This window comes from Cavia porcellus, unplaced genomic scaffold, assembly GCF_034190915.1.
Source record: "Cavia porcellus strain 051 isolate PalLab524CR breed Dunkin Hartley unplaced genomic scaffold, mCavPor4.1 scaffold_1, whole genome shotgun sequence".
Taxonomy (NCBI): domain Eukaryota; kingdom Metazoa; phylum Chordata; class Mammalia; order Rodentia; family Caviidae; genus Cavia; species Cavia porcellus.
In genome coordinates, this window is record NW_026947484.1 from 119,905,184 (window position 1) to 120,049,362 (window position 144,179).

The following is a 144,179-nucleotide window of genomic DNA, read 5'->3' on the forward strand; positions in this document are numbered from 1 at the left end:
CATATCTAAAGAAGACACAGTTAAAAAATTGGAGGAACTAAACCAAAAGATAGAATCCCTGAATGAACAATATAAGAAACAAACAATATATAAAGCAGATGCAAAGAGATATACAGGAAATCAAAAACTCCATTGAAAGTTGTAAAAATTGCCTCAATGAATGTGAAGATAGAATTTCAGACCTCAAAGACAAGATTGCAGCCAGTGAACAGGAAAGAAAAGAACTTTTAAAAATAACAAGAAATCAAAAAATAACAATTCAACACCTGCAAGATGACACAAAGAGGAACAACATAAGGTTGATAGGGATAAATGAAAAAGAAGGGGACAACATAAAGGATGTCAAGAGGATATTTAGAGAAGTAATAGCTGAAAATTTCCCAAACATGAGATTGGAAACTGATATCAAGATCAATGAAGCATATAGAACTCCAAATAGCCATAATCAAAATAAATCTACACCCAGACATATAATAATGACCATCCCAGAAATCAAACAAAAGAATAGAATATTAAAAGCTGTCAGAGAGAAAAGACAGATCACCTATAAATGAAAACATATTAGAATCACATCAGACTTCTCAACACAAACAATAAAGTAAAGAAGAGCATGGAGTGAAGTATTTCAGATCCTAAAATAAAATGATTTCCAACCTAGACTGATGTACCCTGAAAAACTGTCCTTCAAAATCAATGGAGAAATAAGATACTTCCATGACAAAGAACAGCTGAAAAACTACGTGATCACCAACCCTGCAAAGAATACTGAAAGACAGCCTAGATACATTTAGGAAAAAAACCACTAAACAAAACAGACAATTAAACAGAACAGAAAGATAAAGATGCAACAGCAGAAAGATAACATGACAACAATAAACCAACATATAACAGTTATAACCATTAATGTAAATGGTCTCAATGCACCAATTAAAAGAAACAGACTGGCAGAATGGGTCAACAACATCCAACCATATGTTGTCTACAAGAAATCCATCTAATCCAAAGGATACTCACAGACTGAAAGTCAAAGGATGGAAAACAATACTTCATGCAACAGGAATCCACAAAAAAAGCAGGAGTGGCTATTCTGTTTGCAGACAATGTGAACTTCAAGCCAATAATGATCAGAAGGGATAAAGAAGGTCACTACATACTGGTTAGGGGAAAACTCCAAGAGGAAGAGATAACTATCGTATATATATAGGCACCAAATGCTAGAGCACCCAGTTATATAAAACAAGTACTAACAGAAATGAAAAACCAAATTAACAGTAACACAATTCTAACAGGAGATCTTAACACACCATTGACACCAATGGACAGATCAATCAGACAGAAAATCAGCAAAGAAATAAAAGAACTGAATCGCACCTGTGAACAAATTTACTTAATAGACATATACAGAGTATTCCACCCAACAACAACAGAATACACATTCTTCTCAGCAGTGCATGGGTCATTCTCTAAAATAGACCATATATTAATTCAAAAAACATATTTAAATAAATGCAAAAGGGTTGAAATTAACCTTTGCATGCTATCGGACCATAGTGCTATGAAATTAGAAATTAATGATAAAAGATACTGCAAAATTCCCACAAACACATAGAAACTGAATAACACACTCTTGAGTAATCAGTGGGTCACAGAGGAAATTAAAGAAGAAATGAAACAATACCTATAAGCAAATGAAAACACAAATACAACTTACCAGAATCTGTGGGATGCAATGAAAGCTGTCCTCAGAGGAAAATTTATTGCACTGAGTTCCCACATCAGGAAAACAGAACGAATACAAATAAATAACATGATGCTACACCTCAAACATCTAGAAAAAGAAGAGCAAGTCAAGCCCAAAGAAGAGCAGAAATTATAAAAATCAGAGAAGAAATCAATGCAATAGAGACTAAAAAAAAATCTAAAAAAATCAATGAATCAAAGAGTTGGTTTTTTGAAAGAATAAATAAAATCTATAAGCCCCTAGCCAACCTTATTTTTTAAAAAAAAGGGAAGATAAAGCTCAAATTCATGCAATAAGGAATGAAAGAGGAGAAATCACTACGGACTCCATAGAAATACAGAGGATCATCAACACCTATTTTGAAAACCTCTACTCTCAAAGGTTTGATAACACAGAGGAAATAGACTGATTCATAGAAGCATACGAAGTACCAAAGCTAGATCATGAAGATGTAAAACTGCTGAATAATCTAATTTCTATAGTGAAATAAAAAACGTAATTAAATCTTTACCTACAAAGAAGAGCCTAGGCCCAGACGGATTCACTGCAGAATTCTACAAGAAATACAAAGATGACCTAATGCCAACACTCCTCAAACTCTTCAGTGAAATTGAAAGGGAAGCCATCCTTCCTAAATCGTTCCTATTAGCAAATATTACTCTAGTACCAAAACGTGAGAAGGACCCAACTGAAAAAGAGACCTACAGACCAATCTCCTAATGAACACAGATGCAAAAATCCTCAATAAAATATTGGCAAATAGGATGCAGCAAATCATCAAGAAGATCATACACCATCACCAAGTGGGATTCATCCGAGGCATGCAGGGATGGTTCAATATATGTAAATCAATAAATGTAGTACACCGTATCAATAGAGCCAAAAGTAAGAATCACATGATCATTTCTATAGATGCAGAAAAAGCTTTTGATAAGGCCCAACATTCATTTGTGATAAGAATCTTGCAGAAAATTGGAATAGATGGTCTTAACCTCAATATAATAAAGGCCGTCTATGACAAACCAACAGCCAATATCATACTAAATGGCCAAAAATTGAAGGCCTTTGCTTTAAAATCAGGCACAAGACAAGGATGCCCCTTATCACCGCTCCTATTTAACATAGTACTGGAAATACTAGCCAGAGCAATTAGATGAGAGAGAAATAAAAGGCATAAAGATAGGAAAAGAAGTTAAGCTACCATTATTTGCAGATGACATGATACTCTATATAGAAGATGCCCAAAACTCCATGGAAAGACTCCTAGATATAATAAATAAATTCAGTAATGTAGCAGTGTACAGAATCAATACTCAAAAATCAATAGCATTCCTATACACTAGCAACAAAGTCACAGAGAGAAATAAGTAAAGCCACACCCTTCACACTAGCAACCAAAAGAATGAAATATTTAGGAATTATTCTCACGAAAGAAGTGAAAGACCTATACGGGGAAAATTGTAATACAATGAAAAATGAAATTGAAGATGATCTCAGAAAATGAAAAGACATCCCTTGCTCATGGATAGGAAGAATAAATATTGTGAAAATGGCCATTCTCCCAAAACTTTTGTACAGATTCAATGCAATCCCAATAAAAATACCATCAACATACCTCATAGAACTCGAGAAATCACTCCTAAAATTCATCTGGAGCCAGAAGAGACCTAGAATAGCAAGGACAGTTCTAAGCAGCAAAGGCAAGGCAGGAGGTATCCCTGACTTGAAGTTATACTACAAAGGAACCATAGTAAAATCAACATGGTACTGGAACCAAAACAGGGCCGAAGATCAGTGGAATAGATTAGAAGATACAACCACAACTACAAACACACTCAACCACCTTGGCTTCGATAAAGGGGCCAAACATGTTCACTGGAAGAACGACTGTCTCTTTAATAAATGGTGTTGGAAAAACTGGCTCTCCATATGCCGAAAGCTAAAACTAGACCCCTGCCTATCACCATGTACTAAAACAAAATCTAAATGGATCAAAGATCTAAATATTAAAACAGAAACACTAAATCTATTGGAAGACAAATTGGGTAAAAACCTTGAAGACATAGGAGTAGGTAGAGAATTCATGAATAGGAATCAAACTGCATGGGAAATACTCCCCAGTGTCAATAACTGGGATCACCTCTTGTTAAAAAGTTTCTGAACGTCAAAAGAAATCTCCAACATAGTAAAAAGAAAACCCACAAACTGGGAAAAAAATCTTAGTGAACTGCCCCTCAGACAAAGGACTTGTGTCTAAAACATATAAAGAATTTTAAAAAATCAGACCCCCAAAATTCAAAGGCCCAATCCAAAAGTGGGTATCTGAGATGAATAAACAATTTTCAGGTGAAGAAATACAAACGGCAAATAAATATATGAAAAAAATGTTTATCATCATTAGTCATTAAAGAAACGCAAATTAAAACCACACTGAGATTTCATCTCACTCCTGAAATAATGGCCAGGATCAAGAAAACCACCAACAACAAATGCTAGAGAGGCTGTGGGGAAAAAGGAACTCTCCTGCACTGTTGGTGGGAGTGTAGACTGGTGCAACCACTGTGGAGGTCAGGCAGGAGATTCCCCAAAAAGCTGGGATTGGAAGTCCCATTCGACCCAGCTATTCCACTTCTAGGCATATTCCCAGAAGAACTGAAAGCATCGTACCACAGTGATATATGTGCATCCATGTTTATAGCAGCACAATTTGTAATAGCCAGATCTTGGAAACAACCTAAGTGTCTATCAACTGAAGAATGGATAAAAAAGTTGTGGTATTTTTATACAATGGAGTACTACTCAGCTATAAAGAATGATCACATTGAGACATTTATAAATAAATGGACGCAGCTTGAGACCATACTCATAAGTGAAATAAATCAAACTCACATGTATAAATACCGAACAGCTTCCCTAGTATAAGAAATGATAAGAATAGATAAAAGTATGTGGTAATTATGATTCCCAATCATATTGGTTTGAAGCCATATAATGTTTTCACTCATTAATTATAATAGTTTTAACCTGGGTTGTTCGATTTTAGTATCTGTGATAGTACAAATAGCTATTTTGAAGAAAACAACACAACATAAAAGCTAGTGCTGATTTAATATCATCTTGTTTTGAAGCCCCATCAAGCTGTGGTACATCTGTTTCTACTGGTTTTTAACATGTTGTATCATACTATATTGTACTCTATGCGATAGCAGAAATAAAATTTTTTATAGGCAAAGAGATAATATAGAAACCATTGTTTGTTTCTATTAGCTGGTTCTAAATACCCTGTAATTCTTTCATTCTCTTGAATGGCTTCACACTGTCTTGATATGCTTGATGCTATATCATACGAAGTTATACTCAAATAATTCAAGGAAAGAGGCACTATGGCGATTACTATTATGTTAGATTATCTGGTGGTGAAACACAATGATGCTTAAATTGTTCAGTTCTGACCTGCGTTGTTCTGTTACAATGTCCTCTTTTACCTCAATCTCCCTCCCTTTTTTAATTAATCAATTTTTTCTCATTTTTTTAATTAAGGGAAAACTAAATTAAAAAATAGCGGGACATATTATAGTAACTTTTTGTTTTCCTATTAACCTGATTTGAACCCCAGTATTGTTCTCCCCATATTGTTGTGTCTGATTATACTATATTCTATCTTGTTTGATAGTATCAAGTTTGAGGGTATAGGCAACCACTTGAAGGCAATAAGATATACTATGATGCCCATTATGGCTTGATTATTATCTTTTTTTTGAAGTCCTGTAAGGTCTCCAGTGTAGGTTTTATTGGTCTTGTTCTGTACTGTTTTCATCAATTCTATTATACCTAATGATATAGGCAACTCAAAAATAGCAAGAGACACAATGGTAACCACTTTTGATCACCTGGTATTCTATTTTTGCGTCATATACTATGCCCATCTTTCTGTTCTAACTGACTCTGTTTTGCTTAGTCATGTTTGGTTTTATTCTCTTCAAAAAAAAGGTAATAAGAACTGTGGGAGTAATAAAACCCAAAAAGTGTAATTGTTATTATAAAAAAGAGAAGAAAGGAAGGTGGACTAAGGGATATAACCGCAGGTATGTTTGAGTGTGTAGGATGGAAAACCATATTACTGAGCTTTTGTTGGATCATTGAATGGAACTGTCTCCAGTATCACTGTAAGAATGTCCACTTTATATGCTTCAATTTTATAATTTGGACAACTGTTTCTAAGAAGACAATATGTAACCTATTAACTAGTGATTTCTTACTGTATATTTTTTTCTTGAAATTCTGTATTACTTGTACCCTTTTACTGCTTTGGGTTTTTTTTATGTCCTTTCTTTTTTCTCTTTAAATAAAAATAAATAAATAAATAAAAACATTAGTTTGCCCAGACCCTTTAGGAGTCAAGATTTGTCTCACCTCATCAGGGAAAGAAACAAAACCAAAATAGGGAGTGAAAGGAGGAAGTTACAAATATCAACAGAGTTTTACTCTAAAGAGAAAGAGAGAGAGAGCGCTTGTGTGTGAAACAAATATCTTGGTTTTCTTATTCTATTATCATGTGACATAATATATTTAGCTTGTAGTACAGTATTAAAGATTTGTAATTGCGTATCACAGGGTTTACGTCACAGGTTAATGCTACAGTTTGGATAATTGTCCCAGCCAAAGTAGTGCATTAAAAATTTAGTTGCCAGGCTATGGTGCTATTGGGAAGTGATAATGAGATAGGACAGCAAGATGAAGGACATTTCCAGAATGAGGGACACTCCCAATACAGTGATGGCATCTTCATTATACAAAGAACTAACTAGAAAAATTGTATTTTGGACCAATCAGAAACTTACCATTTGCAATCCATCAGAATCTGGTGCTTTTCCAGTAATGGATCAAAAGAAACTCTTTTCAATCCTTCATTTGTATGCAGGCACAACCAATCCAAAAGCAGTATTTCTGATCCTTCATATGCCTGCAATAGGAAGCCAAATGAGTTAATAGGCTAATTTACATATCTGGTAATCCTAATTGAGTATTTGTCAAATGACTTTCCCAGTGTCTTATTCACACAAGTGAGAGAAAACACAGGAATTTGGGGTACAAAAAAAAGTTCCATTTTCTTACCTGCAGGCTACTGTTAGCCTTTTTGCTGACCTGAATTTACAAAGAATGTTTTTTTGTTACCTTAAGTAAGTGCACACTTTCATTGCTTTTTCTTTGAATCTTGTCCAGTTTTTTGTTTGCGACACCAAGAACCTGGAAAGAAGCCCATGGGACACTCCAACTGGTCATCATGGAACCTTTAAGAAGTGGGGCCTTGTGAGAGAAGGTGGGTGGCTTGAGAACTTCTCTTCTGACAAAAGGGTTATTACATGTACGGTTGTGTTCAAGAGAGTTGTAGCACGTTACATAGAGTTATGAGTTTTTTATTGTTTTTGTTTGTAAATTCAGCATGGTTGATGGAGATGTAGATAGATACTGAAAAGGATGAAAAAGATAATTCCACAGTGCTCTGTATAATTTACTTCATACACAAAAGAAGTGCTATTATTCCACAATAATGCAGTTACACTCTCTAACAGACACCAACTAGATCTTTTACAGTTCACTGCAATTGAAACACTACCTGGAAATAAAATCAGACCCCACAGTTGAGGGCTCAGTTGCAGAGGATTTCTCCCAGCACCTCAAATGCCATTGCACATAGTTTATGTTGAGATTACCCACAACATTTACTTAAATTGGCTACAAAACAAAAGTTCCAATGACCCTGCCCTTAGCAGTTTACTCACTAGGTAATTAGAGTGTTACAAAACATACAACTCAGAAACGGTCAAATAGAAAAGGTATACCGCACAAATTATGCAGGCTTCTACTACCTCTCCAGGGTTACCGTATCATTATGCTTGGTACTTCACATATTCACCAAATGCTTGGAAAGCTCCCCAAATCTCATACTTTGCACCTTTTAGAGTGGCTTTATTAAGTAGGTGTGGGTATCAAAACATTGACCATTGAGGATTTAGTCAGTCTCCAATCCCTCTTCACCCTCTGGGTGTCAGGGTATGAAGTTTCAAATTCTAATCCTCTGATCGCATTATTGGTTTCTCAGGCAACCAGTCTCCCATCATTAGGGGATTTCAGAAAACACTTTATTAACATAAACTCAAGTGTGGTTGAAAGGGATTTTCCCTGAATAACAAAACAAGGTCCATTCATCTTTTATCTGTCTTATCACTTAGGATATCCACTGTTTTTGGAGCTCTTAGCCAGAAATCATGGATAAAGATCAATTATGTTTTTATATTATGATATATCAAGTGCCAAATTAATAAGATTAGCCTTGTTTTAGTTAATTATGCATATCAATTTGACTGGGTCATGAGGTGACCAAATAAGACTATGTAGTCAAGTTTCATATGTTTCCAGTTTGCCAAGAATGGATATTGGAACTTTTTCTAAACAATCATCTCAATCAGTGTGCTGCAATAAATATCTTTAGATAAATACACAGATAGATTCTATTTATTTAATAATGTTCAGCATTGCAGTAAGAAAGTGAAATAATGTTCCATACTTATTCAAAGAGAAGACATACTACTATCTCTATTTGCGGATTGATTTTGTGTACTGAAAATCTTAATGAACCTATTTAGGAGCTATCTGAGCTAAGAACAAAGAGAAGCAAAATTAAATAACACAAGATCAATATTTTTAAAATGTATTGTTATATCATAAAATTAAGAATGCAACTCTTTTTACATTATTATTGTTATTGGGTAGCTTCTTCAAAAAATCGTTCATCAAATAAATGTTACCAGGTTTTGTGGTGCTTGGATGACTTTCCTGAGTTGGATTCCAGGTTTTTCTCTTCTAGAACAAAGAACTGAATGAAATGAGTAGAAAGTGATGACAAAGTTTATTTCAAACAGTAAAGTGAAGAACAAGGGAGAAACTGGCTCTGCAAAGCAAGCTTGGGCCAAAGAGAAAAACTCATCCTAGAGAACACAGGACAAGGTATTTGAGGAAAGCCATGATAGCAACCACTTCTTGAAGCCTGTATCATTTATGTAATCCATATCTTGAGGAAACATGCAAAAAACTACATGCAGGTCCTGAGAGGCAGTACTGGGATCCTATGCCTCTGGTTCACATCGGTCTAGGTCATCCTATTGCAAACCTGCCTGAGTTCTGGTAAGTCCACATGCAGGGTTTAGAAAATGTTCTGCACATGTGTTCTGAGATTTTGTAATTAACAGGTCATATCTACTTTGTCAGCCAGATTTGTCACACCCTAGTTTCTTGTCTCAGTATCACAAAGCACAAAATATCTAGGAATAAATTCAATAAAAATAAGTTTTAAAATATATGCTGAAAATCACTAAACAATTTTTTAAAAATTTTTAAAAGACTTCAATAAATGGAAACATATCCAAGCTAGAAGACAATACTATCAAGATGGTTTTTCTCTACAAATTTATCAAAAGATTTCATGTAATTCCTATATGAATCTGCCTCTTTTTTATTGTAAAGTGTTTCTTATACCTCCCATAGGGACATACCAGCATTCAAATACTGGGTCCCCAAAATACATGTCCTTCTAAATGAAAACTTAATTTATTTAATAACAATTTTTCAAAAGTTTTAACTCATTTCAATATTACTTACAAGTTTAAAGTCCAAAGTCTTATTCAACTCAAATATGGGTGATGTCCAAAGTGTAATTTATGTCAAAGCAAAATCCCCTCAAGCAGCAGGGCTGTGCAGTCTAGCAAATTATTTTCTTCTAGCTAAACTGCCCCTCCCTCCAGAAGGTCAGGCTGAGCCAGCTTGCAACAACTGTTCTTCTTTCACCAAGGAGAATATCTATCAGAGGAACTACTTACTCTTATACTTTACATATGCTAACTAGGAGTACAAAAAGGGTTTTAGTCAGCCTTTCTCTTCTTTCACATGCATTTAGAAAACTGATGAATGTGCCTTTACTAACTGTCTTAGTTGCTTTTCTCTCATTGCTGGGACAAAACACCCAACACCAAAATGAGGGAAGAAACGGTTTATTTAGCTCATGGTTTGTGGAGGTTTCAGTTGATAATCAGTGGCTCTAAGTTAGGGTGGCATGGCACTGGGACAACACTTCAAGGCAGCAGCCTGAACAAAAAAGAGGAAAACAAGCCTCTTCTTCTTTTTACGGTACACAGGCCATCTCTCCCCCTTCAGGGCTGGTCCCTGCTAAGTCTCTCAGTTAAACTTCTAAACTTCTCAAGTTGACACAATGTATCAACCATAACGCTATCATGTAAATTGTGGCTGCTGGGTAACAGGTATAAGCTTAAACTGTAAGCCTCAGTGACAGAAATGAGTAAATTTGCCCTTTGATTTATTTTCCTCACTTTTAAATTGGAAATCAATGATTCGGATTTCTTGATTATTGGGTTTGCTAGCATTGCTTCCTTCTTTAAACATGACTATTAAAGCTGGAATCAACTACAGTTTGTGCCTTTAGAAACACATGAAAGACTTAGGAGTGTGAGTTTCTGGGGAACATAGGGCCACAAGTTGGTAAGGGTAACTAATTTGACCTGATTTCCTGATCACTCTCCAATGGTAGCCACCTGCTCTGGAGCAAGTCACCTTGGGGACATCTCAGGTATAGAAATCAAGTAGGAATGGAAAGGGATGCCTATTTTCTTCTTATATTTTAGATGGGATATTCAGTGCCCAAATCTCTTACTCCTTTGGAATGTATTTTTAAGCATTGGAAATTGCTCAACCCTCACACATTGAAAAATAGAGGTTCACTGTTTTTCTGCACCTGGAGAAGACCTGTCTACCCTCAAGAGCCACAAGGGATGCAGAGGGAAGTATTGATTAAGATACTATTTCACAACTGGAATTGTACTATAAGAGAGAGGAAAGCAAAATTACCTTTTGTTCAGATTTTCTTTGCATTAAGAGATAAGCATTGCTTGTGTCCAAAATGTAAATTTAAGCCACAGGAAAATCAGATACCTCTGGCTTTTAAGGCATCTACTGTCACTGAGCCTGGGGTTTCTCATCTTTCCTCTATGGATGCTGGTGATGAGGTTTCCAAGGCAATCTTAAGCAAATTGTCACCTACTATTACTGAACCCGAGGATGAGGTTTTAAGGGCAAATTTAATCAAAACCTCTTTACTATTACTGAGCATGAGATTTCCCCCACTTGTTCTTTGGAGTCCTTTGGCTTTATACTTTGGACTTTAAAGGTTGGGTTTCTAAGTCAGCTTTGATGAACACCCCTCCCCAAGGGTAGGATATACCTACCCTTAGTTGATTTTGTTCAAACACCTCAAGGACAATACCCCTTACAGGAAGTAAATGGCAAATTTGGCCATACCCATGCTCATGTGTCCTTTTCTCTCAGTGTCCTCAAACAATCAAATAAGATCTAGGAAAGTTTTCAGATAACACTGATAAGTACATTGAGGTCTTTAGAGGACTTACTCAGACCTATCAACTAGATTAGAAACATGTAATGTTTCTCTTAAATCAAGTATTAACTTCTAATGAGAGAAAAGAAGAATTACAAGTAGCTATTATATGTAGAGATAAATATCATATTGTTAATTTTGGAAGTCCAGAAGGCAGGCAGCCAGGGGAACAGTCAGTTTCTACTGGAGCCCTACCAGTGCCTACATAATATCCCTACTTGCTTACCAACCAGACAAGAGGGTGGAATAGACATATCTTCAGGCATCTATTCTTAACGATCTAAGGATGAGAGTTAAGCCATTCAATTATTTTAAACTGTCAAGCATTCATCTGCATAAATAGGAGAACCCTTCTGCCTTCTTAGATCATTTATAAGAACCATTGAAAAAACATACATTTCTGGATCCTGATTTGATAGAAGGACAAATTATTCTGAAATACAAAGTCTATTATCCAGTCAGCCTCAGATATTATAAAAAAGCTACAAAAGACAGCTTTTACTGCAGATAGCTCACATAATACTTCAGTGGTATTTTATAATCAAGACCAGGGTCTAGCCAAGGGAAGAAAATAGAGAGATGAAGAGAGTACAATTGCTTTAATTCCAGCCTTAAAAGGAATAGACCTTAAATCTGATTCTTGGGTCTCCTAGAAAAGCTTAATGACTAAACTCGCTTTCTATTGCTGTGGAAAACCAAGCATGTTAGGAGAGACCTCCTGGGCCACGCCCTGATTGCAAAGATGACCACTGGAAGTTGAACTGTACCTTCAGGTGAAAATCCCAAAGATGAGACTCAGCTGGCTCAGCATGACTGAAAGGCCCCAAAGCACTCTCTGCTTTCTCCCTCTGGTTGAACTGTCACCTTCAGTGAGAATTGGAGATGACAATTTCATTGTAGAGTGAAAAGAAATCAACCTTTCGCTAAACACTGGCTCATGTCCCTTGTTCCTTCTTTTCAACCCCGGTCTCCCCTCCAGCCATCATAGCTCAGTGAATGGAATCACTGGAGATGCAGTAACTCATTGTGTCTCACAACCATTAGGCTGTAACTGGGATGGCTTTCTTTTTACACATTCCTTTTAATTATGCCTAAAAGTCTAGTTTCCTTCCTGGGAGGAGACATTTTATCTTGTCTGAATCTGTGATATATATGCACCCAGGTTAGGTACAATACCTCCTCTTCATTAAACAGAAATAAATCCCAAAGTAAGGGCAACTAAAAGTAGAGTAGTTAGAGCAATAAGAACATCCGCAGTGCAAATACATCTCAAAGATCCTATGTTTCCTCACCAGAGAAAATATCCTCTATGGTCTAAAGTTAAAAGAGTTTTATGGCCTATAACTGATAACTTAAGGTCGTAAGTTTTACTTAAAATCAGTAAAGCTCATGTAACACCTCAATGTTGGGAATTAAAAAAAAACAATGGAGAGAGTAGATTGGTACAGGACCTTAGATTGATAAATGAGGTAGTAATGCCAACCCACCTAGTAATACCTAACCTGGACACTCTCTTTTCTCAGATCCCAGAAGATGCTAGTTGGTTTTCAGTGTTAGATTTAAAGGATGTCTTCTTTTGCATTCCTTTACATACAGGGTCCCATTTTCTGTTTGCCTTTGAAAATCTTCACCAACAGTGACCTCATTTACTACCTTTACTGCCTTTACTCTTTCCTAACAATGCCACTGAAGTCTCTCTAGTAAAACCCATTAAATAAGAGTAAGGGTTCTGTCATGAGAGCCAACAATCATAAAGATGGCTACTTTCAGTTATAGGATAATTATATGGGAGTAATTCCAATTATTGGACAACTTTATACAAAGACCCCCTTATGTTGAGAACAAAAAAATCACTCTTGTTCTTATTGGCCTAACTGTACTAAGTACTTGGGACGGACACCACTTGAACACTATATACATGCCTTAACTTTACAGGCTGAAGACTGGTTTGCAACAAATTGGTGTATTTACCCTGGAATTAGGTGACAAGCCCACAATGGCACTAATTAATCTTGTGGCACCAGTTCGTAACCCTGGCTAGTCCCTGTATGGACAGGAAGATGCACAGTGAGATTTGCATAGTTACAAAGCAGGAGAGTCAAAACTATCAACAAATCTACAAATGTATTCCATCTAGGACACTGATGGCCTAGAAGTCTGCTTCATTGGTATGATTATTTGGATTTTATATTTTTCCCTTCTCTAGGATTAGAGGATGTCATGCAACATAGTGAGGCCTTGGCTAATATGGGCCTTAAACAATATCTCAGCAGGCCTCTCTCTCCTAAATAAAGAACTAAAATTAATGAGGCAAGCTCTCCTCCAAAATTGAATGATATAGACACTTGAACATCAGCATAAAGGGGTATTTATAATAATTCTAAAATCTGAATATTGTGTGTGCATTTTTGATCCTGCTGCTAATAAATACCTTGATAGCTGTTCAGATATTAAATGACTGTGCCATGTCAGATTTTGAAATTACCTGGATCTTTTCTTTTTACTCTTTGTGAGAGGCTATTAATGGCTCTTCCTGGTAGAAATATTTGATTGTATTCATAATAGTCTTGTTTATCTTATTATTTGGCTCATGCATACTTGTTTTTTTTGGCCTTGTGTCTTCCAGAGTTAGAACTATATGCCTATCCAAAATGAAAACTCCTGACGTCTACTGAGGGCCTTAGGTAGACCCTCTGGAAAGTATCTCTGACTACCAGTTATAACTACGATTCCTTTCAATTGAAAGAAGCCAGAATGATCTGTGCCCCTTGCCCTTCACAGCAGTTAGGGTTACCTTTTCAGAGGTGAGAATAGTATGGACAGCCAAGTTAGGTAATTCTAGGCAGGCTAGACAGAGCTTTGAGAGAATCCATAGCAATAGATGAAAAGCACATGACAACTGTGGTCAGAGGTGCATCTTTCGGAGGAAAAGCCTCAAGATAAAGATGAAATGACAAGACCTCATGCCTCCCCAAAGGACAAGACAATTGGTAACACTTGGTCTAATGAAGTCTAGATAGATGTTAGTCATCTTAGTGGGAAACCAAGATCCTGAGGCCCATCCTCTTTCTGAAAAGTTCTTCATTCTTTCCACATATACTTACCACATGACTTGTTTTCCCATTCGATCAATATTGCCTAAGAAATATACTTGTAAACTTACTGATCATAGTTTCATTCTACGTCATTTGTATCCAGTGATTTTGCTTTATAAAACTTTCCATAAAAAGTGGGATCCATGGAAACCTACTCATGTCCCATCCTGGTTCTGAGGAGCTGTCATTTTCTCAATAAAATTTCTTACTCTTCACCTCTGTCATCCTTTAGAATTCATTCTTCAGTTTTAGAAAACACAAATTGCACGTATCTGACATCTAGCAATTTTGGAGTTATATTTTCCCTATCTCATTAGTACTAATTTTCTGTTTTAATCCATTCAGGATGTCATAATAAAATGCTACAGATTAAATGGTTAACAAACAATAGAAATTTATTTTTCATAGTTTTGAAACATGGAAATTTCAAGATTAAAATGTTGGCAGACAGGGTATCTGACAAAGGCCCATTTACTGGTTCATGAATAACTGTCTTTTCTCTGTAATTATAAGTGCAGCTAAGCTAGAAATACTGCATATAGTCAGACAAAGACTAAGCTTTCAAGGAAGTTAGCAGAAAAAAAAAAAAAAAAACACATCAGAATTGTAGCTGGAAGAGCACGTGAAGAAGGCCAAGCCCAAGATAAAGATGGTGACAGCCAAACCTATATGCTTCCCTAAGGGATAAACAGTAACTTGAGATTATATCCTAACTAGTACCACTTAGACCCTTAATTCCAGACAAGCATTAGACACCATGTGTGCAATCAGAATATCTGAACTCATCCCTTCCTAAAAGCCTTTTTGTTTTAGACATCTTAGATAGGCCAATATTCCCTATTGGTGCAATATTAGCTGAGCAGCTCTACTTGATTGTAGTTGACCCACATTATATGCACATTGTGACTTTCCTTTATAAATTACCCCCAACAAAGCTTTGGTAACAACATGCTTTTAGGTTCCTTCTTATCTCTCAGAAACTATCTCTCAATAAACCTTTTCTACTTTTGACTACTATTGTCCCTTAGAATCCATTCTTTGATATTCAGGGAACATGAACTCAGCACAGCTTACACCTAGCAGGTTGGAAGTTACAGTTCTCCACTATCGATAACCTTATATAGGAAAAGAAATCCAAGTCTCTTTTGCAAGGGCATTAATCTTATTCATGAGGATTTTGTGCAAATGACCTAATCACACCCAATTGGCTACACCATCTAATATGAAATATTTAGGTGTTAGGATTTCTAGGTAATAATTTTGAGGTTCACAACATTTCACAGCATGGTGTCTGGCAGATATTTTCTTAAATATTACACCAGAAAAAGATGAGAAAAGAAAAATAAGTAATCAGACTTAACAAAAGTGAAACAATATAAAGGAGGAAAGGTTTACTTTGGCTCACGGTTTCAGTCCATGGGCTGCTGGCTCCTACACAGGAACACTGTGGTAGAGGGGCATGGCAGATGACAACTGCTCACTCCCTGGCTTTCATGAAGCAAGCAGAGAGAGGAAGGAGAACTAGGGGTAAGAATATGTCCTTTAGGTCACACCCCAGTGACTCACCTTCATCCTGGCCCCACCTCCTTTTGGCTATACTGTTCCTATAATTCAATCATATTCCAGACATGTGAGATATTTGGAGGAAATTTTAGATTTAAACTATAGTAGCATTCCACAGAATATGACATATTATTTTCATAAAATGTCTCATAAACGACTTACATCTAGGAATTTAAAGAATGTTTACCATAGTAAAAAGTCAAATATTTCAAAATTATGGAAAGGATTTAAACAGATATTTCTACAGATAGGACATAAAAGGCCACAATCACATGAAAACATTATCAATGTCATTAGCCAATAGGCGAATGCACATCAATACTGTAATGACATGTACTACTTTAGTCCACTAGAATTAATTTAACCAAAAATGACAATAGCAAGTTTTGTCAAAGATAAAGATACACTGAAACTTTTGTACATTGTTGGTAGTAATGTGTTTTTCAAAAGTTTAAAATAGTTATTATATACTTAGTAATTTCATTCATTAATGTATACCTAAGAAATATGAAAATATAGTCAAATAAAAATATGTAATTTTTCATAGCCACATTATTAATAATAGCCCCAAAGAGAAAACAACATATGTGTTCATTAGCCAAAAAATCATCCATATAATTGAATACTATTTGGTGATAAAAAGAATGAAATATTATTACATGCTGTAACATAGATGAACTTGAAAAACATTATGCCAAGTACAAAAAGCTAGTCTCAAAGATTATACATTATAGATTCTATGTGAAATATGCAGAACAGGGGCTGGGGATTTAGCTCAGTGGCATAAGCACCTGCCTTGCAAGCAGGTAGTCGTGAGTTCGATCCCTGGTACCGATAAAAAACAAAAAGACAAAAAAAAAAATATGCAGAACAGGAAAAAGTCTATTGAGATACAAAGTAGGTTATTGGCTCCAATGTCTGGAGCCTAGGGAACAGAGCTTTTTGGGGGAGATGATCACAATGTTCTACATTGATTTTGTTGATGGTTTCAAAACACTGTGAATAAGCAAAAAACACTGATTTATGTATTTTAAATGGACGGATTGTGTGCTATATGAGTCTGTCTCAAAAATATTATTTTGAAAAAGAAAATAAACATTAGTCTTGCTTTTATGATATAATTCCTCTATATTTTATAACACTAGCACTTAAGGCTATCACCAAAGTTTCTACTTCAGTTTACTAAAAACAACTCTTTCTAAAGTTTTCATAGGCAAGTATCTTCAAAGAACTGCAGACAAATTCTGGCTTTTCTGGTACTACTTAAATAAAATTCCATGATAGCAAGTGTCTGTCTTATGGATTTGTCCACTAAAGGAGAGTATGGTTGATCCAAGAAACTTTATAAACAACTAAAAGTTTGTTTTCAGTTAAAATATTGATATATTGGAAACAAACTTGGCAACATGAAGCTTCTAAAATCAGCCCACTTGTAGAACTAATTAGGTCATATTCATTGAACAAGGAACATATTCTGCCCTAAATTTACCCTCTATACTTTCAGTTTTGTTATATAATAAATTTACATTTTGTTTTGACTAGTGATCATTCTTACATTCTTGCTTTTGATAGCAGGATTATTATATCCTATTCAAGAGAAAAGTAGGCCATTTTAGATTAGAGAATTTTTTTTCTTCACATTTTTTGAGTTCAAGATACAGTATTTAAAAAGTATTTAAATTCAATTCTTATCATTTATTTGTTTCATTAAATGATAGAGGCCTTAAAATTGCCAGGGTCACCAGAATATCAAGGGAAACCTTTTTAAAAACATACATTCTAGTCAAAGCTACAAAGCATTACACAACATTATAGGAACTAACTCCAATCTTATTGCTTAGGACCCGAAGCGAAATCATACACAACCATAGACAGCCATAGACAGCCATACGTTGTTACTTAATAATATTAATGGTAATAGTAATAAAATCATTAAGATTTATATAGCTATTTAGTTTACAAATTATTTCATGGATATTAGTTTCTTTGATCCTTAAAACCTTTGAAGTATCTACTACTAATTATCTGACTTTGTCGATGAGAAAACTGAAGCTAATAATTTGAAATGCATGTCTGAGTTCTCAAAGGCAGTAAGCAACTTCATGCAAAAAACTGCCCACTTGTAGATAATTGAGTATTAACCACAGGGTAGAGGTTATGGTTTCTGCTTTAGTCTGTCCATGCCTCATGTTAATCACCCATAATTAATGGTTTAAGAGTTACAACTGTTGTTTGTGCTATTCAAGTAGTTTTTGAACCACTGTATATTGAACACAGAGTACAACCGTATTTTGCAACCCCTTTTAGATTGAATGGAGTCAAGTGATCTGTTGTGACCAATGAGTTTAGAACAAAAGAAATCTGATTCATTTCTGGGTCAAAAGTGAGAGAATGGAAAGTAAAAATTATGCAAGTGGGTTATTCTGGAAGTGAGCAATGTCACTCTTATCCTGAGCCCGTTTTTCCTATTTATGGAGGTAGACAAACATCATTTAAAAAACTGTGATGCAAACCATACACTGCTTCCTCTGAGGCAGAATCCCCTAACTTCAGGTTGTTATCTCCCAAATGGTACTTTAACATTCTTCAGGCAGCCAGTCCACCTACTTCCAGGTTACAGAATGCATGATAAGATGTGGCTTCATACATGTGAGCCTATGAATTCTTTCTTTGCTATAAAAAGTGTTTCTTGACCAGATGTAATGCTTATGGAATGCCACAATTGTGAACAATACATTCTATGACTCTATAGGTAGTGGTGTTGGCAAATACTAGTGGCAAGGAAGATAACAGCATATCGAGAATATGTGTGTTTTAGTGAGGAAAAGTCTCTACCCAATCCATGAGGTCAAAGGAGGTTTTTCACTATATTGAGTGCTCACTGTTGGGCTGTGCTGTCGTTGGCATAGGTATGCAATGGAAGCACTCATCAGCTTAACTCTGCTGAATAAATGCACACCTTACTGTCACATACCTGGTATGAAAAGGATATGATGGCTGGCAGGAAAGGCTGACACCAAGTACCTACACTTGTCTACATGATCGTTAAAAGTTATTTCTGCAGTATTGGTCTTTTGGTAGATGTTTTATATTCACAAAAATCTCTGATCATTCTGAAGAGTCCACCCACAAACTTCTTTATACTTTCTATTATTAATCATTCAATGTTGTGATACTGCTCAATCCAAATCCTTGGCCAGCCAACTGTTGACTGCATTTGCAACTACTTGTGAATTAATATAGACCTGTATTTCTGATCATTTCTCTTTCCCGACACAGTAGATAACCAAAGGTCAGTCACATTGGGAGTTCTGACCATAAAGAGGATTTTTCACTACTCTTCTTCCTTTTACCCATCAGTAGGTTTGTAGAGCTGTAGCTGTCATTTTTAGGTGGTACTAGCATGTGACAGGGAATGTTAAGGTTAAGATTTTAGCATTCAAGGGATTAGACTAGATGTGGATCATTTTGGTGTTTTATTTATAGACAAAATTTTAGAATTTGTGGCTTGAAGGCTTTAATGTATTTGAATTCTTTCATTAATAAATATAGCAACAGTCTCAATTTAATGTATAACTGAGACTTGTAAGAAAAATAAGACCAATTAGATTTTGTGTTGTACAAATAATGAGTCGATACTAAGTTTTATTCTTTCAAAAGCTGTAGTTTGTATATTCAGATATGTAAGACATAGCTGAACTATACTCCACATAGAGGATGCAAGGGCCATACAGAAAGGTGCGGTCACGGATGGACAGCCAAACAGGTAGATGGTCATAGAGATTTTTTCTCTTTCTCCCCATTCCACCGTGCTGCACCCCTCCACTGATCAGCATCAACAGGTTCTTCATATATTTAAAACATTCTCTATGTTAGGAATCTTCATAATACCGGGTTGGATGGGCCAGGCAGGCAAATTCTCCAGTTGTAAACCCAGGACAAACAACACAGAAAAATGTACCGTGGGGACATTTTTATGGCAGTAATGATATGGAAGATTTCACAGGCACTGCAGAAGTGAAGACAGAGATGGCACCTTGGACTCAGTGACATCAGTGTCAACAGCAGTACAGGAAGATGATGTATGATGCAGTGTCAAGCACTGGTAGCGGTACTGTAGGCATCAGTGGTCCTGTGGCAGAGTTTTGCCGGAGATCCAACATGTGCCGCTTTGGTTTGTTTTCTCCATTTTCTGAGGCTGCTTTCTGTATTTCCGGGGCAATTCCATGAGTCAAATATCATTAAGAATTTCCTGGTTTGGAGTTTGCATTTATGAAAGCTTTAGTTTCTTTCTTGACTATAATGAGCTTAGAGAACAAAAAACTCTTTTAAAAAGTTATATTCCTAGACTTTATTACAGAACCTTTCTGGGTACATCTGGCATTGCTGCATACTAATATACACTATAATCCTCAACTGAAAAATGTTAGTTTAGTAAGTAATGTTAAGACACACACGAAACAAGTGCAACCTGTAAGTTGGAATAGAATTAAATACGAAATTGGGAACACAGGGTCATCTGGAAAGTCTGAAAGTGATGGGATTATAGATGGGGAAGACGTGTATGAAAGGCCATTTGGGGTAGAGGAAGCATATACAATTCTATATAAACACTGGACAGTGATCAACTTGCCTGTGAGGTGAGTACTTGTCTTGAAAGGAGGTACATCTTATTAGTTAAGAGGGAGGTACATCTGATTAGTTGGAGGACGATGCCAGGATGCCAAGAGCGGTCATGTGCAAAAGGTCCATCTGATTAGTTAAGAGGGACTATACCGAAGCTTTTTTTTGTAATCAGAAATGAAAATATCTTTTAGTCCCCCAATAGGGAATTGTTACACATAAAAATTTTAATTAAGGTCTACAGAAGAAAAGAGGTGAGGCTGAGAGGAAAAATAACATAAGAAGATAGTTAAAAAATAGATCAATTTGCATTCAATTTTCCACTAGTTTTGGAATTTTCAGAAAAAAATAATAAGCAAAGAACAAGCAGCTAAGTAATTACAGCTTTGCCTTGGTAGTGCAAGGACTGAAAATTATTTCTCGGTGGCAACGGGCAGTCTTGCTAGCTGTCCTTGGCGCTCAGAAACATTCTTGCTCATTAACTTCAGGAAGACTTCCAGGAGTAAAGATTTGTTGGAAAGCGGCTGAAGATCGTTTTGAAAATCTCAAGTTTCCTGGTTTGACCGCAAAGTCCAGTCCAGTCACTGGGTCGAAAATCAATCACAAATAGAGAGGTTTCCACGTCCTCTATTTTTTTGCAGCAGCCTTAGGAAAAGACAGACTGGAAACTCCAACCTGGAAGAAAAGCAAGAATCAGTTTTGATTTCTGCCACCTGGATCCCTGGAGACCCATGGCTCATTCTGTGGCTTCTTCCCAGACCCGGTGGCGGCCGAATACCTGGCTGAGTGGCCCAGGCCTGGCTCGGCGCGAGGATGCCCGCCTCTCGCCCGGAGACGAGTGGCCCGCGGGGCCCCGGCCCTCCGCCCTCGCTCCCTGCGATCCCGGCGCCCGACTCGGGCGCCCCGGGCCGGAGCGCGGCCAGGTGGGGCTGCGTCCAGGCGGCGGCCCTGCCCGCCCGGCCGGGCGCGCGTCCCGGCGGTTCCGCGTCTGCGCGGCGGCGAGGGCTGGAGCGGGGCCGGCCTGGGAGGTGCGGGCGGCGCGGGAGCCAATGGGCGCGCTCGGGGGAGCCGGCGGGCGGCGGCGGCGGGCCGGGCTCACTCTCGGGATGGAGGGCGAGCGCCGGGCATCTCGGGCGCGCTCCTCCGACCTCCCGGCCGGGGGCGACGGCGCGGAGAGCCCCGGAGGCAGCGTCCCTCTGCCGGCCGGCAGCTGCTCGCCCGCCCTGCTGCCGGCCGACGTGCTGGATCTGGACGAGGACGAGGACGACCTGGAGGTGTTCAGTAAGGTGAGGGCGCGGCGGCGGCGGCGCGTCCCGGGAAAGTTCCCGGGCAACTCCGGAGTTGCCACCGCCTCCTCGGCGCGGCGGCGCGGCGGTCCCGGAGCTGCTGACTGGCGGGCGCCTGGCCCCGTAGCCCGCGCCGCTCGCGGCGGGATTCTCAGCCGCAGCCGCTCCCTCCTCCGTACTTTGACCTTCGGCTTGAGAAGGCCTTGGCTTCGCGGAGTCTGTAAAGTTGAGATTGTTTTCCCCTGACACTGGCATCTCCCCGCGACTCTCCCCAGCGCCCCCACCCCACCCCCCGCTGGCTTTTTTTTTTTTTTTTTCCGGGCGTGGCCGACTCTGGACTCTGGGACGAATCAGCCGCTTTTAGAGAATTTGTTTTTGATTTAGTGTTGGCGGTTGTGGATCTGAGAGTTGTGTGACGCTCAAAGTGAGTCTCAAATCCAGAGGGAATAGGTACCAGGAGAATGCGGTCGTGTGTCTGACAGGAAGCTGCAGAGTTAAGAATTTTCAGATGGTCAGCTGCTGCCATCCAGCCCACAGCCTGCAGCTTTCCCTTTTCTCCTCCCTCTCCTCCTGAAATTTGGGACCTGAGGCTCATCCTGGTTTGAAGTGTAATTGGAGGAAATGGACTAGGGTGGGGTGGTAGACTTCCAGTGTGTGGAAACTGGAATAGTTGTAATTTAAGGATTTGAAAGAAAAAACCCAATACCTTGTGGCGCGAATGTATGTCACTCCAGTTTCACAAGTTGCTAATAGGAGACCTGAGTTCAGATCGGAACACTATTCATTACCAAGAAGTCTGTGCAACTTAAATGTTACTTTGAGATGGTAGTTCAAGCTGCCAGCCTACTTAACCATGTCTTTATTTGGGAAGAGCAAACAAAAGTTAGAAGTCAATGCACTCTGACTTCAAAGAGACATATTTAAAACTTATTTCCCCCTTTTGGATTTAGTGTAATAGTAGGCCCAGCTGTATTCTAGACAGCATCACTGATTTGTGCGGTTGACTTTTCCATTTGTTTAAATTATAAAGCAATGGAATTATTTTATGATTAGTTATAAAAGGCTAATACTACCTTTCTGTATTCCACACATGCTTGAAATTCATATCAAGGACAATTGGCCTGTTGATTTTTTCTTCTTCTTCTTTTTTTTTTTTTAACTATACTTTCCTATTTCACATTGTCCATTAAGTCAGGTTTGTGGCTACACACTGGTGACCTACAACTTTGGGATGAAGTTGGAGGACAATGTCAGGAGCTCCAGCAGTTGGGTATCAAAATCATCTGGGATCCTTTAAACTTGTCAGGTGGTCTCTTTCCTAAGATTCTAAGTGTCCTAGCTGGCTCTTCAGTCGCTGTGTTATGAGACTTTGCTGGTAAAGGGGATCAATGGCAAAGCTAATGAAACGGAAGCCACAGAGCTGTTTATTTTCTCAGGCCTGTGTGAGTGGTAGGCATTGCTGTAGTGTAGAAGTTCCAGGTGGAAAACGAATGACAGGTTGTAACCAGAAACATTCCTAGTGGATGTCCTGGTTGGTGGCCTAAAGTTGTTTCAGAATAAAAAATCCGCGTCTCCATGCCAAAGCTGAGACTTCTTTTCTCATTCAAATAAAACTATTTTTCTTCGTAAGTTTTTGTTGGTAATTTTCTGTTTTTAAAAGATGGCTTGCAAAACTGTGTAAGTTTCCGATCTCACACTGGATCCATGCTGCTTGTTCGTGTTAACTGCGTTTATTAGTAGCTTAGAGAAAGAACCACCTCAATGGAAGCTGGCTACATAGATGAAAGTTCTATCAGTGACTAAAGTCTGAAAATAATACTATGGGTGGAAAATTTAAAATTATGCACCTGCTTCCATTTAGTAAAAATTTCTGATTAGTAACCATAGTTAGGCAAATTTGAAGCATCTCCTCCATTTGGCCTATTCTTCTGTCTGGAACTCTACCACCATCCAGACTATCCCATAGGGCTGCCTGATATTTTCTTTCAGTGTGTGAAGATTGTCACTTCACATCTGTAGTCAATTTATCCTTACTTTGTAGATATATACTTGGTGACCCCTTCCAGAAGCTTTTCAAAGATTCAGAACTTTATCTTATTATTCCTTTTCTTTCCACAATATGTTAACAAATACATGGCAAGTTCATCTGCGTGTGTGTGTGTGTGTGTGTGTGTGTACGCGCACTCATGTGTGCAAAGGATGGCTTTGCTACAGATTGTTTTGGATAAAAAGGAACATTTTTCTCTTACTAAAACATTTTTTTTTTTTTGGCTATGAGGCAAGATATGACAGAAACTTTAAATGGCTGTAAATCAAGAGTTGATGGCAAGTAAAGCAGAGTGGTATTCTGAGTTTTTATAGTCCAGTGAGGAGAAAAGATGCCAAATCTCAAGCGACCATAGAGAATGCAGAGGATATTGATTTATAGACAAATAGAGAAGTTGGAAGGGAGGAAAACAGAAGTGATGATATAAATAAATCAAACAAAGGAAAAAATGATACAAGCTGATAATTATGTTAAAACTAAAGCAAAGTGAACTTGAATTCAAGGGTTTATCTTTCTTATACCAGACTTTCAATCTGACAGAACCTTCAGATCAGTGAGAAATTTGGAGATATAATTATCCTCTTCATAGCTGGGCATCTTGGAGAAGTCATAGAATGGACTGGTGGCCGAAAACTAGAGATAGGTTAATGTACTTTAAAAAAAAAACAACAACAACAACAACAACAACAACAACAAAAACCCCAAAACAATGAAGTTCTAAGAGGTATGGACTAGTAGACTTAATTGCAATATCCAGAAAAGCATCAAGTGAATCATTTACTATTTGGTTGGCCAACATTTTGAAAAAAATATAAGAGATGAGCAATAGAAGTTAACATGTTTTATAAGAAGAATGAAAAACTTAAGGATTTTAAGTGGTAAATCAGAAATATGACGACAGGTTTTAAGAGAGTATGAAATAATTTATACTTTTGTGGAAAAGATTAATCTTGAATGTGTAGGTTATAGTGTTGAGACCTCCCAGTTTCCCCATTGCTGTAATGAAATATTTTTAGTATGGTAACTTTATAAAGAAAGAGGTTTCTTAGCTCACAGTTTTTGAGGTTTAGAGGCCAGGTATCAGTGTCAGCTTAATTCTGGTACAAGCCTTCCAATGGATGATGTCACAGTAGCGAAAAAAAGCAAGACAAAGTGATGATGTGGCCAGACAGGAAGCCAGAGAGGCTGTTGAGTGGTGAGAATTAACTCAAAGTCCTAGGAGTTGTGTGTAGTACCTCCAGTAACCTATCATTCTTCCAGTAGGCCCACTTAATCATCTGACTACATATTGAGAACAAAGCTTCTAGCTCATGAACCCTTGGTTCATACCATATCCAAATCATAGCAGTGATGGAGGAGCATTATTATACTATTCAACAATTCTATCAAATTCTTAGATTTTAGAAGCCCACTTAATATTTTTATGCTTGTCTTCCATTCTACGTTTAGTTTCTATTATATGCCTGTGTCAGTCATCATCCTGATAATCAGAATTCTTTCTACTGGCTGAAGTTATATTTTAGTGCAAGGACTATTTGTAGATTTATAGGCAGTGTTAAGGACAGATAAGGTATATAGGGGCTCTTAGAATCTCAGAGTAACCAAAAGCCAGTGTCACTCAACCTCTGAAGGGACAAGGAATGGAAAAGGTTTGCTGGAACTCAGTGAGAGCTGGAGCTCTGAAGAGGCCACTTCTGCAAGAACCATATATACAGAGAGATTGTAGCTCCTGCAGCAATGTGGTAATAAAAGCATAAAGAGATGAAGGACTGTGTTCCCTGAGCACATGCCTTTTCTCCTTGTCTCAGTCACTCTCTTCATTGCTGGGGCAGAATCCTCAACACCCACAATTTAAGGAAGGGGAGGCTTACTGTGGTTCACATGTTGGTCTATATTTAGCTGGCTCCAAGGTAGGATGGCATGGCAGAGGGGCGTGGTGGGAACTAGCTGCTTTGGTGGACAGGAAGCAGTAAGTCAAGGGGTAGCTGGGGAAGAAGATAAATCTTTCCTGGTCATGCTCCCAGGTATCTACCTCTTCCAACCTGAGTCCAAGTCATCTATAAGCCCCTGTAATTGACTTATTCTCCCAAAGGTCCTGCCTATGAACATGTGAGGCTCTTGGGGGACAACTAGACATTAACCAAAACTTTCCACTCCTAGTCCCGAAAAGACTCATGCACATCGCTTTTTGAAAAATACATTTAGTCCATATCAGTAGTAGCCAGAGACTTTTAACAGTTTCAATACTGTGGAAAAGTCAAAGTCTAAAGTCTCCTCTGAGGCTTAAGGCAAACTCTTATCTGTGAGCCACTATAAGAATAATAAAGAAAATGAAACATTGCCAACATTTAATGGCACAGGTTAAATATTCTTATTCCAAAAGGGAGTAATAGGGTGACAGAAAGAATGATACCGAACTCAAGACTGAAACTCAGCAGAGCAAACATTAAATCCTGTCCCTCTGCGTCCAGGACTCAAGGAAAGTTACAATGAGACTCAAACTCCAGACATCTTATGTGGCCCCACCCTGAATGCACTGCCATTGATTGTAGCCTTCATGGCTTCTCTCTTGGGCTGGCCTTGCTTCCTCCTTTTAGTTTTCCTCAGCAGATATTCCACATATTTTACACCTCCAACTCCCTGAGGTTGTCATTGTGCTTTGGCTTCTCTCTCACAGCTTCATGCTCTGCTGTCTCATGGATACACTGCATGGGCTTCCAGGTCTTCTGAAATGTAGGTAAATACATCCATAGCCCTGCAACCCTTACATTCTGCATCCCTGTAAAAATAGAATCTACCATCAGGGGGGTCAGCTTACAATATTCAATGGCTGTTTTTCCAGACAGCATCTCCAGACTTTTCCAAACTCTTGCCTCAAACCATTTCCAAATGTATTAGCTAGACCACATGGTCAGGTAGTGTCAATCCCACTCACAGGCACCGATTTCTGTAGTAGTCCCTTTCTTCATCATTGGGACTAAATACCCAGTGCCTACAGTTTAGGGAATCAGAGGTTTATTCAGGCTCACATTTCATTCCATAGTCAGCTGGTTCCCAAGGAGGATGGCATGACAGTTATGGTGGCGGAGACAGGAAGCACAGTGAGTGAAGGATGAGATGAGGAAGGATATACAATACCCACCTTTCCCAAACAGTCACTGCTTGCCCACAGCAAGCCAGCTATAAGGTCCCATAATCCAATTACCTTGCAAAAGCCCTGTCTACGAGTACATGATGCGCTTGGGGAGATCTAGATATAAACCATAATACTGCTGCCTTGGATCTCCTGCGTATTCCCCACTCTAGCTGCCATTATGATGTCATCCACAGAGTCAGCTTCCCAGGGCACAGTGGTAGATGAGTGGAAGCTGAGAGTGGAAGTAAGGAATAACTAGATAGCATAGTCTGAAAGGTGGAAGACAGTTTTGGATAAAGAGAGGCACATTGGTGCCCTCTCCATACGTTCGCTGCCCCTCTGCTTGAAATTGGTGGGATTGTGACTGGATGGTGAAAATAATGCCTTTAACTCTCAAGGCTAGATCATAAAAGGAAATACTGGAATCACAAATCCTAGATGGGTCTTTGTGCTTTATTTATCTTAGTACCAGGGACTGAATGCAAGGCCTGACACTGAGCTATATCTCTAGCTCTCCTTTTTCACATTTTTAAATTTTGAGATGAGTCTTGCTGGGTTCCTTGAACTTGTGAATCTTCTACCTCAGTTTCCCAGACTGCTGGGTTTACAGCTGTGTGCTACCACACCCACTGACACTGGTTTTTGAAGTGGCTGTCTAAGAAATGTAACCTAAATCCTCCACGCTGTGTGGTTATACTCAGATCCTATTAAGTGGGTGGCTTAAAGATGTCCATTGTGATTTCAATCTCTAGTGTCCAGTCCCTTCAGCTGGCAGATGTTCTCAGGTGAGACTTCATGTATAATGGAGAAGAACCAAGCCATTTTTGCTGCATGCCGTTGGCATTCCTAACCCAATAACTCACTGAACATAATAAAATATTAAATAACAAAATTGTTTTAAACCGCAAAGTTTTGGGATGATTTGCTACATAGCAATAGTAACCATAACAACCACTAATAGCTTGTCTAATATAGGCAGTCCTCCAAATCTTTTGATGTTACGATGCTGGGTATAGGAGTAGAATATGAAATTTAATTGGAATAACTGTTAACTTCTGAAGAAGACTATTAGGCATTATAAACAAAAACATAAGCAAGTTATGAGCTTGGTAGCTAGGAGCAGACTGTGGGTATGTTGCCTATATGAAGTTTTGAAGTCCTGGTTTTATTGTTTATTACTATTATTTCATGGAGCAAATTAGAATTTTTGTTTGTAAAATGATATGAAAATGCGTGTTACTATATTAATAACCCCATTTGTAGGCTATACCTTTCTATTTCTGACTCAGGCTTTCACATTTTTTTTTTTCTCAAAGACTCTTGATCATTTAAAAAAACAGTGAGAGGGAGGGTTAAAGGAAGGGGGAATCTAATAAAATAGGGCTGACTACCATGTATTTCACTCTGCCATGATATACTCTTATATTCTTTCCTAAGTGAAGAAGATAAATAGTCCTCAAGTTCTTTTTTTGAGTTAGCATATGGGAGTGATGATAAAATTAAGCTTCAAACTAAGTTTGAGGAAACCGTTTATAAGACGAATTTATGTGCAAACATTCATTTTTAAAAAAAATTTGTTTGCTTTTGGCTATACTGGGTTCCCTACCACTGAGGCATACCTCCAGATCTTTTTTTAGAATTTTTTCTTTTGAGTCAGTCTCACTAAATTGCTCAGGTGGGACTTGAATTTGTAATCCTCCTGCTCAGTCTCCCAAAGTGGTAGGTTATAGATGTGTGTCACTCACCTGGCTCTTCTTGCCTTTTTATTTTTATGTTTATTTTTATTTTGAGACACGATCTCTCTATGCAAAGGAGGCTGGCCTAGAACACATGTCATTCCTCCTGCTTCAGGCTCCCAAGTGCTAGGATTACAGGCTTGTGTCGCACACCAGGCTCTTCTTGGTTTTTAATTCTTGAAAGATCAGTATACACATGATATTGAATCTCAGCAAGCACCATATTTTCAAGATTCTATGGAATATTAATTGGAATATACTCTGAACTGTCCATGCATTTTACCGTCAGTACTTTAAAAAAAGGAGTGATGATTTGTGCCAGAAATACAAAGAAATATTATCTCATCTCCAAATACCAGTGCCTTGTTGCCAATTCTTTGGAATGTTGTGCTGAGATAAAAGTGAGATGTTGTCTGGGCTTAGCATGCTTGTTAGTGTTGCCTTATAATGACAGGAAAGTAGCAACAGTTTTGTCACACATTTAGACAGTTATGGAAGAGAATAAAGAAATTTTCCTGATACAATGTTTTGGTAACCATGGCCTATAAAAAAAATATCTGAGAAAGAAACAAAGTGGTTTAGGTTTGAAAAACTTGGGTTAATTCTTTTAACAACTCTGTATGAAGAGTAATTATGATTAAATGTGTACAGTTTGGAGGGCAAAACTAGCTTGACTGGGTCAAAAATACATGGATAAATTTCAGGTCAGTTTAAAGAAGAGTTTCTAGTAAGAGTGTAGATGGAAATTCCATCACTGAAATGTTCTAGCATAAACTGGGTGACTAACTTTCCAAGAGGAAAGGAGGGTATGATTGTTGAACTGTCTTTTTGTAAGAGGGTGTTATAATGGAATTAAAACTTCCTAAATTTAGCGGAGAGAGCAGTGAAAGGATTAATTAGATGACCCTACTTATTCTTTCAACTTAATTCCAACTAAACTACAGTATATTCTCCCATTTCCAATGCTTAGTATTTCTCTTTCCAAGACTACTATCTTTTCTACAATTAATATCATGATTCTGTAGGAATCCAGGATAAAATGCTTACTGTTTATCTTTCAGTTATTCCTCTTATTCTTTCTTCAAACCTGACAGTGTATCTCAAGGGTCTCTGTTTTGTCTTCTTGATCTCTAGTTAGTGTCTTTTTTTCCTTTGCAGTCCTATGATCAGTAGTTATGTCATTACCTCTGAGAACCATTCATACAGCCTGGTCAGGTCTGTTTATCTCATCGTGTGCCTCTAGTCTATCAGGTGTGTGCTCACTTGTTGGGTATACATTCAGTTTACCATTCCAGACTCTTTCTCTTTTATTACTGTCTCTCCTCTAAAGCTTCAGTACTCAGAGTATGTCGCACCAATCTATTGCATCCATTAAGAACTGGTATGAAATGTGGTCTTCTAACCCTCTACAAACCTATCACTCAGAATCTATGTTTTAACTGGATTCCCTGGTAGGTGATTTTTTCCCCCTCACATTAAAATTTGAAAAACATTGGTCTGGAAGCACTGATCTAGGTCGATCCACTTGCCACCATATGAACTTACTCTGTATTTTTCTACTTCTGTGTAATTGTGTTGGATCAACAAAAAAATCTTTCCTGTTATTTGTAGCCTACTGTAAAACTATTGCTTCCCTAAGAACTTCTTTATTCTACAGGTAGAATTAATTTCTTGGTTTTCTGTGCTCTCTGTAAAAATGTTTTGAATATAATACTTAGCACACTGTACCTCATGAGCAGGTTTTTATTTCTCTTTGGTAAAACTTGCTTATTTGTCTGCTTCCAATGTGTTTTAAGGATGAAGGTAGGAGAGTAGGGATGTTCAATGCAGAATATTTAAATTATGTATTTAGCATATATTTATCTTAATGGATGGCATGAATTCTGGATTTTTTTTCAGATTTATAGATTAGGTTATTATAATGTATAATTTGTTAAGATCTGATTTCAGTAAAATCAAATTGTAATCTGTTCTTTCCAGGATACTGAAAAATAGAATTAAATAGAAAGTAGAATTAAAACAAAACAGGGTTGTCTTTTGTTTGTTTTTAGGTCAGGTCTTATTTTGTAGTTTAGGCTGGCCTTGAAACTTGAAGTCATTGCTTAGCTCAGACTGGCTTGGAATTCACAGCACTTCTATTCCAGCCTCTGGAGTGCGGGATTACAGATGTGCATTGCTGTGCCTGACTGACATAAGTTCTTGTAAAAAATCAAATTGATTGAGATTTATTTTCACAGCATTTTAACCCATGTTTGGTAAATGATTCTTTGGAATATACAGTATTAACTGAGTTGTATAACCGTTCCTGAAAAAATAGTTTTAGAATATTTTTATCTCCCAATCATCTTAATCATTGCTTACTTTATTTTTAAAAGATTGCAGTCTATTTATTTATTTATTTATATTTTCTACCAGGAATCAAACTCAGGACTTTATGTTTGCCAGGCAGGCACTTATTCCACTGAGCTATATCCCCAGTCTCCTTTTTTCATACTTTTTTTTTGGTACCGGGGATCGAGGACCTCATGCTTGCTTGCCAGGTAGGCATTTGTGTCGCTGGTCTAAATCCCAGCCCAGTTGCTCACCTATAATTATTTCTGATTTTCTTGCTCAAACATAGATATCCATTAATCTATTTTTTTTAGTCTTTATATATTTTCTTCGTCAGTTTGTTTTATAGAAATAGAATTATTCTGTATGTTATAAACCAAATAATATCTTGCTTTTTTCATGTAGCACAATATATTTGATGTTCTTTTTTGTAACTTTATATTGTAATTTTATCCTTTTTAATATAAAATATAGAAGTTTTATTTGAAAATGAAAAATTGTTTAATCACATAAAAAGAAATATGAAAACCAGAAATCTGTTTAGAATTACAATGAAAACCTTATGTGTGATCAAAAACATGGTAAATTCTTGGTATACAAATCTTCAAAATTACAAAAATAATTTCTAATTTTCTTATACCAAAAATGAGCAAATTTTTATTTACTTTTTAATGCATTGAATTGTATTTTCCTTGGCTTTCACTGGGTTATGGTGGGGTACAACCTCCTCAAGATACCATTATCTTACTTACAATAGAGTTTTATTTCTGACTTTTGTGCTTATAGCTGCAGCTGGGGTGTGGTGCTGTTATAGGCTTTGAATCCACTCTGTAAGTCATCTTCATTTTGGGATGCAGACTAGAAGACCAATCCCTAACTGGATAGGTGACTCTGATAGCAGAGAGAAAAGGCTTGCTAGTGGAAAGAGAAAGTGGCTCTCATGTCTTCTTTTCAGTGACAGGTGCTTGTCCATATTAAGACAATGATCAAGCCTCTTGGAGCTAGGGACTATTTTACCTCTATAGAGAGGATCTGAAAATTGCCTGGTAGTTAAACAGGAGGTCTAATTCTTCCACAGTAAGAGTAATCATACCACCTCCAATAGTGATCTCTGGCAATATTATTGGATCTTTGTGAATAAAGAAGCTTAACATTTTTAACTATTAAGTACTAGTAAGAAATTAGGTAAGAAATTATCCAACTATAATGAGATAAGTTGGACAACATTATTTACAATTAATCATTGCTAATTGGTAAATACTCACAAGAAATCTGAATAAGACTATAGACATGTTTTGCAATCTCTAGCTATGTGCAAATGTCTTATTTTTAGATATCCTGGTGCATCATTCCTTGTGGAGTTCTCTCCTCACACTTTTAAAGATCTGCAAGATTAAGATATGAAAATTGAAATTTTGAAACAGTAAAAGTTAAAATGAGCTCTATTGGTTATTTGTTTATAAAAGCCCATGATCCAGCCATTTATCTCCTTTCTGGTACTTGAGCATTTTAAGTTCTTTCCTGCCATGGTTCATATTCTCTTACTGGATTTCTCAGTTTGTTACATAGCTGGCTTCTTTGTGTCCATAAAGCCTTCCCTGAGAGCTCTATCGTACATATTCTTCCTGCTTCCTACCTTAGCCTCTTCCCTAAGTAATGAGTCCAGTTTTCCTCTAGTATGCCTCGTGTTTATGAACCTTTATTCTTGTAATTTCATCAGGAATGATTTTTTTTTTATCTATGGGTTTATTGTCAATACTCTATGTCCCCACCCAACTGAAAGTATAAACTTCATAAAAGCAAATACTTCATTATTTTTGATCAGTTTTGAGTCCCTGCCCAGTGCTTGACACACAATTGGCATTCAGTAAATACTTGTTAAATGTGTAAAATTATTCTAATAGATGCTTCCTATGCCTGGTGGTGGTGGTGATAGTCCAGTCTTAGCTTTATAAATTCAGATGTAAGTGATTCCTTGTAGAACTATTAGCATCCTTATACCATAAATTTAACTGTAAAATCCTAGCTGATAATAGTCTACTTCATTAGGTCACTGACAGGAGTAAGTAAAATGCGTGCGTGAGTTCCTAAAGCATAGTAACTGGTATTTAGAAAACTCTCAATATTAATAACTATGGTATAGAAGATTAATGTTTTTTTACTTATATAAGCATTCAATTTGAGTTTATAGTATAATCTAGTATCACAGAAGTATATTCACAGACGTATATTTGTTTCTATCTTTACTAAACTCATGTTTATTTAAAGAAAGATATTGTGATATATTGATAGCCTATGCATATATATATATATATATATATATATATATATATATTTCAATTTAAAGTTTGAAAAGTCTAAAGAAACCTTCCATGGAGGCAGAGGAGCCTGCATGGAGATAAAATTTAGGATACAAGGTACTTTTAATTTGAAAAATTATTTTTTTTAGATTATTACTGAGAAATAGAAAATTCTGGCATTGCTTCTTTAATGCTGTAATATGTGCATAGCTCTTTGAGTGAGTCATTGTATGTGGTCTTTTCCTATGCTCCAGTCAATTTGGAAGTACTAGGGATTCAAAGTTTTGGTGCATTTGTTTTAGCAGTGTAGGGATTTCTCATATATATATATATATATAAACTTTTCTGATGACATATATATGTCATTGTCAGAAAAGTTTTATAAATTTGCTGCTGGAGCTACATATTCAGGAGTTCAACCTTTTCCTGGAGGAATGGCTGTAATGACCATGGTTTGGAGGAGAGGACTAAACATTCCAGGATCCATTTTAGCCCCACCTATTAAATGCACAGTCATTTGATTTCACTCATTGCAAACCATTTCTTGTTGCTGTCCTGAGAGTGTACTTCACGGTTATCTGTCTATAGCACATACCTCCAACCTTTCTTCAGAAATTCTGGTTAGAGCATTTTCCTGGCTCAGTCTGCTTCCAGTTAGCCATCATTGGACACAGTTGGACATTTGGCTGATACTGTATTTCCTGAATGTATCTAGTAGCCCAGGCTGGCTTAAGGTCAGTTTCAGTTGATCATTTATGGGCTTAGCATTCATGACTTTAAATAATCTTGACATGCAGTAATAGTGACTTATTGCTGAGGCGTATGTGTGAACTGCTTCAGTGTGTGAGTACACACCTAATGAGGAAGCCTCCCATCCTTTGAGCTTTATCATTTTAGTTTTCCTTCACTTGTTCTTGCTTATATATGCAGTACTGCTTGTGCAATTAAAGACACTGGTTTGTGGATGTATGTCTTAAATGCAGAAAAGCCCTTAATTGCAATGCTAAGAATCTGGAAGCTATTGTCTGCTTACTTACTGGTCATTAAAAGAACTTTATAAATTCCATGAGAAAACTATGCAGAGGAATTTAAAAGAATTTTCAGTAAGCAAAACTTATATTCCTACTTGAAGAAACCTTTTTTCAAAACTTTAAAAATGATTTTTATTATGCAATAGTGTAATGCATATAAAAATACACACACATAATATCTATCTGTATTATGATACTTTCTGTGTAATATCTTTAATGCAAAACAGGGACAGAAACTCATGAGAGAAATATATTTGGCTTCTATTTTTTCAATAAAATTTTACTGGAACCCAACCACATCCATTCATTTATATATTGCCTATGGGTGCTTTCACACTACAATGACCAAGTTGAAAAGTTTTAACAGAGACCAAATGGGCCATAAAATCTAAAATATTTACTGACTGTCCTGTAAAGAAAATGTTTTCAGACTCTTGGTAATAGAATAGTAAAATCAGATTTGGGGCATTATGTAGCAATCTTCTGATCATAGGCACTTATTTGTTCTTGCTTTAGTATTCTGTTTCACTTCATGAGAAACTGTAAAAATTGAATTCAGGGATGACTCTTTGAAGTCAGCTTCATAGTTTGTTACAAGTTTGCCATGTAGGATTTAGGAGATTAAATCCTGGTTCTTCTGTTTAGTGACAGAGTTTGAACAAATCATTTATTCTGTTTCCTTATCAGAAAACAAGAGACAAAAGAATATTAGCAAATAGTATGCCCATGTATTTAAAATGGGACAGATATACTCTACAGTGTTTTGATAAAGTTTATGTAAGATGGTTTTTATAAAGCCTTCTAGCAAATATTATACATGTCACATTTATTATTTTCATATCCTTTCCTTAATCCTCTGTGATCCAGGCTAAGTTGTGACCTTTCTAAGAAGTTGTAAGTGAGAAACTGAACCTCAGAAAAGTAAAACAACTTAACCAATCTCCCATAGCTTATGCATATCTAAACTTCATTAGGGTTAGCTCTGCCTTACTGCAGACTTTCCTTTAATCATACCATGCCTTAGTCTGTTTTCTTTTGCTGTATTAGAATACATGAGACAGACTGATTTATAAAGAAAAGAGGCTTATTTTGATTCATAGTTCTGGAGTTTGGAAAATCTAAAATTGAGCGACCACTTCTGGTGAGGTCCTAGTGCTGCTTTAACTCCTGGTGAAGAGAAGGAGGAAAGTGGGCGTGTGGAAAGAGAGGAGAAGTGTAAGGAGCCAGCCTGCATCAGAGAGAACTGTCCTAGTCCTGTGATGACTACAATGATGCATCAAAGGCCAGTTCCTCTCATGAGCTAATTATCTTTTAAAGCCCTACCACCACTCAGGATTATTGATTGACAATATCAATAAGAGCTTTGGCAGGGACAAAGCATAGTTTAAAACATAGAATAATACTTTTGTTTTTGGCTAGAAGGGAAAATTATCTGAAAATTTGTTTGTTCAGTATATAACTTTGTAGTGCAAAAACCTAAGGAAGTAAAAGTATATTCAAAGTCGCAGTATCAGAAAATCAAAAACAAAGAAAAAGCACGAAACCAGAATGGATAAAGAAAAATTGTGGTGCGGGCCAGGAATATAGCTCAGTGTCATGGCTCCTGCCTGGCAAGTGCAAGGTCCTGAGTTTGATGCCTGGTACAAAAAAAAAAAAAAAAAAAAAAAAAAAAAAAAAAAAAATCATGGTATATGCATCCAAGAGCTTACATACTATATAGCAATGACAATTATGTCAAACAAGATTAGAGTGTTGTGTGCCCCCTTTATAAAACACCTTAGAGCCTGGCTTTCCCCCAATCACATTTTCAACAGTGTTCCACAGAAGGTCTTTTCCATTTATTATTATTATTATAAGCAGGCAGATTGGAAGGATTTGTAAACCAAAACACAGCTGCTAAGTCTAAATTTAGGGCTGTCAAGATGAGTGTCCCTCTTCACAACATGGTTTCTCAAACTCTTCCCACTTTAAGTTGCTTTTTTACCAGATGTCTCTTGTTGTGCATGTTTCTCGTGCATCAGCAGTTTTATTTGCATGGCCTTTTCATGGCAGTATTCTGATTTATCACACTTCTCACATCGATTTTTTCCTACTCGACTTGTGAAAAGAAAATAGCCATTTGTGCACAGATGGTGGATGCGATTTAGTATTATCAGAGTAATTCATGTTATATTTATGAGGTGTTCCTGAGTAGCATTTTAGTGAGGGATCTTAAGGAAGGATACCTCTGAGGTCATATCTCACCTTTTAACTTGTTTCTTTTGGTATTGAAAAACCATTTGTTTTAAATTTCAGCTATGCTTTTTTTTTTTTTTTTTTTAATTTCAGTAGGAATTTGAGAATCGTCTAATAACCATAAAAGGAAAGAGAATCCTTTACCAGGAATTAAAGGGGTTTGTTACTATCATTATTATTTTGATAATTAACCTGTAAAAAAGTTAATGGATAGAGCAAAGAAGAAATATTTTAATCTTTTTTTCCTTTTGTATCTTTATTTCCCCCCTCTAATTTTTATTGTGTACATCTCTTGGTGCAAACATACGGTATTAATTCTTCAGGCCTGCTATAATAAGGTATCACAGTCTGGGTATTTTTCAGAACAGAAATTCATTGACTCATGGTCCTAGGTGCTATAAGTCCTAGATCAAGGCATTAACAGGGTTGCTTCCTTCTTTGGGCTTTGATGGATCTGTTTCTGGCCTCTGAACTTGGATCGTAGAGGTCTGATTTTTTCCTGTGTCCCTTCATGTCACCTTTTGCATGTTTCTGGTCTGAATTTCCCATTTTTACAAAGGTATCAATTGTATTAAACTTGGTACCACTCTAATGACCTCATATTATCATTTCTAGTAAGACCCTATTTCCAGATAAAGTTACATTCTGAGGTAATTGGGGTAAGCATTTCAACATACAGACTTTGTGGGCACACAATTCAACAACAAATGCTTATCCTAAACCATTTGTGGTAAATTCAAATATGCTAACACTATTCTAATCTATTCTATGTATGCAATTTCCCTCACAATAGATGTGTGTTGGAGAAAAGTTAAAAGACAATAAATTCTTGTGACATATTGGCCTTTCTTGTCTATTATACACATTCAGATCTCAGCCTGAAGCCATTCTAAGGTTTTCTTGGTTTTATGTATATGTATTGTTCACTAAATTAGCTACAGAAACGGTATAGTGGTTTAAGAGGTATAAATTTGTCATTCAGAGAATTCTCTTTTGCTCTAATCTCTTGAAGAAAAAAAAGCGAAAGATGTGCTTTTATTGTTTAAAGGTCTATAAGTAGTAAGTATGTATCTTAATGTTGAGAGAGAGAGAAAAAATGGAGGGATAGGAAAGTGGGATTATATGGTGAGATCTTTCTTTGGAAAGAGAAAAGCAATGATCTGTTTTATCTGAAAAGCATCTACCACAAAAGGTTAAATGGAGTTCTTTTTGGTTAATTGCTTCTTTGGATTCTCTCTTATTTTCATCAGCTATTCATGTCCCAATGTGAATCTTTTAAGTATTATCAGTATATTTTATTTCCTTTTTTGGGAGTGAATATAAAACATTTTGGGTAGTCAGTTTTATTGAGGTTTTAAGAATGTTTTTGAGTGATTCATAGTAATTTAAATCCTTCTACTGAAATCTTAACTGTCGCTAAATTTCAGCCTGTAATTTTCTTCCTTTGCTAGATATTGAAGCATATTTTTATGACACCACATTACACTCATTGGAATTGTGAGCTTTTGTAAATTCATGCAGATCTTTCCCACTCCACAAAAGGGTGCATTTTAAGCTGAAGAAATAGAATGTGAAATTATGTAGTAGGTAAAAGAAGTGGGTTGTGGTGAGCTGGGTGGGTGGGTAAAAAGAATGCCAGAGCACATGGTTGTGTGCAGTGTCAGTGAAATGTAAAGTCCATCAGATTAAAATTTATCAGTTTAAAAAAACTGTATGCAAAAGGGTTTTGGACAGAGATTTTTGTACTTGTGGATCATATATTTATTTCCAAGTACTGAATTCTCTTAATAGGTGGTTAGTATTCCATTATGCTAACATTCCATACTTTATTTGAACAATCACATTTTCATTGAATGCTGATATATTTTGAATTTTCTATTTAAATATGCAATCTTGATGAGTTAAAAAAGAAAAAGAAATGTGATCCAAGTCTTCTGTTAAAATGGTCCCCTTCAACTCTGTTAACATTATCACCAGGGTTCTTACTGTCTCTGAACACATAGTGTACAGTGTTGATTCCAACAAGTTTAACATTTGTTTCTGATTACAAAATACTGTGTGTTTATTTTATAATTCTTGGAAAATGCAGAAAGCAACATAGAAAAACATTAAACTCAATAGCAATACCAACATCCGGAATAGCTTATTATTATTATTATTATTATTATTATTATTATTATTATTTACTCTATGGCTTCTAAGCTCCTTTGCTCTTCCCCGTCCCCACTTCCCCTCTGTCTCTTCTCCTGTGCCTCAATGATGCACATACATTTAGTCATGGATAAAATTTATTGTTTCATCTCATAGAAATGTAAAATGATTTATTTCACTAAATTTTTCTTTCATGACATTTGTTATCTTTGTATTTTTGTGTGTCTGATTGATCCAGATGAAGTATGACCTCTATACCTTAATCCAAAACATGCCTAAGTATTTACCTTGCACAGATCTTTTTGTGATTCAAAATAGCCCGTCTTTCTTAGTTTAATGGGCCTTTTTTATTTTTGTCTCTTCAGTTATTTTGTCCCACAAGAATCTTTCTTATGTTATTGCATCTAAGGATTTCCTATATGCTACATGGGAGAGTTTGTACAGCTAGACTTTTTGTGGAAAGAGCCTTTAGAGGTGCTCTGGATATTATTGATGCCTCAAAAGAATTTTTATTGATTGTGTTTAAGGGAAAAAACAAGGACATTGTTATTTCATCTCTTTTCCTCCCACTAATAGTTTCACAAAAAGTACCTTTTTAACATTTTACTCTAGTAATACACTTAGAGATTTTGAAGATGGTCAAGTTCAACTTTTTAATTTAACATAAATAATCTGAATTAATGATTGTACATTCCCTGCTCAGACAGCAGCAGAGAGGATTAGAAACTGATTTTGATCTCCTTTTTCACTTAGGACTGGCCAGCTGAGTTGGCAAACTAAGGATGGGCTTTGTCACAAATTTAATCTCTGAATATGTGAGTTTAACGTTAATATTTTTCATAATATGTGAAACTTTTGATTCCAACATCTATATTCTTACTTTTTGGGAAAATGTATCAAAAGAGAAAGTGTAGAATTTGAGAATAAGTCATAACTAATTACTGCCCGAATTACTCAGGTACTGTATTTAGTTTTTTCTTTACATGTCAGTGAGGTCTTTTTGACTTTAAAATTGACTTCACATTATCCCTTTGTTTCAGTTTAAAAATGTTTCTTTGCAAAAATAACATGTAGTACTTCCTTCCCATTTCTGCCCTTTCCTTTGTTTAAATAGAACCCAGCAGAGAAGCCAAATGAGAAGATGATCAGAGTGGCCCAGCAAGCTGCTCCATGAGATTGGGGCAAGGAGGCACCTACGGGTGTGAGCTTGAAAATGAAGCTGCCATGGCCGCTCTGGCTAGAGCAGTGGAGGAGGGGACAACCGGTTTATGGAGAAATTGGCACAAAGAGATTGAACACATAAGTAAATGTATTTAGAAAATGGGGAGCCAGACTTCTTACTGCTGGAGAAAGAAATAGGGAAATAGGGAAAGGTTAGATAAGCCCTGTGTATCAAATTAGAATTGGACATATTTGTGAAATTTTAACATTTCTTACCTTTTTCTGTCTAAGTACCAGTCTCCTTTGAAAGCAGCCAGAGCTCCTTGGAGAAAGCCAGGATAGATGAAGACAGTGGGTTTCAAATTTTCCCCCAGATGTTCTTGGGACAAAGTGAAGAAAGATGATTGGATACAGAACTTTTGCTTATTATCCGTACATTCACTGGCTTCTCCCCTTACTTAACCTGATGCCCTCAAGTTTAGCGACCCTGTATAAAGCACACTGCTAATATTCTGTGGCATTTGGGTAGAAATGTCACCTAGTTTTATGGAGTAGGTGAGTGAATCTGAAATTCTTGTTTGATTAGATTTTAAACTAATTCTCTCGTTTTAGTTCTAACACCTCAGACTACTGATACTTCTAATTCTTTAGTCACTCTGGAATTCTATATAATTATATTCTTGCTTCTTCCGTGATTACCATCCTTTCTACGTTATTTTTCATCTCTGTTTGAACTGTTTCAGTTAGTGCTTGATGATCATATTTCTGATTTCTAAAGTAATTGATGTATCTCGCCTGTTACAGTTCCTTCTTTATCCTTCTTTATAATCTATGGTGCTGTGCAGAATACCTGAGGATGGGCAATTTAGCAGTGGGAGTTTATTAGTGACAGTTCCTGAAGCTGTAAAGTCCAAGATCAAGGTTCTGACAGGTTCCATGTCTACTGGGGGGAACTCTTTATTTCTAAGACGTGGCCTTGTTGCTGTGTCCTCACAAGGCAAACAGGCAAAAAACCAGCAGCCAGCTAGTTCCTGGCAGCCCTTTTATAAGATCACGAGAGTGTCATCTACAAGAGCTTTAACCTGATTACTTAATCATCTCCTGAGCGCCCCTACGTCTTAACACCACTACATTCAGGGTTAAGTTTCAACATGAATTTTGGAGGGAATACATATCTTCAAATCACAAGGATCTTTAAGGCATTATGCCTTTTGTTCATTTCTTTCTTACTATTTTTTTGTTTGGGATTTTAAGTAGAATCAAATATAAAAAGTTTAACATACTATATTTTTAATATATTTTCTAACAGTTTTAATGATGTACAGTTTATCTGCCACACTCAATTTAATATATATATATATATATATATATATATATATATAATGTAATCATTTTTGGCATATTTACAGAGTTACATATCTATGATCAGGATATTTTAAGATATTTTTCTGACTTTATGATGAAACTTTGTGACTTTTAATTATCAACCCTTTCACCCCTCACTCTTTGAGCACTAACAAATCGCAGATCCAGTTGCAGTCTCCATATGTGTCCCACTGTGAATATTTCATGAGTGGAGTTATTTGATGGACACTGGGTGGTTTCTACCTCATTAGAATAATGCTCCAGTGAATACTGATTCATTAGCTTCTGGGTGGACATGTGTCTTCAAGTGTTTTACAAATATTGCTTGGAATCGAATTGCAGGGTCTTTTTGGTAACTATGTTTAACATTTTTTGTTTGTTTGAGTTTTATTCTGTAGCCCAGACAGACCTCAAACTGTGATTCTTCTAGCTTAGCCACCCAAGGCCTGAAACTGCAGGCATGTGCTATTACATCTGGCTTCAGTTTGACCAGTGACTGGGCTCTTGGTGAAAAATAGCCAGGCCATTTTACGTTCCCACTAGCAGTATATATGAGACTTCCCACTGCTTCACATTGTCTCAAACACCTATTGTATTAGTTAGCTTTCTGTTGCTAAAACAAAATACTTGATGTTCACAATTTAAGGGAAAACTTGTTAATTTTGGCTCATGATTTCAGACCACGCTGGCAGACTCTCTAAGGCAGAAATATCACAGCAGAAGTGCAGGATGACAGAAAGCTGCTCAACTCATGGCATCTGGGAAGCAGCAAAAGAGAAGTCCCAAGAAGAGGCTAGGGACAAGGTCACACCTCCTTGACCAACCCAGATGTCTTAGTTACTTTATGCTCGTCACTGAGACAAAATACCTGATGCCCAAGTTGGGAAAGGGAAGGTTTATTTCTTACAGTTTTTGGAGGTTTTTAGTTGGCTCCAAGGCAGGCAGGCATGGCTGGGCCGCAGTTCATGGTAGCTGCAAATAGCAAACAGGAACCAGCAAAGAGCAAGACACACCTTCTTCCTGCCATTCCATCACATCCTGGCTCCACTCCTATGTGGGTGGAACACTGACACCGTTCATCCAAGCACTAGACAATGAAGCATCACAAATGTACAATGCAACCTTATGAGGCCTGGGGGCCACAGACATAAACCATGACACCAGACATCCAGAAATGTGCTTTACTAGCCACCATGGTGTCTCTCAAGCCAACCAATTTGACATCAAGATTAACACTCACATTTATTATCTGATTTTTAACATTCTAGCTATTTTAGTAAGTGGGAAGTATTATGTCGTCATGGTTTTGGTTCCTTGAGAAATAATGATGGTAAGCAACTTGTCATATAATTGTCTCTTGTTTTGTTTTGATACACATTAATTATGCAGAATAATGTTTCCATGTTTCCATATTCATGTAATATATTTGATTATATTTCTAACCTCCCATTTGTTTTCTTACTTTTAGTAATAATCTCCTTTTTACTGTAATGTTCTCTTGTTTTTTCTCTTCAGTTCCATAGATTGGTGAAGATGTAGCATTTGTCTTTCTGTAGTCACTTAACATGATGATCTATAATACTATTCATTTTCTTGAAAATGACATGATTTCATTCTTTGTGTCTGAATGATACTCTGTTGTGTGTACATGCCACAGTTCTTTTATCCATTCATCACCTAATAGGTATTTAGACCATCTTCATAGCTTAGCTATTATAAAGTTTGACACAATAAGCGTGCATATGCAAGTCACCCGACTTTAATTCTTCTGGGTATATACTAAGGAAATTATAGTTGGCTCAATTGTTAGCGCCATTGTTTTTGTTTTTTTTTTTTTTTTTTTTTGAGTAACCTTCATACTGATTTTCATAGTGGCTGTACTGGGAAACATTTCTACCAACAATGTATGATTGAGCCCCACCTCATGGTTTCTTTGCTGACATTCATTTTAGCTTGTTATACTTAACCGGAAGTCCAGTTGTCATTTTTGTTCTTAAATAATTTATTAATATTGATGCTATGTAAGAAATTGAATTGTTAGCTACTTTTTTCATTTGATGTTAATATTTGAATGTTTTATTTTCCAGGATGCCTCACTGATGGACATTAATTCCTTTAGTCCTATGATGCCCACATCCCCTTTATCAATGATAAACCAAATCAAGTTTGAAGATGAATCAGATTTGAAGGATCTGTTCATTACAGTGGATGAACCTGAAAGCCATGTTACTACAATTGAAACTTTCATTACTTACAGAATCATTACAAAGGTAAACAGTGAATAAGCACTTTCTTGAATATTATGTTCTCTTTGGACTTTTGGAAGTGCTTCTTGCTCATCATAACTTTTAATTTTACAGGATCTTAGTTGAATTGACTTATTTTTTCAACTATTTGGAGTAAGACATTGCATCATATCTGTGCTTTGCTTATTATGTATGAACCACGTGACATTTGAATTAAGAAATATTCATTTCATTGTATTTATTAGTATAAGAACATTTAGGTTTTTATACTAATTATAAAGAAAAGAGTCTTAACTTGCTAGTGAAGAAAGTAAGATGAAGAAAGTAAAAAAAGTTAAGAACATGGCAAAATATTTTATATTTTTATTTCTCATGAAGATGAGAAAGCATGATACTACATGTTTTCCAAATTGGAATAAGTAACCTCTTTGTCTTATATATGAAGTACTTGCCTGGGTAATTCAAGGGCAGAAGTAGATCTAGAACTGAAGTCTCTTTAATCCTCTTGATAAATATATTACCTTAGACAAAATAAAATAACCAAATAGCTATTCAGTAGGTCCTTTATTTAATGGTAGTCTATAAAAAATTCAATTTATACGTTAGAAAATGTGTTACAGTCTTCCTTTAAACACCTGCAGTTTATAAATGTAAAGGGATATTCATCTCTAGGATGGATTTATTTATTTATAATATTGAACTCAAGACCGCGGGTTCAATAGGCCAGCATTTCTAACACTGAGCTACATTTCCAGTCCTTTTATGAAGCTGTGAAGTTTGAACTGTGTTCCTGTACATCTTCCATTGCAGCCTCCACATGGGTGCAGTTATGTTTCCTAAAAATGTGTACAACTAATCTCCTTATTAGTTCGTTAAATTTCTTTTTTTTTTTTTTGGCCCTTTTCCTACAGTACAAAAATTTAAACCCCTTATGTGACATGTAAAGAACTTCTTTTAAGACTTGTCTCTGACTCCGTGTTCAGAATCACAGCTCTCCGTTAGAGCTGCTCTGCTCTCCAAATATACTAGGCTGTCTTTACTCTGTATTCTAAATCTTTTTATTCTTTCTATTCCTTTTTTTGGTACTGGGAATGGAACTCAGGACCTCATGTTTGGCAGGCAGGTGTTGTGCTGCTGAGCTGTATCCCTGGAACTACCACTTGCTTTTAAGACTTTGTGCTTTCTGTTTTGAGTGTTGTGTCTAACAAGGACCAGTTTTCTTTTCCAGACACAACTCAGAATGTCCACTCGCTGTAAAGGCTCCTCTGTTGTTCATTGCCTCAGTACTGAAACTGTCATCTTTCCTCTGTTCTTTCAGACTGTTGTAACTGAACTTGAGGAATTTAAAACATTGGAATCAGTATGGGAAAGAAATTAAAGCCATATATTTAATCCTTCCAAACCTCAGGGTATTTTTTCCTTTAATCCATAAAACTGAGATGGTAATACACCCTAGAGCTGTAGTGTTGTCAGAATTGATTTAGGATAATCAATGTAAAACACTTAGCAGAGTGCTGAGCACATAATAAATATTCAGCGGTTGCCATCTACCTGTTTTTGAGTACATAAGTGTGTTTTGTATTTGTTCCCAGTGAGTCCTCAGCTTCTCAAGGAAGGTGACTAAATCTAAAGTTAACTCATTCCAAATGCATTTCTCAGGATATAGTAAGCAAGCAATTTAATTTTTAGTCAATGAATTAATATAGAAATTGTAGTATCTTAGCTATATCAAGAGGTGGCACAAATAAGACAATCTAGAGTTGAATCTTGATTTCTCTAGCTTGCTGTGTGCCTTGCGCATCTTAACAAAGTTCTTCTCATGGGTTTCCTCATCTGTAAATAGGAAAACAGTACTAAACTCAGAGGGTTGTAAGACAATGGAGTATGTTCATTGAATGCTTTTAAGAATAGAGGCAGGTCTCTTCTGTTCCTACTGTTTCAATAACAAACATCGTCATTGTCTTTCCAAGCAGAAAATTTGTGAAGCTGAATTATTTTGTCATCACTTTTGAGTCTTAAAAATGTATATCTTATATAAGTCACCCAATGGATTTATTCTGATTAATAAAACATATGGTTCATCCATCTTTACATCATACTTTGAATGGACTGCTTTTGTACAGTAATAATATTGGAATATATAAACTAGCACATATTGATTATGGCTACTTTGCATTAAATAATGTTTTAACCATTTTCTACATATTAACTCATTGAGGTTCCTAATTATTCTAAAATATTGTAACTTACCTTAATTTATTAATGAGAGCAAAAGAACTCAGCAACAAACAAAGATTAAACAGTATAATTTACTGAGATGGATTTAAACCCAGTTTACTTTCATACTATATTTTTTCTATTGTATTTTTATGTATTCATATATGAATATGGCAAACTATTTTTAATTTTAACTATTATGTGCTGATTAGGATTTGTTTTCTTTCCAAAACAAATGTGCTGAGTTCCTTTGTTTTACTCCTTATTACTTTTACCAACATCCTTATTATATGGAATATATTCGCGTAAATGGAAATTTGAATTACAGGCACAAATATATAAGCATCTAATATCTATTAGGTTATTAAATAATCTTCATTTACTTGTGTTGCTTTTTAATAATCTAAAGATTTATTCTACTTCTTATTTGTTGTATGGATGTTTTATTTATTATATCTGCTTGTGTCAAAATTCTAAAATGCATTTTTATATTTACATAAGATCTTTTGTTTCATTTTTATTGGAATATATTTACAAGATATAAAAATTACATTCATCTAGAGAAATTGGGTCATATGCTTCTTCTCTCCTTCTGCATTTACCTTCATTTATACATTTGATAAATTTTTCTATGAAGTTTTATTGCCTGACTATTGGTTCCCAGTACTGGCTTGTGTATAGAGATAGCATTATTCATTAGGACAGACCTTAGAGAAGACCCTTCTTCCTTCATAAATCTATCAGTCAGGGTGATGGGTGGGGTGACAATACTAAGAATTAGATATTTAATTATAGATGTAAGAGTTGTGAAGGGAAAAATATAAGATTTCATGAGTACCCCATCTAATGGACATTCAGAAATGCCTTCCTTGAGAAAATTTCAGTTTTATAAATGCTTATGTTCATGGGCACTGAAGCTTACATAGATGAATGCACATATACATATTCACACACATACTGACAATCTCCTTCTTGGGAATACTTAAGAATCATTTGAGTTCAGAATGATTTGACTATAAATAATAGTGAGCACCATGACACCCAATTTCATGGCATCGGTTCTTGTGGGACATTATGTCTTATTCTCTGGGTTAGATATCTAAAGTGACTGCTTTAAAGGAGCAGTACATATTTTTTCTTTTGAAGGTCTAGAGAATCCTTTCCCATTCTAGTGTAGAAGTAAGAACTAAGAGATTTAGCAGTAGACTTCTCTCCCACATCCGCATCTTGAAGACAAATCTGTATATGCCTGCCAGTGTGTGTGTAGGTAGGGGTTTCAGTCATATTCTTGATAGACTGGGTTGATGATTAGGATTTGTTTTATTTCCAAACAGTTTTGTAAATCTTTAGAATTTAGAATAATTGCTTACAGCTGACAAAGATCAGTGTTTATTGAATTTTGGTCTATAGATTACATGGGTTTTATTAGAATCAAACTAAGTTTCTGAGGTTTTATGGTCATACATAAACAATTAACCATCATTTACAGTATTGCTTGCATGTAAAATTGTATTAGAAGCATTATATCTGTTCCAAATGAACTTTGTAGAACACATATTCTTTCCAAGTTGAAAAGCTATCTCAAACCCAACTGTTTCTATAGTTTGGAAGCTTTTTTCTATCTTCTAATGACCACATTTGGCTACTTTAAGAGAGAGAATGATTCTCTGCTATAGGGAAAGTACTCATGTTCTAAATCCAGTTGACGTTGGCTATTTTTTTGTGTCATAGTCCCCTTAGGAATTGACTGAAGTATCATTAGAGACGGCATATTTTTCTTGGTACTTATACTTACCCTCTGCTTCCTTCTTTGGTTGTGGTATGTTAGAGAATTCTTTAAATTCAATGAAAAAATGATGAGAACAGAATCAGCCAATTAATTTACTTGATTTTATATCATTTTTCTAAAACTTATAAGACCTTCTTATGTTTACTAAAGAACTGGAAACGCTTGAGGACATGGACTGCCCAATCTTACTTTAATTACCCATTTTTGAGTGGATTTATTGTCAGTTATGCCAATTTATTTTCTTGGAAATTGGTATTGAACCTGTACATAGGTGCCTGGCACAGAGAGGTGCTCTGTATTTCTTAATGAGTGACATTAAACCATTTTTATATGCCTGTGTATGTATGCATGCATGTGTGTATTTACATTTATCTGTACACATATCAGTTATTATGTATATATTGTTAAACTGTTTCAACTAGATTCAGTTTTCCTATTTTTACTATTTCCTTATTTTTTAGCCTTTTGGAAATAGTTTTTGCAGTGTTTCATGACCATTTACTTTCTTAAACTTCTGTATGCCATTTACCTCCATTTTTTTCACATTACAAAAGGAATATTTTACTAAGCTGTACTGTATGATATTTTAAACATTCATTTTAAAAGATTAAGCCTTGGAAATATAGATTTCACAAATTGTTTCATGACAGGATTGCATCTTATGTCTTCAAAGGCTTAATTTTACAATTGGTTTATCTGTTTGAGTGGGTGATATTTTTGGTGTAAATGAGATATATGTGCAGTATTTTTTTATCTTTAGTTCTTTAGGAAAATTTCAACTTAAATATTACTGCACATACTTTTTAATATATAAAAACTTAGTGAAAGTGTAGGAAAATAATACTTTGTAATGAGAGGTAAGTATGAACTACAGAAGCCATATATTTGTTTTTGGTTTGGTATTGAGGTAGTACATGGGAAGTTGATATTATACTCATGTTCATATATGTGATGGCATAGGTTTTTGGTTGGCTGAGAACAGATATCTTAATGTATTCACTAAATTTTCAGGAGTTTGGGAATGTAACTCAAAACTCCTTGAGAAATGGCAGAATAATTTTCTTTTCATATCAAATATTCATTAATTACATTATTAAAAATACAGTGTAAAATCACTCTGAAAAATGTTAAAATTTTTTATACTAAAAGCAAATTTTAGCAAGCAATTCATTAGAGCAAATTCCAAGAAAACATTTTTCTCAGTCACATCCAGGTTATTTTCCAAATTGTAAAAATAGGACTTTCCTCAAATTCTGAATTCTAATCATCTTGTGAAAAGAAATATATTTGAAACCTAATTCAGAACACACTTTTTTCTTATGTGAGAAAATCATGCCAAAGATAATAGTATTTAAAATCTTGTGGAAGGCAGATGGTTGTTGTAAGACAGATTTTTCAGTTTGGACTTTAAATTTAAGCATAATGTTTGCTTTCTTTCTGGAAATACCAGAAAGTTTGCTTTATTTCATCTGCTACTTGAATAGATAACTAAAAAAATACAGGCTGACAAACACTGAATAATTACAATTTGTTAATTTTTCTTAGAGACTCGTTTACTTCAGAATGTCTAAAATAACATTAGGCAAATGTCTTCTGTCTTATAAAGCTTGCGCTGTTATTTTCCCCTACTTTCTGCAGACATCTCGTGGGGAATTTGACTCTAGTGAATTTGAAGTCAGGAGACGTTACCAAGATTTCCTTTGGTTGAAGGGAAAACTTGAAGAAGCACACCCTACTCTGATTATTCCAGTAAGTGTGCGAGTTTTTTCTTAGCTTTCTTTTTCTTTTTTTTTTTCCTTTTTCATTCTTTATTTTTTGAGTCTTAGAATGCTTAACATGTAACATGAGACCCCTAAATCCAGTGTAATCCATTTGTTTTAGAAAAATGTATCTTAGACACATTTACTTCTAAACTTTTTAATCTAAGTATGTAGATTGTTTAATGAAACTAGTAGAACGTAGACTGAGGTTTTGGGCTCTAACAATGTCAATTTTTAAAAGTTGTTACTACAAGAAATAATTTGATGTTAGCTAGTCTTGTCAAAAGAAAAAGTATAGAGTTCCTTGTAAACCTGTGCCACGTTATACTCAGATAGCTTTTGTTTTCCGTTTTGTGTTTTTGGTCTCAGCCATTACCAGAAAAGTTTATAGTGAAAGGAATGGTGGAGCGATTTAACGATGACTTCATTGAGACCCGCAGGAAGGCATTACATACATTTTTGAATAGAATTGCTGATCATCCAACTTTAACTTTTAATGAAGACTTCAAGGTTTTTCTTACTGCAGAAGCTGGGGTAAATAATTTTGATTTATACTCATACAATCCTGTGGTATTTATGTTTTGTAGATTGTACGCTTCTTCTTGTTTACTTTCACAAATCAGGCAGTATGTCCTTGAATTGAGGTAGAGATTTTAAAGAGTAGTGGGGCTGTACCCTTCAGCAATAACCCTGGGTCAAATCTACATGTAAACATGACTGAGGTCTTATGTCTTCCTCACGTACACCTGCTCTTATTTTTTTTTTTTTTTGGTTGAGTTTTTTTAAATGTTAGAGTGCTCATTGTGTGTACAGGCAGTTCTGCACATACATAAGTTATTTTGTTAATGTTATTTTTAATAATAATGGTTGAGGACTTTTCAAATTAAGATAATAGTCATTGTTAAATGGATGGATGGAGCCAGAAATAGAGACAGATAAAAACAATCATTCTTTTTTCTTTGGTTATCTTTGGTAGGTTTCCTAAATTTCTAATACAACAGCCACCTTATGTATTTTCCTTCTATTTGTATTTTTTTATGAAGCTGTAACTCAGCAAGGAAGATAATATATAAGACAAAAGGTCAATATTAAGCAATTACTGACCAATGTAGAGTTTTATGTCTCTCTGTTGTTGCCAAAGTGGTAGAGACTAAAAATGCTTCATCATGATTGTGACGGATAGTCCTGCTCTCTGGAAGCCCTTGTAACTTAAGTGAAATACATTTGTGGCCTGACTCCAGAGACTTCAAAGCTGTTAGAAACATTTCCTATAGTCAGCAGCTGCAGTCACAATGCGCTAGTTGTGATTTGTGCTAATCTCTAATAGTGTTTTCTTTATCAAGTGAGACTATGGCCTCCCTGATGGATGTGTTTCCTGGTCAGTGACGGCATCTGTTACTGTTTACATACAAAGTCATACTTACTTGGAAACAAACAAGATATAGATAGGTGTCTGTAAGATTACATCATATCTATCTATAGTTATGTATCTTTAAGATCCATAAATACCTCTATGTTTAAGATTTTCAAGAAATAAAAAAAAAACTGGAGAAGTTTTCAATATGTTTTTAAATATTTAGGTAAATAATACATGATGTTTGAATCTGTGAATCAGGTGATTAGTATTATTCTTTAAGACTTATTTCTGGTGTGTTACTCTTCAACTTCTGGGTTTTGGGGTGCTGGAGGTACCTGTAGGTTCTGGAGGTAGTTTCTAGGTTCTTTTTTGCCCTGAGCAAAGAAGTTGTCAAGACAAGCACAAAAGGTAGCAAAATTTTGTGTTTATTAAAGGTAGGAAAAGAAGCAGGCTCTGCAGAGTGAATTTGGGTCACATAAAACAGTAGAAGAACTATAATCTACAGGAGAGAGTGGGCTATATGAGAGAACACTGTAGCAGAGACCTCAGTGTGGTCTGTCCCTTTTGAGTCACCTAGTCCTCCAGCAGATGTCAGGTCTAGGCCATTCTGTTGAAAACCTGCTGAAGTTCTCAAAAGAAGTCCAAGTCACAAGAAGTAAGGGCTTTGCAAACTGTTCTGGGCTGTAGTCCTAAGATTTTGTAATTAACAGATCTTGCCAATTTTGCCACACCCTAATCTCCTGGTTTAATCTAAACCTAGTTTCCAAGAATGCTAGAGTCATCACCAGGCTGGTCTCTTGTCTTATTTGTTTTTTTAAAACATGCCACCTTTCTGAAGGGATACTTTGTATCTAGTGCATCTCTTTATGGCATTTCCTCTGTTTTGCAAGCCTGTGGCTGTCCTTCCTGGGTGAAATCTGAAATAACTAGTTGCATGTCTTATTAAAAATGTGTCTCTGCAGGCAGCCAGCCAGTGGAGGTGGTGTCACAATTTACCCACTTCACAATTTACCCACAATTTACACACTATTCTAATGATGTTAAGGAGGCAGAGCAGGCTCATGATTAACAGGGAGGCCACTGCAGTCCCGTTGCTGGGATTCTAATACTGCCTTACCACTTACTTAACTGCTCTTAGGTCTTGAACAAGTTTCATAACCTTGCTATGTTTCTTTTGTGTAATGAGGGTAATAACAGAACCTACCTAATAGGTTTACTGTGCATTATATATATAAAAATGTCAACACAGTGCTGAAATGTATTAAGTTCTCAATAAATGTCAGCTATTATTATAGCTAAAGAAGTAATGATGTTTTCCACTTTTTGCAGGAAGTAATGTAGGCCCTGACAAATCTCTCCATCATGTTTCATTAAGTTCCTGTTGGAAAATGCAGATCATCCTCTCTTCTTCACTAGTATCTTCTTGAGCAGTGTTTCCTCTGTAAACTGTATTCTTTGAAAGGTTGATGCTCTAAGAAAAGTCTGTCCACCAGGTTTAAATTAATCCTTTGAGAAGGAATATTTCCCCAGGATTGAGATTTGGAGGAGAGACTCTTGCAAATAATGACACTCATCTCCTTTGAACTAACCTTGAAAAAGTGTATATGAAGAGTTTCATTATCTTTACCTTACTCTCCTAATTAGGTGTCCTTTTTTTATTGAGCCTTTGGATGTTTACTTGATTCATCACAGGCGTGCTATTTTTCTTTTCTAGGAGCTCTCATCTCACAAGAAGCAAGGACCCGGATTGCTGAGCAGGGTGGGGCAAACGGTCAGAGCCATGGCGTCCTCTTTGAGAGGGGTGAAAAACCGCCCAGAGGACTTCATGGAAATGAATAACTTTATTGAAATATTTAGCCAGAAGATTAATTTAATAGATAAAATATCTCAGAGGATTTACAAAGAAGAAAGAGGTACGTAGTATTGCTGATAAGCTGTGTAATTTCTTTTGAATCTTCACATTTACTAATTTAATATAGCTGCAGTCATTAGAATTTTACCTTCAAGGCACAATTTATGCCCAACTGTGAAGTGAAAAATCTCTGATTCCTAAATGATTTTGAAGATAGTCTTTGACAGTCTTCATTTGTTTCTGTCAGTCAGTATCTATTTGAGCCCCTGTACATAGATAATAGTAGTAAAGTAAGCCTTGAGCTTAAGATTTTGTTTTGTTTTATTTGAGGAAAAGTCATGATATGCAGCTCAAACTAGCCTCCAACTCAAAGCAAACCTCTGCCTCACCCTCCCGAGTGCTGGGATTGCAAGCATGTGCCACCATTGGATGGTTTCTGAGTTTAGGATTTTGGATGTGTTTGTATGAAGTCAGTATCAACCATTCAACACGAACCATATCTTAAAGAAATGGTGATCCAGGAAATAGACATTCTCTATTTTCTAGTCATTTATTTTGGTTGTGGTGATAGGAAATGGTACTACCGTCAGGTTTGTTCAAAAATTGCAGAACTATACATTAGAATCGTTTTCCCCCACATTTTCTATTAGTATTCCTTCTGTTACCTTCTGAGCTTTTTTGGTAAAAAAAAATTTAGTGAGTTAGAGTATTCCTTGATGATTCTTTTCTAAGTCCTTAGAGTTCATTTACTTACATTAAAAATAGATGGTTGAATCAGCAAACATACTTACTTGTAAATCAGTGAACTCATGAAGTCATTAATTATTGTTTTAGAATATTTTGATGAAATGAAAGAATATGGCCCAATTTATGTTCTGTGGTCTGCTTCAGAAGAAGATCTGGTCGATACTCTGAAAGGTATTGCCAGTTGCATTGATAATTGCTGTAAGGCCACTGAAAAGCGGATGTCTGGACTCTCTGAGGTCTTGCTTCCTGTGGTGCATGAATACGTGCTTTATAGTGAGATGTTAATGGTAAGAACATCTAATTACAATTGTATACAGTACCTAACTTGATTCTAATTTTTATAATGTCAATTTTTAATATCTGTTTTTGCCACTGCTTTTCTCACTGTTTTGTGCATAGATGATCAACAAGTATTTTTTCACTGTGTACATGAGTAGGCGAATGGAAGAACATACTGATAAAAGGAAGGAGCACTTAATAATATCAGCAAAAATTTATGATTAGCGTAGAAACATCCCCAGTCAAGATTTACTTAGGAAATACAGTGTTTTTCAGGCTTTTTAAAATTTTAAAACAACTTTTAGTGCTTTGGCAGTTTCTTTTCATGAGAGTTGTTTTTCAAAACACTTTAAGGTACATCTGATTTGGTACCATTATGTGGAAAGTACTTGAGTAGGATTTTGATGTTTATTTTGCCTTCTAGTTGCTACAAAAGGAAATCCTTCAAGTTAAAATGGTTTTCTTTCACTATTTGAAAGGGCTTTTATTCCTGTTATTCAAAGTTTTGCATTTTACTTTCTCATTAAAGTTTCCAGATATTTGGAGTTTAGCAATTCTATCTGCAAAGCTAATGTTTTTCATGAAGTATTATCCTGTGCCCATAGTAGTTTGCACAGTCATTCTCTGATCTTGAATGTTTTGGGGAGAGAGTAAAGACAGAAGTCGGCTTGCATTTAGATGTATAGCCCTTCCTGCCATTTATAATTTGAGTCCTGTCTTGTTTTTGGTGTTATGTGTTCTTGATTTCTGGAGATTTTTAATTTTAACTCAATATTGGTAAGGAAAATATCTTAGTTTTTCAGCATAAGCTCTGCTTGCCCTTTGTTTACCATGCTCAGGCTTTTTTTTTGCAAGAGTTATTAAACAGCATATGCATATTTCAGACTTCTGTTGTTACTTGACTTTTCTGGAATCCTCCTGTAAATAAATCTTACTTTCTTCCCAAAACCTTGTAAATTTCATTGTTGAAGAGTCTTATGGTTTTCTCAATTAATCTCTTTGGCCACATCTTCTGATTTTATTTCATTAATGATCTCCCCTGTGCGGCTCTTCAGAGAGACCTTATTTGTGTATCCTTTTTCCTTGATTAGGTAGTGTTTTTCCTTATCTTATGTCAAGATGGATATTATGCAAGTGAAATCTTATGTTGTTAAAGGTGTGCAAAAATTATCACAACTACAAAAATTACTGTGTGGGCCTCAATGGAATAACTTTATGAATTTCTATGGTAATCAGTAGTATTTACATTGTATTTCTAGTTTTGTTTTACATTGAGATGTTTTCTTCAGTTTGAGCTTAAATATGAATAATTCTTTGATAAAAATGGTTAAATTTATATACTTTTCACTAATTATCTTATGAAGCAATCTCTTAGAGTATTTCTAACTTTACAGAACAGATTTTAAATATGTAAGACTAAATTACAGGATGAATCATTTGGATTAGAGAGAGGCAGGAATTTTTGACATTAATGACACATTACACAGTGAAGTAAATTTAAAGAGATTTGTGATGATTAATTAAATTTTTTATTGAGTTATTTGAAATGAAGGAAAATATTAACCTCTTGAATATTTTAAGCATGATTTCTGCTAGATGCAAAACTAGACTGGTGGTCCTCTGAATACTATTATGTATCTCTAAGTTCTCATTCAAATGCTATAGAACCATCTTATGACAACGATGAAACTGATTCTTGTTTAGATTGTCTCTTTGTAAAACCCTCAGAGGGTCTGTATCTGTCTGAGGCCCTTCCGTCTGTGTCCTACACTTGCTCACTATTTGACTTGTTCACTTACCCAGATTCTATTTTATTATCTCCTTAATCTACCTAGTCCATTTATATTGTTAAAATTTTATTATGAGTATTGTGAATACTAATGAAAGATAACTACAAATAAAAAAGAATTCATATGTATGTAAAGTCTAACAAAAGTGAATCACCAAAAGAAAAAGATTGGAAAAAATTAGTAAAGACAGATTGATTGTGCATTAACATTGCTTCACAAGAGTGTTTTAAGTTTAAAAATATTGAAATTCTGGTTAAGAAAATAAGATGGAACTATAAAAAATAGGTGTTGCTAATTGATAAGTATTTATACAATTGGAGTTTAAATAAAATGATTACATTGTGAATGCACATTTCAGTTTCCTGATTCCTGCTGAAATTTTCTGCTCAATTAAGTGTCCCTTTGGGGTCATGTAAGAGGGTTTGCACTGCCTGGATATTTCGAGGTCATGGCCCTGTTACTCCAGCTGCTCCATGAGATTCCAGTCCCTGGGTGACTTGTTTGTGGTGTTCTTTCTTTTTCTGAAGACTGTTCTTTCAAGTATTAAACATACATGCAATACTTTAAAGTGGTGAAATATGCATGAAGAAAACTAATGAAAGGTTTATAAAAAGTATTCTCAAGTAATTCACTTATTGTTTAGATTTTAAGAGTAAGGAAACCAACTTTTTATGTAGAGAATATATTCCTGATGATTGTTTTTACTCAGAAATGTATATTTTTGTTATAAATATTTTAATTAACCTAAGTAAAACTTGTTTTATCCTTGTTTTAATGTAAAGGATGTTATGAAAAGAAGAGACCAAATACAAGCAGAACTGGATTCCAAAGTTGAAGCTTTGACCTATAAAAAGGCAGATGCCGATCTGGTAGGTTTTTAAGATAGAATAATTTAGAGGTAGTTGTCTAAAATTCTTATTAGCAGCATGGTATTCATTATATGATTGTCTGTAAGCACTGAGTAAATGTTACCAAGCTTTCTCTTAAGCATTAAGCATCTTGTGAGTGCTTATGGTGAAGGGGTCTCTTTCCAGCCTTGAGCCAGGCTGCATCTCAGAGAATGAGAATGGAAGTGAGAAAGGTGACTGTTGCTCTCATCAACTTCTGTTGAGTGAAGAATACTTCAACTTTGCTTTTAAAGATTTAGGTGGGCATTGGATACAGTTTGAACACATTTGCTTCAGGTAACTGAGGGAGTCCCTGAAAAGCCCGCTGTAAATCTCTACTATGCTGCTCCACCTTACTTGACTGAGACTGTCACCCATCCCCCCTGTTTTAATTTTATCCCTATTTTTAATTATTTCACAACATGATACATTGATTGTGTTTATATAATGTTTCTCTTTCTCTGTCCTCCATAATCTAAATATCTTAATGCAGGAAGTAGTGGTTTGTTGACTGAAACGTCCCCAGCCCCTAGAACAGCACCTGCTGTTCATGGTCACTCAGTAGACACTTAGAGAAAGAGTGCTGATCACAGTGACTACTCTGATCCATGAAACCGATTGGATCATTGAAGCAAGAGATCTATGCAGACCTGGCTTTGGGCAGAACCTGAGACTTCAATAACAAGTGTTGGTAAATTATACTCACGTTTCATGTGAGTAAGGTGTGGTAGACTGCTGTGGACAGAGGGGGAGAGAGGAATGTAGGAGAGAAAAATAATAGAAAATTAGAATTGGAAGAATTAGTGTTCAAGGAAAAAAATCATATTTTACCTCAGGATGAAGAGAAGGAACTCAAGATTAAACCTTTTTTCATCACATTTATATACATTTTTTTTTCAATCACTTAGAAGGAGCAAAATAGAGCAGGCTCATGTATAGAAACTTTAATTGTACTATTTGAACTTTAAAATTTGTTTTTTGTTAGATAATAGTAAAGGTTTAAATTAGTGGGTAGATAAAACTTTGCCCTTGATTAAATATTATATAAAGCTTAGTATTTCAAAATTTCAAGAGAACAGCAACATGACTTACAATCCAAGCACCTTCAGCTGGCTATGATGGCACACGTTTGTAGTCTCAGTGCTTGGGCGGCTGAGGTAAGAGGATCACTCTGAGTTTTAGACTGGATTGGACTACACAGAGTTCAAGCCCAACCTAAATTACATAGCAAGACCTTGTCTCCAAAATAAATAAGTAAAATATCTTCAGAATGGTCTATATTCATATTTTTTAAAGGAGGAGAAGTTGATATTTTTCACTTTTTATTAGTACATGTTTAAAATACATATGATCACATACCTGAATTACACAATGATCATTGTTGGTACATGGTCATAACATATTTAAAATGGAAGGAAAATTAGGTGGGTTGTTAAAATCACAAAGCCAGAAAAATGGCATAACTAGGATTTCCCAAATATTATATACTTATATGCATATACTTATATGACTATATAAATATATGTTATATATATATATATTGTATATTTTTAATTTGATTTACAAACATTTGTCTTCTGATCTACAAAAGTATCCTTGATATCTCATAAAATATTGATCACTGTGTATATTATGACTTCATTTGTGTGTGTCATGTCCTTTATGTTTGTACTTAAACAGCTGCTGTGATTGCAGAAATTTGAAGTTTTAATTATTCTATATTTTATGAGTTATTTTTAATTAAGATTTCAAGTAAACACACTTCATAGAATGATTACAGTTATTTTTTTATTACTTATCAAAACAAGTCCTAACTAAAATGTATCTGGGCTGATTTAATGATTTGTGAATGTTACCATTTATAGTTTAAATTGGTCAAATTGTCTATAGGCCATCTCTCTAAGTCATTGTGAGTTATGATGGTGTCTTTGGGAAGAAAAAAATCTGTCCATAATTGCTCTAAAAATGAATTTGGCATGATTGGTTACAGAACAACTGAGGGGAAGTTGTTTAGAAATATGCAGGATGGGGTCACCATGGAAACCCGCCCTTGTGAGGTCCTTCTCTAGAGCAGTCCTTTGTAGTCACTATGGCGACCCTGGCAGAAAACTGAATATAGCATTCTGCCTGGTTGTTTACCATGGCAACTCAGTCTGGGTCGCATTGGAAAGAACCCCGAGGCCACTTTTATGGAGACCTGCTGGGGCTGCCTTGAGAGGCTCCATCAAAGTCACCTTTGGGTGGATGCTGTGTGCAAAGCCAGGGACGCAACTCAAAATGAAAAGGTCAGTGAAATGAATCTCTGCTAAGAAGGGCAAAGATTAGCAGCATAATAATTATCAGATGGAAAGGCATCATGATGTAATCCATCCCAGAGGTCATGTTGAATATATCGGATGACTTTTGTGTATCTGTTTTATTGGTACATGTTTGCAGTACAAAGGGATTACACTCATCGTGGTGACTTGGTACTTGTCTATGACACATCTTAATTCTTCCTTTATCCCATTCTTTCCCCTCCCACCCCTCTGCCTCTTGTACTTCTCTCTCTCTCTCTCGTGTGTGTGTGTGTGTGTGTGTGTGTGTGTGTGTATTTTTGTAACTATTTTGTAGTATATAATGATCATGTTCAAATGACTTTTCTGTGGTTTTTCTGGCATTCAGATACAAAGTTCTGTTCTCCTTAGCTGATTTGTAACTGTATGCTACTAATGGACACATAACTTGGGTACTTTCACTGGTCAAACAAATATATCTGTAAAAGTTCTATATTTTTCTACAAATGAAAATAATGTTTGATAGTGAAATCCTTGCTGTTTTACATGAATAGTTTTATAAAGTGGTTGCTTCTTAGCTTGTGGTTTTTGGTTCTTATTTCACAGAAGTACAATGAATGGTTTCAAAATGACTTGTGCATGGTAAAGTCTAAGCACTTGAAATCACTTTAGACTTTTATTCTTTAAACTTTGAAATTAGGTAAAACTAGATCAAATCCTAACTTATCTAACTTTTCAACTCTGTGACCCAGGACAAATTATAATAAAATTATAATTATTATCTTTCTTGCCTAAAGATTAAATGTTATAATGCAAGTAAATTGCTTAGATTATAATAAATATTCAATAGTTACTAGCCGTTATTATTTTGCTGACATATAGGAGTTATATTTGTGATGAGGAAATTACTTATTGGAGAGAATATATGAGGTTGAATGAATAATATTAAAAGTAATAGAAGCTCAAAAAAGCATGCTAAACTGAGAGAGTTAGGTCAGCGTATTGGAAAGAGGGAAGATGAAGATATGCAGCTTAAACAAGGGCTGTGGTTAGTTAGGCAGAAAGCCTGGCTTTTCTGGTTGAGAAAACTCAGCTTTCTCCTTTGGGTAGTAAGGATCCAGTGAGGTTAGAACAAAAGTGGCAGTGGAGTTCAAAAGAGGGGTTAGAGTGGTGGAAGGAAGGCGGGTTCCTTGTCTCCTGCAGAATGAAAAGCACTGCTAATGTCTCTGACTTACCTACTTTATTAGGTGGACAGATAGTAACTTTCTAAATTGAGATATAGAATAAGAAAGGAATGGAAAAGATGTTTGTGGAGGTGTACCATGTCATGTCATAAAAAAATGACACTGAACATGGAAGCATTCAGGAAAACCTGTCGAGTAGATTCTATTGAGTGCCTGCCATGAATCAAGTTCCAGACCCTGGGGGAGCAGCATTCAGGAAAGTAGCATCTCTCGAGGCCTACATTATAGTGGGTAGAAAAAAAGGAAATAATGGGTATGGAGGAAAGAAGGTGTTGGATAGTGGTGCATTTTAAATTTAGGGGTCACAGAGAGTCTTCCCAAGGGGGTATGGTTAAGTAGTATGAATACATAGGAGAAATGTCTTTCAGGAAGGAGAACAGTAGAGTAGAACATTCAAGAATAGAATAGAATGAGCAAGTAGAAGACTGTGGGAAATGAAGTCAGAGTAGATGGATTAGATCATGGAGGGCCATAGAAGGTTTTGTAATTAGGAAAGAGTGGCAGGATCACTTTTAAGTTATGAAAGGATTTCTGTGTGGGGGCAGACACAAGATGATATATATGTGTATATATGGGCCAGGAAAAGTGGGAGCCAGAGGGTAGTTCTTAACAGGTCTAGTGAAACATAGTTGCTTGGCCCATGGTAGAAATGGTGCAAAGTGGTCAGATTCACAGTGTGTTTTGTAGAAAAAGCTGCTTGCTTTTTGGTGGGCTATACTTTATGCGAGATAAGGTGAATAAAGGATGATTCTGAGGTGTGGGACTAAGTGGAAGGCAGTAGTTGAAATTATTTGAGATGGGGAAGACTATAGAAAGAACAAGTCTAATGCAGAAAATGAAAACAATTAGATTTGTACATGTAAACTTCATGTAAATATCAAGTGGAGATGTTAAATAGGGATTATATATAAAAACTAATGGTTTAGGAGAGGGCCATTACTGGAGATGTATCTTTTGAAGCTGTTAGAAAATAGATGGTATTTAAATCCATATGCTTGGTTGAGATCATTAAAGAAGAAGGAAAGAAAGAATGCCTAAGCCTGAGCCTTGTCATATTCTAACATTAGGAAGTTTATGGTAATGGAAGAATCAGGAGTATCTGGTGAGGAAAGGTAAAGGAAATTTATGTAATTTTGGATACTAGTACATAATTAGACCAGTAAAATGAACTAAACAGATCCACTGTGAGTTGCTCAACATTTAGCCAACTACTTCTCTGTTTATGAGGCATTTGTAAAAAACAGTTTGGTACAGAATTAAGATGAATATGGACAAACTATTCAAGAGAAAATGAGAGTTACATTATGTGCTTTAAAGAAGGTATGCAATGAAAGGGATAGTGTTCACTGATAGAGAATTTGACTGGTAGTAAAGATATAATGACAGTTGAGATTATGAGTGAGGAGAACTGAGATACTTGGAGGGAATTGTAGGTTTTGCAGTTTGGTTGTAAGTTTTCAGCCAGAGCTTTGGTTTGAAATGCTTATTCACTTTACTACTTAGCTGTTAAATAAATAAAGTTCATCTATGGTGATAAATAATGCTGCATATCCATTTTATTTTTATTTTTTATTTTTGAATGGGTGATTTATAGTTTTCTACTCAAAGCAGCATTCAAGTATAAATGAATATGAATGCAGTTGACATTTAGCAATATGTGCATAGACTCTGAAGTTTGGATCTAGATATAATTCCATAGCTATTTAGCAGTATTTTTATGTGAGCAAAAAATGCATTTTCATAAGATCATTATAATGTTGATTTGCATACAGCTACATTCAGTAGATGCAAACAGATACGAAATTTATTCAAGCTGGTCGTTTCTCTGTATGACTTGCTATTTTTGAACAGTGTTTTACTCTCATCTTCAAATGGTGGTTATCAATTTTGTAATATCATTCTGTACTAAGAGCTTCAGAGGGCAAGATTGCCTTTAATTAGGAGGCTTTAAAAAATGATAATATTGACATAAAAAGCTGTGTTGTGATAGGGGGATGGAAGTTGACCCCTTTCAGATGTTTGCATGCTCATTTGTTCCCCCTGACCTGTATTCATAGTTATTATTTCTGTGTACCTTATTTTCTAATATGATCTGCTTTTCCCCCCTCTATTTATCTGTACCTGTTATGTGCATAAATACAAGTGTACACACATGTACATATACATGCTCACACTAGAAGAGGCTTTTTCTTCTTGTGTATTTCCTTTTATTACTTTGTGGCAGAGGACAGCCAAGAAACTTTTCCTCAGGTCTCAGGACTGCAAAGAGTCCAGCGAGTCAGTCATTTAGGGTGAGAGCATGACATTTAGAATTGAGTTACACTAGCCACAGTACACCTGCTGGTGCTGATACTTGAAAAATCTGGGTTCTTCTGAAAGTAAGAAGATTGGTGGATGGGTTCCAGGTTAAAAAAATACTAAAAAGTGCCTGTCCCTTATACTTAGTGTAGCATATTGGATTCCCATATGCACAACTGGTTGGGAATTTGGCATGGGTAGATGAACGGTTCTGTAATCAAGAAGGTTTCAGCAGCCTTGTTCCAGAAGAAAGAGTCCCTGAATGCCTAGAATTCCTTTCTCACTGTCTCTCCTCTGACAATCCTGTCACTCAGGATAGAGAGAGAAAAAATAAATGTGGTCCATTTACATAAACTTGTAAAAGATTCTTTAAGAAAAATAATGAATACTTGATTCAATAGCAGCAAACAAATTCTATCTACTCTGTGCACAAGAGGCTTTTGAGCTTGGCATCTCTGGTTAGACTTTTACCATATTGGCTTTTAATCACAGAGTTGTGTTTGTTTTAAACCATGGCATTTTGTGGCAAAGAAGTCACTTACTGCCTTGTAGTTTTGAGCACCTTGTATTAGTTTTCTCAGCTACAAATGATGTGAGTAACATCTTCCTACAGTATTCATTGAAACCCTTATTCCACTGCTGAGCCAGGGTTAATTGGTGTTATTTATTTTTATAAAGAATATTAGGTGGAATTTCTTGGAAATATATATTCTACGTTTCATTCTTCTAGATCAAAATTTGGAAATAGCTGTACTCCTGGTAAATGTTCGTGTTGTTGAGAGAGTATGGGAGAATAAAAGAGGTAAGAAATGGACGAGGAAAAGAAAGAAGGGGGAGAGACAGAAAGAGAAGGAAAGGAAAAAATGAGGGAGCAGTTGAAGTTGGGGGAAGGAACAGGAAGGCAGCAGAGCCCTAGTTTGAGCTGACAGTGATGAACCTACTAAACCTACCTGCTCACTCTCAGCAACTGAGTAGATACTTTAAATGTTTCTGAATTTATGTAGACAATGTAAAAGTTGTGTTTTGGACCTCTATGGAATTATTTAAGTATACTTAGTATTATATCAATGTTATGTAATGAAGGGCATTTTAAGGAGAACCATCAGTCTGGTTATGAGAAACACCAAAGTCTGTTGAGTATTTCATGTTTCCTTTATGAGAACTCATCAGAAAGGTTTTATTTATGTCTCATTACCAGCAATAGAGCTTCACCTCTCTTGAGTAGCGTGTTTTCAGCTTATTCATGTCTTGGTGTTTCATCTTCTCTGATTCCACTTTATAGCCTACTCCTTACCTTAGTTACCAGACTGCCCAGAACCCAGTCTGTCTGGCGAGTGTGTCCTTTGTGACACTGTTGACTCTCCCTTGTCTTTATTGTTTTTCGTTTGTTTATTTGTTTTGTTTCTTTCTTTGCACTAGTGTCTTTCTCTACTTACTGACTTGACACTTGGAGAATACAATAACATTTTTGATATAATATGTAAGAAGTCAGAAGCAAATTAATAGGAATTAGAGCTGAAGAATTCCAAATCATCTCGAAGGCCACCTTTTAACACCATATTTATGACCTCAAAGCATGCATTTTTAGTTATTTCTTTTGAAATCCAAAAACACTGAACACCAGTGTGTCTGTTGTGAATGCAACCCTGAGAAATAAATGACTCCCGCGGTTGCACAGAAAATTAGTCAGGAAATACTGAAAAGTGGAGTGAAAAAATCATCCTACTTCCAAAATTCCACCAGCTAAATGTGCTTAGGGAAGTAACCACATATTAAGGATTACTAGTGTGTGAAAAGAACATACAAAATTAAAGTCTTGACTAAGGCCTGTGTGTGTTTGTGGTGAAGAGTGTGGAAGAAGAGAGAAGACAAGAAAGACTGGAGAAAGAGAGCCAGTGTAAACTTGTGATGGATCATTTTCTGAAGAAAAATTGGAGGCTCTTTTTCTTTCTCTAGAAGTTTTATCCTTTTTTTTTTCCTTCACTGCCTTTACTGCATCAGAAAAAGTAACAGATGGTAAAAGAAATAGTTTAAAATTCTAGTCATTTCTTTCCTCAGGATTTTAAGAAATTGTACTTATGGTGTCCGTTGGATTTGTGATTTGCTCTGTGGGGTTTGCCTGTCGTGAATATAGTAGTTAAAGAGCTGTCTTGTGCAGAAACTCAAAATAGATTCAATTTCTTTTTAATTTAAACATTAAAAAAAAGAAGCAATGTGTCCCAAGGATCTGTCTTACATATCTCTTTCACTTCCAGCCTTGCTTGGACACTCAATAAATATTTGATTTTGCTTCAAGCAACAACACAATGGGAATCAGAAGCCTGGAGCGGGCTTTGATTCACTTTTACTTACTTTGTGACTTTAATCGGTCATTAATTATTCTTTATACATGAAAACACATAAATAATGCTTACTTTAAAGGAAGTTTTTTGAAAATTAATATTTTTAAATCTAGAACTTGTATTACTGAAATTTTTGATAAGTTACAGTATAAAAGTATAAAGTATTGCAGGGTACATACTAGCAATCTAAAACTGGGGGCTTGTTCATGCATGCTGGGCAAGTGCTCTACCATCCTTCAATTTAAAACTATCCAGCATTTGTTTTTCTGTTTATATACAGTTAACCCTATGGTATCTGCTCAGAATTGGTTTGAGGGCTCCCCCCACTTCCTTTATGGATACCAAAATTTTCAGATATTCAAGTCTCTTAAGTAAAATGTATATTTGCATGTAACCTATGGCTGTTCTTTCATATAATTTAAGTAATTTTTAGAGGTCTTATGTTACCTAATACAGTATAAATCCTATGTAAACAGTTAATACTGTATTATTTATGAAGCCATAAAATGATGCCATTTTTAAAAACAGTTAATACTGTATTATTTATGAAGTCACAAAAAGATGCCACTTTTAAATGTTTTACATTTTTTATCAGTAGGTGGTTGCATTCAAAGATACAGAACACAGAAAGTGGTTGTATATTTTAAAAAATGAGTTCACTGACTCCAATTGTAGTTCAGTTATCAGAAAGATATACTGCAGATGTCTTCCTGTTTAGAGTTCTGTGTCTGGCTGAGAAACGGTCCCATTTTCCTTTATCAGTCTTTGGACTTGATCACCATGCCCGTATTTAAGTCATCTTGCCTAGCTCCTCTCCTCCCCTTCCTGAGCGGGGCACGCTGCGCTTCACCTGAGCTTTTATCCCTTCACCAACCCGCACCAATCTGAGAGGTTCCTTTGTGCAGGTACCGTGCTGTGTTTTTACTTTGTTGATTGGACACTTTACTCCAAGCCACTGCGACTTCACCTTCCTTTGTCTACCAGCATAGACACCAGCCTTGCTCTGCCTACGGTCATGCAGCTACATAAAGCAGCAAATTTAGAATTACAATCGAGCTTTGTGTTCTTTGATTGCTCAGAAATATTCTTTCCATGGTAAGTGTATTTGGAGTCAAGGAGGATGAAAAAATTTGAAGGCAAGTGTCAATTATCTGCTACTAAAATCTAAACAAAAAGTATTTTAAGAGTTTGGTGCCTTTGCGCCCCCTCAAAAAAAAAACACTTGAAAAAAATTGGAAATTACAACTTGGAAGTCTTTTAGAATATGTAGACTTATGACCTCAGATAACTGAAATCTTTTTTTCTTTTTTCAGGAAATTATTATCTTAAATTAACAATTACATTGCATAGAAAAAATATTATGATCCCTGTATCATTCATCACTTAAATTGCTTTAAATTTTCCCCTAAGGAATGACAGTGTATTACATTTTAATCATGTCAATAAATTATGCTAAACTAATTTATAATAATATCTAACATTTCTTAACCAATTGGTATGTTCTAGGCAGTTCTAATCTCCATGTATTATCTCATATACATCTTTTGTTTTGTTTTTTAGTTTATTGAAGTTTTTTGGGCATTTTATGTATACATAATAATCACATTTATTACAAAATTTGTACCTATACATGATGTATGTTGATTCCTTTTTTCCATTCCTGTTTATAATTCTCTTATACTTCTTACAAAATATAATGAAATATAAGCACTGTTGTTATTTCATGAATGTGGTAATTCACACAGGGAGAACTGGGTCAACATTGCATTTGTAGGAATTACTGAAGGACTCCACTATTTGTGTTATTAACTATATTTAAAAATTTGAAAATTATATCACACAGAAGATTTGTGAATATGTTGCCAAAAATTTACACATGGTAGAAACCAGTAGTCCATCAGATGGCTTTACATCTGAATCCAGAAAAAGTCTCAAAAAAACTTAGCAGTATGCTTCAGAAAACTGCTACCAATAAATTCATATTTGCATTTCTGATAAATTATTTACCATTCTTGCTGCAAAATATTGATGATTTGAAATATTCCATCCCAAAAAATTGGCAATTTCCTTGGTATCCATAGGGATTGAATCCAGACTGTCCGTGGGTACCAAAATCTGTAGATGCTTAAGTTGTTTACATAAAATGGCACAGTATTCACATGTAACTCACATCTTTTCTTCTGTGTACTTTAAATCATGTATAGATTACCTGTAATACATAGGCCAATGTAAATATTATAGAAATAGTTCTTAAGTGTACTATTTAGGGAATCCTTACAAGAAAAATATTTGTACATGCTCACTATGAATAAAAATTATTTCCTGAATGTTTTTGGTCCTCAGTTGAATTTACAGATGTGAGATCTTTGGGTACAGAGGGATGACTATATTTATTTTAGATTATATTGCCCACTCAGAGAAGGATAGGAAATGAGTTAAGGAAGCACAGTATTCTTCTTTTAATTTATATAGTGGTTCTCAGAAACAGGGTGGCTGGGGAGAGAATGAAAGTAATTTTCAAATTATGCCAACTTCCAAAGAGTCCGTCCTTAGAAGGCAGGAACTGTTGTTGGTGAAGCCTTCTGATTTAGAAGCTTTTAATGTAAAATTAGTAAGCAAATGGACAGAGATATCAATAAAATTGATTTAACATAAACCCTTAATATTTTAGAAGACCTCCTAGAAACTCTTTGCATCAGAAAAATGCTAGATGTATTATTGATAGTCCTTAAACGACAGAATGAAAGGGGTATGCACATGTATCAGATGTGAAAAACTAGCAGAAATGGTGGTCATTTATCCCATGTAGAAGCACAGATGCACACTTGCCCTCATGCACATTTCCCAGGACACACTGCACCAAAGGATAAGGTTTTGAAGCAGTACCAAATTTTTGTTTATATGTGGGTTAACTTAATTGTGTATGTTTAAGATCACACATATGAATATGTTTATTTAAAATAGCTTTACCCATTGTCATGTGCATTTTTAACACTTCTTTTGAATCATCTAATACTTTCTCATTTATGTATTAGGAACTTATACCATAGATGTATGTTATTAATCCTTAAGGTAACTAGTTGGCATGTTGCTTTTAAAAAACAAAGTAAGAGCCAGGGATATAGCTCAGCATCACAACGCCTGCCTGGCAAGTACAAGGCTGCAAGTTCAATTTCTGGTACAAAAAAAAAAAAAAAAAAAAAAGTGAAAAATGAAGACTGAAAAAAAAAAAGTGAAAAATGAAGACTGGAGGATATTTTTTCCAAATGTATTACTGTTCAGATTATATTGTTATATTATTGTTCAGAATGAAGATAATAAAGTCACATGTTTCAAAATTCATAAGCTTAGGAGAGTATATTAGTGGGTTGTCTCCTTTGATTCTCCTGTTCTCCCAAACCCACTGCCTGTACAGCATGCTATTGTAAGTCACTTCTGTAGCCTTCAAAGTTTCTTCATGGATAGACAACAGATGTAAATGGACATTCTGATTTTTCTTTTTCTTTGTAGTATACTGTAAAGATTTCTGTTTTTTGCTTGTTACATACTGTCACATACATCATCTCTATTGGGCTTTTGTAGCTATGTATTTCATTATACGTGCATACCAGAATTATTTAGCCTGACCTGTGCTGTAAATAAGTCTAATCTTGCTACTTGAGATAGTACTTTAGTGATGAACTTTATATATATAAATGTATACATATATAGAACTTTACATATGCATATATAAATGTATGCATATATGAAACTTTGTATATATATATATGCATAAATGTATATACATTTATATATATGTATGTATACATAAATTTTAAATGGACTAGTAGATCTGTGAAATAAATTGTGTAAATGAAATGCTGAATGAAAGAGTATTTGATTGTAGAAGCTTTTCTAACTGTGATCTTCAGCAAATCAGCTAACTTTTCAACTTCTCAGTTTCTTTCATTGTAGAATAAAGACAATAATAGTACCTAGCTCATAGGACTAAGTACGTTTACCTTGTGGTACTTGGAATAGTGTTACCTACCTAATGGGAAGGGCTAAAATACTATCATCTCCAAAGGGAGAGCTGTTTATATTCTCAGCAGTTCGTTTATTTTTGTGTCTTCTACCCTCAGCTTTATTAGTGGCTTTAAACTGTAGACTTTTTGTCATCTGAAAAAAGTGACAAGTGGTCTTCCGTTGTAAGTTTTGTTGCTGTTTCTTTTGTGATGAATAAATTGAGAATTTTTATGTTTAAATAATTTTTTTTCCTCTTTTTCCACTTTTAATTCTTTCTTTGACTTTTAGGGACTTCTTACTAGAGATAAATTTTTCCTACTGACTACTGCTTTGCAGATTTGTAAATGTTACAAGTCAGATTTATCTTAAGGATTTGGCTTTAAGAGTGAGTTAGCAGGTCTCCTTCTTCAAGTGAATGAATAATTCTCTCGTGGTTTTTTTCTGTTAACATTTTGGATTTTTTTATATTTAAATATTTATGCTATTTACAATTGATTTTGGTTATAAACATGAGACTTGAATACATTTTTAGGTAAATTTTCAGTTTTGCCACAGTTGTATATTCAGTAATTGTATTCTTTCTAGTGATTGCTGATGTTGCCTTTAAAAATGTACTCAATTTTTTTTCACATGTAACTGTTTTCAAACTTTCTATATATTCCATTGGATATTAGATAACACTTCAGGACCATACTGTTGAAGTTTTAGACTGTGTTGTATGTGGCAGGGTTTATCTTTTCCCATTCATTGTTTTCTTGTCTTTGTAGAGGGTTTTTAAAAGTAAACATTGAAATATTTATAATGATAAACAAACACTGGAATGATGAGGCCATTTTCAGAAATGTTTAGTCTGTCGTTTGATGTTTGTTCTCCCTAACTTTACCAGTAGGTTTTTATATGTAGCTGAAAGTATTACTGAGTTTGCTTCAGGAGGATATTTTTTCCAAATGTATTACTGTTCAGATTATATTGTTATATTATTGTTCAGAATGAAGTAATTGAAAAATAGTAATACTAGAGGATTTTTTATAGGATATCAGGGATCAAACTCATAACTGCACACTTGCAAGGAAGGCGCTTATGCTGCTGGGCTAAATCTCTGGCCCTAATACTAGAGGATTTATAGGAACAAATAAAATAGAAACAACTGCCTTTATTAAAGGATAGTTTTGAGGGAGGCCCAACTTCATCTATTTAAGCACATGCATTGCTTCAGGTATATGATGACAACTTTCTAGAGCTGTGCTGTCTGATTCGTCCCTATGTGTGACTGATGCTACTGTGCAGGCCAATTGGAGAATTTCTGTCACATTTTAGAGTATGTTTTAGGAGATATGTTTTCATTATATGGTCATTTGATTGAGTGGATTAAGTAGGAAAGGTCATTTCTTTTGTAAGTTTTAGATCTGGTAGGAATTGAAATAAAAAAGAGGGCTCAAGGATATAGCTCAGTGGCGCAGTCCCTGCCTGGCAAGCACAAGATCCTTAGTTCAATTCCCAGTACAAACCCCCCCCCCAAAAAAAAAAAAAAAAAAAAAAAAACCCTGTATATCTATATCTATATATTTTTTTAAAAAAAGGAAATAGAAAAGACTATCTGAAAGAAACACCAGGATAACTCACTTGGTTGGAAATACAGTATGCACAGTATTATGGCGAAGGTAGCATCACTAGATTTTCTAAATTACATACTGAGTTAGTCAACCTCATGTCACTGACTGAATACCTAAGGTAATCACCTTATAAGAAAGACAGTTATATGGTGGCTCACAATTTTGGACACTTTAGCCAGTGATTGGTTGGCCTTCTTGCTTTTGGGCCTGAGGTGCTACCTAGGGTGTAAGCATGTGGTAGAAAAAATGCTCACCTCATGGTGTCTGGGAAACAGAGAGGGACTGGCATTCCACAGTCCCCTTTCGAGTCCACTACCAGTGACATTAGATCTCCTACTGGGCCCAGCTTGTTAAAGTTTCTACTACCTTCCCATAGTGCCACAGCTGGGGAGTAAGCCTTTAACTCATCCAAAAATATATTCTATCACCTAAACAAATACTGTTGGTATTATCTCCCCATATATATGCGTTTTACTTATAATCGTATACTTGTACTACATGTTTTTTAATCTGTGTTGTAAGCTATGCATGTAAATGTATACTGAAAACTCAGTGAGTTGGACATAAATGCTAGTTCTTTTTATGCAGCGTCTTGAGCTCTCTAGTAGTTGCTTTTTTAAATCTTATATTCTTCAGAAAGAAATGCAGAAAATGATCAGACCTAAAGAGTTAAAATACCTTAATTTTTTAAGGTGCCACATCATTTCTTTTTAAAAGTTTTGTTTGTTTAAAAGAATCTTCTCTTCCAGTGTACATTTACTGAAGTTCACTTGTGTGGAAGATTCAGGGAGAATCTCTTCACCTCCTAGAATGCTACCATTTAAATAATTGACTTTCTTATGCCTGCAGTATAACAAGAAGTCATAATTATTATTTGATGGATGTTAATTCTGGTGGAGGTGCTGGCTTGAAAGATGATAATGCCTCAGCTACATCTGTGAGTGCTTTGTGATTTAATTTGTCCCTTTTTAACAAATGCATTGTGTTTTACTGAACAAATCACATTTGATAAGAAAATTTGCAATCGGTTTCAGGGAGAGATTTCACTTTTTAAGAAAAGTGTGTATTATAAATTATATGAAAAGTACTACTTAATGATCACATGTATGCTTGAGCAGCATTGTAATATTAAGCATCTGATTTCTTCAGACATATCTTACCTCTCTCATGAATCAGAAAATTGTACAATTTTATTGTTAAGAACCCTCTTATCTCTTCCCTGCAATTTAATTAATGTTTGTTAAGAAGTGGTAGCTGTCAGATTAGAATTCAAATTTTGAATTTTTCTATTGTCTTCTGATGGAGTGGCAATCTAAACCTTTTTATTTAGGTATGCTATTTTCAAGAACTTTTCAAAATGATCATTTCCTAGCTTTTCTGATTGTGAAATTTTTAGCATTTGAATAAATAAGATTGAATCGTTATAGTTTTTTTCTTTTTCCCTAAAAGGAAATAATAGAGGAGCTATTTTAAAAGGCAATCAGTTGTATTTTTAAGTAAGAATGACTGTCAGGTTCAAGTTGTATTGTTTCGCTCAAAAATTTTGGTGGTAAATGCCTTGTTGGGGTAGGTATATGCACATTTTAAATTTTTATATTTATAAATGTAAAGAAATAATTCTTGAAAAACTAGAAGAAAAGCCAGATTTCATCACTAATATTTCACCTTCTTCAAATTATTCAACCTACAAATATTTGCCAGCTCTCTATGTAATATAAGCACTGTAGAGAAAGGTAAGATGGTAGATATGTGACACCTCTCCCACTCAGAGCTTTAAAGAATATTACTGTTATTAGTTCTAAAGAAAGTTAAGGAAATGAACAGCGGACTGAGAAAAATAATAATGAAAGGGAAAAATCCTTCTTTATATATAAATGCTAAGCTAGAACAAGTAACTTTTAAAAACACAACCAGTAGAAGACCCAAAATACAAGAAACATTTAAATACTGCACTAAGTCTCTTAATATTGACAGGTTTTTTCCTAAAAGAAAAAAATATTTTAAGTACCTTACTTTTTTGGTTTGTATTTATGAAAATTTTTTATTTTATGTTTTAAAACATTGTATTGCCCTTTTTGGCAAAAGTATAGTGGTATAACTAACTTTGGCTTATTTACCCTATATTCAGCAGTCTGCAAGTCATTTTTTATTTTAGTAATTTACTTGTAGACACTGACATTTTTCTGTGCAGGAAATCCCATCATGGTGTATATTGATAATTTTCCTGAATGTGTTCATAATTATATCTTATATTTATTTTTTCATTTATTATTAAACTGGTAAAATTGATGATAATATTAATGATAGGAAATCCTTATATAAAAATAAATACTTTTAAGATCTCTCACTATTAATGGTGTTTTCTGGGTTTTTTTTTCCTGTATATAGTATTTTTAATCCTATTAGGATTTTTGTATCTATTCTAATTTGAGATGTTGATTTACATAAATGGGTACTGAATTTTATTGATTGATTTTCTGTATTTACTCAAATAATTATATATTTCTGTTGTACTCTAAATGAAGTGATTTTTATTTTTTTCATTTTAACTATCATTCTTGGGGATAGACCCCACTTGGAAGTTGTTGGATTTAGCTTATTCACATTTTTTAAAAGGCTTTTGTATTTACAAATCATAAGAATTAATGATTTACTGATTTGCAAATTGAAGAATTACTGTAATTACTGTTGCTTGTACCATAAATGCCAAAGTTATAGTAGTCTGATATATTTTTACCCTCTAGATTAATTTATATGAGATTGCCTTTGTTTGTTAATGAAGAAATAATTCTTCTAATCTGTATTAGGTGCAGCTCTTACAAGTTGTTTAGACATGGGAGAATCAGTGACATTAAAGAGATTCTAAATTATGCTAAATTATTCTAAATTAATTGTGCTACCCATATGGCGTTACTATTGTATTTGTAAATAAAATCAGCCCCAGAACGAGGGTAGGGATACTTACTTGTCACTAGTTCTAGTTATAATATCAGGGAGAATTGATGAAGTATTGATCATTAAATAGGTACCAGGTTGACTCTTAAAGATATTACTGAAATTCTCCCTATATTTATTAGCAGTAGTAAGGCACAGAGGTTTAATAACAACAAAAGTTTAACTGGATATTTTCTTCTAGTACTCTGGCACTTATTTCTAGGGAAGTAAAGTGTAGGGAGAAACTTTTTCCACTCATATTTTTTATAAATGGTACTTTGAGACAACCATTGATGCTCATGGCAGTTGTCGTTCCCTGAATTATTAAGACCCTGTGTATCAGTTACTCATTAAATACATAATTCAGCAGTCGGGCAGATTTGCTTCTAGCACACATTTTAATGTGGCTTATAGTTCCAACACTTACCAAAGAGTCTAATTTCTAGAGTAAAGGTTAGAATACATACCCAGCTAAATCTTATCAAACTTTCTTCAAAATCTCTGACTTGAACATTTCATGTAACTATTGTATCCCATAATATGTCTGTTAATTTAAAAATATTGTTGCGTAACCTGTGTAAAATATTTACAGCAAGTTCTTACCATGTGTACTCATGATCTTGCCAGTCCTTTAGGCCTTCTCTGAGATGGGGCTAAGAATCCCAGTTTGAGGAACACTTATTCCATATGTGCTGGAGCCTTCCCTAATGATGTCACTGTGAAGATGCATCAGCATTAAGAGGGCCTTTTGGTGTTAAGTAAGGTTTACCTTTATGAAGGAATGTTTCGGGAAGTGTTTCGGGGAACCTGCACCTCGCATGGTGCTTGGCAGGTAGTGTGTGCTCAATAGATAGTTGGTGGTTGATTTCATGTATTTCCTAAAAGCTGTTCTCTATTAAAAGGAAAACTGAAGGCTCACAGTGATGTTTTTATTTCTATGGATGTCTTTGCTTTTGTTTTTCTTTAGTGGATAGGAGTTTGAATTACTAGTAAGTATACCTTCAGAGTAACAGGGAAAACGTTCATTTATTTTTTCACAGGGCTTTAGCATTCCATAGTTGCATAATATTAATACTCCTTAAATTAGAGAGAAATAATTTATTAAGATGATATGGAAACTAAGTGAGGTTTAATCTGTAAGGACTATCTCAGTTATTTTCAAACATTTAGTGTTACATCAGATGTATGCACTCAGTATATGTGGTATTTTACCTTTGTTTAATTCATTAATATACATGTGGTTTCATTTTGTATAATTTGTGTCCAAATTTTGGTAATTTTACAGTGCTTTTAGAAATTTATGTATATTATTTTTTACAATTTTAAACATATTTTTTTTATTTGCTATCCTAACCTTATGAGAAAACCATTCACATTTGTAGTGTTTATCATTATATTATTTGCAGCATACATAATTCTAAGATAACATTACACCAAGGAAAAACTTATGAGTCTCTAAAAAGTTATGTCATTGTAGTCTTTTCTATAAAGTTAGTATATATAAATTAAAATACTTTTAAATGAATGTTTTTTCTTTTTTTACTTCTTATATTTGAGTTAAAAAACTAGTACTTGCCTACCATGATCAAGGCCTGGATTCAATCTCCAACAAAACAAACCCCAAAATCGTATTTGGTTTGATGAATAACACTTTTATCTAACATTAGATCTGTTTTTGATGGTTGTACATGTATAAAGACATTTTTGCACATTTATATTTTTTAAGGTAATGGAAAATTAAAATGGAAGTTTTATGTCCTGTGTGCAACTAAATGGTTTTTAGTATGTGTATAACTGTGTGCTCATTTCTCTCAATTCCCACGTCTAGACAAGTGGCAGACTTTCCTCATTCTGCCTCTCAATATTTTTGACCCCTCAGTTTCTCTGGTATCAGAAATCTGGCCCATGTCACTATCTTCAGATTCTTTATCTTAAACTCTTTCAGAGAAGCTGCTTACCTTCTATGAAGGACTAAACACCTCTATGAAAACTCCTTTAGGACCTAACAGCCACCTGTCCATGTGACCATATCTTACATTATTGCCTACTATTTTTCTAGGTATCAGTCCAAATGAGCCATCTGCAATGCTTCAGAAATTCCAAAATGAACATGCGTCTGTAAATTTATTTACACATGCAGTTTCTTTACCTGAAATGCTATTCTTATTTTCTTTGTCCAGTTGTGTTTTATTTCTCCCCTTCAGCAAGGGTGCATATAGACAAAGCCCTTTCTGTCTTTATTTTAGTCCCTGAGTGAATGCTGAGTGATTGCTGCCAGTGAGGGCGAATGGGAGAGAACCAAATCCTCCCTATTGTTACTCATCACTGTCTCCTTAGTCCCACTGAGAATAACTGGTTTCTTTCCTTCCCCTCCTTCCTTAATCTATCCCTGCATACCTGTGTCTCAGGAATCTGGTGTGCAGCCCTAGCCTGGTCACAACCTTCATTTGCTCCCTTTCTTGGCAGAATTTATTTCATTTTCAGTATCATAATACCCTTTTGCAGCATTCTTCAATACACTTTCCCAGAAGCACTTCTTAAGTTTCTTCTTGTCTGCTTCAGACTCCAAGCCAGTCTCTGTCCTGTAGTCACCGTGCAGCACATGATCTGTGTGGTATGTTTCCTGCCATACTCTCAGCTATGTTTCCATGTCCAATCACTGCATAGTTGAAGTAACAGTACATCCGGACACAACAGTCAGAAATAATCTTCTGTCCTGGATAGATGACACTTTATCTTTTTCTTCTGTGATGCGGTAAAGCATATTTTGCTTATTAGTAGTAGTATTTGTTTTGTTTTGAGACAACATCTCACTAGGTATTTCAGGCCAGCCTTGAACTCACTGTGTAGAGTAGCCTTAAATTTACAGCTGTCTTCTTGTCTCAGCCTCTTGACTATTATGACTGCAGGTGTGCACCACCATGCCTGGCTTCTCCTTATTATTTGATTTTGCTTTATTTTTGCATATTTATAGCATAACGTATTACAGACCTCATAAGATACATGCTTAATCAGTTTAACCTTCAAAGTCGCAAGAAAGCTAGGTCCATGACTAGTCGTATTTGTTGAGTAGAGATGGAACATGTGCTTTGGAAGATTTTAATTTCACTTCCTGCTATGCCCCAAATAACCACAATCCCTGTAAGTTCTTTCTCTGTTTCCCATCTTTTTTTTTTTTTTTTAATTTAAAGAAAAAAAAAAAACAGTAAAAGGGTACAAGTAATACAGAATTAAAAAAAAAAACAGTAAGAAATCACTAGTTAATAGATAACATATTGTCATCTTAGAAATAGTTGATCAAGTTACAAAATTAAGCATACAAAGTGGACATTCAAACAGTGAGACTGCAAACAGTTGTGTTCAGTGATCCACCAAAAACTTAGTTATATGGTCATCTATCTTACACACCTAAACACACTTGCAGTTGTGTCCTTTAGAGCACTTTCTTTTTTTCTCTTTTTTATAATAACAGTTACACATTTTGGGTTTCATTACTCCCACAGTTAATACTACTTTTTTTTGGAAGAGAGTAAAACCAAATGTGACAAAACAAAGCAGTCAGTCAAAACAAAGGATGGACATAGTACATGATGTAAAAGTTTCCCATTTTATAGTAGAAAGATAATTCTTGATACATGACATGCTTGTGCAGCTTAAGTGAACTAATTCATGCAGAGTATAGAGCTTCAATGGTGGCCTGTGCCAGAAACTCACTAAATGGGCATAATTATTGCTGTTACTAGTACTATGGATATGTCATATTTGAGAATGATAGTGTTTTTACTTGTGTGCTCAGTATTAATGACTCTCCTTTAATTGTGTGGCTATTTTCTAGCTGAATGTAACTGAAGCTAGAGATTAGCCATTAGCCTGATATTAAATGTAAACCTTTTTCTCATTGTTATACAGTCTTGTATTATTACTCATTCTGGTTTTACAACATTTTACTGGAAAAAAAGGGTTGCTTGCTTCTTCACTTTTTCCACTGATGGGAGGCCCAGTTGCTGCTGCTATTCATGAAGAGTTACGCAAACTTTAAATCCCCTTTATCCAAATCTTTTCCATGCTATTTTTCTGGAGAAAATGAACTACATTTCTAATGGCTAAAGTTGTTTAATAGCTTCTGTATGGTGTGTGTGTGTGTGCATGGGTGGGTGGGGGAAGAGCACTAGAAGAACTCCCTTGGCCCACCATATTTCTCACACGTGTCAATCTCTCCCCCTTTGGGTTGAGTATACATGTTCTTTCAGAGCCTGTGCAGAAGGCAGAGTCAGAATACTTGGTCCTTGTACCAAAGAAATTGCTAATATTGATGAGGTAAAGGACATGTAGTTATATTATGCTCTTACAAATTGTTACAAAGATACAATCCAGATTAGTCTTTGAATTAACTGCCTTGTGCTTATTATCAATTACTGTTTCTTAGAATTGACGTAATGGGATAATGATTCATTATGGGAAATACTTGTCTTATTTTCTCCTTTTCCAACTTAAGTAATGAAATCATCAAAGAAAAACAATAGCCACAACAAAACAAAAATCGATCATCTTTTTTTTTTTTTCTTTTTCTTTTTGAGAGATGGTCTCTCTATGCAATTCAGGCTGGCCTTGAGCTCATTTTATAGCCCAGGCTGGTCTCAAACTTGCAACGATTCTTCTGCCTCAGCCTCCCGAGTGCTGGGATTACAGGTATGAGCCACCACACCTGGCGATCATCCATATTTAAATCATACGTATTTTCTTTGCTGAAGAGGCTACATTAAGAAATTGTAGTAGAAACCCATCTTGGAACTAGATGCTAGCCAAAGAATGACGTGTTGTCAGAGACCAAGTGATGGCAATGATGATGGTGTGATCGTGGGAGTATTAATGAAAATTCAATAGACAAATTATCAGACCCTGTATGAATCAATTAATTTTTTTATCCCATGCAGTTTTCTTAAAAAATTTCTACAAAATGAGGATTTTTATTTTTATGTTCCTTTTCAGATGACTGATAGTCTTCCCTAGTGTCACATAGCTTGTAAAAGACAAGAGTAGGATTTAAACCGAGGTTTGTAACTCACTTTCAGTCTTCACAATCCCAGTACTGCACTAATAAAACTGCAGACTTCTCTGTCTATGAGAGTGAAGTCAAAGCAACTTCTTCCCTAGGAATCCAATAGCTCTTGGCCATAGTAGAACCACCCAGAAACTGAACAGCACTTTCAAGAACTTTAATGGGAGGCATTTGTAGTTTGACAAGGGAGAAATCTTGCTGTAAATCCATTATCACAGTGACACCATTTAATTTAATTTATTTATTTATTTGGCACTGGGGATCGAATTTACAACCTTGCATGACACCATTTTAAGCTTCATCAGGAAGGAAAGGAGAGTAAAATATGTGATTTTGATACTGTTTTCTAAATTCAGTTTTTGGAGAGATCTGCCAGTTATCTCCACTCACTCCAATTGAGAGCAGTTTTAGACTGCAAAGCTTCAGTGAAAAGAGTTACAGTATGGTTATAGTAGGTATATGTACTCTTTATTACTAGATATAGGATCTAGGTTAATCAATTAATAATTTCTGTTTGGCCATGTAGTTGATAATACTTCATCCAGAAACCCAGATGAGGGAGGCTTTCTAACAGATTGAGCTTTTTCTATAGATCCAGATCCTTCTGAGTTTGACGTTTTAATAACTTTTACTTTGTCCTATAGCACCCACAGCCTCTCATTATTCAGTTAACATCCCATTAGAAATGTTCTCTAAGGTTTGTTAAGGTTCCTCAAAATAATGTACCCATAAAAGAATGAGTGGCCACCTAGAGAGAATTCTGCCTGAGAAATAATGCAGGAAACTAGAAAACCAAGAAAACCACATGCAGAAAATCCATGAAAGTCACCCTTACTATTGAACTAGATCTCTCATGGGCATAGATAGATATAGATCTATCTATATAGATTGATATGATCATGTATACTATATATTTGACTATATATACTCTTAGGGAAAAAATACGAAAACACATGACCATATGAATTAAGAAAAGAGAAGTGAAATTTTATATTTAAGAAATTAATTCAAGCAAGCATCAGAAGCTATGTTTTATTGAGCCTAAGACTATTTCTCATTGTAACATTTTTGAAATATGATGTCTTCTTAAATGGTGGCCTTTTTATGAACATATTTAGTCACAAAATAGTGTTAATGTATAATGGCCCCATTTAAAACATGAGAGGAAAGAAGTCATTTGGGCCCCAATCTTCCTGGCTGAGGATCACACTCATCCAGCCTTCCCACATGCAGAGTGGCTCACTCAGATCTGGTCACCCACTGCTTCTCTGAGCTTTTTTCCTCGCCTGTGACTTTTCCTTGTTTTTTGTTTGTTTGTTTTTGTTTTTGTTTTTACTCCAGTCAAGCCAGTCATGCTTCAGCTTTGGGAGCCATCGTGCTAGCACTGCTTTTTCTTAGGAGTCTCCCATGCCTCGCTCACATCTACTTCAGATCTTTATGATGTTTTCTTGTGTACATTTCCCAGGTCTGCTAATGTAACAGTGTTCTTCTTTTTACTTATCTAAAAGGGCAACATCCTAACATTACATGCCCACCTTTTGGTTTCATTGTCCTCTATAGCTATAGTTTATTGCTAGCTGATAGCTCATATTTTATTTTGCTTATAGTTTATCTTTCACCAAAAGAACATAAGCTTTGGTAAAAGTAGGATTTTTTTTTGTTTTTTGTCTTCATTACTGAGTCTGTAGGTCCTAGAAGAATACCTAATATTACAAAATATTTGATAAATATATGCTAGGTGTATGAATAAATTTCTATGTATATCACAATATATATTCACATTCCAAAAATAAATCAGTAAAGTCCATGCACAGATGTCGGTGAGTAAGGTAGGAAGGGGTGTAACTACTATACTAAGCTTGTCGAAGTCAGCAGCTAGAGAAATAAACCTGCCTCTGTTAACTCTTTTTACGTGAAATTGCACAAGTTAATTCCCTGGGCCTTCAGGTTGTACTACATAGTATGAATGTTACAGTGTGTCAGTTAATTGAGCTTTTGGTTAAAAACAGTTGAAAAATGAAGCTCCTGACAAGGAAGCTAAAGTGAGCAAAACCAGAAATGGTAGTGATGACGTGAGTGCTAGCTTATTTTCCCTTGGTTTCCCCATGCTAATCAGTCACCGGTGGTGGGCCTGAAGAGTCTTGCCTTAAACCAGTCTTTTTTTTTTTTTAGTTTAACAAGTACACATGCAAATACTGATGAGTTTTAAAAAAATGTTATTTTAATCTGATTTTATATAATGTTCTACTTCAAAATCAATGAATTCACCTTATGGAGGACTACATTGATCAATTTTTTTCTCTTTGTGACCTGCTTCAGCTCACAGAAGAGATTGGAAAACTTGAAGATAAAGTGGAATGTGCCAATAATGCCCTAAAAGCAGATTGGGAAAGATGGAAACAAAATATGAAAAATGATATCAAGTCAGCCTTTACAGACATGGCTGAGGAGAATATCCACTATTATGAACAGGTAAGTGGTAGCATTTCACATTGCTTCACTTTTACAAGGCAATAGATATTCTCTTCTACTTTTTGCCTGTCCTGTGTTAAGAGACTCAGTTTAAACAACCACATTCAAAAGCCTCTTTGGTAGCTCAGTTCCTGTGGAATTACCAGCTAGCGTTTTGTTCTTTGTTTCGGAAGGATTTGAGTTTTTCAAAAACACTTGGTAATGATTCATCTATGATTCACCTGTCTTCCTTTTTTCTGTCTCTTTCCTATTCATGAAGCATTTGCAAAGGAAGCAGAAGAACAGGAAATCAATTCAGGGCTGTATCTGTGCCTTGTATCTCCTCTATCCTAGCTTCCATTGCTATTCAGAAATCAACAACAGAGAACACTGTTGTATTAGCAGAAGAGTAGCAACATTTTTGGGGGTGGGATGGGGTAAGGATGTGTTCAGAAAAGAGCTTAATTATCATTTTACTTTTTTAATGATTGTTTTTCATTTTATTACTGTCCCTCAAAAAAGTTACTTTCTCAGAGAGTTTAGTATTATACTGTCACTTTTCTCTGTCCTGCACATTCCAAATGTAACTTTTGTAGGAAGAAAGAGACCACAGTATATAAGACAAACACATTCCTTTCTCAGGTAGTTATAGTCTACAAAGGAGCCAGTTAATTAAAGCAAGAGATAATAAAGCAATATAAACTCTACCATAGAAGCATGTTTCAACAACATCTGACCTAATGTGAAAGACACGAAGAAGTTCCAGAGAATGTTGAAGTGGAGACCTTCATGCAGAATAAGAGGTTTTCAGATAAAGATGTGAAAAAGTTAGAGGCGAAGAAATACATGGAAAGAAGTATAGAAAGGAGAGAATATGTCCAAATAGCTGATTCTCCTTTTTTGCGGGTAGGAAGAGTAAATGTAGAGTGGAATTGAAAGGTTAGGCAATAATCATATTATACAGTTCATCTTTCATCAGTCTGGGATTTTTTTTTGTTTTCCTTTTTTTGGTACTGAGAATCATCCATCATTCTTAAGGAGATGTGAGCCATTGAAGAGATTTCACCAGGGAAGATACTGTATCAGACTGTGTTTTAGAAGGATCACTCTGGCTGTGCATGTGTCAGCGTGGTGACACTGAAGCTGTGAGCCTTTTTTTGGAGAGGCTTCATGGTAGTGGACTAGAGACTAGTGAACAACTTCAAGTGATATTTTTCAGGTGGAAATGGAAGGATCATTTTCAGTCTCTCTTTAATTCTTATTATACTCTAATTTGCCTTTAGGCAAATTCAAGTCTCTAAAAGAATCTCAGCTTTTGAATGATTTAAAAATAATTTTAATAAAATACATTTATCAACCTAAAGCTTCATTACCATTTAACCATTTAAACCCACAATAGTAAATACTTTTCCTGTATCATAGAATGTGTGCACATTTACTTTGCAGTATTGTATGACAACTGAGATAATTTATAAGAAAATTCTTTGGAAATTAGAATATGCTATATATTATACATAATTAATAGTTGTAAAGATTGTCTTGTTACATATGATGATACAACTAGTGTATTTTTCTTTAAATGAAAAATGTGCCAAATTTTTAAAATGTGAACTTTTTAGTTTTAGTTCATAATAATTCCATCAAACTCCAACTAAAATGTTTGGGTTTTGACTCACATACTATATAAATATGTGTTTGTCATTCTCCTAGATTGCATTCAGTTTATATAAAACACTTTTCTTAGAAATCATTAAATTAGCATCACTGTGCAGTATTGCAAATTTTTTTCTTCATTGTACTTTATATCAGTGTGTTACGTTCTTACCTCTTTCTCCCAAGTGATTGTATTTCTAGATGTGACTAAAATTAGGAGAATAAATGATTTTCTATAGTATAACTTTAAAAGACCTCTACAACTCCAATTATTTGTGTATGACTTGCCAGTATGTGTGTGTATATGTGTTTTTCTGAGTGAAAAAAAAATTTAGCCTATTGGCATAAATCTGTAAGGTAGAATCAGGAAGTTGGAGCCATAAATAATCAAGGATTCTTAATTAGCAGACTATAAAACCTAAACAACAATTTGCTGTTACCTAGTAACTACAAAATGCCTCAGATACAGAGACATGAAATTCTTTAATCTTGCCATTCCCTGTTTAATTCTATTTTAAACCCAGGCATAGTGGCACAAGCCTAGAGTCCCCATGCTTGAAGGCTGAGGCAGGTGGATCATTGTGAGTTCAAAGCCAACCTGTATTATGTAATAAGACCTTGTCTCAAAAATATAAGAAAAAACAATAATTTAATCATTTTTCTTAGGGAAATATTTTCTTTTTCATCGACATGTATATAAATATCCAAAAGGGTCTATTTCTAGTGTGATAGATAAGATGGAATATAAACATTTGCCCTTGAATTTACTTATATGAATTGGGATATTATAGCTTATTATTTATCAAAGTGACAAAGGAAAATCAGATAATAAATATGAGATATGATTCTGTATCAGATTCTAGTAATTGTCATATTGAAATTTTGTACTTACATGCATGAATTTATTTGTAGGTTGATTATTCAAAACAAATACAAAACATACAACTGAACTTTTAATGTTATTCCCATTCGGTTCTGTATAACTAATAAGTAAGGATACAATTATTAAGTCATTTGAAAAAGCAAGAAAAATCTATTTCACAAGGTGAATACTTTCAGTGTCATGTTAGATCATTTAGCAACAGTCTGAGAAGTGCATCCTTTTGTGATTTCAATACTGCAAACATCACACTGCAGTTTTACAAACTAAGATGACTACAGTATCATTAAGTAATATAATCCTATGGGACCACTATCATCTATGTGGTTGTCGTTAAATAAAATGTTACACAGCATCTGAATGTACAATGCCACTTAAATAACCAAAGAAATTGATTTTCTGCTATGGGAAAGAAATACTGAAACAATGAAAGATGACATTTGTATAAAATGTCTGGATATTTAAAATTTTTCCTTGTATGTACAACAGAGATTTTGTTTTTATTGCTTTGGTGCTGGTTATGCTAATGGTGAAGAAGGCTTCAAAGGAAGGTATACTTGGCAGATATAATGAATTAGAAAAGACTATGCTTACGAAAGCTTAATTTTACTGTCATTGAATTCACTTAGCCATCTCTGTGTCCCCTCACAAATGGACTGTAAGTGCTTATTAGGGTTTTCTGGCAGGAAAGTGCAGCTGATTAGAAATAGCTCTAGGTTTGACATTAATTATAAAAGAGAACGATTAGTTTTTGGAAGGATGAATACAAAAAATGGGAAATTTCTTACATAACTCGTGGCATCACCTTCATTATTAAGAAAATGATAAACAACCCTGCTCAACTTCACATCTTACTTAAGGCTTTTGATCATCTTAATGTTTTTGTTTTCTTTTTCTCTAATACATCAAGGACAGTTTGTTGTAAAAAAAAAAAAAAAAAAAAAAAAAGGACAGGTGCTTCCTAAGAGATATGGCAAAGTTACGGTGCAGCTAGATTCCAGCAAGTCTGTAGCCCGCTGCCAATTTTTAGTGTGTGCGTGCTAAGTTACTCCTTCTGAGGACCTGCAGACCAGTCCTGCCCTGTGTGTCACACTGGACATTTTACTAGACTGTCTCTGTAGCACCCCCTGCAGACGTGCCTAAGTTTCAGTGATGGGAAGGTTTCAGTGTTACTTTTTGTGGGTAAGCAGTTGATTTTTAAGTGAATATAATGAACGAATAAAGTTTATTCTTTGATAGCATATTTTACAATTATTACTGGCTTGTTTTATACCCTTATTCTGTTTATAGAATTCAAACTCACTGAAAATAAACAGTAGCAGCAAACCTAAGTAGGTAAACTAATGAATAAAACAGAAATAGAATGTTTATAAAACTTTATCCTAGAAAGTACTATATTTGAATATAATTACAGAAAAATAATTTGCTATTTTAAGATTAAAATATTAACTCAAAATTTTCTGCATGGTCCTTTTTGAATTAGTCAACACAAAAATGTGTGATTATTTTGTATCATGATGATTAAAGTAAATGTTTGGGTTACATGTTTTTCACTTGTTTTATAGAGTTTTCCACATAGTATCCTTATATAATACAACATATTGATATATTTCATTAGCTGATCTAATTGCTTATACGTGTATGTTTTCTCTTTTTTCTATCATAAAGAGTATTAGTAAGACAGGTATGGTGGCACAGGCCTGTAGTACTTGGAAGGAAGGGAGGGGAGAACTAAAAATAATTGGAAGCTTAGCTTTTTAAAAAGTAGCTTGGTAAATTTTTAAGAGATAACAACATCAGTGGTGACTGCATTTGAAATGTCATCAGTCTTATGTAGGAAAGTCATTTGCCACATGTAAAAGCACTTGAGATTCAGTTATTATCAAAGCCACATGTTAAGCAGGGATTCAGATCATCCTTGCCTTAGGAGGTTAGAGTTTACTAGGGAAGAATAACAACATATGTGTGCCTGATTAATATAGGTTTACCATGTGTTAATTTTTTTATAAAAGAATATTTAAACTTATTTTATTTTGTTGAATTATAGTGGGCAGACCTAACAGAAGAGTTTTATCATAGTGGATGATACAGATATTTGAATTTATATGTACATTTAGGAAGCAAAAAAACAGTGGTACTGTAGTGAAATAAATTTTCTGAAAGGTAAGAGGAGAAAGAGAAAAATCATTACAAGGGCATATCTCTAGCCAAATGGATAGTACTGCTGATGCTTTTTGAAAATCCAAGACATTTAAAAATTGTGGAAATTTTTAAAAGTAGATCACAAAGTCCCTTCTATAAATTAAGTAATGGGCGGACAGAGAGTATCTAAGAAAGTCCTTCAGATATTTTTTTTGACTTAGGAATTTATTCCAGTAATGTTGTGGAAATGATGAATTCTAGTTATAGGATTATTCCTTTTAAATTCATTATTACACTATGTACTTTAGAACATCTTGCAGATTTTATATTTACTAGAGAGCACCCTGGGCCAAATTAGAATAACTCACAAATATTCTGACTATAAGAGGCCCATCTATATTAAAAATAAATATAAACCTGCTACCTAAGGACGTTTCTGATGGATGGAATTTACATTTGTTGGAAAATGTAGTTTTAAAAGCTAAAAATCAGAACAGTTATTAACTTTGCTGAAATCAGCCAGGAGAAGAGCCACTCTGCGGGTGTAATTCTGAGTAGCTGGAAGCCGGGGTGTTCCCATGCCGCTGGCCTCGGAAGAAAGTGCCACTGCAGCGTCTGGGAGGAGAAAGCAAAGGAGGGAGACCCGAGCCAGTTTTAGTCATATTTCCCAGAATGTAGTAAAGTGGTTAAAATTATAGAAAGACTCGTTATATTTTCAGATTCACAGACTTTAAAAGACACTGTGACTAAGAGGAGTGAGCAGTTCTGAAGATTGAAGAGTGACGCAGGTAAAGAATCAGATCTGATTGTACCTGTGGACCACGGCTGTAGAAATGAAGATGAAAGAGAGGGATGCAGTCAAGGATGAGTGCAGAGAGCAGCAGATACCAGAGAGGCCAGCCTTCAGGAGGGAGGGAGATCCGGGAAAGGAAGAATTCCAAGTAGTACTAGTGTCAAGGCAGAGGAGTGCGTGGAGCTGCTTTGGACACAAGAAAATTAAGATTTAATAAGCTGCACTAAAATTGATAAATTGAATATCTAATGGAAATTGTAATGAAACTTTCTTAAAAAATTAGAGTTACCTAATTTCTTTTTAAGTTTTTTATCCTTCAGTGAGCATATAAGTGGAAATGGCTTGGTAGACAACACAAAAACGTAACTAATGTCCAGTCTATATGAAGACATAAATTATATTTTACACAAAGAGAAAGCTAGGTATATATTGTTTTCTAATGAACGGTGTAAAAACCCTTCCTTTAGAGCAGCAAAGTAGAACACTCAGAGTGCCAGTTGATGCCCTTTGTTCTCAACTCCTGGAGAAAAGATTGACAGATTTCCACTTATGCAGGCCAGTTTTGTTCTAGAATACTAAATTTAGTTCCAGTAAGGTGAGTATATGGAAAACAATGACAGCTATGTCCAGGGTAGTTAACTACTACTGTAATTTTGGTGTACACCATTCACAGTAGCCTAATACTTAGTACTCCTCTCTTAGTGAACAGCCTGTCTTGGAGAGAAGAGAATGGAAGTGGTGGATTTACTCACACAGAGCAACTTAATGTCCTTCTGAAAATTAAGGAAACACATAGTGTTGGAGGTCCCTTGAAATCTTAGGACAGAGACATAATCTTTAGTTTATATTGAATTATATGGTTTTTCTAAATATAGTAGATTTTGGGTCAAATCTAGGCAAAGAGCACTTTGTCTTAGGAAGAGATGCCTTTCCTTACCATAATGACAAGTTGTCTGTAAATGGGTTAATCAAGAGTTTACCGAAACAGGAACTTCTGAATCCATGTTGTAATGCTTTTCTTTTTTACAATCATCTCTAAAAATTACCAAAGCCTGCACTAAACAAGCACCCATAAAGACAGATTTCCTGATGTTACTAAAAAGAGTCCTTTGGAGAAAAACCGGTCAGTATTTTAAGCACCATGTGAAAAATGTCTGAGAACTACATTATATACCCCAGGATTGGAGAGATTCCCATTATGTGCATGTGAGATTTATTGCAAAGCAAACATACCTGCCTGAGAGATTTAAGAGGCTTAGAAATTTGCTCAGCCTAACCATTTTAATACCAGTTAAAATTTCCAATACATTGCATCCTTGTATCCATGTTATTTACTCTTTTATCTACTGAGAGGAATTCTGAAGTTTCTGGATGAGGAAAATCAGGCTTTATCACACTGCTTCTGTATTGGCCATCAGATTAATTTAGATATTATCATCATCAAAAGTGAAATGTCAAATTTTAAGCATTTTACTGCCATTAACTGGCAACATATTGTATATCTAGGAGCTTTCACCTTTTTCAAATGAAGAAATTATTTCATGATTAGTATTATCATCCTTTTTATCATCTGTATCAGGGAAATAATACTTTTGATGAGCTATCAGCTCCTTTTTCAAATCATATCTAGAGATTAATAGAGCAGAGAAAAGCCAGAGATGGAATAACTTTGTATGGTCTTAGGACCATAAGACTGTGTTCTCAGAGCCAGGCATGGTGGTAGATACCTGTAATCCCAGGACTTGGGAGGCTGAGAACAGAGGTTCAACCAAAGCTGCAGGCCATCCGGAGCCAAGAGTGAGTTCAAGGTCGGCCTGGACTACCTAGTGACTTCTTTAAAACATTTGTATTCTTGTGGTTAGAGGATAGGATGTATTACTGACTGTGTATCTAACAGGTGAATTTTTATTTTAAAACCTTTTTGAACTGAATTTTTATTTTAAAACCTTTTTGAATTTATCTATTATTGGTTGACTGGGAACAATGATAGAAAAGGTATACTTGGATGTCATGGATGCCGGGAGGTTTTTCAGTTTGACACATTGTTACCAGGAATTTTGGGGTAAGTAAAGAAGCACTTACTATAAACTGAATTTAGCAAAATCTGTAATTAAAGATTAAATGTTGATGTTTTATTCTGCATTAGATATTCAGAAGTTACCCACGTAACAATTGTGTCTCTTCTAAGTGTTTAGTATTTTTTTTTTGTGAGAGTTCTCTTTTTTAAAAAATGTCTACTAAAATGTCACTGAACACTTCCATATTTTGTAGGGTTTTTTGTTTTTGTTTTTGTTTTTTGTCTTTTGAGACAGGATCTCATTGTGCAGTTCAGGTTGGTCCTTAGCTCACTTTGTAGCCCAGGCTGGTCTCAAATTCGCAACAATCTTCCTGCCTCAGCCTCCCAAAATGCTGGCATTACAGGCGTGTGCCCCACACCCCGCTAGACCCCTGTATTCTGTAATGTAACTATTTCTCAGTTATCTATGTAAACATGATTGAATTTAGGAGTAAAATAGACAGTTATAGCAAAGTCTCTGCCTCTTCACATCCTTTGAACTACACGTACTTTGGTGAAGTTAATTAAAGATTTGAATAGAAGGAAATTAGAAAAGAAAGAACTTAAAACATGCATACTCAAACACACAGTAGACACTGCAGGATATAGCATCTTGAATAAGGACCATGAGTTTACAAATGAAAAATAGAGTTATGTAGCACAGTGTCACTAGTTAATTCTAAAATCTGAATCGTCCTCTCTATACCCATTTACTAATCTGTCAAATGAAATTATCAGGATTTCTCCTTTATCTCCAGTCTGCCTCATCCATAAACTCCTCACAAGTCTTTAAGAGAATGCATTAGAACACATATGAAATGCTTTAAAATAATGAATTAGAAAACATGTAAAATGCCTTAGAATCATATGTTCAAGCATCATAGAGTAGTGCCTTAATAAATTCTCTGGTAGTTTAAAGATAAATATGGTGGGTTTTGTTTGTTTTTGGTAGTTTATTGCAATATCAGTATTTGGCTAAACAAAAACATAAGCTTGAGATGTGAAATGTCCACTAGCAAACTTTACATACTTCAGGTAATCAGCATATAGAAAAAAATGAGAAGACAAATGAATTCAAATTTAGCCTTTTCCAAGATAGTATACCTTTTGCAACCTCAGTTTACCCATATTCTAAATTGAGAGTAATGCAGTACATTATAACTAAAGCCTTTCTATCTATCAATAACAAATGTTAAATCAGGTATCTGTAGAATAATAACACTGAATAATAAATAAACGGACCACAAGATGGCGTTTGTAGCTAATGAGTCCTCTTACAGTCTCAGTTGCAGTCATTTAAGGACTTGTAATGTTTTCAAGTATACACTTATCACATGCTTGACAGATTTATAGAAGTAATTTTAGCAAAATAATATGCAAATAATGTTCTTTTAAAGCTACAGATATTTCTAAAATTATAAATTGGTAGATGATCCTCAGAAACTGAATTTAGATTTTTCTAAAGATGAAATTCAATGAATAATTTTGAGCTATTCCAAAATAATAGAAGTTACTTTTCTCTGGCAACATCGTCACTAGTTTCTTTCTGGGCTGATTATATTACCAAATTAGAAAATAAGCAGGTACCCAAAGTTTTTTTTTTTTTTTTCCATGTTTCAAATCTTAAATTTAGGTGATAAAAAGCAATTGCTAGAATGTCATGCACCCCATTGCCCTCATTTTAGGTGCAACTGTAACTTTTGTAGATGTTAAATAATTTTTTAATGATGTTGACCAAGTGAAAAAATGATTACAAATTTGAGCTTCAGACATTCCTCAAATGTAGACTACCCTATCTGTGCCAGAGGTCTCTTGAGAAATTGAAATATTTAAGGGTTACTCAGTTACATTTCCCATTGTTTACTGAAAGATGCAATTATTTTAGTACTAGACATATTGTAAAGGCACACTGACTTTTGACTTTAAATATGAATTTATGCATTTTACAAGAAATATATGACAAAGTTTAGCTCTTATCTTCTTTTGTTTTGCTTTATTTTGAGTCCTGAGTATTAAACTCAGGGCTCTTGCACAAGATAGGCAAATATACCACTGAACCAAGTCACCACCCCTGTTTATTTTTTCATTTGGAGTTAGAGTCTTGCTAATTTGTCCAGATTGCCCTTAAATTTGTGAGCCTCCTGCCTTAGTCTCCGCAGCAGCTGGGATTACAGAGATGCATCATTTCACTCTGTGGCTTCTGCCATATTTTATGTGTGTCACTGTGTAGGCAAATTTCTAGAAATTTTGTTTGTTAACATCAAGATAAGCAGATCATATTTTAAATTTTGTGATGATTTGAGTGGAACTAATTTTTTTATTTGCTGTTTTCATGAATAATTGGGCCATTACTTGTGGAGATACAGTAATTACACTGATAATGTCATATGGTGGCTAAGAGCATGCCAGGGCTTTAGCATAGTACAGCATGTAACTTTGAGCGTAGTGACCTGAGGACTTTATTTTAGTGAGCGTCAGTATCCTAATTTATAAAGTGCTGAAGGTAATACTGCCTACCTTTTCATTGATTTACTGGATACTAAAAATATACTTGTAGATGTGTTTGTATATAGCAGTATGTATGAAAATGAAGGAAAGAAAAACTTAGGAACAAAGTTTAATATTCCCAGTGAATCACCAAACCTAAATTGCTTTTAAGCCTCCATATCTATAAATGCCTTTCCTGAAGTCCCAACTAGCATGTCTCTAGCACTAATCTTACATGCGCCTGAAATTGCCAGTATAGCAAGTAGGCTGCTAGATGAATGAAAGAAAAGCACCTACTTCAGTATGTAGCACAGAATAAGCATTCAAGAAATGCCAGAAACTAGTAACAATAGCCACTGTACTAGAGACTGAAAATACTCTTCATATGCTTTTCTTTGAGTACTGTGTATAATGATAATTATTTTGTAAATACTAATATTTGGGGGCAGATAAAATTTTATGCTTGCCATATGTCATATTGGATTAAACCAAGCAAAATGAAGTATATTTTTAAATTTGTGTGTGATCTCATTTACCAACTTTGTGTCAGTCAGAGTTACCTCTGTAAACTCTCCATTTTTAGTTCTAGGAGGCTTAATGAACACACATAATTTAAGCCCTTTATTCTGAACAGAGATGAACAGGCCTACAATAGTAATGAGATTTGCCTGATACCCTGCTGGGTCACAGAATGTCTTCGTATCCTACAGCTTGAGAAAATAACGTATTTATTAAATGTGGAAGTATTCATGGGACACTGTATTGTATCTATACCAATAATAACAACATTACTGTAAAAAATATGATCACATTCTTCCTGTTTAAAAGAACTAAAGAGCCATTTACCTTTTCTGGTGGCAAAGTGTCATCACTGCCTTTGCAAGAGATTTATTTCAAAGTTAAAAGTCAGTTTTGAAATTAAAGCTTAATTTTCTAAGTATTTCATCTCTATATCGCTAAGATACTGAGCCTGCATTTAGGAGCAGGATTTGTTGATGTTGGGTATGTCCCTCAGCTCTGGTTCCCTTCCCAGCCATGCTGACTGTCCCAGAGTTTTGTCCCCAAGCTGCAGGGGTTGCCCTTTTGCTGCACATTAGAGCTATCTGGGAGAAAACTTGCACTGTATTCTCATTTGACAAGGATTTGTGAAAAACTTGCTGTCCAGGCACCCCCATATCCTGGTTAATGCTGCACCCAGCATATGTATTGGTTGACTTTGCTTACAGTGAGGAACATTCTCTCAGGCTTCCTATGGAGCACTGAAAAAATCAGCTGACTCTAAAAGTTGGTTTTCTAAGTTAAACTGGAATCTGATTTGCTCAGAGGATGTTATACCAGATAAAATCACATCAATGGAAAATGATGATACTTTGTTCAAATGAAAGTCAACTCCTATTGTTGCTTTTCCCACAATGGCCTGAGAATTTCAACTCCACTGAGCACTTGGCAGTATTCAAGAGCAGGTCAGTAGTAGCACTGGGTATTTTCTCTCTGACTTGGACAGCTGTTAATTACTTTCACTGATCACAATCATTTTAAAAAGTGAAAATTATTGGTAGTAGCAGTGCATATCTAAGTAAATATAATCACTTTTAAAAACTAATTTTAAAATAAGGACACATCTCACACTAGGTTTTGGAATTTTTTTGTTGAGTTGATTCTTTGTATGCTTCAGTTATCACAGTGTTCAGTAGGCGCTTACTGAACTAAATTGTTTAACTATATGGTCTAGATCCATTTCTTGACATTTTAATACAGGTTTTCATACTCAAAAAGTTTAAAAGAATAGAATTAAGGAGGGTTATAGATCATATGTTGATTTAAAATCTATATGCATTAATTTGACATTTTTATACTATTCTAGTTAAGTGTGAATAATAAATGGATAGGGCAATTAAATAAACGTTCATTTATTTAGTAAAAAATCTACTACGATTCAAAAAGAGATCTAGTTGTATTAGAAGCTCTGTAGCTCAGGGTCAAATCTTTTAGCCTTGAAGGTCAGAAAGCTTCTTGATTATCAACCCAAGTGGGGATCAGGCTCTTACAGCAAAACTTAACATCTGTAAATTTAGAAGGCAACAAAAATCAGTTTTGATAAACACCCACATTTTAGCATTGATAATTCATACATTCCTTCTCTGTAGTCATTTGCATTTACTGAGTACTTGCCATGTATCTGACATGCGTTGGCTTAATCATCTTCAAAGGCTATATGTGCTCATAGATATATTTAGGGAATTATCCTACATTCCCTTCTACTAACTACAAAAAAAAGACATCCTGTCCTTGGGCCAGTGACTTATTAAACATACCCTGGTCATAATTCAGAAGATTGGTTATTTTTCATTTATTGATGAATAAATAATGGCTGCATCACTTACAGTGTTGTAAATACGGTTAAACATTTCAGCCTCAGCTTTCTCACTGGCAAAATGGAATTCATAATTATCATTGTGAGATTTAAAGAAAGTGAAATATCAAGCAGCCATTACACTGCTGGACCAAGTATTACGCGTGCTCGGCAGTTGATACATTATTTTTTTTGTTATCCTTTGTTTGTTATTCTATAAGTTAGTATTTCAAAGTCCATGAGTCTTTTCTCTGCCATTAGTGTGGAGACAGCTAATTTATTTCTTTACTAAATTTCACTGTCAATTTTAAAAATTGTTTATAAATTAAAATGTTAATTCATAACATTGATAGGCACAGATGACTACTGAAATCTTACAGCCTTTCTTAAAGTAGTACAGTTGAAACAGGAAGTGACAATGATAGAGTTTTCACTTGAGAACTAACGGTATTTTTGGTGCAGTTTTGATCACTTACTTGACAGTAATTCTAAACAGTGGATGGTTCAGAATTTCATTTTGAATTTTACTTTCAGGATGTTCAAAAGTTCATTTAAATAGTTTTGCAGTTAATCAAAAAGATGTGAAATCTCATGAGAGCAGTAATTTCATTGGGCAGCTACTAGATTATGTATAGATTTGCAGAGAATAGAACAGAGAGCTCCAGTAGAAGGGTGCTTCACAAGGGTACAAGTGGTCTTCCTAAATGTCAAGTGCGGTGGTTCTGCTCTCCCTCAGCCCTTTGACCCCACTTAGCAGTTTGCTTTGTTTTTCAAAAATTGTAGATAGATGGGGCTGGGGATTTAGCTCAGCGGCATAAGCGCCTGCCTTGCAAGCAGGCAGTCATGAGTTTGATCCCTGGTACTGATAAAAACGAAAAAGACAAAAAAAAAAAAAAAAAAAAAAAATTGTAGATAGAGTTTGAGTTATAGCTTGGTATTTCTGTGTTTCATTCTCTTTTTTTTTAATGCTTGAAATCTGATGATGATGAGTTATGAGTGTTTCTTCTCGGCATTTAAAAAAATAAAATAAAATACTAATAACAACTAGTCTAGGTTGTTAATAGCTTTGAGTACATTTTTGTTTTCCTTTGGAAACAACAGCTCTGTACATATTCCTCGGGATAAAAATCCCAAATAGACTTATAAAACTTTTGGAGCCCACATTACCCAAGTCATAAACCGTGAGCAGGTCTATAGGTGCACCAAAGTGAGTATTTTAGTAGGACCTGTCCTGTAGCACAGTGGGCAGAATACACAGGAGGGGGCCCTCCTGCGGAATGCTGCTTATATAGCAGCTTAGGGGCCTGTGAGAATGAGGGGCAGGGCTGAAACCACGGGCTGTCCTGGAGGGCTCATTCTGAATGTCGGATATTAAAATAGGGCCAGAGCCCACCTTTCTTTATCTTAGTCACTCCAGGATGCCCTCTCTTTTCAAAAATGCAGTAGTGTGATCTGAAGTGACAAGAGTTTGAGAAAGCAGCACTTATGTTGGAGTGAAAAATTGCTGTTTGATAGCCAGGGAGGACACTGCCAGATCAACAGTAGGATGCTGAAGCAAACTGTCCCAGCCCAGTGGGGTGCAAGAGGGAGCAGAAGGTGGGGGTCAGATGATAGACAGCTACCAGCTAAGCTACACGCTTCTTCAACTGACGGGGGTAAAGTGAGTCAGGTGCTTTTTGTCTGTCTCTCTGATATGTTTTACGTTTTGTATATGATGTGAACTATAGATTTTTTTTTTTTGTAGATGTTCTTCCTCAGTAAAAGGAAGTTCTATCTATAATTTGCTGAGAATTTTTAAAAAATAAAGAATAGACATTGGAATTTGGCAAATGTTATATCAATGTCTATTGTATTTAATATAGCCACATTAATTGCTATTTAATTATGAAAACAACCTTGCATTCCTGGGAGAAACCCATTTGATAAAGATATGTAATTCATTATATAATCTGATGGCTTTTAACTGCTAAAATTTTGTTTAAAATTCTGCGTATATATTTATTTGTAAAACTGGTTATATCTCTTCTTGGTCTTTTCTTGTAATGTCTTTGGTTTTGAGAAATTGCTTTTTACTGTTTCTGGAAAAGTTTTTGTAGAATTCGCTATTGCATATAATTCACCAAGGCAGATTTTGGGGGCTGGAGTTGTCTTTGTGGAAAAATATTTAATTATAAATTCAGTTTCATTTGGGTTATCTGTTTCTTCTTCAGTGAGTTTTGATCATGTTTGCCTTTTGAGGAATTAGTCCATTTTAAGTTGTCTAACTTGTCAGACAGGTCCAACACTCTTCAGTAGGATCTGAGCTGATGTTAGCTACTTTCATTTCTTACTCTTAATTTGTATCATCTTTCTTTTTCATAATCATGTTGGCTAAAATTTTATCAGTCTTACTAATCTCAGAGGTCCAACATTTAGATTTATTAATTTTTCTCTATTCTTTCTGTTTCATTGATTATCATTCTGATCTTTACTGATTTTTTTCCCCTTTCTACTTTGAGTTTAATATATTTGGGTTTTGTTACATCCTTTTAGTATTCAAGGTAGAAATCAAAGACACTGACTTGAGTCCTTTTTTCTGGTATAGGCATTTATTATGTTTCTCTGTATACTACTGCAGTGGCCTTTGGTGCTATAACAAACATTTTGATATGCTGGGTTTTCATTTTCATTCAGTTCAAAATGCTTTATAATTTCTATCTTCTTTTGGCATGGGGTTATTTTTAATTGTCTCATTTAGATTTTATGTATTTAGGGATTTTCCATGTATCTTTTTAAATTAGTTTCTTATTTAATTCCATTCTATTCAGAGAACACACTTAAAAGGATTAGAATCATTTAAAAATTTACTAAGAGGTCTTGTATGGCCTAGAATATGATCTGTTGTGGTAAATGTTATTTGTACACATGAAAGAAAATGTGTATTCTGCTTTTGTTTTATACATACCAGTTAGGTCAACCTGAGTAGTAGTGTGGCTCAAACCCATATGGTTGTTTCTCTCCACATACTCTACCAACAGGACAGAGGAATCAAAGTTGCTATAGATGTGTGTTTGTCATTTTCCTTATCTGTCTGTCAGTTTTTGCTTCATCTGTTTTAAAGACCTGATATAAACATTTTGAATTATATAGAAGAGTTTGCCCTTTAATAATTAGGAAATCATTATCTTTGCCAATGATCTTTGACTGAAATATATTTGATAGTAACATAGACATTCTAGCTGTGCTTTCAATGCATTGTGTCATTTTCATTGTAACTGTCTTGAGTCCTTATATTTCAAAAGTTTATTAGAAATTAAATAGAGATAGGGTTTGTTTTTATTCACTAGACAACCAGCATCTTTTATTGGAGTATTTATGCCTTAGACATTCAATTCTTGATATGATAGGTTTGAGTGTATTATCTTGCTGTCATTTTTTTTACTTGTATCATACATTCACAGGTTTCATTTTCTTCTTCTTGCCTTCTTTTGGATTAATAAGCAATTTCACATGATTTATGTCTTTTGTCGGTATATTAGCTGTAACTCCTTGGTTTGTTAATTCTTTAAACATTAATAACCAAGCCCTGCCACTGAGCCCTAACGATCATCATGATGCAGTGGTTGCTTCTTCAGTACTTACTCTTGCATTTGTGCTAGGCACCTGCATAGAAATTTTTACAAATTACTTGCATTTAGTTTTCACAATTGCCTTAGAGATAAGTATTGTCACTAACCTAATTTATAGCTGAAGAATGTAAACAAAGTTAAATCTCAAACCCCCACTTGATGTAGTGGGCTTCACATGTGCCTTCAGTCTGCTTGCACTGTTACCCTTGTCTCAGGGCCTGATGCCTACCTCTTTAGACTGAATGGGTCCATCTTTCACTCGGTGACCTAGAGCCCTATTTTCTTTCCTGACAGTGAGGTAATTGTGGGTTATTCTTAACAATCTGTGTTAATCCTTTAACCTTGGATATGTTTTCCTTTTATTTGACAATAGCGTGCTTCATTAAGAATTAAAATATGTAGGAAGTGACAGTGGTTCTGGCAAGCTGATGGGAGAGAGGAAGGAGGCAGTTTGTGGTAGGAACAGATGTGTCAGGATGTGTTAATCCTTCTAACACTGAGGATAAACCGCTGTTCATCTCATGGTGTTTTTCCGTTACTCAGTGCCTTGCTACATGGGAATCATTCCTTACATCACAGACGGACCTTCAGTTGGATGAAGACTCTGAAGATAAACTTTAATCCCACTGAGGACTTCCTCTTGAAGTTTGGGAGGCAGCATCTTTGAACCAAAGTTTTTCTTTTTGGATCGGCTGTGCCCTTTGTAAAATGGATGGAAAACATTTCATACTATCTGGAAAACCGGCAACATGAAAACTCAGGTATTCCAGGTCATTGACATAAATTTGGAGATATATCTATCAGTCTATATAAATCTATTATATGATGTATATTAATATAGATATATAGGTCTATTATATTATACATATATATATATATCTATATTGATAAAGATTTAGCTTAACTTTAATTATGTTCTTAAATTTATGTGCCAATAATTGCATAGAGATTTTTTTTCTTAAATATATGATTGTGGAACATGACATTTTAAATGTTATAAAGACTCAGTTTTAATAAAAAAATTTCATATGAAATATCTGACTGTGGTGTGTTCTTTTTCTACTGATAGTTTTAGCCTCTGAAATGGATCCAACATAAATTTCTATGTTAACAAGTATGTTATACATTCATTCTGATTTCATCACATTTTCGCTGAAACACAACTTTGATGTTAAGAATTTAAAGTAATTTAGCATTATTAAAAATAACTTCAAAAATTGACTTGTTTAAAGTTAAGTTGCTTAAAAGAAGCTTTCAAAATAGATTTAAATTAATTATCAGAAGTATTTATATATCATATTCCTACTTGTAAATCCCCCCATCTCCCTCACGGTACTGTCCGCAAATCATACTTAGCTTTCATCTTTTAAGGTATACAATATTTATCAAGCTTATTCTCATTATCGCACTTACTGTGAGTTGTCTGCCTTTTGCAAGGCCCTTTGTAGGTGGTATCATAATGATAAAAAAGACACACTCACTCTAGCCAGGGTGATGGCACACACCCCTGTGGTGCCAGGCTCAGAAATAAAGGTTGCAATTTGAAGCCTTGCTTGGGTAAGTTAGTGAGATTTTATCTCAAAATAAAAAAAAAAAGGCTGAAAATGTAGCTCAGTATTAAGGTTTTGGGTTCAATCTGTAGTATTCAAAAAAAAAATACTTGATTCAGAGAGCTTACATTCTAATGATATTAATATGTGGAGTGATTTCATAACTGATTTTTATGTTCATATGTTTTCATTTCTCTTTGGCCTGTACGTGAGAGTGGAACTGCTAGATTATTGATTATGTTTAACTATTTGAGGAGCTGCCAGATTATTTTCCAAACTGGCTGCACCATTTTCCTTCTCACCAATACCATATGAGGGTTTCGGTGTCTCCACAACCCCATCAACACTTGTTATTCTTGAAGTGTTTTATTGCAAGCATCCTAGTGGTGTGAAGTAGCATCTCATTTCTGTTTTGTTTTTCTTTGCATGTTTCTAATGCATGTTTCCATGTGCTACTGTTGAACATCTTTTCACATTCTTACTGGCCATATAGATGAAATATGTAAGATGAATAAATGAATATACATGTACATACATGCACATATATATCCATCCTTTGGAGAAATACCTATTCATGTTTTTTTACCCACTTTTAAATTATATTACCTTTTACTTACTGAGTTGTAAGACTTCTATATATGTATTCTAGATACAAATCTTTATAAGATTATGATCATTCATTTCTTTGATTATGTCCTTTAAACTCTAGAAGTTTTACATTTTGATGAAATCCAGTGTAACTGTTTGTCCTTTTGTTCTTCATGCTTTGCGGCTCAAATGTACGAATACATTGTCAAACCTGAGCTTATGCAAATTTACTCTAACGTTTTCTTCTAAGAGTCTTTATAAACTCTTAGACTTAAACTCTTAGACTTTGAGTCACAGAGTTATCTGTGGATGGTGTGAGGAAAGGGCCCCCTCTCATTCTTTTCTGTGCAGGTATTTGTTGTTGCTACTTGTGGAGGGACTGTCATAGTATTAGTGATGAGTCACAGGTCCGCAGAGGTCCTCATGCTGTCAGGTAGCAATGGCTTCTGTTGCTGTTTTCTTTAAGGTGTTGAGATATCAATTGTGCTGGAATTGGTAGTAATATGGAAGTGTGATTATTTGATACCTTATCATAAAATCATTTTAACAATAACATGAATTTTTACTTAAAAGAAAAATCCACTCAATGTCTACATATACTTCTCCTTTGAAATAGTCTCTTTTAAGTAACTATTTCCCAAAATGCAGGTATCCTGTGGTTCATTTACTCCCTTCCCCCAACCCCCGAATATTAAAAACAAACACTGATTTATGTAGGACACATCCTGGCAGTTATACAAAATGGGGGTAGATAGAGTATATTTTGAAAATGGCTGACTGTGAAAAGCTGGGTTCAAATTGTACAACTGCCTGACATCAAACAGTACTGTTCTTTTATTATACTTACCTGGGCAGAGGGAGGAGTTAAATACTTTCACCTTAATTGACTTCTAAACCAAAGGTATGATGATGAATTTCTAAGTTATTGTGGCCTGGAATCCTAGGAAGCCGCTTAGTTTCTGTGTGTATGAGAAGTGAAAATGTGCTTAGGTGAAGCTCAAGGCCAGAGGGTGAATCATGTGAGCTACGGAGCCAGCAGGCCCAGGTTTCACATCTGCCTTGCATCTGGTTCAAATGTAGAAGATCACGTCCATGTCTCCCACTTTTCTTTCTCTCTTTTTAAAAATTTCTCTCAGTTGATAGAATGGGAAACATTATTCACCTCTTTTTTCAAGAACAAGAAGCATACCTACCTTCACACACTTCAAAATCAGTCCATGTTGTATATGCTTGCAAGAAGATTCTAATAAAACGCTAGGTTGTTTTTCTCCCATTTCTTAGCCCCTGACTATCTTGAAGGTACTTTATATGAGCTGTTTATTCCACTTACACTGTTGACCAGCATAACCAATTCCTTCATATTATCTTCTGTAAACAGACTTGTACATTCTCATGTAGAATTTCCAAACTCATATTATATCTGTGCTTTAATTAAGCCTTACTGATTGATTTCTTTTTTTTACTGCTCTTTGTTCTAGTTTGTCCATCTGTCTTTTACTAATTTTGTTTCAGAATTCTTACTGCATTTGACAAAAGAACAAAATCGAAACTACCTAAGGAAAAGAATAGCATTTGATGAGCTTACATAATAATATAAAAGAATATATTTTAAGAAAAATGATCCTTAACAGTCAGCATTCTTTATTTTTATTAGTGCACTTTGCATTACATGATGATGTTTATCATGGAAAGTTGCTACATGTACATGTCACATCTTAATACTTTTACTTTCCATTCTCTGCCTCTCCCTTCTCCATTCTAGATCCCCTTCCCATTTGCAAAACATTCATCTCTGTGTTACCTATACTTATTTTACTTTTCAAATTATATATATTTTGGGTTTCTCATATAAGATACTCAAGCTTGTGTAACTGATTGATTTCACTTAACATTATGGACTCAAGTTTCTGCCATTATATTGTACCTTTCTTGAGCCATTTCCAGTCTTTCTGCTGATTCCTTCTATGAGACTAAATCTGTGATTCTAATTGGGGGCAATTTTGATGGGTGCCATTTTGGATACCGGCGTATGCCAGGCAGGGCCTGAAAATATTTTCAGTGGTCATATATGGAGGAAATGTGTTATTGTTATATAATGGGTAGAGGCCAGATATGCTGCCAGGTGTTCTACAGTGCACAGGCAGCTTGCAGCAACACAAAGTATCTGATTAAAATGTTAATACTGCTCAGATTGGGCTAGGTAATGCATACTAGGAAATCCTGGCTCACAAGTACCCAGCTTTGCCATAGGGAAGGGAAGATTTTGTCCCTTCCAACTGCAGTGCAGTTGAAAGTCTTCAGGGAAAGACTAAGTTTGGATATAGTCAAGCCTTACTTCAACCCAACCACTCTGATTCCTGTCCCAGGCCCATCTGCATGACTAAGAGCCAAGGTACATTACCATTTCTGTGTAAATTATAGCATCCAGGGAGATTATGGCTAAGAAATGATGGCAGCTTTCATGTAGACCACATATTCAAAGTTTCTGTCCAAAAGAACTGACTGCTTTACCCAGATGATGAAGAATATTGGGAAAGATAATAATGAATCACATGTCCAGCCTCTGATTTTAGATAAGCATATATTTCTACCATTTATAATTTTATTCTATACATTTATATAATTAACACTATTCTTATACCTAAAATTTCTCAACAAACAAGGAATAATGTAAAAATAACTCTTTAAGAACATGTAGTAGATTGCAAATATAAATTTATCATTAGTCCAGCATATATAATTACAGAGTCAGTCATAATTTTGACCAAGAAATAACACACAACTGTGAAATTAGAGTTATTAGTACATTCATCTGCCTCAGAAAACAACCTTTACATTAGATTTGATTGAAGGAACCTAGTATATAAAATACATACCTATGCCTAAATACTGAATTGAAAAACCATTGAAACACACTGATGTGAAAAAAATATTGAATGACAAGCTGTAATCCTTTCACAAATATGTTCAGCTGTCTAATTATCTTAACATAAATGGAATAATGAAAATACTGCTACACCTAACATCATTAAAGATCAGTGTACTATTTCAAGAAGACTTGAAAGTTAAGAAAAATGAAATGGATTTAGGGTGTGGACTTTTTTTTTTTTTTGGTCTTCTAATCAAGGGTACTGCTTGCAAAAAGGCATTTTAATTCCTTCCATTTTAGAGACTACATTCCTATAATTGATGTATCTAATGTGTTGCTAGATTACTATTTTACCCCATTAGCCATGCACTTTTTAATTTTGGCAGTCTGGGACATAGATAGGCTTTTTAAAAAATTTTAGAAGCAACTCCTTTTTTTTAATAATATGTTAAGTGAATGTTTCACAAATATGAAGTACAATAAAAGTCACTGAGCTAAAGCAGTAGCATTGTGACTATTTGTTTCCTCTACAGATACCTTGCAAAAGAATTTTAAATAGTACTGACCTTAGTTATTTTTCTCCCCACAATAAAAGGGACAAAATGGGTTTCTTTTGACTATAGAGTGAGGAGTGCCACAATGGCGTGGCTTCTGAGTTTCCCTCCCACAGCACAATCATTCACCAGGCTCCTGAGGCCTCAGCTCTTGAAGATTTGTTTTACGTCTGTCCTCTCATGGTGCTGTTAAGTTTGAACACCCTAGGATCAAGGTGGTTAAGAGCCAACATCTCACATTATTTCAATCAACCTTTATCAGATATATAAGATATCTAAAGGACAAAGTAGCTCATGTTTGGCCGTTCTCTCTATTTGATCTTACCTTTTGCAGGCTCTAGCATCACAACACATGGAGCCTGAAACACAGCATCCCTGGGTGTCAGTTTATGTCGGTGGCCCCCAGACCTCATGCATTTGCATTATGCATTTGTGATTGGTTCATTGTCTTGGATTGATGGTGTCAGTGCTACACCCACAGAGGGGTGGAGCCAGGATGTAAAGTAATGGCAGGAAGAAGGTGTGTTTCCGTCTTTTGCCGATTTCTGCCTTGCTGTTTGCAGCTGCCATAAACTGTGGACCTGCCATGCCACCCTACCTTGGAGCCAACTGAGTATGGACTGAAACCTCCAAAAATCTGTGAGAAGTAAATGTTTCCTTTCCCAACTTGTCTCATTGACAAGTATAAAGTAACTAAGACACTGGGTGTCAGCACAATCCTCTCATATTTTTCTCTGTTGAAGGCCCTGTAACATCTGTTTCAGGAGGTTTCACACCAATGCTCTGACTCATTTTGGTAGTGTTTCCATTGCTCCACTCTATCGTGATAAAATTAACAATAAGGGAATGTAATTTTCTTTAGCCAAAGTTAATTTTACCTTGTGAGTTGTTTGGAAGATGTGTCCTTTAAAAATGCCCTTTTTAAAGTCAACAGTATACTTCTCTTGCAGTGTAATGATGATATCTGTGTCTTGGCAAAACAAAAAGTAAGATGCATTTGCAACAATTTTGTGCCAATTTGAGTAGACTGAAGGATTTCTAGATACTTAATCAGATACCATAGGTATTTCTAAGGAGCATTTTTGGATGATTTCACATTTAAATTCACGTGCAAAGTAAAACAAATTGCCTTCCCTAATTTGGATGGGCCACTTCTGAGCAGTTGAAGGATGACTAAACTAAAAAGGGTGAGAAAAAAACCCTTCTTCCTGCCTGCCTCTGAACTGGGACATTGGTGATTTCCTCACCTGTGCATTTGAACGAAATAACGATTTTTCCTGAGTGTCTAACCTGTCAGTCATGAGACTGCATGTGCAAGGGGTGATTAAAATATATGATGAATGTTTACATTTAAAAATTACAGCAAAATACACATTGGCTGACTCTGAACTCATCCCACTATTCTTGTCTGTTTAGGAAGCAGTGTTTGAAAATGTTCTTTCTGGTCTTTCTGAGATGTGATCAAAACTATGGTATGTTTTGCTGCCGAGTGCCACCCATTGCAAAGGTAGTCTTGTAAAAATATTGCAGTGTGTCCTCATCCACCTTATTCACCAGATTTGGCACCGTACAGCATCTGATGCTTCCTCAACCTCCAAATGATCTTGAAAGGTAAAGATTTTGGACATCAAGGCAGCCATGATACCACAACACAAATCACAGGAGTCGGTTTCCGGAACCGCTTTAGAAAGTGTCAAGAGCATTTATACTACTACTTCCTCTCAGCTCTTTGAAAAGAAAGTTTTTTGGCATCATTTGTTTGTTTGTTTTTTAGAAAAGGATCTTTATTTCTATTCCCTGAGTAACTACTTTTCAGGTGATACACAGTGCATTACCTATTGTTATTCTTTTCTTATTTTGTTATTAAATTTTATTTTCACATAAAATAGAAAAATATAAAAAGAATTTAAGTGTATTCAAAGCAAGAGGGAGTATTTTCAAGGGGATTAACTGCAATATCTTTTTCTGTAAGGTTTTTTGAACTTAAACCTTATGTGACCTTTCTATGACCTGGTGTAACAGCAGCTCTCCTGGATCTCCAACTTGCTACCTCAAATTCTCAGGACTTGTCAACCTCTGCCATCATGTGAATGTCAAAATGGATCCATTTCTCTCACCCTTACATTTCTGTTTCTCTGGAAAAACCTAACTACCATATCATTTTTGTCATGCACAGTTTTTTAAAACAGTACTGGTTGGCAAAATCCCAGAGTTTAGAATCTACATTTTGCCATCCTGCTTGAAGCATCTGATTTTATTTCTCTAAATTTATTGTTTCTGCCTGAAGTCTGTGAGGGCTTAAACTTGTATAATATAGTCTTCCTGTATAATATACAAAGACTGGTATAATATAGTCTCACTGCTGAGGTTGTAAGTTCCTGGAACGTGTAAGAAGAAGTGGATAAAGACTACAAGGTGTAAGGAATTCCTTTGATTTGTGTTTTGATATACTACCAAATGATCAATTATTTTAAAGAAGATGCATATCTTTTGCAGGTATTTTAAGTTGATCTGAAGCATAAATTCAGTGCAAATTTTAGAGATAGGATTCAAAATCTACAATTGTATCCATCCTTTACAGAGTGATTTAATGTTTCAGTCAGGTTGGTATTGCCTTTCTTGCATGTTCTCACTTCTGCTCTCTAGCAATACTGAACCAGAGGTGCCATTTTCTCCTTATGATTCCTGAAAAAACTAGAATGTTGAAACATTTTGCTCAACTTGACCAAAGTAGAAAACAGTGGGTCAAGGGTAATTGAGATTTCTTTGTGACATCCATGTTCTCTTTATACCCTGCTTCTTAAACTTCAGCATGCAACCTTGTCAACAGCCAATTTTTAGGCCCAGGGTTTTTTCAAGAGACGATCTTCCTATATAGTTCACACCATCTTTGAACTCGTGTTCCTCCTGCCTCATCCTGAGTGTTGAATTTACTGGTATGCGCACTGCACAAAGCCAGGATTCTGCATTTCCAACAGCTTCTAGGGGATGCCAGTGCTTGATTGTTAAACAGCAGTGTGATACCATTATTGAGAAGGCACAACTTGTGAATATATGTTAATGGGTAGATAGAAAATCTTCAGTTATATGAGCTTTGCAGCCATACTTTGCCTCTTGGCTTTCACTTGTAGTTCTATAACCTTTAGGAAAATTACTCAGTGTTCTTGTACCTGTTCTATATAAAGGCTGCTAGTAGTACTTAATTAATCATTTATTACATAAAATAATGTCTGTAAAGATCTACACATATTGACAGCATGAGATAAACACTAAAAACATAGACCCTTAGGAGGATATAATTCTTTTTCCAGAAAGACCTATTTTATACATGGGCTTTTTTTAAAGAACAAAAGTCAGTTTATTGCATATTCTGAAATAGAAACATTAATTGTTAGGCACTGCTGACCTCATTGGTAGTAAACTGATCAAAACACTTTCCCATATCTGAACCTTTTTAAACTTGTAGAGTTATAGCAACATGGACAGTTTCAGAGAGAAAAAATTATCTTGTGGAGACTCTTTCTGGTAAATCAGTTTGGTATTTCTCTTATAGATGTAGACTTTGTGTTCCTATGTAGTGAATAAAGGCATTGGACAAACTCTTAGGGCTGTAAAAGCTAGAATTAAATTCTGAGCATACTGGTTTTTAAAAGGCATGTTAGCATTTAAAATTCTGAGCACTTTTCTAGCCCCAAATTTTCCATCTGTAGAAGGGGGAAATTAATCTGCCAGATCTGCAGTTCTGAGAATTATAAAAATAAATTACACACAATTGACTGAATACTTACTTTGAAAAAAAGTATTACGTTATACATCAGCTTCCCCTTGTTACCTAAGGTAAACTAGTGATTATCTTTATTATGACACAAAAAAGAAAGTTTCAGAATGTGATTCATATGTGAGAATATATGTTGATACAGTACTTATTTAAATTCACATTTATATGTATGGATATGGGTAGTGTGTGTGATATGTGTGAATGTGTGTAGCAATTAGTGAAAGACACAAGTTAATAAAGCAGGAAGCCAAGGCATGTGCACTGCTGCTTATATTCCTCTCTTACTATAACTGCTCCACGTTTGAAAATGTATTTATGTTCATCTTTGTAAGGGGATTAGGCAAGAGGATCCTTTAAAGTAAAGCACCTATTTATATATGTTCCCTGCTTGTGTAATTTTTAACCGTTTAATTACATTCAAGTGAGAAAATTTGGACTTCCACAGTTCCTGTTTATATTTGTCTTAATACAAGTCATAGAGATTGAAGAGATTGTATTTTTTATTTTAAAACATGACAGTATAATCCTTTGACAAAATCAGAAGAACAGTACTTTCTTATTTAAGGAGAATCATCTAAGAATATACAGTTTAACAACTAATCAGAGCTAGTTAAGACATTTGATAATTATGCATCAAAATGTTCTCTTACTTGAGGCATGATTCTGATTTTAATATTAAATTATTACTTTATGTGGTTTATTTGAAGTCTGAGATAAAATACCATAATTCATGCAACCATTCAGTAATTTCTTTGTTCCATGAATACTTCACAGCTAATAAGTTTCAGAAACTATCATCAGTGCTGTTGTAAACAATAATGGTAAATTGAGCAGACATGCTCTGCAGTCATGGAACCAAAACTCTAATTAACAGACATCATGTGATAAATAATAAATAAATCTCAACACATTTATTAGTTCCTAAGGCTGCCTTGAAATCAGGAAAAATTGAGTGACTTAAAACAGGCTAAATCCATGAAATCAAGGTGTCTACCCTACACTGCCCTGCTGCTCCTAAGTGTCCAGTATTAGCTCTTAATCCTTGGAGTTTCTTAAATTACGGATGCATCACCCTGATGACATCATTGTAACTTGGTTACTTCTATAAGGGCTCAGTATGGAAGTAAGGTTACGTTTTCAAAGGAGTTAAGACTTCAACATCATGTTTTTCTTTTTAAGGGGTGCAATTTAAATGATAACAATGCATAATTACGAATTGTGGCAAATGCTCTGATATAATCAGTCCAGTATAAGAGAGAATAACATAGCACAACTCTTTAAATTGAGTAGACAGGGCGGGCTCCTAAAGACCTGGAGAATAAACACTAACCAAACATTCAAAAAAGAGTAGATTAATTCTGAGACAGTACATTTAAAGACTGAGCTAGGGAAGAATCTAATATGTAAAAGGAACTAAGGAAAACCAGGGTATGTAGAGCATAGTGAATGAGACAGGAACCCCAAATGACTGATATTTTTTTTAATTGTGAGCAATTACCAAAATTTGGCAGAGGGTTCTATACACTCAATACCACATTTTAAATTATATATCCATATATATAAAATACTTAAATTTTTTCTTTGTTTAGGGACCAATATATTTGCACACTTGCACCCTAGACAATTGATTAGCTATAGTCAAATTCTAAGAGGTATGTATCTTCTTTTTATATGTTTAAAAAGAAAGAGTGAGAAAAAATAGACATAACATTTACAAAGTAAGGACATCTGGGCAGTTTTTTAAAGAAAAAAAAGTATCTAAGAATTGATTACGATAAAGAATGCCCAAACCAGCGCATATTTGGGAAGGTTTTCTTCCCACAGGCCAGTTTGAAGGTAACTCATTTATGACCTTCCACATAGGACATTTTCTCCCTTCTCTAAACTCCATGTGTATGGGCTTGTCACTACCTAGATTGTTGCATTTATTTTCATGCTATAATTTTGCTTGTTTTTCCTTCTACTGATGTTTTCCTCATCGTGCCTGCCATAGTCCTGCTTTTTCCTTAAGGTTTAACTATTATTACCCATACTTTGATGAATTTTCCTACTTTCTCTGAGTCACTCTTTCCTCCATCCTCTGGTGGCACTTGATTGAATATTGCAATATTGCATGCCCCAGTGTTCCAGAAGTTTGCTTGTCAAAATCACCCTGGCAATAATACAGTCACAGGAAAAATGATTACTATAATTCTCAGCCTCAAATTTTTCCAGTTCAAAGATACTAGGGAAAACATGAAAATATTTACCATAGAATGCAATACAAACTGAAAAACTACACTTACCTGTCGGGGTCGCTCCCGGCCGGCAGAAAAGACACACGACAAAGTCTGGCGGTGTGCAACCTTGCCTTTATTTGTCTCCGCGTGGGCCCCGCGAGGCCTCCTCTCTGCCACCAGCCCTTTCTCGCCGGTGGACTTTCTCTATCTCTCTCTGTGCTTTCTTTGTGCTTCTCTCTTGTGGCGGGAGAGGCATTTACTTTTATAGGGTAACAGTGGCCAATCAGTTCAAAGCGCGCGATGCGGGCTGATTGGTTAACATCAGTTGTTGCTAGGCAGACTATCTTACAGAGCGGGTTGTTTAAGTCGCCAGGGCAATCAGGGGGCAGGAAGCAGGCACCAACTTGACTCACTCGATGGGAGGGGCAATCTAGCTCAGGCTCCGCTCCCACCCACAGGCCCTACGTCCGCCAAGTAAGGCGACCGGTGTCGGCGGCTCCCAACATCTCCCCCTATTTTATTTACTTTGAATGAATGTATGCATCGCAGCCCGCCCTGGATCGAGTGCAGAGGCTTATGCCCTGTGTTGAGGCCCACCGTAGGCCCTTGGCTTGGACCCTGGTCGGCCGCCCCCGGGTCTGCCAAGGCCTTGAGACCCTCGTCCTTTTTCCAGGGCCAGGAGTGAACTGGACGGAACCTGGATGCACATAGGCATGCACTCATGCCCCTCCGTGTGATCCCCTCGGAGAGGCATCTAGATCTGGGCAGATTTTAGTAATCCAGTGGCTTTCGTGCAGTATGGGGTAGGGCCTGGCTTAGGTCGAGTCGTGCTGGGGAGGCACGCTCTTACCCGTCATTGACTCACCTACCCTGCTGTGTAGTGTCAATAGGGAAGGAGTGCGGAAGACCCGCCACATCTAGACCCAGTCGTAGGCCAGTCGAGCGAGCCATGCGTAAGCCTGGGGGTCATTGTGCCCATCACGGGCTGCTGCCAGGGCCGCATGGGCAGCCAGGCGTACTTGACGCCAGGCCGCCGCAAGGCGCCCATTAATAAATGATGTAACCCATCGGAGCAAGAATGGTCCTACAAGTAAGAGCAGAAGCAAGGAGCACAGGGGACCTAACAATGGTAAAACATAGGGGAGCAAGCCATTCCAGGCTCCCCAAAAAGGGATTGTCCTGCAGTTCTTTTAGGGCTCATCTTGTTGTTGGGTCTGCGGTTGGCCTCTGGTGGAACAGGCCTGATCTTCAGTCGAGGGACTTGTCGCAACCTCTCTGGGACCCACAGTGGTTCTCGTCCCGATTCCTGCAGAAAAACACAAACCGCGCCTCGGTTCCAGCTAACCACCGGATCCGGGCCCATCCATTGTCATGCCATAGATAACCGCGCCTTTGGAGGCAGGCCTTGGCTTACTCCCCCTTTTTATTTTTTATTTTTATTTTTTTATTTTTTTTTATTTTTGGTCTTTTTCGTTTGTTTTTTTTTTTTTTTTTTTTTTTTTTTTTTTTTTTTTTTTTTTTTTTATCGGTACCAGGGATCGAACTCGCGATTGCCTGCTTACAAGGCAGGCGCTTATGCCGCTGAGCTAAATCCCCAGCCCCCGTTTCCTCGACCGGCGTTTTTCTCAGCCTGCTCGGCAGAGTAGCCGCCCATGAAAATACCGTCCGCCCCGCAGCGCAACGTCATAGGACGATGGTCGCGACAGAGTGGAACGGGGCGTCACTTCCTGTGCCGGCTGAGAGAAGGGAGGGTTCCCTGTAGCGGCCTCTCGGCGGGGAGCCGCTTTTGGAGAAGAGCTCCAGGGCGGAGCGGATGGCTCTCTATCTCCTCCCCGCCAGAGAGCGCTCGGGGGCCCTTTTTCCTCTCTCTGCTTTTTTCGAGCGGCGCACGCACACAATTCGCGGCGCAACTCGGCATAGGAGTCAAGGCACGCATGTATCATTTCCCACAGGGGGCGAATAGCCGGCGAAATATCCCCTTCCAATTCCGCCGAAGCGAGGTCCCCGCCTAACTTCTCCCATGACGGCAGGTTTAAATGCCCCGTGGGTAAAAACCAGGGAGCCACCCTATCTACCTCTGCTATGAATAGTTTCAGTGTTTTTTGACCTACCCTGAGGTCTCTAGCTTTTAAAAGCTTCCTAAGGGCCTTTACCAAGGGCCGCACCTCCGCCCTCGGTAAATTACCCATCCTCAACCTCTAAGGGCTGTTACTCACCGCGTGTGACTTAAAGAACCCGTCACCTACGCGTGAGCCTGAGGGGAGTCTAAAAGCCCTGTAGGTGCGCGCCACCCAGAGCCCAGGCTTATCCCCAACTCACCTGTCCGGCAGCACCACGCTGGAGCGTTGCACACCACCGCCGTGTCTCGGGGTTGATCAGTCCCCGTGCAGGTCACCAAATGTCGGGGTCGCTCCCGGCCGGCAGGAAAGACACACGACAAAGTCTGGCGGTGTGCAACCTTGCCTTTATTTGTCTCCGCGTGGGCCCCGCGAGGCCTCCTCTCTGCCACCAGCCCTTTCTCGCCGGTGGACTTTCTCTATCTCTCTCTGTGCTTTCTTTGTGCTTCTCTCTTGTGGCGGGAGAGGCATTTACTTTTATAGGGTAACAGTGGCCAATCAGTTCAAAGCGCGCGATGCGGGCTGATTGGCTAACATCAGTTGTTGCTAGGCAGACTATCTTACAGAGCGGGTTGTTTAAGTCGCCAGGGCAATCAGGGGGCAGGAAGCAGGCGCCAACTTGACTCACTCGATGGGAGGGGCAATCTAGCTCAGGCTCCGCTCCCACCCACAGGCCCTACGTCCGCCAAGTAAGGCGACCGGTGTCGGCGGCTCCCAACACTTACCTAAGAGACTAGGAGATTAATTAAGAATACGTTACTGTAACCCAGATTAGAGATTATTGAAATCTTAACTAAAGCAACAACCTAAATACTGGAAAAGAGTTGCTAAAATGTTGAAGAGGAAAAAAAAATCAGATTTTTACTTAAAAAAATAGGAAGGACATTGTTTCAGGGTAAGTAAGAACATGTAAGGGTTCATGTAAAGGAGAACATGTAAAGGGTGGCCACTGTTAGTCTGACAATTAGGAAATTACCTATAATAAATAGATTTGTTTTTTTTAATTTAAGGGCCAGAATTTATAACTCAGTGCAAAGTCATATGCCACATTAGTTTCAAAGGAAACTGGAGAATTAAATTTTGTTTTCACACACAACTTCTACCAAATAAAATCAGAGCTTTGTTACTAAAGGAAAATAAAGCCTAGCACAAGCAGGAGGACCAGCAGTAGCCACAGTCCCTCAGAATGTGCTGTGTAGAAATCCCTCAGCTCACCACTGTGAGTCATCTGCAGGGGACCCCAGGCCATAGAGAGATGCTGCAAGCCCAAGCCTGGACTCAGTGGCTTGTCCAGAACAAACTGAGAAGTGTTTAGGGACTCCTTCTCCATTGTATTTCACTTCAATTGTCCTTCAGCCAGTTAGTTTTGCTTTTGTAAATTCCTTAATGTAAAATGCAGTAACATCACAGTAAGTCACTTGTCTCCTTGCTCTTTCTCTTTGGCTTTCTTCCTTTCTTGTACTTATTTTTTGCTCTTGTTTTTGGTTGCATGTTTATGTTTCTGCCTTTTTGCAATAAACCCACTTTAAGAAATTCAGATTCTAGCAAATCAAGGCAGGGAGAATAATGCAAACATCAGTATTTCCTTAAAAGAAAAACTTTTTTAATTATTATATTACAAAAACATAAAGAACTCAAGAGAGCTTGATGGTATAATTTGCATCTTGCAGTGATATTTAAAGTACTAAAATAGAAAATTCAACTAAAGAACCATTATTATCTAGTTCTAACTTTAAGATTGAAAATACCTAATAGCTTGCTTGCTTTTTTTTTTTTTTTTTTTGCCAGAATGTGTTACACAGAGTCTTTCTAACAGGTGAGCTTGTCAAGTGTTTTTTTTTTAATGTGTTAGTATTTTAACTGTTAATAGTTAGTAATTTTAACTGTTAACAGTATTTTTTCTCCTTTAAGGCAAAGATGCTAAAAATACTGAAAGGTATTTTATTAATTCACTTTCAGATAGAAAATTCATAAAATTCTGCCATAGAAATAAACATTGTGATCATTTTCATCTGAGAAATGTAAGTTGTAATACAGAATTGTAAAGTCTGTAGGCAACCCTAGATACGAACTAACTTATTCTCTGATTTTTCAAGTAAATTGCTTGTCAGGGTCTTTGTACAGCCATGTTAGAGTGTGTCCTGTACAGTCATACAGAGCCCAACGCTTAAAAGACTCTGGCATTTGGTTTATTGCTCTGCTGTCTCCATCCTGGAAGGCCTAATATGTTTTTGAATAAAGAACTCTACAACTTGTATACTAGGTCCTGGCCTCCAGAATTTGAAAGAAGTAAAAATTTATCAAAATGTAGTTTTAAAACAAATCTTATCCTCCCTTGATAACTTTCCAATACACAATATTTTGTTGCTTCTACTGCAGATAGCAAACTCACATCAAATACTACTTGTCCCATTACTGCATAAATGACGTGCAAAGAGATGCTTCATTTACCACTCCCTCGTACACAGAAGGCACCATGCTTAGGCACCTTTGACTCTTATGCCTTGGTACAGATTTCCTGAAAAATATTCATTTAAACCCAAAGCATTTAAATTTAAGGATATCTAGTTTGACAGTAAATAAGAAACTTGATTTTAAAAAATAAATTAAAATCGCTAAATTTTCATAAAGTTTGGTTTATCAGTTTGATCTACACTTACAAAGTAGAAGGTCAATAATAAATATTTAACATCTAGAAAGTATACATGATGTGATCAAAATACATGGTGAACATTTAATTTAAAAACATTTATTGCAGTGAAAAACACATTGCTCTTAGTCTCTCTGAAATGTTTACCTTCACTTCAAGCACATTTGTCCCATCATTCATTCCACTTTTAGAAGCAGTTCTGGAAGTTATCTTTCAGGTGTAAAGATGATGGAAAATACAGTGATTGCTGAGTATCTCATCCAAATGAAGGGAAAGCTGTTAAAAGCATTCCAGTGTGTCCTCATCTACCTTCTTCATCAGATCTGGCACCAGAAGACTGGCTCTTCCCCAAAGTTAGAATGGCCATGAAAGTTAAAAGCTTTGCATCCACAACAGACAGTGCAACTAAAGACACTCAAGAGGACTTGCAGCACTGCTTCAGAACGTGCCAATAGTGATGGATAAGATTTGAGGTGGAGAGGAGTACTTTGAGGGAGCTAATGGAAATGTATCTTATACTGCACTAATTTTTTAACAGTTTAAACATTCCCTGTATTTTTTGTGCCACATATATAATATATAGTTACTGTTAGAGTATTCTGACACAATAGACCAGCAAAAGTACAAAATGAACAGCTTTATTGAGGTGAGGATGTGGAAAGGAGCACACAACCCATGATGGCTGGGCTGTCTCCTTCGACTAGACACAGAGAAGCAGAGAGTGGTGTGCCCTCTGACTGAAGTGGCACTTGGGGTGGATATTGATGACATGTGAGTAGCTGACTGGAATTCTCTGTGTGTGCAAACAGGAAGGGGAGCTGCAATTAGGGCTGAAGAGGAAGCAGGAAGTGGGAGGCGTTCCTGCTTTGGCCTTCCGCCACGTTAGACCACTGCCATAACAGTGCAGTAATTTATTCTAGGGCAAAATTCTTTCAATTATATCTTTGTGCCTCTATATGAAATGTATTTTATACATTATTTTAAGGAGAGACAATACTTAATTTTTATGATATGAATGTTCTCTCCTTCCTATTTGGTATCTGTTGTATTTTACATATTACATTCTAAATAAAGATGCTTTTCTTCTTTTCTGGCTGCTTTCAGTCCATTTTCATAAATTACAATCCATCTATTACTAATACTAAACTGAATATTTGATTTAGCATTTGCCAAATCTAAACTGAACCCTTTCAACTTTTTACATTACTGATTGGTATATAAACCTCAATCTCAGTTTGGGATAGCTACTAGATCAGAGAATGTTCTCACAATTTTTCTCATGACATGAAGATTTTCTCATATTCTCAAAATTTTGTCATTTAAGAAATAATTGCCTGATATTCTTTTTCCTTTTTAAACTAAGACATTTATTTTCCCTTAATGTCTGATACCTCCTAGATGCTTATTTGTTGGACAATTCTTGAAGAGACTAATCAAATTTATTATTAGTTGTGCTCTGAGCATGACCAAAAACTAAAGAAATATTTAACATCTAATTATAACCATATAATAGCCAGATACTCTCTTAACTAACAGTTAAGTATGATCCAAATCCAAATCTGAATTAAAATCATTCACTTATCTATGTGAATGTGCACAAATATATTAAGTGCTCTGAATCTTAGGATTTTTTATTTTTTTCTTCATTAGAAAAGTAGTGTACCATTTTATTATGGCTTCCATAATGAAATTCATTTCTGGGGACTAGAACTCCAAGATATTAGTACATTTGATTCTTCTAGGTCTCTCTGCTTGAACTTAAGGATGACAGCCCTTGCACTTTTTATTCACATGGTTGCCTGTTTTCCACTATTCTAAAGCAGCCGACCTGGTGAAATAGTAGAATGGAAGACTGAGTTGCAGCACCATTTAAACGTCAGTACCTTGCGTGGCTGGGTCAAGATCCTCCAGAAGGTTCTTTTATGCTTTGAATTGTGTCTAATATGAGGTGCTATTTTCCTGTAACTACATTCATAAACCCAAGGATCAATAATTGAAATGGAAGTGACATCCCTTCTGTGCAACTAGCAGAACTTCTGCTTTCCCTATGACCTTATTCTCTTCTAGCCTAGAAGTTTAGTTTTGTTTTTTGTTTTTTCCAAGTGGAAAAATTCTTCCATTAGGTCACACAACAATCATTCAATTGGAACAGAAGTTGAGACTGCACTAAGCCCCTTTGTCTTCCTCATGCCTCTGAATCACTAGGCGAAGAGAGGAATTATTGTGCTAGCTGGGTGGGTGATCCTAACTGTTACTCCACAGTGGAGGTAACAAAGAATACCTGTGGGGAGTACATGGCATCCGTTAGAGCATTTCATTACTCTGTCTTGTGATTCAGATCAGTGGAAAACTACAGCAACACAACCCAGGATGGACTACTAGTGGCCCATCACCTTCAAGAATGAAGGTTTTGGTTGTGTTACCAATGACGGAGCCAAGACCCACTGAGATAATTACCGAAAAAAAAAAGGAAATTTATAATAGTTGGTAGAAGGCAGTTATAAATATCAGCCTCTACCACATGATCAGTTGTACAAATAGGGACTGTAATTGTCATATTTCATTATTATCAATACTATTTATAGGTGTTACATAAATATTTTTATAATGTTTGTTTCTTCTTTTCTCCTTATCACGTGACATAGATATATTGGTTTTATATCATCATGTTTAAGTATTAAACTTACATCACAATATTTAAGTTACAGGTTATCACAGGAAGGATAAACTGCATCCAAGGATTTTGGAGTAGCTATTTGACACAGTAATCAAGGACTACCTCATCAAGAAGATGAACATATGAAAAGAGATCTGATAGAGTAAGGAAGCATGCCTTGCAAGTACAGGGGCAAGAGCATCTCAGGCAAAAGAATGACCAATAAATGTGAATGCCATATGCTTTCAAGAACAAGGCGCAAGTCAGTATGAGTGGAGTATCCTGAGGGAGAGTGAGGAGGGACAGGATAACATTGAAGGAGCTGCAGGTGAAGGATTAGGCATATCCCCTCTGCCTTTCTGCACAAACTATGTCGAGAAGAATTATTTTTACATTTAATGCTTAGAAATAAAATATACTTTAACAGGCCGCTCATTCTCAAAATGAACATGAAAACACATTTTCATAGTTTATGGCTTTGGAAAGATTTAATGTATATTGAAGCAGACTGTCACATCAAAATTGCTCCAAAAACTGTAGCTATGATTTTTATTTAAGATATGCATTAATCTGCAAACTTCAGTTTCTGACTTATGTACCATTTTATTCAACATTAGGCAAGTGCCTTCTGAGTATGTATTTATGCCAGCCCCCTTGTCAATGGCAATTAATGGTGAGAAGATGGACATTTCTGCTCACCATCAGTTGCCAGCTATCACATTCCTATTAAATATGGACACAGGAGTGTGAACACTAAAATAGCACTTAGAGAGAAACTTAGGTGTCAATCATTTAAATGTGAAAAATTTAAATGAAGTGGTTGCATTTAATTTTGCATTCTTTGTATTTTCATATTTAGGAAAAGATATTCTAATAGCTGTTTTACAGCCTGCTTTTAGACACAATTATAATAATGCTTATTTTAAAGCAACTATGCCTATTGAGCTCCAAAAATCAAATATATATTATGTAGCCTACAGTGTTCTTCTTTTAAGGTAAAATAAATGGCTTTGTCCTTGGTGAGCATTACTGCATAATCATGAAAATATTAACAATCAGAGAGAGCCAGAGACTTTGTTACATATTTGGCAGAGTTAATTTATTCCTCTGAGCATTCAGAAATCTTTCATAAAAGTAGATAACAAAGAGTCTAATGTATAATCTTGTTGTGAGTGGGTGGTTATACATTGAGATATCTGACACCCAGTTGTTAGAAGATCAGAAAAATGCAAAGCCCAGCTGAAAGGCTAATTGTATTTTGTGTCACACGTGGCATGGCAGTAAAAGAGAGGCCCACTGTGTGAGGAGCGCTCTTTCCGAAGGCTGAGAGCTGTGCATTTTGCTGCATGTCCAAACAAATCTTACAGAGAAGAATAAACTTGTTTCCATCTTCGTCACCTTTATTCACTATATAATAATCCATTCATCAAAAGATCTCTAAAAATAAAGAGGAAAATAACTCATTTATGTGCCATTCCAATATACATCACCTCCTGTTCTAGTATATGAAGTAAAGAGACACGTGGCATTGAATTGATTCAGTGCTTCTCAAACTTGTCTCTTTTACCACTTCCTTTTTCCTAACTCAACTGCTAAGTCAGGTTTCCAGGTGAAACCGTCTCCTCCAGTTCAGACACATATGGATCGTTGTCATCATGCCCACATTTGCACTGAGAAGCCGTCGGCACTGCATTTTCAAGCACATAATCTTTTAGGAAGCCTTGCGACCACAGATAAATCTGAAGGAGAACTTGGTTTTAACAATGTATCGATTGTGATATGATGACTTCACAGTATTTCACATTCAGTGCATGACAAATTCTCCCACATTGGCTTCACACACACAAAAAAATTAAGTTATAGGAAATTTCCTTTTCCCTCATTACAAATCTGGTATGAAACAAGAGGCTACCAGATAACAATTCAGGAAAAGAAACATAAGGGTTGGACAATCCTCCGTCATTTGACCGTAACAACAATTACTAGGTTTTTATAGATTCTGTGTTATGTATTCCACATGTGTGTAGTCCCTGCCCATTATTTATGAGCCTGGAAAAATCATTGCATTTTCGCAGGCCAGAAATAAGGGCTGGAATAGTGAAACAGCTTGTACAATTTCACACAACAGTCGGTGTGGTGCAAGCCCAAGTCTGTACTCTTAACAAGTACCCTAAACTGCCTCCTCTAATCTAAGTGTTCCTATTTTTGTTCATTTTTAATAAACATAAACCACCTTACATTTCCCTGAAATATTAGATCACAGTAATAGATTGATGGTGCTCTCCCAGGAAAGTCCTGTGCCACAGGGAGAGTGTCAGAGCCGCTGGCACAGGGAGCAGGAAGCACTGCTTGCCACCAGCCACGGTAGATCTTTCACTCTTAGAAATGTTATAGAGCTGCAAAGAGGAGAAATGTCAGTGTCAACAGATACAGTGATTACTAGTAGGACTCTTGGAAGCGCTAACCATATATTACTTGGGTGGGGTTTTTTCCTGTCTCTGTGAGGCCACTTCACTTCCTAGGCAATATTAGAGACAATATTATCTGCTATTTTGCAACTCTAAAATTGTGTGGCTTGATAAACGTTGCATTCAGATTGTAGTTTACCTATACTTTACCCTGGCCCCCATCCTACACCGTGGTATTTCCTTTCTATTGTTTAGTCCAGCTTGCATTTTTCTTCTTAGCAAAATTATTCAGAGTTAAGGAGAGAAATTAGTGAATATGCAGCTGATGCCACAGCTTTAAACCTTGAGAATTTGAACAAATAAATCATGCTGTTCTAAGTTTAGCTAAAAAAAGGTTGATCCTCCAGAATAATTTTTCTCAATAAAAACAACCATTTTTGTGCTTAGGAAAGAGTTGTAAGCTGGTCCGTTGGTACTACAGTGCTTCCAGACACTGCAAAGGCAGTAGGTGCCAACATGTACTTTACATGTAATCTAGCATGTATATAGCACTCTATTGATTGAATAATTCCTATTTTAGTTTAGAGTGATTATTTCATAAATATTAGGTCAATTGCTTATAGTGTGTCTAATTTAGTTAATATATATATCCCGTGTTTGATGCAAGAGAAGGGAAATTCTGAATTATATCCATGATTTTCTTCCATGTTTATTTATATGCTTATATGCTATTATGGATTAAAATTGGTGGCGGACTTAACACCAGCTGAATTAAATCAGCATGGTGCTGAGCATAGATGGACCACCTGAGGAAAGTTGCCAGCATAAATAGAGACGTGGAGAAGATGAGTGAGACACTGTGGGTGTCTCTAAGTGTTGCTGTTTAAACCTTTGGTTCTCTGGAGGAGCTCATCACGATTAGCTTTCCCAGTGTGAGTTCAACCATTGTTGAGAGTGGCTGTAGTTCACTTTGGGGGAGCTCTGGTCCTTACACTGAGCATTGCTTCCTGGCTCTGGAAGGGAAGACATGTGCTGTTTTATCTCCAGGACAGACTTGTCATGCTGGCTTTCTGGCATGTACTCAACTGTTCTTATCATTGCAGGAGCCCAGGACCTCCATGTCACTGAGAATGGCTGTTGTGCTTTTCAGGGCAGCCCTAGTTCTTATTTTGAGCGTGACTTCTTGGCTCTAGTGTAGAACCCACAACCTACCAGCACAGCTCCTTCACCCTGTTGGCATAGACTTTCTGGTTTCTATTGCTGACCTTTGGGCCTTCCCAGTGCAGAGCTATAAAACAGGACTGGTGTGAGACCTTTTCAAGGTCTCTAGACCTCCATTTCCACTCATGGAAGGAAGGCATTGTCATGGGCTCTAGGTTTTCATCAGGACTTATGAAGGACATTGCCGTGGGATCCAGACACTTGGCTGAATATTCTGAGTCTTTAGTGTTGTGGACAGATTTCCTGCACTTTCCGTGTTTAACTCTGAGTGATCATCATAAAGTAATATTGTAAATTCTGTGTTCTGATTCTAATTGTTCTCTGCACAACCCTGACTACAGCATATGCCATGGACAACTTTAAGTACAACCATTTTTTCTGCAGCACCTTAGATCTAAACAGCATTATAACTTCAAAGTCCTTTGGTGAAAATCATTCTAGGAAAGGAAAGATTCACCAGAGTTTTCTTTGTGCTCTGGAGAACAAATAATTCCAGCATAGCACTGCTATTCCCAGACTGGTATTGTGGCTCCATATGCAGCCAGTCCATCCATTTTTGGTGACACGAAGAGTCAATTTAGTGAAACACTCTGCAGACTCTGTATTATACTGTGGTCCAGGAAATTTTACAAACTTTCAGAGAGTGAAATAGCCAAGCTGTCAATTCCAGACTGTATGTACACATGATTGAAGTCCTATCTGTTAGTTTGTCCACACAACAATATTTTATTTATTACAAAATATTTCCATTATTTTACTGCACTTTTATATGTATTCTTTTCAAAAATTATGTTCTGGTGGAATGAGCCCAAATTTAAAACGAAGAAATATAAATGATTTGGACCTTATTACTATACTCTTGAGAAGTTTACACTGGCAATAAAAATCAGAACTAAGAGGTATTTTAGCAGAGATACTCAAGAGTCTTATAGGGAATATTAACTTTAAAAAGCAATTTTTTAAAAAAAGAAAAGAATAATGTTTACTCAAAGCAACGACCATTAAATAACAACAAACAGAATTCTGGTTGAAACCATCTGGGTTTTTTGTTTGTTTATTAGTTTCTTTTTTATATGAAGTATTTAGCAAAGAATAAATATTTGAGTCTCTGATTGAATAGACATGTAAGCTTCTGTGGAAATATCTTACTCATCACTCAGAATCCTAGAGTTTGCCAGTTGCTATTCAGGATCAAAGTGAATATATTTAGTAATGTCTACTTCCCCCTACACACTGCTTGCCACTGGCCCTGGCTAGACCTCTCACACTTAGAAATGTGGAAACAGAACTACTACCCATCCTGAAAAATAAACAATTGGACGAACATAAGTGCCATCAAACAATATGAGATAACAGTTCATGAGAGACAAGGAAAAACAGTGTAACCCTATGATTTCCCTGTCTTACCTCCTTGAGAGAGTTCCCAGCCCATAGCATATGGAAGTGGAGCATGGATAACTTTCTGAGTTGAAAAGACAGACTCAGAGTTTGTAGGCAGTGTACATAGAACTCTAGAGACCTACAGCAAACCCCTTCATTCCTTTTCTAGAGTAACACTGCATGTAACAAAGCCAACGCAAGGTGAGGGAAATGGACCAAACAAATTAAAGGCAGCAATTCTTGATGTTGGTACAGTGCTGAATTTAGCATCTGTTCTCACCACCCAAACTGCAAAAACTTGTAATCGTAGGAAATCTGATAAAGTACATGGAAATGCTTTCACTTCTGTGAAAATACCGGTTTCTTAGGGAATACTTAATAGTTAGTTTATCAGGAAATAATTAGTTTAAAATGCCCTTTCAATCTTTTTAAGAATTCTTAGAAGCAAGATCAAGTAGTGTCGAAGTAAATTAATCCTATAAAATAATCTGCATTTATGTAGGATTTTCTTTTTAAGATTTCAATTCTGCATCTATGAATGGTTTTCTGTTCAAGGTTTCAGTTACTCACAGTCATTCATGATCCAAAAATATTAAATGAAAAATTTCAGGAATAAATAAGATAAGGATTTTAAATTTCATACTATACTTAACATCGTCGTGAAATTTTGTAATATCTTTGTCAGTCCCTCCTGGAATTTGGTCATCCCTTTGTCCAGCATGTCCATGCGATATACACTACTTGGTTATTAATTATTTAGTAGCTGAATTGGTCACCAGATTGACTATCTGCAATATGATGGTGCTTGTGTACGAGTAACATGTACATAGTAGCCAAGGTCTATGTCATAAGGCCCATGTTTTTCACCTCACTATATCTCATCACATACACACTGTGTCATTTCACATTTTCACAAGAAGAGAAAGAAAGAATATAGCACAGTAAGATATTTGGATGGGGAAGAATTAAGGAGACCACAATCCCAAAACTTTTATTACATTTTATAGTTATATTTGTTTCACATTCATTATTAATTATTGTTGTTAACCTCTTGCTATACATAGTTTAATAACCAAACTTTATCAAAGGTATGTATGTACAGGAAGCAGAATTGTATTTTCAGAGACTAGGATTACACTGTTTTAGGAATCTGTTGAGACACATGGGACATGGCCCCACATATAAGAGGAGACTACTTTATCAAGATCAAAGGTCAAGAATATTTATGGGAATCCAAAGACATTCAGCACCCAATGAAATAAAGTTTACAATGTATAGAATTCAATAAAAAATCACTGGACAAAACATTAGAAAAAATATGACAGAGAAGTAAAAATCAGTTGAAAACCAGAACCGCTTCAGATATTAGGATTAGCAAGTACAGACTTTAAAAATAGTACTATAACTATTATACATGTTCAGATATCAAGTGTAGACATGAAATATAAAAAAATGCAATTTCTAGAAATATAATACATGAAGGAAAACGCATTTGATGCAATTAATGACATGAATATCACAGATATAAAGATTAGTAAGAATGATCACATAAAAATAGTATCAAGATAAATTTAAAAAATTATCAAGATGAAATAGAAATAAAAAATGTATAAAAATGAATAGAGTATCAATGAAACATGGACAAATTTGAGTGGCCTAATATACTTGTAATTTAAGTACACAAACCAGAGAACAGAAAAAAAATAATAAAGGAAAGGCTTAAACATTTACAATTACAGATCCTAGAAGCTCAATGGTCCCCAAACACAAAAATCATGAAAACAGCTGCATCACAGTACTTCACAATCCAATTGTTCAAACAATGACTTTATGAACTTCTATCTCCTACCATAACTCAATACATTTATTATTAAACAATATTTTTACTGAAGAATTCAAGAGATTTTTAAAGGAATTTTTCTAAAGAAAATACACTCCTGTAGAAAAAAGCCAACTGAAATAATAAGGAACTATACTAGTCATTAAGTAATGTAAAATTAAAACCAAAGACAGATACCACCACACAGTAATTACAATGACTAAAATTAAAAGAATTGAGCATTTTAAATGCAGACAAGAATGTGGAAGAAATGGAATCTTCATGTACTACTAGTGAGGATATAAAATAGTGCAGTCACTTTGGTTGGGACTTTCTTAAGAACTTAGCCCTACCATTGTCTTTTACTTTTACTGCATTTACTCTGTTACCCAAAAGAAAACAAACTCTGTGTCTACATACATAGGAATATTCATAGAAGCTTTGTTTTTAATAGCCAGAATCTAAATAACCCAAATATCCATCAACAGTTGAATAAACAAACAGTTGTATATTTATATTGTAGAATACTTCTTAGCAGTGAAAAAGAATATCCTAAACATACATCGTGCAATATGGAATCATCTCCAAATAATTGCGCAAAATGAATGAAGTGAAAATAGAATAATATAAAATTGTAGAAAATGCAGAACAATCTGCAGTAACAGGCTAGTCTATAATATACAGTGACAAACTAATTTGAGGATAAAATCAATGAAGTAGAAAGAGGCAACAAAGGTTTATTTTAAAGTAAAAAAATTTGAGGGGATGATAGGTATGTTTATTACTTTGTAATGATGGTTTAATAGCTGTATACATATGATACTTTAAGTATGTGAAGCATGGTATGTTAATTTTATATCAGTAAAACACTTATGATAGTAAGTATACTTAGAAATGTACAGTATTTTGTATCTCTCTCCACTTCTGTTAAAAGTGAAAAGTGAGTTGTTTAAGGGTTGAATTGTAGAGTTTCACATTGGAAAATTTTTAGAAATTGTGTATTTTCCCTTGGCATTGCTATTATTTTTTCTCTGTGTATTAAAATATTGTGTACAAATAATTTTAATTTCTGGAAGCCTTCTTGAATGTGGTTACTGTTTTTCCTGTAACTAGGAATATGGTCCTGCTTAGTCCCAGCTCTGGAGATGTAGAGAAGAAAACTCTTGGCACTGACTTAGCGGTCAGCACTTCATCGTATAGCTCATTCTTTGCTCCAAGAGTCATTTAACTGATGCTGTCCACTAAAGAAACTATTCCTAACATGATGAACTTTTTAAAAAGTTCTCCTTTTAGAAACAATATTTCTTATAAAAATTTTAGTAAATACCAAAAATAGAAAGAAAACAGCATTTATAGCTCTACTACATAGTTACAACTCTTATCATGTAGCATAATTTACCTGCAAAATCACCTTTAATATCTATCATAAATTCAGTGCTTTAGAAATGCAATATTTTTAAATCAATCTCACATTGTTGGATATTTATAGAGATTTAAATAAGTCACTATTATAAATGATTACAACTCTCACCTTTTTAATAAAATTGGTTTTTCAAAGAAGTTTCTACAAATTGGAAATATTTAAGCTATCTGTACTTTTAAAATGCCTCTAACTTAAGAAATATCTAGACAAAAACTTTAAGCCCTACAGAGGCTCAAATTAATCAGAAGAGACCATAGGAAATCTGAGTGACATATTTAAATGATAGTTGAAACAGATTTAAATAATATTTTAAAACTACCAATTTTGATATAGAGAGATGTTCATTTGTTTCCCATTAGTGAAATAAAATATTTGATAAAAACTACTTTGAAAGTGGCAAAGTTTATTTTGGTTCACTATTTTGGTGGTAGCACATCATAATGTCAGGAATGTATGACAGGGAAAGCTTCTCACTTCATGTTGATGAGAGAGAGAGAGAGAGAGAGAGAGAGAGAGAGAGAGAGAGAGAGAGACAGAACACGGTTCCCAATATCTCCTTATCTCCTTCAAGGACACAATGGCCTAAGACTTTGCATTAGGTTTTGCCTCTCAAAGATTTCACCATCACCCAATAGCATCATGGACTGGGACTAGGACTGTAACATATGGACCTTAGTGGGATCCTTACTGGAACAATAGTGGAGAGAACAAAGGGAATGGGATTATGCTGCATTTTTTCTTTATAGGCATCTGCCATGTGTTGCAATACTAAATAATAACAATCTCTTGGTATGACTTGTATAAAAATGTCCAAATGTCCACATGCTCATCTAATGATATTTGAGGAAGTAAAACCCAAAGTATTAATATTTCTTAATGTTAGTATGCAAAGAAAGCCTCTACATAGTTTATTTTTTAAGAAAATGAGATCATAAAAATTGTCCATATTTTTACTTTTAAAATGTATAAAGAAATTTTCTTCCATATACAGGAATTCAGAATTTATTTTTAAAATTTTGTGAAAATATTCTGGTGGAGTGTTTATAAAAAACATCAGTCTTGATGAACAGGTAAGTAGAAATCATGAATAAATGATAAAAGACATAGTAAAACTTTGAACAAGCATTTTACTGCTAAAGTGTTTGTGAAGTATTATCAACAAAAGGATAAAACTTATTTACACTGAACCATATTTGGTAATTATTAATAAATATTTAAAAATCCTTAATGGATCATTTAATTTGAAAAGACAAAGAATTACAATGCCAATGTTAAGACTTGATGAAATAACGTATAATTATTTAAGCATATGATAGAGCTAAGAAAAAAAGTGAAACTTACTCTGAATTAGAATAAAAGCTTGGACTCATATAGACAGTCCAAAGAAAACAGTACTCAGTATTCAAAACTGTCAGGAAAGCACCAACAGGTCATGAATGTCATTAGCCTTCAAGAGCAGCTATAAGGAGCTGGGTATTTAACTCAGCAGCATAAGAACCTGCCTTGCAAGCAGGCTGTCATGAGTTTGATCCCCCGTACCGATAAAAAACAATAACAAACCAAAAAGAGCAGCTATAAATTAGATGGAAAGATTAGTAAATACAAAACATGCAAGCTACCACCTCCTCTCCTCAGTGCTTTGACAAACATTTCCAATCCACTGTAACACTCTTTCCCATTAGACCTCAGCATGACCTTGGAATTTTTCTTAATATAACACTATGTGTGCAAAATCAACAGATGGGATTCAAAACTCTTTAATATGATAGCCAAAGATGAAATACATTGATGCTGCAGTTTTCTCATCTCTGCTATTCATATATAAGATAGAAGGTAAAGTGTATTTTCAATACAATGTCAAACATTATAAAATGCAAAAATGACATTTATCTATGATTATAAATATGTAATAAAGACACAGGTAAGTTAGTTTTTTAATACAACCTAGAAGTTCTTATTGCATGTAGATATTTTTATAATAATTACTCAAAGTAGTCCTTAATCCTAAAATGAAATAAATTTGGCCTAAACTGTCCTCACTTGAAAAATAAAATTTTCCCTAAGTGGCCTCTATATATAGTGAAGTGCAATTTAGCTTGATATAACAGCCAGCTACAACCTAATGTAATTCCTTGTAATCAAGCAACTGAGCCTCAGTCAACCACAGTATTAAGACTCTCAGCCCAGTTCAAGCTAATGATTATCAAATCATGTCCAAATAAAGCTAATATTAAATTTCATAAAATCAACTGATCTCTCTGTGTCATTTCCTACATTTTTGTTATAAATGCATCTCACTATGTTGTTCCTGAGGACCATCTTTTGTCCAGAATGCTGACCAATTCTAGAACATGTTTGTTTAGCTCAGATAAACTGTTAAATTTAACCAGCCTTAGATTCTTTCCCTACCTCAATTAGTGTAGTCACCAGAATCTGAAATGAGCTTCTGATAAACTCAAGAGTGGTGAGCGACCATAAGATGCACCCACTTGAGTACCTTGAGCCCTCACAGCAACTGGAAGGTGTGATGAGTCTCTCAGATTTCAAGATCAATGTAGTTTGTATCCTGAGCTTTCTGAGATTATTTGAGCAATATTTGTTTTCCTTTCTTTCCCTCTTTCTTTTTCTTTTTTTATTTCCTTTTTTCCTCCTTTACTGAATTGAATTGCATTAAAAGAGTTTAACTGTCTGATTAGGTAAGATATAATCTGAGCTGGATTCAGAGTTTGGATTTGATGGTTCACTGGATTGAACCAGTTAAAGGTTTTCAGTAGCCATTTTTGATGTTTTTATATCAGGGTTTTGTTTTTAATTGCTGGTATTGGTATTGGAGTTATTACAGTCCAAATAGTCTAGGATGTCATCTTCTGAGAATCTACCTAAATTTCTGCATCAAGATTATAGGTACAGAACATGTGTATTTAGGGAAATGTGGGTAACCCAATGACAAACAATTAGAAAAGTGATAGCTGCAATGAAGAAAGTTTAATTTGAAGAATACTGTTCATTTATGAGGCATATGAGACATACATGCATCAAAACTCTTGCAAAATAGGGCAATATGTTCTTTAATTATACATAGAAACAGCAAAAAAAAGTAAATGAATCAAATTTTTTTGACATCCTACATTGTCATTTTGTTGTTGTTGTTGTCATTTTGCTTTTGCCATTGTTTTTTAATCATTTGTTTGCTTCTTGATTTTTCTGGGTTTTTTCCTCTTTAAAAGTAAAGGTAGAGAGCAGGGAGAGGAGGGAAAAGCATTTAAAAAATAAAGATGTGTTATGTGCATGTACCAACTCTCCACCTAGAATGCAATCATTATGTACGACAAAAATATGCTAGTAAAAATTAAAATTAAAAAAAAACCTCCAATGTGTGTTGAAAAATACCTTGTTTCTATACTATGGATCAAAAAATGGAAGTGAAGAAAATATTTTAAACTCAACTAACACTGAAAGCATTAATTATCAAGCTTGGGGAAGCAGTAAATGTAAGTCATAAATGCAGGTGTTTTATAAAGGACTAAAAAGTGATTAGTTAAATGTCCAACTTGAAAGTAACAGCATAAGAAATTTAAAGAAAAGCACAAGGCCAGACAATGAAGATAAAAGCAGAAATTGTGCAATGAGAATAATGCTAAAATAGAAAGGACTCAACAGGGCCTCATTCTTTTTAAAAAAAAAAAAGTCAACAAAATAAAGAAATTGCTTATGAGGCTACTTTAAGTACAAAAAAAAAAGAAAAAAAAGAGAGTAAATACTATTTGGGCTGAGAAGAGGCCATAATGGTAAAAACAACAAAGGTTAAAAGTATAAGGCAATACCAAAACAAATAGATGTCAGTAATTTGAAAGCTTAAAAGAAATCACACATTCCTAGGAAAATATAATTTTCCACAATTGATTCAAGAAGAGTTATACAGCCTGACAAGTCATATTGCTCTTAAGTAAACTGTATTATTGATTTTAAATGTCTCTTCAAATAAAAATACTGGATAGGTTCAAAAAGAAAAAATCCCCAGAAAACTAAAACAACATTAGCTCCTTAAAAAAATTCTTTGGAAAAGGCAAATAAAATGCTTAAGCAACAGAAAACCAGCATGTTGAAAGAAGATTACACTTTGGATTAAACCAACTGTTTCTTCTCTCTATCCCTCTTTACTGAAATACTCTAAGTACATTAAACCTTTTGCCAATTGACCCTTTTCCTCAACAATAATCAGACAGAGCAACATAAACAAAAGCATTACAAAGTGAGGTCTTCTCCCTACCTTGACTTGCCATAACCACTTTTACTTGATGTTCTATGGCAGAACTTAGAGATACTGAAAGAGGATTTACAGGGCTGGGGATTTGACTCACTGATTTAAGCGCCTGTCTGACAAGCGCGAGGTCTTGAGTTTGATCCATGAAATATATATATATATATATATATATATATTTCAAGATTTAAAAATCTTCAAAAATTCATGAAAGAATTTAGAATCTTTGTAGGAGCTTACGATGGAGCTTTCTGATTTTTACCAGTGTGTGTGTGTGTGTGCGCGCGCGCGCGCGCGCGCGTGTGTGTGTGTGTGTGTGTGTGTGTGTGTGTGTGTGCGCGCGCGCAGAACCCAAAGAAACTTGGAAATGGATTGGCAGAAGCTGTGCGGAAGCAAACCAAGGAGTGTTATTATAGATGTTTCCAAAGCAGCCTCAAGGGAAGGAGGGAGGTGAGCTAGGAAACTTGCTGCAAGTCTTTTAAATTCAGTCTTTAAGGTTTTTCCACAGTAGATTGATAAGTCCATTACAGGATCTTGCAGGCAAGAATGAAGCAGCTCCACACTGCAGAGTTCAGTTAGAAACACTGTGACTCATTCTAGGCTTGAAATACATCAAAGAATATTTCCTGCAGGGAGTGAAATGGCTTTAACTGCTTTATCTTTAAATGGACTACATTCTGAACTTTGCAATCTAATTAAAAACCATAAACTGGGATGGGAAATTGCAGAGATGTTTAGTTTGGTGGCTTTAGCTGAGTATTTGCAGAGAACTCTAGAACAGAAAAATCTCCACAGACTAACGAATTCATACTTCTTCAACTACAATTTTAGAGATCCAGGCTAAAAGGATTGTCCTTTTCTTATTTGAAACCACAACTGAAAGGAGCTAGCATCAGAAATTGTGTACTCCTATGTGTCTTCCTTTATTGCACACAAATTGGATGCTGGAGAAGAAGTTGTGTACTTTTCTGACAGTCTGCAGGTAATTTTTTTCTGGTTTCCCATTAGAGGGAGCCCACAAATATATAATTAACTCTAATAGGATTTGACACATTGTATAATAAAATGTTCCTCATAATACTTTTGAATAAAACAGGAGAAATAAAAGTTAGGATAAATGGGAGCCCTGTAACATCATGGTGGATATTAGTATCACCTTGTCTACCATAAATCCTACTTTAATAGTCACAAAAATCCCTTGGAGTAAAAAAGGTTATTTTTGTGGTGGGAGTTTCAAATTAGGTATAAGTGGTACTCATATCTAACTGTCCAATTGATCATAGGATCATTTTAAGAAAAAAATACCTTTTTACTGTGTTTTACTGAAAAGATTTGGTATATTTTCATTTGATATATCCAAATGAAAAGAATACAAGTTTTCAGATCAAGAATCTATATTGTGGTATCCTCATTCCCACAAACAAGAACTATAGTACTCCCTATAGGAGGAAATGTATAATGTGAAGGTACACAGTGTCTCTGCTCTTTTAAATATAGTTGAATGTGCGTGGACAACTTCATTTAAGTAGGAAGGATTAAAATTCTGGAGCCCATAAATATCCAAATAGATCATTATAAACCTTTGCCTAAATCACCCCAATATTCATGGCAACCTAAAGCATTTTGACAGCTCTGCCTCATTGAAAATCAGTGAAGTAAACAAGGACTTGTAATTCATATACCAGATTACAACATTCCAATCCTACTAGTTAAGAAAACAAAAGGTAAAAAGTGGAGACTTGCTATAGATTTATGAGAAATTTAAAAAGCTGTGATACTGTTATTTCCTGAGTTCCAAATCCAAACATTTTGTGGCCAGTGTGCCTGCTGTTTAAAAATGGCTCATAGTAATAGACCTCAGCCTTCTTGAGTTGAGAAGCTAAATCAGTATTTGTTTTCCCTTGAAAAGGTCAGCTTTACACCTGGACTGCAAAGCCACAGAGTTTGGCGAATCCCCATTTCATTCCTCCCAAGCTACTCATCAAGACCTGGCAGTACTACAGTCTCTCAGATGTGCTCAGAACTGATTCTATTTTACCTCACAGCAATTTATGCATGTAAGTCACAAGGTTCCAATGAAAAATTCCAGTTTTCAATGGAAAACTTCCACTATTTAGGATATAACCTGACTTCTGAAGGGGTTTCCTGGTTACTTGAAAGAATCAAAATTATTCAAAATATTTTCCACCCTACAACAATTAAGGACTTGCTTAAACTTTCAGGATACTGGCTAACTTTTCCATCATGGTCTTACCACTGTGTAAACTCACTAAGAATGTAAGTGGTTCTTGGGAAGGAGGTTGGAAACAGGCTTTTAACCAAGTAAACCTGGCTTTACAACAGCCCCTGGTTCTAGGACTTCCAAATTATAGGCATCTTTCAAATTATTCATGTGTAATTGTAAATGTCAGGCATTAGAAGTGCTTATACAAGAACATGGGAGAGACAGGCCCAATGCATATTATATCCTGCCCTTAGATCTAATCACTAAACCATATCTTATGTTTAAAGGCATTAGCAGTCTCATATGAATTAAGGTTAGAAAACATTTCTTACAGATACCAAATACTTTGAAAAGCCCATCGAATTCCAGCAAAACTCATCGTATTTTAATGAGTAAAATAACATCTTACAAAGCTTTTCCTTTTTCTTTCAACCTCCATCTGCTAGCTAAATTAGCTAGCAGTCTCATATGAATGAAGGTTAGAAAACATTTCTTACAGATACCAAATACTTTGAAAAGCCCATTGAATTCCAGCAAAACTCATCATATTTTAATGAGTAAAATAACATCTTACAAAGCTTTTCCTTTTTCTTCCAACCTCCATCTAAAATGTTGCAACATAAGTCATCTATGTTACTACTTTTATTGGACAATGGAAAGTACTACCATTATGTAAAGAGAGTCCAAGAATTAGTGACCCCTTGCCGTCAATCTATGAGACACTCTACTTAATTGTAGCCAAAAGGTCAAGAAGTGATATCTATGAGGCACTGTCTCATAATCCTAAGTAGATACCTTTCATTGATGGATCCTATGCAAAATTATGAGAATATGTTGATGGAATACTCTTTTAGCATTGCAAAAATAGTTTATAATTAATGTTTGATCTGTCAGTGCTATAATCCTGGAAAGACAATGAAGCTTTCAGGTTGTACATTTATATCACATGATACACCAGTTTTGCATCAACAAATTTTATCTAGCGTTTTCCTTCAATAGAGTACCAATATGTACTTGTAACAATTTATGTTTTCTGTTTGCTATTTCATATGTAGGAAGCTGAAGTTATGGTGGTAGCTGGAACATTATTAGACGACATATTTTTTCTAGGGGGCATTTCTGGAGAAATTTCTAGTAATGAAGCAACACAATTTACTAGAAAAACTTTAGACTTCAAATGCATTGTGTCAGAGGATATTTTCATCAAGTAGAGAAAAACTCTTCCTGATCCACCAATTGATTACAACTAGACTTTTTTGATCTAGAAGCTGGAGAGTGGGTGTTCCAGATAGGTTATCAGAGAGCAGTTGGCCTTGAACTGTATTAGAGCAGTTTCTACCAAATTGTTCCCACTGCCACAACGCAGCAAAACTGTAGGACCCCAAGGTTTGAGTTCATGTTTCGCACCATAAGAGGGTATCTTCAGACTTCTGAAATTTTATGCCTAGTGGAGATTTGAAGTGTAACTAGAGATATTGTTCCTCAAAGGTGGATAGTATTATAAAACATTGGATCAAGAACTCACTGTCATCATGTCGTCTTTTCTCACTTGTAATCATCATTATCATGTTCTATCTATTTTCTATTTCCAACCTTTCTAATTCTTTCCTTTTTCCTTTTTACATAGGGAAATCTATGAAAACATAACTTGTATACATTACTTTAGTAAAAGCTTATACTTACGGTCTAGTAAGAGACCAGAATAATTATTATGTTTGTAGGCTACTGCCAAAAAAAAAAAAAAAAAAAAAAACCAGCATAAAAACACAGGAAGCCATTCCCACTGAAGAACACCTCGAAACTCAAAGGAAAAGCAAAAAGTTTTTCTTTATATGTAAAGCATTATCACTACTTTCCATCCCACATTCAGCAGAAGTGATACTTTGATTTTTCAGTCAATAACCTAATTGCTATTCAGTATAGAAAACTTGTCAAGATGATGCCTGCACATGATATTTTGTGCTTCAAAGCAACATATTCATACTTACATTGTGTGGGTGTGAATGACTGCTTATATAATGTTATTAGTTGAAATTCAGTAGAGTCCTTTCCAATAAATATGGTTAGACAGCATATAATAGAGGGGTCATAACTACCTAAAATTAAATCCATTAGATCATGCACAAGAACTGTGATGATTTATGGGCAAATAGATATAACTAACCCTGTTCAAACCTTGCTAGGTGGGCTTTTTTTGCTGTTGTCATCATCTGAGGGAATATATTTGATCTATAGAAAATTTGCTTACTTTGCTCTTCAAACTTTCTGGCTTAGGTCTTATAATTTGGCTTAATGCACTCCTGCCTTTCAAATAGCTTTTACTCAAGAGTTCTCAGAATGCTTCCAATTATGAAGAGGTCAGAGTAGTTAATAATCAAAATAAGCATCTTAAAATACAAAAGGACAAATAGATTTCCACTGAAGAAATATTCCAGCGGGTTCCTAGGAGATCATTCTTGGCAATCTTAGAGTGCCAGTATAGAATTTAAAACAATTTTGTAAATTGTAAATTTTGTAAATTTTCACCTCTGTAGCCAATCAAATATCCCTATTGTACAGACACGTAGAAACCAGTGTCCACCAAATAAGAATATCCATGTCCAACAAAATTGCTTAATGGAACATCATACAGCCCTTGATCTATTTTTGCAGATGGGGGAAGGTTGGGGAAGTGGGTTGAGTGGTAGGTATTCATGACACTGAATATTTATCTTTCTCTTGAAGAGTTTAATTAAAAAGCACTTTCTGTAGAAACTGCCACTAAACAATTTAAGAAAATTCCTCAAGCGAAAGGAACATATGATATGTTCATGGGAACAACTAGCAACTAATTTGTTGACATTCTAGATTGTGGATGGCAAGTCTGGTGCTCCTGGGATCCTAAAATTTATTAATATTTTAGTGGCTCCCTAGATTCCTCTGATTCATGTCATCAGACTAATTGTAAAGTTAAATAACTCTATAGATCACACAACTTTGCAGTATACTTGAGTCCTTGATTGTCATCAGACTCCAAACAAGGTCTATGCCCAGTGAAATTCAGATTCTGTTGAACTCCCTCTAATTCCTAAATCTTGAATTATTTAATTTTTATTGAATTGGCTCAAAGAATCTTCTGTTAATACATTTTAGCCTTTTTTCTCTTGATACTGGGTTGTATTGTACTCATAGTTTTAATAACCATATGCAGCCAGTATTATACATGAATCGTCTTGTTATTGTTGTGATAACAAAGGTTTAAAACATAGCAGTCATATTGATATTGTGAAATTATAAACTTACTTCAAGCAAGTAGGTTTATTGTGATAGTTGCAGAAGATGATGTCAGTGCCTACGGCTGTGATTCTGTCAATCTTTCAAAACTTGAGAGGATAACCAAAAAAAGGGATTCAACTACAATAAGTTTAACCTAAACTAACCTGCACATTTGAGCAACAAAATTTATCCCAACGTAGTTTCCATGTAGAGAACAGTGAACTGTGAGGCTACTCAATGTGAAAATAAATTACAACCTAATCCAAATAGAAATGTGGTAACAAAATAACTGAGCCTCTTCCAAACACAGCATCTGCACCGTCAGCCAGTCCTATGATAAAGCTTGCCGGTTTACACCTGAATAGAGCAAACACCATACAAAACCAATTAGGCTATCATTGTTGCTATTTCCAGCTTTTGTCTGTTTTTGCTTCTTGATGTTGTTTTCTAGTTATAAATACAACCACTATGTAGTTGGGGGGGTATTCAGAAAGCTCTTCAATCTGGAATGCTGCCAGGTTTTAAAACCTTTATTTTGCTCCAATAAACTTTGTTCAAACTAACTGGTAACTTTTTGTTTATTAGTTTTCTTTTTGCAGCGTTAATTTCTGAAACTCATATCAGATATTTCTTTCCTTCATTTTTCTTTTTCAGGTTGTGATTGTTCAATAACAGATCCTATTATTGTGGCACAAATTGTGCTGTTGGTAAATGCATCTTTATAATGTGCATCTCCCAGTTAGATTTTGTGCCTCCCAAGAACAGGACATGAGTCTTTCATCACTTTGTTTCTGCCACCAAGCATAATATCTAGGACATGGATTATAACCCACACTACTTACTGAACTGGTGTTGGAATCAAAATCTTGAGTAGTTTTAAATTCATTTTTCAATTTCACTACTAACTCAGGTAGATTATAAATTCATCTTCCATCTGTATTGTCTTTCTTAGTCCCTGTGCATTTTACTTTTTTATGGTTTAGTCTTGGTGTTTTCATCTAATTTTATCGCAGTGCTTATAAATAAACATTTTTAGCATAGATGACTCCCCAAGGAGAACTACTGTTCTTTTTGAGATTCAAGAATTTAGAATTTTTAAACTTTATCTCTATTTGAACGATTAAAAACTGCTAGTTGGTTTTGAGATTCCAAGAGAAAAAATCTTGTCATACATGCTTTCTGAGCATTATATACCTCATTTCCTAAGAATTTAGGATTCCTCTTACTCTGCGTTGACAATGGGGCATTTTGGCTTACAAAAATGTCACAAATTTGCGTTGGGAGGAGAGATGAGTATTTCAAGCTCATATCTATATTGTTTCGGGAGGAATTTGTAATCTGGATCCCACAGTTGTTGCCAAGTGAACTGGTGGGGTAATTTTCCTTTGGTTAACTCAGTAGGGGGTTCCCAAAGCCTGTGGATACTGCAAAAGGCTCTTTGCATTTTTATTACTTGCTGTAACTTTTAATAACTGTGTTTGTGAGTGCATGATTTAAAAAAAATCCCCATATAAGTTATGTATGTTTCTATTGACTTGAAATTATCCTCATTCATAAGTTCTGTGTTTGGGAGAGAACAAAGAGGATTTGGGAAGAGCTGGAGTCTTACTAAAACATTTCTCAAGAAAGGATGCTAAATGGAAAAAAAAAACTGTCTAAATATTTTAAATAGGAAGTTTGGATGATTTCATAAAGTCTCTGGTTCGTGAGTACATTTGCAACACATTTCTCTAGAGTTTTAGGACCTTATTGATGTATTTACCTGCCTCTCCTTGGTCCCATTGTGCTATTCAATGATTGACTAAATTTCAAGGCTGGATGTCCCTGTGACTGTGAGAGGGTGTCAGGTAGGGAAGGGCAAGGGGCAACAAATTCTAAGGGAAAGAATAATATAAAAGTAGACAGTGAGGGGAAGAAAGTTGGTGGCACACTTTCTGTATCACAATATATTCACATCACAGACAATAATACTTTACACATGAGAGGTTCCCTACAAACACTTGTCACCCTGATACAGTTTTTGGTATTTGAGAAATTCCTTGGGTCTGCTTAATTATTGTACTTTTAAAAAAAAGACCTAAAATCCTATTAGCAAGATGTGGTTACATAATGAACCAGACTTTGAAAATTTTAGCGGCTTTTGTTTTTGTAAAACAAAAACAAACAAACAAGATTTGTCTTTGAAATATTCTCATTTTGACAACATTGTATTTTAACTTAGGAGAAGTCATTGATTGTTTTGGGCCCCATAATTTTCATCCTTGATCCACAGAACCCTAAAGTTGATTTTCTGGTTTTAAAATTCACATTACATCATCTGTTCTGACAAATAATGGCACATGGTTAAAAGTATTAACACATGGTTAAAACTTACTTGTGATTTGAGAAGATTGTATTCTATGAGTATTAAGTGCACAATTCAAAGATGTTATACATAATGAGCTTCTTTACATTCAATAATGATATGCTTTGCTGAGCTTTGAATGGGCCTCATAAAGAAAGTTTTTAAACAGATTTGGGAGACCTAAGACACTCATTGCTGACTTTATAAGAGCTTCTGTGGACATATGTTGCCATATCACCAACATTCTTAGTGTTTTAATTCAACGCCACATTGACTCTGATAACATTAACCAGCAAAATTGAACAGAGTTCCAGTAGCACGTACTCTAACATCTTATCTGGGGGATCTCAGCTGTTCTTTTACAGAAGTAAGAACTAAATTTGGAGCAGGATTGTACTGTAACCTTAATTATAGTGCATATGGACCAGCTACAAATGGATGTTTTGCTGCTGGATGTTCTGTTCTAGCAAAGGATGCAATCAGTTCAAGCTGTTTTTGACTGATGTTTCAGATTGTGCCCTTGTAAACAGTCCTGAAAATAGCAACATTTAAAAGAGACTATAAATTCCTGTAATTAGGGTATGCCTTAAAAATTAACCCTATAAAAAGTAAGGGCTGGAGAATGAAGTCGTTTTGGTGTTGAATTATTCATTGGATAGCTGTAACACTATGTTCTTAAAAGAGGAAGAAGCAGGTCATTAGAAGGGATATATCTAAGTGCTATGTGTCAGAAATGAAAGGAAAATGAAGTTTCCTTGGTGCTGAGAACTGTGTAATTAACTGGGACAACAAGCCTGGGTTTTTATTGTAGTGGAATGCAATGAAGAAACAAAACTCCCGGTGTCTCTGCGCCATATCTGTAGAATTAATTTGGAGGTAATTTTATTATTTTAATCTGCATGATTCTCTTCCCCAGTTGCTAAACTACCCTGGTGTACACCAGATGTCAGACATTTAATGAGGTCTCTGAAGCTCTAGGAGGGGTTTGATTGCAGGTGTTTAGCACCTGCCAGGCCTTCAGACAAACCCACAAGCTGTTGTTTCCTGGTTTGCAATGGTTCATAACACTCAAAAATTTCATTAAGTGCAACTCTAACCACTAGGAGGAGCTGGAGGCTACTCCATACTCTGCTCAACTTCGTCTAATACTGGTCCAAAAGTAAAAGCAAATGATTTTAAGTACTAGAGTATTAAAGAATCAGTATTAGGAAAGACGAAATCAAAGACTGGAGCTCTGAAATAAGCAAACTTCCTTCTTCTTTCCTTTTTGCTAATCCCCCCCAGATTCTGAGCCTATTGGTGGTTGAAACCCATGAACAAGGTGGATCTGTTTACTTCAGTTTGCTGACTTACATGACAGTTATCCACAGCCATATCAAGAGCTGTGCTTTACTATGATATTCTGCTAGGTGTTTCTTGCTCAAATTGGCATATCACAATTAATTGTCACATAATCTTTCAGTAGATAAACCAATAATGCCTTAATTACATAGCTGTTGGTAAGATACCAAAAGAGTAATAACTCATAAAGGTGTTCAGAATAGTATCTGGATTATGGTAGCACTTAAAATTTGCTACTTTTATTATTACTTAGCTTCAATACCTTATTTACTTTTAATGAAATCTTCTTTTCTATTGTATTTTATTATCAAAGTTTCAGACACTGCTAATTTCAGGAAATTGTTTTCATAAGGCAAGAGTGTCTTCCCATTTCTCTAAACTCACTCTGTGTAGAACTTTCATTCTGATGATAAGTCTACCTTGGTCATTTTAATATTAAAAACTGTCAGTTCAGAATATGTGATATTTATTCTGTTGTTCTTTTATGCCTCAATTTTTGGGAAAATATATATGAAGATTAACTAGATGTTAGACTTTGAGAAAATGTTTTAACATTAACTTTTTTATCTTTAAAGTGGTAATACAAGCCTGAAATCTATGACATTATATTTAAAAATAAACTTATTAAAGTAAAGCACAGTGCTCAGCATAAGGTAGACCCCTGATAAATGAACCAGACTTGTGGAGGAAAATTAGATGTGCTGGGCAGAGGTGATCACAAGTCAAATTATGGCTTAGCTCTGGTACATAGAATCTACCTCATCAGAGAGATAATTGCACAATTTCATACAAACTTAACCCTTTGTCTTCCTTTTCTTGGTGTAGATGCTTTGTCCTTTGTCCACTCCTATTTCTCCTGTGTTCCATTCCATGATACCTAATCCCAGAATCTGCCAGCCACTAAGAATGGAAATGTGAACTAAAACTCCTTGTACTTATCACTGATGTTTTGTTGTTGTTATTTTGTTTTACTGCTGGTGGGAAATAATCAACAATAATTAAACTCATTGATTAGATCATGAAGAAAGTCAAACATGAGGGCACTATTGGGCTAAGAAGAAGATTCATTGACTCTTATGGATAGAAAAGATCAGAGACAAGAGTGTCAGTGGCAATCAGGAAAATATCTAAGGCATTCATGTGGAAAGGCTCTAAAACAACTAGAGTACACTGAGGACATGGTGGTGTTAATTTTGGTTTTTACATACAACTTTTATAACTGACATACTCTAGCTTCTGCCAAATTGAAGTGTAATTTGGAGTAAAAATTAAAACAAAACACCACCAGTGGATCTCTGCTGAGAATTTTTCCAGCAGGTGACAAGTGCTCTGCGAACAGTCAGTTGACAACTGCCTAAAGTCAGCAGTTAGAGCTAAAATTGATAAGTGCATATGATAGCCCTGGTTATTGAGAACTGAACATTATGCCTTTAATCTTTATACTCTTTAATGTACCTGATATGTTTTTTTTTTATTTTAAAAAGTTTCAAAGGAAAAACAAAGAACTTAGTAGATGACAATATTCTTTTTCTGATGTAAAGAACAGAAATAAAAAAAGTTACAACAGTTCTTTGAACAGGATTCTGTAATACATCTTTATAAATTACTTCTATAGTCAAGAATATAAACTATGACCAAGAAAAAAAATCTATAAAAAGGAAGAATACAAATTAAATTAGAAGGTTTTATTATACTTAGTGTATATAACAGTATATTAAATATATAGAAAGAAGCATAAATAAACTTTTTCCTTTGAAAGTAATTATTTACAAATATTTTGAAATAATAGTTTAAATGTTCAAAAACCTATTGTCTCATGTATCTTATCCATGAGTCTGGGTGTGGCCTTGGCAAAGATTTCAAGGTATTCTATTATGGAATTAGAAAGGCTCCTTTGCATTTAGTCTTAAATTGAATACTAAATAGGCTGCCTAATACATCTAGAATATAAATGCCAAAAGTTAACCTTTTTAACAAAAGAAAGTGAAATTAAGTGAAACTATTAGCAATATTGTAGTCTATGAAGTTCTCTTTGTTTATGTCATGTTCTATAATTCTGGTTTTTCTTCTTCAACGTATTCTTTAAATTTGGTGAAAATCCTCTCTCTTTTGGAGGGATATAATCACACAATATGAAACAAAAATTGTTTCTATTTGATATCAGTTAGGTGGACGTGTCTTGACTACTTAGAGTGTGAACATCTATAGAATCATAAAAAAACCAGTGAAGAGCTCAATTCAGTCAATTGATAAAGTAAGGGTCTTCTGAGAATGTAGTATCTGAGTAGAGAAGAAAAGATCAAAAACAGAATGATACAGAGTAGGGAAAACCATTGGTAAAAAGACCTGAAGGCAGGACTGACCTGGATGTCTGCTTGCATTTGGAAAAAAAGACAGAAATGTTTCCCTGGAGATTTCTTAACCACAAGCCTGGTTCCAGAGTCTGGCACTCACTTGTAGGACTCACCAGCAGTAAAGAAAGGAATCATTTTAAAGGGGCATGCTTGATAGTGCCCCAGACATCTAATAGAGATAAACATCACTTACTCTATGAAGTCATAAAACACTGTCACCGTAAAGTTTCCTTAAACATACAACAGAACAAATCATTGTAACTAGAAGACAGCAGAAATGAAATTCAGAAGAAAAAAAGACCAAAGACCGAAAATGCTAAAAGAATAGAATCAGCATGTTAAATATGTTCAGAAAGACTTAAAAAACCTTCTCCCCAACTCACATGTGTTAGATACTTTTTATGTGCTGGGCAGTGTGAATGCAGGCCTTAAACATTCTAACATCTAGGATCTCCATGCAAGTTTCATTAACTATGCAAAATGTTCACTGATAGCTCTGGAACACCTACGAATGTGCTCTTGTGTCTAGATATTTTATCTAGGTCTAAGTAAGTTTACCTATTTGAGAGGATGTATGTACTCCACATTTTAGTGCCATGTTGTAGGGTAGGTTGTAGCCGACCTTTTGAGGGTATATTTATTCTTCACTCTCCACATACTACTTAAAATCAAAGATGCTCTGGCTTTGAGGCTAGCATTGGGTAGATTTGATGGTTAATGGAATGTTCAATAAAAATAAACATGGAATTGATGAGTGAGACTTCTAAAAGCTGGGGATTATCTGAGAAGATAAAATGAATGGTGAGGCACTTGGAGAATGACAGAGGTGGGGGAGAGAGAGGACAGAAAAGAACATGTTGTACAACTCTATCAATTCTGGAATTTTAATTCTTACAATGACTATTACTGATTCACACTCAATGAGCACAGAAATGACTGAAAATTTAGGTATGACATAGAATACAAAATTTAAATCTGTTTTAAGTATAAATGACAGCTATTGATCTAATGTAAAAATCTTAAATCTTTATTAAGGAATACAGCCAATTCTTTTTTTGGCAAAGAATTCACATTGAGAAAAGGACAGTCTTTTCAATAAGTGGTGTTGGCAAGACTAGATATTCACACATGGAAAAATGAAACCAGACCCTATTTCTTACTGTGTAAAAAATCAACTCAAAAAGTATTAAAGACTGGGGCTGGGGATTTAGCTCAGCAGCATAAGCACTTACCTTGCAAGTGAGTTCGATCCCTGGTACCGATAAAAATGAAAAAGACAAAAAAATTTTTTTAAAAAAGTATTAAAGACTGACACAAGACCAGGAACCATGAAACTACTAGAAGAAAACAGGAGAGGCTACATGACTCCCTGGGCAAGGATATTTATGGTAAGATTGCAAAGGCTCAGGCACCAAAAATAAATACACAAACACGATTATATCAAACAAAATCTTTTTGCATAGAAAGAAAATAATCTACAAAAGTGAAGACACAATGAAGAAAATGAAAAATATTCACAAAATAAATATTATCAAGAGGTATATATCTGGAATATCTTCGGTGCTCAAATAGCACAAAAAAATTAACCAATCTGACTTTAAAGTGGACAAAATATCTAAATAGATATTTGTGAAAATAAAGCATATAGAAGATAAAAAGATATATAAAATTATTTATTAAAGAAATGAAAATCAAAACCACAGGGTAGTATTACCTCACCCTAGTTAGAATATCTCTTATCAAAAAGACAAAAAACAGAAAATTCTAGGAAGGATATGGAGAAAGGGGAACTCTTAACTCATGCATGCTGCTAAGAATGTAAATTTTGACAAATAAGAAAAATAGCAGGAATTTTCCTAAAAGGAATTAAAATACAATTACCATATGATTCTATAATCCCACTACTTAGTAACTATACAAAGGATGTGAAATCAGTGTGTCAAAGCAACATGACCCAAATTCACTGGCCTGATTCACAATAATCAAGTAGTTGAATCGACCTACATATCCATATATTAACAAAATTTTTTTTAAGTTACACACACATATACTCACAGAGAAATATCATTTATCTATAGTGAAGAATGCCATTCTTTTCATTTGCAGTGTGAATGAAGCTAAGCAATGTTACAGTATGTGAAATAAGCTTAGTAGAAAACAGACATCCATGATTTTATTCATATGTAAATCTCAAAACAGTTCTCTTAGAAATAGAGTAGAAGAATGGATATCAAAGACTAGGGTTGATTGTAGGCTAGGAGAATAGAGGAAAGATTTGTTCATGGGTGTTACAACTAGGTAGGAGGAATTTATTCAGCATTATATCTGATGCTCTGATCGATAGTATGATTATTATAGTCAACAGTAATGTTTTTATATTTCAATATAGCTAGAAGAAGAAATTTTGAATAGTCTTATCACAAAAAATGATAAACATTTGAGGTGGGCTGGGGATTTAGCTCAGTGGCGTAAGCGCCTGCCTTGCAAGCAGGTAGTCGTGAGTTCGATCCCCGGTACCGATAAAAAGGAAAAAAGACAAAAAAAAAAAAAAAAAAAAAAAAAAAAAAAACATTTGAGGTGATGGGCCTGATAATTACCCTCATTCAATCTTTATACCACTTGTATAGAAACATTACATTGTACCCAGTAAACATTTACATTATTGTGTCTATTTAAAAATAAATTAAAAAGTAAAAACGTGACAGTGTTATCTTCTCTGGAGGTTCATAAAAATAAGTTTATGGGATTCTTATTATTACAATTTTCTTTTTTTCTTATTGGTACCAGGGACCCAACTCACAACCACCGGCTTGCAAGGCAGGTGCTTATGCCGCTGAGCTAAATCCCCAGCCACTTATTACAATTTTAAATTGGTACATATTAAGTATACAGAATAATGGGTTTAAATGTGGCATTTTCATACATGTGTATAACATACTTTGTTCTATTATCCTTCTTATCTTTGACCTCCCTCTGCCAGTTCATCTTTTCTACTTATTTCTCTTATACTTTCATGCCATCTTTTTTTCTAGATTCCACTTATGAGAGGAAACCTGCAATTCTTGTCTTTTTCAGTCTAACTTATTTTGTTAAACATGATGAGCTATAATTCCCTCCATTCCCTTGAAAATTGCATGATTGTTTTCTTCTTTATGGCTCAATAGTAATCTCTTATATATCACATTTTCTTTATCCAGTTTTCTGTTGATGGGCATGTAAACATAGCCATAATTTGGCTGTTGTGAATTGGGCTACAATAATCATGAGTGTGCAAGTATCTATATAGCATGCTGAATTCAATTTCTCTCCATATAACAAGTTGTATATCTATCTGCCTTATTTTCTAGTTGTCTTTAGTGATATTTTTTGAGAAAACTCCATAGTTTAATGGTGCCTGTGGTAATTTACATTCCTGCTAACAGTAGATAGAAGTTCCTTTTCTCCTACATCCTCACCAGACTTCATTGGTTTTTGTATTGTTGGTGATAGACATTCTGAGGTGAGATGAATCTTACTGTAGTTTTGAATTGCATTTTCTTAATGGCTAAAAATGTTGAATATGTGCATATATCGACCATTTATTCTTTTGATAAGTACCTGTTTAGTTCATTTGCCATTTATTTATTGGACTATTTGTTCTTCTGGTGATAAGTTTTTGAATTTTTGATATATTTTGGGTATTAATTTTCTGTCCGAAGAATACCAGGAAAAGTTTTTTCCCCATTCTTTAGATTGTCTCTTCACTCAGTTAGTGGGTTCCTTTGCTATGCAGAAGCTTTTTAATGTGATACAATTTCATTTCTCAACTCTCACTATTATTTCCTGAGCTATTATGCAGTGAGAAAGTCTTTGAACCCCCAAATAGCTTTTGTGATGTTTTCTTGATCTATATGGAGATATTGTGTTCCCTAGATTTGTGCTTTGTATTTCCTATTTCTCTCCCTTCTCTTCCCTTCTCTCTCCCTCTTCTTTATATGCAGGGAAATTATCATGACTGCCACCATTTTCACTCTCAGTTCCAGATCTCACAGATCTACTTCTAGAATCCACAGATATTTTGAAGAACCTCTGTACTCCATTTTAAGATTGCTGGGGGTAATTGGGATGGGAATGGGGAACTTAAAAATGAAATTTCCTGTGAAGATTAGATGTAAAAAGAACTGGAAGCATGAATTAGATAATTCTTTGATTATAATTCATACTAGATACAGGAGGAAGGTTGAGATGCATTTTATTTATTATATCTAAACCTACATGACAATATTTCAAATGCAGGTAGTCAATTATTCAATGAATAAGTGAATTTTCATGAAAAGATTTTGGAGTTGGGCAGAATGGGCATGAATACAGAACTGCAATGATGTTAGTCAACTGTTCCTGGCTCAAAGCGGACTGGTGGGATCTGCTTTAGGCTGGGTCACACCCCTGGTTGGTACCCAATAGCCAGGGACGAAATTGTCCTGACTGGTGACATCCACATGGCTCAGACTAACATGGTGAAGGCACTCACTGGTTGACTGGCTCTGAAGAGAGGGACCAGCCAACACTACTCCTGGGTGCACTTCACTAATCAACAGTAAACTGGAGAGGGCAGCAATCCCCTAGCCAGCACACTTCAGAATAACCATAAGCAATAAGGAAAGGGCCTGAGACCTCTACCATAACCCTGTCTGTAAGAAACCAGAAACATGACAAGAGAAAAAAACAAGAAAAAGCCTCCAGCCACCAACCTAGGGAAGATAAGTCCAGGAGAGGTAAGTACAGAAGAGACTGAGGGCAGCAAACA

The 144,179-nt window shown here is 35.4% G+C and overlaps 1 protein-coding gene across 2 annotated transcripts; it reads left to right on the plus strand.

Annotated features, from left to right (window-relative positions):
• The first annotated feature begins 21,546 nt into the window (after positions 1 to 21,546).
• On the plus strand, positions 21,547 to 97,416 carry Snx7 (sorting nexin 7). Of its 2 annotated transcripts, XR_010049277.1 has the most exons (10): positions 21,547 to 21,771; positions 43,352 to 43,534; positions 49,155 to 49,265; positions 49,646 to 49,810; positions 52,348 to 52,546; positions 53,320 to 53,519; positions 56,084 to 56,170; positions 80,279 to 80,431; positions 85,805 to 85,873; positions 96,926 to 97,416. XR_010049277.1 is itself a non-coding variant. In XM_003479168.5 (9 exons), exons 1-9 carry the CDS (start codon positions 21,592 to 21,594, stop codon positions 97,001 to 97,003), a joined length of 1,356 nt encoding a protein of 451 aa, XP_003479216.1. In that variant the 5' UTR covers positions 21,551 to 21,591; the 3' UTR covers positions 97,004 to 97,416. The 2 variants fall into 2 exon arrangements, 1 of the variants encoding a protein (XP_003479216.1); XM_003479168.5 differs by lacking the exon at positions 85,805 to 85,873 and having other exon boundaries at positions 21,551 to 21,771.
• The last annotated feature ends 46,763 nt before the right edge of the window (positions 97,417 to 144,179 follow it).

What these genes read in the sequence shown, in the direction of transcription:
- Snx7 (XM_003479168.5), top strand. Translation starts at nt 21,592, where the DNA reads ATGGAGGGCGAGCGCCGGGCATCTCGGGCGCGCTCCTCCGACCTCCCG. An exon ending in ACCCTACTCTGATTATTCCA is followed by an intron (nt 49,266 to 49,645) that starts GTAAGTGTGCGA and finishes TTTTGGTCTCAG; the next exon opens with CCATTACCAGAAAAGTTTAT. An exon ending in ATATCCACTATTATGAACAG is followed by an intron (nt 80,432 to 96,925) that starts GTAAGTGGTAGC and finishes TCCGTTACTCAG; the next exon opens with TGCCTTGCTACATGGGAATC.